Source organism: Pteropus vampyrus, unplaced genomic scaffold, assembly GCF_000151845.1.
Source record: "Pteropus vampyrus isolate Shadow unplaced genomic scaffold, Pvam_2.0 Scaffold244, whole genome shotgun sequence".
Taxonomy (NCBI): domain Eukaryota; kingdom Metazoa; phylum Chordata; class Mammalia; order Chiroptera; family Pteropodidae; genus Pteropus; species Pteropus vampyrus.
The window spans coordinates 379,958-504,913 of NW_011889025.1; the positions used below are offsets into that span (position 1 = coordinate 379,958).

At 38.5% G+C, this 124,956-nt stretch overlaps 1 protein-coding gene and 1 pseudogene across 1 annotated transcript; both read right to left on the reverse strand.

Moving 5' to 3' along the window:
* Nucleotides 1-28,655: 28,655 nt before the first annotated feature.
* On the reverse strand, nt 28,656-121,653 carry GUCY2F (guanylate cyclase 2F, retinal). Its single transcript, XM_011374319.2, has 21 exons — nt 121,620-121,653; nt 121,229-121,353; nt 113,827-114,641; nt 103,948-104,249; nt 92,462-92,816; nt 91,068-91,152; nt 87,104-87,200; nt 82,823-82,954; nt 77,290-77,379; nt 68,442-68,618; nt 66,774-66,930; nt 61,131-61,280; nt 57,999-58,147; nt 51,999-52,162; nt 51,029-51,221; nt 47,602-47,776; nt 43,990-44,088; nt 41,008-41,102; nt 31,832-31,920; nt 31,655-31,743; nt 28,656-28,749 (listed from the first exon to the last, which is right to left on the reverse strand). Exons 3-20 carry the CDS (start codon nt 114,554-114,556, stop codon nt 31,656-31,658), a joined length of 3,327 nt encoding a protein of 1,108 aa, XP_011372621.1. The 5' UTR covers nt 114,557-114,641; nt 121,229-121,353; nt 121,620-121,653; the 3' UTR covers nt 28,656-28,749; nt 31,655.
* On the reverse strand, nt 53,632-53,750 carry LOC111729054 (annotated as a pseudogene).
* Nucleotides 121,654-124,956: the final 3,303 nt, after the last annotated feature.

Genomic DNA, 124,956 nt, shown 5'->3' on the forward strand with positions numbered 1-124,956 from the left:
GATGCTTGACTGGGTATGCCTTTGCCTGGGGAGAATATAAGGAATTTTAATGACTTCCTGTGTAAAGTCTTGAGGGGCCTTGGGTAGCCAGTATAAATAAGAGGCATTTTGGCAGATTGGATTTATGTTTCTGAAATCAGGAAACAGGCCAGCATAGGCCCCTGTTTATTTTAGTTGCATGGAATTGGAAGTTGGAATGAAAGAAAATGCTGCCTCAGATTTCATCCTGTAATCAGTGACTAGTCTCTTTTTGGTTTGTATCTCAGCTATACACACACACACACACACACACACACACACATGTGTATACATACATATATATACATACGTCTATACATACATATATATGTATACATATGTATATGTATGTACACACACACACAGTTGCCTCCATTCTTGGGAAGTTGGGGACTGAAAGAGGGCCTAGCATCTATGGATAGAATCATTGAGTCACAAAATGGGCTCCTTCAAACCTGGGACAATGTTTCTGTAAGGTACAGGGATTGGACTGTATGGTCTTGAACATCCATTTCAGAAGATCCCTTGCATAAAAAGCACAAAAGTCATGCAGTAGCATCTGTTCTTCATTTGCTGGTCAAGTCTCTAGAGTCTAGACCACTTTATTTCACTCTCATTTCCACCTTATGTTGTACAAAGAACTTGACACCTAAAGTTAGCCCTGGATTCCAGCTTAGGTTTTGCCACCAGCTAGCTCTATAAAGTAAACAATTCACTAAATAATAATAGCCAACATTGATTGAATGCTTACTATGTCAGCCCTATGCTAAGTGCCTTACATAGATGATCACATTTCATCGTCATAACAACCCTGGAAGGTGAAGGCTATTATTACCCTTACTTGAGGAGGATATTGTTCCTCAGTTGAGAAAACTGAAGTTTAGTAATTGACTGCAGGTCAATTGAATAATCAGTGGCAAAGGCCAAATTGGAATCTGGAACTAATAGTCCTAAACACTATGGTAGACTGCTTCCACCCGCATACACACTGTACTCTTTGTACCCTGGGTCCATGTAAAATAGGAAAATACTTTGAATAATACCAAGTCTGCTTTCTTTATTAAGGATGTTTTAAGTACAAAATGAGAGGATAGCTATTCCATTCAATGAACACTTATTAAGTGTTATGGGTGAGGCATTGTTCTAGGCTTTGTGTATTTGAAAGTAAATAAGATGAGGTTTCTTCACTTCAGGAGATTATCTTCTGGATATGCAACTGCCTTGAAAAACATAAAGTGCTATAGAAGTGCCAAGGTCCTATGATATAATTTTATTGCATGTATAGTGAAGAGAAACTAATATCCATAGGTACAGAACAAGCTAGGGTAAAAATCTCACATGGCTTTCAGCTGCTCCCTACAAAACTTGGCAACCAGCTGTTGCCAATCCCCATTGAGGACGAAAGGAGAGGAAACAGGCAATAAATTCAAATGTGACCATGATATAATGTGACTGATGGATTTTCACAAGCATATTAGGACATTCACATCCAAAGGAGTGGTGTCCCCTTCTGACTAGCACCTTGGGAGGCTAAATCCCCATACCTTTATTACAACTCTGTTGCCATTGTTCAAAATGTTTATTTGTTTGTTTGTTTGTTTGTTTGTTTGTTTTTAGAATTCCTCTTTAGTAATTGAGTTCAGAGCCTGCAGCAAATTCTTTTGAATATCCTCAGTGGTGATAAATCTTTGTCCTCTGAGGATGGATTTGATTTTAGAAAACAATCAAAAGTCACTCAGAGCCAAGTCTAGAGAATAAGGTGGGTGATCAAGATCAGTAATAGAGTTTTTAATTAAAAATCCACCCATTCCCTCTCTTCCTCATTCCTTTCCCTACCCTACTTCACTCTACCTTCCCCTCTCTCCCATCCTCCCCTCCAAGTATGACTATGAACCATTAAGACCACTTTTCTTGCATGGTTCATACATGCATGGTGCAAACAGAGGTTAAATGACTATTGCCAAGGTCACAAGCTAGGTAAGAAGTGAGCTAGAATTAGACCCTATGTTTCCTGCAAATCACAGCATGAGAAACTTCAGCTAACAGAGCGACAAGGAATGATGACAAAGGGCCCTAATTAATGGAATGGATAAGCAAAATAACATGGACTATTCATCCCTGAATCCCTCACAGAGGACATATGTAAAGTGCTGCTTAACAACAGCAGGAAAACTCTGATTTGGTACTTCTTTCCAGGTAAATCCAACAAAGGACAGGCCAACATCTCTAAAAACTGACTTTTCAAATACGGCATAGTCGAAGGAGGCAAGAACTCTCAAACTCTTTACCTACTCTGGAAACAAAATGACAACAGCAAGACTGCGGAAAAGCCAGGGTTGTCCCTGAGCAAAATTGTGAAAGCAGGAAAATATGCATCCTTAGCAACCATTTTTCCATATTTGTGCCCTCTTCATCACCACCTTCTCACTATTCTCCAGTTAAGGAGAAGTATGTCTGATTACTACATTTATGTGAAGGGGTGACACAGACCATCTGCATTTTAGAAGGGGACATGGGGGTTATGATTATCTCAAAAGAGAGACCAGACTAGCAGAGACTCTCGATTCATCAGTGAGGGGATGCCGTTAGGCAAGGCAATGGTATGTCAAATCACCCTAGAGAGACAATATCCACCACTCCTGTGCATGAAGTTAAAAGCAGCTCTATCACGGGCTGCTTTCCCACTAGTGTTGTCTTCTATTTGAAGAGCTGAAGTTGATTCACAGAATTGAATTTCAGAGCTGCCAAAGCCCTTAGAGAAGAGGCCATTCCCTCATTTCGAAAACTGGGGCCTACAGTGTGAGGGAGAAGCAGGGGAGGAATAGCCTGAATTCATGAAATTCATGGCCCTACGGGATCCAGAGCTACTCTGCAGGGAATATCTGACCTTTCTTGGGCTTCCTCCGGCCAACAGCTGTTTTCAGAAATGCCCAGCTCCTCATTCAACATACCCCAAAGGCTATTTGAAGTGGGTTATAATTCCTATGCTAGTTTCCTCTTGCTATTAATACAAGAAGATCTGTCTTTCTCAGGGGAGCAGGGATAGATAGAAATGTCAGAATCCTGTGCCCTATCCAGAGCTTCTCTCATTTGAGGACAAGTAATTCCCTTGGGGTTTTACTTTTAAGCCTAGGCAGCCAGCATCCCTTCCACAGCAACTCGAGTTTGCATTTGCTGTTGAATCTCCAAGATGAGCTGTTGGAAAAACTATTTCACCAATTATGTTTCCATGGGGCCCAGAGCACATGGTCTTGATTAGAATGAGCAAGAGTAAAGCAGATTTCACCCTGTGAAGGTTTGAAAGAAACTTGAAATCCAGCCAATATTGTTCCAGCAGCCAATGCCTGACTTCCAGTTGCTGTTTGGTGAAAATTCCAAGCTCAAAGAATGATACCTGGAGGGATAGGTGGAGGTGCAGAATGCCAAACTAGGGAAGAAGAGAACTGTAGGAGGACTATAAGTAGATGAGTGCTAGTTTATGACTACCCCCAACCCCTCTGTTCCAACCCAACTCCATATCCCAACAAACTCAGGCAGAGTTGATTGCCAAACCATTGCAGTATGGGCTCCATGGTGAGATTCATCAAACACTAGATCAACTCTTACTTTCTGTACAAAGTCTTCTCAGGCTATTCTAGTTCACCAGTAGGCCTCCATGACCTCTCAGCTCTTTTAGCAAGACAGTTGTTCACAATCGGGTACATCTCTCCACTATTGGATCAGTTTTTCAGTCTCCAGTGGGTGTGTTAACTTCTTCCTCTACAGCTATATTGTGAGATTGTTGAGGTTAGAACCTGTCTACTACTTCTTCATATAACTCATAGCTCCTCAATCAGTTAAGTCCTCACAGGTGATTGACCACAGAAGAAGGTCTGGATAGGGCACAGAAGCACAAATGGTCTTCTTAGCTTTTGCTGGCCTTTTCCATCTAGGTTGCCATTCTGACCAGCACAGCTATGCTGGGCAGTAAGAATTGAAGGAAAGGCCAGCCTCTGAAAAAGCCACCAGGGAGGAGGCAGGTTAAGGATAGGTGAGTGCTTTAGTGGAATGTGGCAGTGAGGCCAGGCAAGTTTGGTACAGGGCAGGGAGAAGGCTATTAAGAGGATAAGTATAATCCTCTCCCATTTTTTATCCAGGGATTACCTTGCCTGGAGGAAAATCTGTGGGAAAGAAGAGGAGTAAAGAAGAATCTAACTTCTTTAATCATGATGTTTGCTAATTCCAGATATGAGCCTCATAGCTCTTATTTTGGCACATCTGGGAGCCAAGCTTTGCTACTATGGCTGTTTAGGTGGGGAGAGGGGCTGTTAGGGAGGGAAGATTAGAAAAGTCAAGAATCTTATGAATGCTTGTATGTGCATGTCTGTGTGTGTCTACATATTTGCATTTTCTTTTATTATTCACGCTGTGTCTCAGCTTGGATGGTACTAGATAAACTAATGCCTCTGTCACCCCTTCTCTGAACTGTCACTAACAGCTCCCACCACCAATAAGGTGTCATGAGAACAATAGGTTGACTGCCACCTGCTAAGTGGAAACAAATGACCTGTCAATCAAACAAGAATCAGGTTTCTTTTCTTCCTAAGATGCAGAGCATTAGTAGAAAGGGAGCCCCACACTAGATGCAGCGAACTGAAAATAACCCCTCTACAGACAACCTGGAGAAAGAATCTGATTTCTGGTTTGGCTTCTCTTAACTTGTTCCAAGAATCTCAAGAAATTAAGTGCTCTGACTCTTAAAGATTCCTTCAGGACTGCCCAGAAATGTCGAGGCAAGCAACCTATGTCATTCCTTCAGGCTGAGACTCTGAGCTATCCAAACTGCATCCAGGTTTTCCATCAGGCAGAGAAGATGACCAGATCTTGGAGGTTTTCCTCCTTTGTATACCCCGTAGTGCTTCACCTAGGACAGATCTGCTCATCACTGCCTATATCACCACTTGCAAACCAAGAAGTAATGAGCTTGTAGCAGCACAAGGAATAGAAGTCAGATGAAAGGAAACACTTACAAACAATAATTAAGTGAATGTCTCAATAAACTTTAAAATAAGGGTGCTGTGGCATCTGTCTTGGTGATTTAAATGTGACTCTATTACTCAAAGTCTTGCCCCAGGATCACGTCATCTCAATGTCCTTCATCTCAGAGACCCGGAGGAAAAATAACTTTAATCCAAAAGGGGCAATTCCCCACCTCTCCTTGTTCTCTCTCCTCTTTCACGTACGCTGTTTTGCTCCCCTGCTTGTCTCAGACACTTTTCATCGCTGAAATCTTTGTTGAAATGTACTGGTGTTTGTCAAAAGTAGAAGGCAACTTTAGGAGCATTTTCAGGTGTGTGTTGGTGAGTACCCTGATTTCAAGAATCCCTAGAGTTTGAGCCTATCTTCGTGGGTAAGTTGAGATGGGTTGGGAGGGCATCTTTAGGTGAGTCCTCTTATCTCTTCAGGTATCTTTTATCTTTGAAAATAAATAGATATATATGTACACAGACACACACGTGCACACACGTAATTTCTCAAACAGACTGACCACTACAGGGAAGTTGAATGATGATAGAAATATGTCCTTATAATGGAGGGCAAGAGGCCAAGGGAACCAAGTTAAATGTTTTCTAAATAAAATAGTTTTTAAATAACAGTACTAATAACAGAATTTGGGAGTTGAAAGGGTTCTAGGAAAAAAAATCTGTTCCAGCACCCCTGCCCTCAGTTCTTCAGAGAATGTATTTATACCTTCTCTGTCCATTGAAGATATACCTGTTACCTCCTTTCCATGACACCAGAACCAACAGTTCTTTGTAATTTTGGCCTTAGAGTAGTCCCTGCTATACTGAGGGTAATGGATACTGGGTTGCTGCTGTCTGGTGTTTCACCTGAAACCCTAATCAGGTATTGGAACTCCAAAAATCTGCTGCCAGAGGGAGACTATAGGTGGCTCCAAGGAGGTACCAAATAGCAATATTGGCCAATAGGTAAGACCAAGGAACTTAAGAAATCTGGTAGCCCATCCCTAGGTTGGGATAGTAAGAGATGTGAGGAAACTTACCTAAGCACTTCTATAAATCTACTTGGACTATATTATTTCTCAACTACTATGCTTTCTTGGAATTATCCTAAAGTCCTTTTGGGTATGTTTAGATAGCAGGATAAGGCATGCCAGGGTGGAGAGGTCTTCCTGGTTTTTAAGTTCCTGCCATAATTTCGGTGCTATGAATTTACCAGGCCAACACATTCTGGTTGTCTAGCCATGCGCAAATATGGTCTCAACTTGGTTTATTGTTGTGGTCCAGGAACACTCAGAGGCAACGTTTACTCCATTTCATTTCTTCTTCCTTTCTTCCTTACTTCCTTCCTTCTTTCTTTCTTTCCTTCCTTTCTTCCTTCCTTCCATGCTTTCTCTCTCTAGTTCTTTCATTTCTTCCTTCTTTCATCCTTTCTATTTCTTTTAAGCACCTCTCTTAAAATCAGAACCTGAAAGCGTTTCTAAAAATCTGCTGCATTCAGTATTGCTGGGTGGAAACAAGCATGCTAAATTGACTTCAATGACTCTTGCATGGCATAGAGCTGACTGGCCAGAGGCCTGGCCTCTTGATTTGTCAGGTCAGGGAAGCCCTGCTGTTCTTACACTCTGTCCTGCATTGCTCTAGCTCAGCTCAATGCAGAGCACAGTGGTTGGCCATGTGTACTTTGGCAAAGCAGCATTGTTATAATAGGCCAGGATGAGGTTTTCCTCAAGCCACTGTACAGTCACTTGGGAGACTGGGGATGGCCCAACCTAGCTGAGAAGTCACTTCCTCTCAAGACTTAATGAAGTTGTAAAATGCTCAATGACTTCCTTAGACTTTGGAATGAATACAGCTTCTGTCAGGCTCAGAATATTCATCATGGGAAGCTTTCCAAAAAGGGAAGTTTTCCTAGGTTAATGAAAGGCAGTTAACTGAGCAGCCTAGAGAAAAAGCAAAGCTGAGTGGAGGCAAGTAATCAGAATTGGTAATAGGCATTCCGCATTTCTACTGACAATAGCACAAGAGGAAGTGCTCTTAAACTGAAGCATATGGACTTTAGGGGAGCTTTATGGGATTATCTGGATTGCTGGGAGGCAATGGCCCAGTCTTAAAGGAAGACATGGACAGCAGTTCCAGAGTGGATATTTGGTAGTTTAGTAACTGGACGTGCATGCCTTATGTGACATGCAGGGACCATTCTCCGATGTAATATTTAATACCTCTGTTTGAGAAGGCAACCTGGTCAGGTTTGGCCATGGTGCCCAGCTAGAAGAGGCTTCTTTTTGCCTATTTTAAGGACAGAAACAAGAAAATTCCTTTCTGCTAAGGACTATTTAAGGGCAAAAAACACTAAATGATGTACAAAATTGCTTCTAGCTTAAAGAGTTGCTGAACATCAGCATCTGCTCAACCAGGGTGCACGTAATACATGAGCCTGAGCTAAGAAACTAGAAATTTCCCTCCCAGCATTTCTCTGTCCTTCTGGATGGGGGAGCATCTTCAGAAAGGGCTAAAGATAAAGTTTCCTCTTACCTGAAATTGGAAACATGGAAGGCTGGCATCCTGAAGTTCTTCTGATCTTCACTCCACAAACCCTTTGTCCTGGCTGCCCAACTTGTGTTTCCCCCATCCACTTTGTCATTTATCTATTTCCACACCTCTGATGTGCCAAACCATTCTCTCTATCATTTCTCTCTTGACTTACTCTTTAGAGTGCATATGTATTTCTAACTGTATATTACCGATATATTCATTAGGCAGGATAAGATAGGCTATGTTACAATAATAAATAGATTCTTACATCCCAATGACTTGTCACAACTAAAGTTTCTTTCATTTACATGTAAAATCTGATGAGAATCATCAGGGGCTCTCCTCCAACTTAAGCAACTTGGGAATCTAAGCTCTTTCTATTTTGTGATAGCACCATTTCAACATGAGGCTCCAAGTTCTCCGCAACAGGAGTAAAGAGGGATGAAGATCCCAGGAAATATTTTAAAGGCCAGGTTAGGGAGTAATTTACATCATTTCTTCCGCATCGCATTGGCAAAAACACAGTCATATAGGCCCTACCTAACTGCAAGGAAGGATGGAAAACATAAACTTTCTGTGATCCCAAGAAGAGGAAGATTAAATAGGACTTGGTGAACACATAACATTGTCTCTGCCAGAGTTTAAGTCTGTGGTTTTGTGCCTCCTTTTTCATCTTAGTGTCTGTCCTATGGGGGTGCTCCATACCTCCACACACAGAAGGATGATTATAACTAGATAACAGTAGGCATGAAGATTACCTCACAGCTAAAGTAATAAGTAGAGCACAACACCCTCAAGGACACAGTAGCATGTGAAACTAATTTGTGCCTCTTTAACTAATAGTAAAATAGGAATGCAATGTTTATCTTGCAGTACTGTCGGCATTAGAAACACCGTAGACCAGACACAGGTAGGAAAGGGACACCTTTACTTTGCCCTGTCCTCTATGAAGATTCATGGCCCCCAGGGTGGTTCCAGAAGATTTCAGGTTGGCTTCTTAAAGATGTAGTGAGGCCTGTAGCATTTATAGTGAGCTATTCCTTGATATGTGGGCCTGACAGTCACTGTCAGCCTGGGTGTATATTTTTCACCGTTTTGAATGGTGCTGATTTTTCAATACATAAGGCCTGTTTTCTGACAGACATACTTAAGTGAGGAGATTACCCAGCTCTGTCTAGCAGGGCAGCAAGGGTTTCATTATACAGCAATAGAGACCTCCACAGAGCTGTTTTAAGAAATTACAATAGCTACCATTTATCGAATGCTTGCTTTATGCAAACTACTTTATATATATATATTTTCTCATCTAATCTGCGTAAAAATCCTCCAAACTTTACAAATGTGGAGAACTGAAGCTCAAAGAGGTTAAGAAAATTTTCTAAGAGTATGCAGCTAATAAGTGACAGAGCTGGAATGTGAATTTAAGTCTTTCTGGCCTTATAGTGCCCCTTAAGAGGGTATAGAATGAGTAGAAAGGAGTATTTTGAAGAGTAGGCTCTTCTGTTTCAAATACATTTTTTTTCTCTGCTCCATTTCCTTTCTCTGTTTGAACTCCCCTTTTCTCCACTTTTCCTTGTCTTGATAACACAGCTCCAGCAATATCTAATGGAGAAAAGCAAATTGGTTTGGAAGCAGCTTCCAGACCATAGAGACTTTCACTCAGAAGGGGTTTCTGGACCAAAGGCAATCTTGTCTATCATAAATGGGCAAATTGGTCTATTAGCGAAATAGCATATAGCTAGAGAGCCCTGGGCAATTAGAGAAGTGAACTTGGATTCTCAGCTAACGGACCCCTGCATAAAGCACTCTTTCAGGGACATAATGCACAGCTGTAGGGGAAATGCAGTGCTGAGCTGACCTTGCTGAACTTGTAATGGTTCAGGAGAAGAGTAAGAACAGGACGAGGACGCCTCTGCCACAAGTCCATCATGGACTAGATAGGAAACTTGCTGATAAACAAGGAACATGCTAACAGGAAAGCTTCTGTTAGCACCAAATGAAGCAGTGGACAGGGAATGAACTGAGGCCAGCTTGGATGAAGGGTGGAGTAGTGTGAGGAAGATGTCAGAGTTACACGGGCCTGCAGATATGTCTACTTTATCAGATATGTCTCATTATCCCTCTGTTCTCTGAGAAAATGAATCCCAGAGTTGAGGGAACTTGCTGGAAATCACACAGATCACTAGTGTCAAAACCAAGACTGGAGCTTGACTGGACTCTAAGTACATGGCTTTTGTCACCTTGTCAATACATAAGGCAGGCGACCAGTATTTGGAAAAGGTGGGAACTCCTATTTGTGTATGTACATTTGGAGGAGTAGGGAAGAGACCATGTGGTGAAAAGGCTACTTGTACTATCTTGTTCTATCCAGGAGCTGTACCAGATTGTTGCTAGAAACCTATTTATTTACCCATGGGACATCCCTGCTTTTAGCATACCCTCATGCCTCAGAAAGAAAAATGGAAAGAACCATCCTTCTATCTTACTACCCTATATCCTCAAACCTGGCTGCTCTGGAAAATTAACCATTGTCATGCCAGACCAACCAGTAGGTGCCTCCATAAGGCTGAGATTGTTCACTCTCATGTAGATTAGAATTTTCCAAAAGCCAATGTGTAGACCAGTTCCAATCTGTGACCATGTATCCACTGGTTTATATTGAAATTAGATGAATCAGGACAATGCAGTTTTTTATTAATTAAATTTACCCTAGATTTATTCTATCCTTACCATTTTGGAGTTAAAGTGTCATTATGAAATGAAATTATGGGAATTTTATCTTATAGAGGTTTTTTTTTTTTCTTTGCTTCATAAAATAACCCCTGCCATTCCTATATTAAATGATTTGTTGTCTTATATGAAATTTTAAATTCTGGGAGCACTATTGTAGGCTACCCATCCTATTTCTAACAATATATCTACCTTGTCTCTGGGCCTTATTATCTATGCTTGCTGCTTATTTTTTTCAACCTTGCTTCCTGACCTGAAAGATAAATCTTCAGATGCAAGGAATACAACCACTGTCAGGTAGTAGTGATGCTAAGGCTAATCACTGCTCTCTCAGATGCTTAATGAGATGCCTGGAGGAAGATACACACACCATGCTTGTTTATTAATGGAACTGAGGATAGCCACAGTATTAATAAATTAATTGCTTCATGGTATAAACCTCACATACTGCCTCAAACTCACCCTCCTAACTTTTGGCAAACTCTAAAATAATAATTCGTTCCATTGGGGACACCCCAAAATAATTTGATAATGGTAAAGGGTGGAATTAAATTGCACAAGGATTTCGTGACCATTATCATGCTCCGACCTCAATGTTCTAGTCTATATAAAGGTAATTTCTTCTCATGGTAGATCTGGAAAACAGGGCAAATACAAAGCCCATAAAGGACAGGAAATATAAAAGCTGCAAGGCAAAAGGACCCTTTTCCATGACCCAAAGCCATCTGATCTCAGATAGGCCAGAGATATCCAAAGGAGAGGATAAATAGTATGCCCATGGTCTGATGAGACCATGTGATTTGTTGTCCTTGGTGTTCCCAGGAATAGGGTAAAATTAGGTAGATTGACTATATGATATTTGACCCCTTTTGGCTCTACCATTCTGCAGACTTATACATTATAAGCTGCTAACTGTAATAATCTTTAGACCTTCTGATTAGACTAGGAACTCCTTGAACAAGGCAACATATTCTTTGAATCAGTAAGTTTTATAACCTCCTGAGTTCTAGAAATCCTAAGCAGAACCGTACTTGGTAGTTATTCAGTTTGGAGAAAGAGGTGTCATTTCCTATTATGCATCAGTTTTAAAGTAGGGTAGAACAGCTGAGATTCTTTTTTTTATTTTTTAGATTCTAATATTGGTGTTTATTTTCATTAGATTTCCTTAACCATTGAATATTGCAGCCTTTTCATTCTAATTTCCATTAGCACTCAGGCTTTTTAAAAATCACAATGGTGCTTTTAATAATCAAAAATTGGAAAATATAATGCATAATAATAATAGTAGCTAACATTTACTGCATGTTCATTATATACCAGGCACTGTTTTATGTGCTTCACGTGGACTACAATACTGTTTTTCTTGGCTTTATTGAAATATAATATGATTAGCTGCTCATATTTACATTGTACAATTCAATGAATTTCTTTCAGTTATAGTTGGCATACAATAATATACCAGTTTCAGTTGTACAACCTAGTAATCAGAGATCCACATAAGTCACAAAGTGATAACCCCACTAAATCTAGTACCCCTCTTCCCTCTTACATATTTATTACATTATTAAGCATCTTCCCCGTGCTACACTCTACATCTCCATGTCTATTCTGCAACAATATATTTGTACCTCTTAATCCCTTTGCCTTTTTTTTCCACCCCTCAACTCCCCTCCCATCTAGTAGATCTCAAAATACTCTCTTTCTATGAGTTTATTACTGCTTTTGTTGTTGTTGTTTATTTGTTCTTTAGATTCCACATGTATGTAAAATCATACAATATTTATCTTTCTCTATTCTTCCCATTTCATTCAGCGCAATACCCTCTGGGTCCATCAAGGCAATATATTTCTCCATCCCCTTCCCTTTAGTCTGTGTGTGTCTTTTAATCTGAAGTGAGTCTCTCATAAACAACATATGTAGGGGTCTTGTTTTCTTATCCATTCAACCACTCTATCTTTTAGTTGGAGCACTTATTTCTTTTCATTTGAAGTACTTGTTGATAAGAATGTAGTTATTATCATCCTTTATTCCTGTTTTTGATACATGTCTTTTCTTCTTAAAGAAGTCCCTCCAACATTTCCTGTAATACTGGCTTGGTGTTGATAAATTCCTTTAGCTTATTTTTGTCTGGGAAGCTCTTTATCTGTCCTTCCATTCTAAATGATACTTTAGCTAGATAAAGTTTTCTTCATTGTAGATCCTGGATTTTCATCATGTTGAATATGTTGTGCCAAGCCCTTCTGTCCTGCATGGTTTCTTTTGAGAAATCAGCTGCCAGTCTTATGGGTGCTCACTTGTAGGTAACCAACTGCTTTTTCTCTTGTTGCTTTTAAGATTCTCTCTTTGTGGTTAACTTTTGGCATTTTAATTATGATGTGTCTTGGTGTGGGCCTCTTTGGGTTCCTGGTTTTTGGGACTCTGAGCTTCCTGGGGTTGTATGTCTATTTCTTTCATCAGGTGAGGGAAGTTTTTCATCATTATGTCTTCAAATAGCTCTTCAGCATCTTGTTTGTTTGTTTGTTTTTCCTGGTACCCCTATGACATGGATATTTTTACATTTAATAGTGTCCCATAGGCTCCTTAAATTATTATAGTCTTGGCTTCTTTTATCTTGCCATTCTGATTCAGTGTCCTTGGTTTTCCTATCCTCAACATAGCTCATTTGATCTTCTTCTTTATTCACTTTGTTTATTCCATTTAACATACTTCTCATCTCAGATATTGTGTTCTTTATTTCTGACTGGTTCTCTTTATAATTTCCATTTCCATTTTTATATTTTTTATCTCTTTATTGAAGTTCTCACTGAGTTCATCTACAATTCCTCTAAGTTCACTGAGCATCTTTATAACCAATGTTTTGAACTCTGCATCTGTGAGATTGTTTGACTCCATTTTTCTTGGATATCTGTTCTGTTGTTTCATATAGTTTCTGCTTTTTCATCTTCCCATTTTGGCTCTCTTTCTGTGTTTCTATGTACTAAGCAAAGCTCCTAAGTCTCCCGGTCTTATTAGCGCAACTTAGTATAGTAGGTGTCCAGTGGCACAGTCCTGAGAGAGGTTCAGCTGCAGTCCAAGTTTAGCCCTAGCCAATTTCCCTCCAGGGTGACATGTTAAGATTCAGCAAGCAATCCTCAGATGCTGTGCTTATAGTTGTCTCAAGAAACCACACCAGTAAACGAGGCCACCTGCTACTAATGTGAGTCTTGTCTCTGCTCAGCAAGGAGCACCTGACTTGCCAAGGATACCCCTGGATGTGGCTTGGGTGGGGCCCAAGTAGGGAGAGGTGGAGTTTCAGGGAATCTTCTGGGTGGAGCGACCTCTGTTATCTAGTTTGATAAGGACTCAGCTATGGTGGTGCTGCATCAGCACACTGGGAGGGGAGAGGGCTCAATAGAGGAACAATGGATACCGCTGACACTTTTGTCAGGGGAGACTTTAGCCTCTTGCCCTCACTCTAACAACTCAGTGTACCCCTGTAAGTCCCTGATGCTCTCCACGCAGCCAAACTGGTGCTGGTGCTCAGAGTGAGCAAGTCCATTACCGTGAAAGTTCACTCATGAGCACAGCCCCTTTAAGAGGCCTCTGCAGCTGCTGGCTGCTGCTACTATGGCCTCTGTCCCACTCAGCCTCTTGAGACTGGGCAGCCTCACATCTTCTCCCCATCCTACCTCCTCCCGTTGCAGGGTGATTTCTCATTTTTCTCCTTAGTTGTAGGGCTTGCTCATCTAGATCACAGGTAACTTTCCTTGCTGTTTGTCCATGATTCTGTCACAACTTTGATTTGGTAGCAAGAGGGATAAACAAAGCCTATATCATCTACACCATATTTTTCCTCCTCTCAAACAGCTGAGATTCTTTACTTCTTCGGGTTCTTAATAAAATGAAATGAGGAGTAAATAACTGAATGTTTGCAAGCATGCTAAAAATCTGACTATTGAACACAGTTCTGAGAAGCATACATCAGAGTGCACAACTCCTGGCTTTCACTAGTTCTTTCTCCCATTGCTGGAGTTTCCATAGTCCTTATTGCAAACCAAATGCCTGACCTCCACCCTTGCATTGTTTCTGCACTGGCGATCCAATGAAGACAACAACTTATGACATCTATGAGAAGGTGGCAGGGAAAGGTGCTTCAAGATACAAATCTTGAGGGTGCTCTAGATGAAGGACTCAACGTAAAGATTTTTTTTTTCAATTACAGTTGACATTCAATAGGGTGGAGTTTGGGGGGTCGAAAGGGATCTTTCCTATTTTAGTTTATACATGTTTGTAGTGTTGAAAATTTGTCAACAAATATGCATTACTTTGTATTTTAGAATAACTTAATCTGCGAATGTAGATTTGGTGCTAGTTTAAACTTGGTCGAAGAAAGAAAGCAAGCTTAGGCCATGAAACATCTGAGAGGGAGAGGTGCCAAGAAGACTTAGATTCTTAAGCCAGGGATTGGTGTGGTCAGCCTGAAGCAAAGCAAAGAAAGTTCTTCCCATGTTGGGCAGAGGCTAGGGATTGCAGTTGACTCCTAAGGGCACTAATGGACTTGTTTCACAATCTCCACTCTACTCCCACCACCTCCAGAAACAAAAGATCAAAGTGGTGAGTGGTTGAGACAGTCGGAATGGGGTTGATTGTGAGCAGGGAGAATGTGGAAGTCTATTTTCTGCCCCCTTTTCCCCTATCTTAGAACTTACCATTTAGTTATCTTAGACTCAATGCATTAGGGGGTCAGATGATTCTTTAGGTATTCCCTTTTCTCTCTCATTTATTTATAAGGCAGCCTCAGCTTCTACCCATCACCCACACTCTCTGCCCTATACCCCACTGCCTTTAAAAGCTTAGGACCCTTCTGGCAGCATGGAGTGTAGTCAGTCTCATTTGAGGCATTAACCAATGGCTGTGCAGTCAATTCACTTCAAACTTTGGGAGAAAGCAGATTTGTTTTCATATTTTATTAAAGTAGCCATGACAATCCCCAAAGGCATGCCCAAGTGATGGATCGAAAATGAATAAGAATCTTTGTATGTACAGACTATAGAATCTTCCACATAAATTCAATTCAAAGACTTCATCAACAGTTTGTCATTTAGCTCTATTAAATTTGGGCTTGGGGTGGGTGGACATCTGCCAGAACACTGAGATAACTGGTGACTTCTGATGACTTGTTCAGTGTACATTCATGGCAAGCCAGAGGAGTGCAGGACAGGATGCCAGGAAAGAGGTCAACTGCTTACTTCCTTGGGCCTAATAGCACTAGACTATTTGAGAGACTGATGATTGACCAAATTCTAAAGAATTAAGGGTCTTATAGCCAGGTTCATGAGGTAGCTAAACCCAGTAGGTCATTGCTCTGTTTCAAATATGCAGCTCATATCCAGGAACAGTGCAGGTTTTGGCAAAGAGAATCAATTTGGATTCTGGCTTCAGTTAGATTGGTCTTTTGGCCTTTAAGCACACTCTACCAAGGAGTAAGACTGGCCAGGCCCATTGACTAGTAGCTTACTTGTTTTTCATCCCCAGGGACTTACCCTAGTTTAGGAAAATGAGAAGACAACATGATGTTTGCATGAGGTTAAGCCAATGAAAATGTCTTCTCACAGAACACCTGACCTCAATAGTCTGGAGGGAAACATACACAAATCCAGTATACCTACTACTTTTCCAAGAGCTTCCGTATATTTTCTTTATTTTGAATCTCACAATATCCCCATGAGCTAGGTAAAGAAGAAACTGAAATCTTCTGAGACTGACTACTCCATGCTGCCAGAAGAGTCCTAAGCTTTTAAAGGCAGTGGGGTATAGGGCAGAAAGTGTGGGCGATGGGTAGAAGCTGAGGCTGCCTTATGAATAAATGAGAGAGAAAAGGGAATATCTAAAGAATAATCTGACCCCCTAATTTCAGTGAGGAAACTGAAATCTGGAGAGGTAACATGATTGGTTCTAGATCACAAGTTAATAACAAAGTTAGCACTAAATCTGAGGTCTTCCGACTCCCAGAGTTATGTTCTTTGGACTATACCATGTTACTTTATGTGGTGTTTTTGTTTGTTTGTTTGTTTGTTTTTTCCCCAAATATTTATTCAACACTTACCACATGTCAGGCATTGTTCTAAGAATTGGGACTAGGGAAGTGAACAAAACAGTCTTCGCTCTCACAGAGCTGACATTCTGGAAAGGAGAAACAATCAACAAACAACTAAACATAAAGATATAATTTGTCAAGTGGTGTTGGATTCGATAAAAATAAAAATAAAAAAAGAGGAAAAAGACAGTAAGTGTGATGGGTGCTATTTTCAATCAGATAATCACAGAAAGAATTCTCCATTAAGGTGATATTTGAGTAGAGACAGCAAAAAGAGGAGAGAGCAAATTATGTGGAGGCAAAGTATTCCAAGCAAAGGCATGTGCAAAGACTGAGGCAGGAATATGCGTGGTGTGTTTGAGGAACAGCAAGAAAGTCAGTGAATATTTTATAGTGGATCCATATATATCCTATTGTATTTTTTCTTTTTTATTAAATTATAGTTGGCATACAATATTATATTAGTTTTAGCTGTACAACATAGTGATTCAACATTTATATATTGTATGATGTGATTACCACACTAAGTATAGTAACCACCTGTCACAGTGCTATTATATTTGAAAGCAGACAACACTCTTCTACCTTAGCCTATTGCTCATGTTTTCTCAGAACTTAGGAGAGTTTATGGGTAATGTGACCCAGGGGTCTTCATGCAGTGTGACTAAGTTGCTCAGTCAAAGAAGAGAGCTGAGTCCTCCAAATGCAGAGTAGGGCTTTAACTCTAGGAGCTCAGTGGCATTATCAATCAAGGACAGAAACTGACTGGACTACATGTATACCAATTCAATTTAGGTTCAATATTAAAATTAGTTTGAAGTTCTATGTTAGTTTGAGTTCAGTCACTTTAGAAAACATACAACACTGATTCAAGTTTGAATAAATTCACTGTATGTTAAGAAAAAAAAAAAACGTCACCGACAAACTTTGGTTCTAGTCAGCTCAGTGAGAATATTTGGCTTCACTTGGTAAAGTGTGGCTTAGCAAATGAGTGTGGCTTGTCCTAGCATGTGATAGATGGTTTGGTTCCATCCAAATTTCAGTATTCAAAATTCATCAGAGGCCCATTTTGTAAGCAGAGGTAGACCTTCTTGAAGCATTGATGGTATCAGTTTTGTGAAACCTTAAAAAAATCAATTCAGTAGATCACTTTTCCTCTGTCAACTGTTTTGAAATAAAACCTTTTTAAGAGGCTTAAACTTCAGTTAACAGCAATGGCATTTAGTGGTTTGTGTTTGCTTATTTTGTTTCACATTTTGAAGGAATTATTTCCATCTATCTGGCCAGACAAAATCCAGGAAGCACACACTCTGACTCTGGTTGCTGAATATGCTTGCTCTCCAGTAGCTGCCTCATCTATCAAGTGTGTTGAACCAAGCCTCAAAGATATGAAATTGCTCCCTCAAGTGGGAAATAAATTCCCAGAATTCAGAATTCCAAATAGTCCAGTGCCCTGCAAAGTCTGCAGTGAAAATGTTATTTCGGTCTTCTTGGATATTCTCACATCATGTGAGTACAGTAGAATGTGAATGTGCTTTGGAATCAAGATAAATCTGGTTTTGATTCTGCTTGCCACTTATCATCTTTGTGGCCTTTGGCAATTTGCTTAATCCCTCTGATCCTCAGTTTCTTCACTTGTAAATTGGGGTTAATAATAGTGCCTGCCTCCTGGGACTGTTGTGAGGATCAGAAGAGATTGTGTGGTTTCTGCCACATAGTAAGTACACAGTGATAGCACAAATGATGAAATTGTCTGCCAAAGGAAATAGATTAGTAATTTCCTGATTTTAAAGTGACATGTTGTTAACTGGCTCTTCAGAAAATCTATGGTGCCTGGAGTTAATAGCCACAGTTGATGTTTACTCCAAGGATGACAAGTTAAAAAGAAAATAAGTTTTGGAAATTCTACCATTACTTGACTTCTCATAAATAGACAACCCAGATCATTTTAGCACCCCTACCACAAAAGAAATATATATATGATCTCCAAAGTGGATATATATAAATACTCTCTCAATCGGATCCACAGAAGCAGCCAAACCAGATAAATGATCTCCATATCCACTTTGGAGATCATTTATCTGGTTTGGCTGCTTCTGTGGATCCAATTAGGAGAGTATTTGCCAGATCTCTTTGCCATATATGTCCACCTTGCCTTGATTCCTTAGCTGAGAAATGAGATTGGAAGAGAAGCAGAAAATAAACTCCAACTATCACCCATATGGTACTACCTCTTTGGCACTGTGTCAATAAAATGACAAGAGAAACTTCCAAGTACATGGCCAGGATTGGCATGCTGTATGAATACCCAGCTGATTTTATAGGATGCAGATTAACCAATGAGTTACTTTAATGAATAACACCTTGGACAGAATCTAGAAGACAGCCTCTTCTGAATTGTTCTATTGCAGTCAGGTATGTGGATGGTATATTAGACCTCTGAGTAATAGTCTATTTTACTGGTTAACATTCAACATATTAAATTTTCCTTCAAGTAGCTAAGGTTATCTCTAGGTAACTGACCAGAGAGAGGCAGAGGAAGGACAGGTCAGAACTGCAGTTCCATTGAAGTTAATGTCAATCATTGCCTACAAATGACTTTGAATAAATTCAATTCTCTCTCTTTTCAAAGATAGAGAATACCACTCTAGTGAATGTCATAATTAAGTGAACTAGCATTCCCTGGTATAAATATAAGATGGAATTTTAAAACCAGTTAACCTAATATCATGAAAGCATTATTTTAAGAAGGGAGTCTGAAAAACTTTTATCTAGGAGATCTGGCAGCTTCTAGCAGATTCTTGTTCTTGTTGTAACTTCTTACAGTCAGCAAATTTGGGTCAGAGGATTTGAAAACTAATTAGTTGATATGTGATCCTAGATTGATCCATAGTTTGGCAATTTCAAACCTCTCTCCCATGGGGAGGGAGAAAGCCGAATAAATACATTATTCACATAAGCACAATTTACTTCCTCATAAGGTCTAAAGACCAAGTCAGTTTAGAAAATGTAAGCCAGGAAATTCTTAAGAGTGTAGACTAATAAAAAGTTGAGGCCTTTCCTTTCTACTGATGTGATATAACTAACCAACTGAGCTCATTCAAGAAATAGTTTATATAGCTTTTTCAACTGGTGCCAAAGAGGAAGGGAAAAATGCAAGATAATGGAGCAGGCTAGAAATGATAATGCCACATGAAGACCTTATTAATCACTAATGATTTATTGGCTTTATAATGGAAAAGGGTCAGAATATATTGAACTGAAGAGCAGAAGTTATTAACAACACTTAGTGCTTTTTCAATAGTGGATACTCTACTGCCAGCAGGTGTTTGAATTTAACAGTAACTATGCCTCTGAAACAAGGAGAAAGAAAACTCGAGACCGGGCTCTGCCACTAACCAGCTGTGCAAACGTTGAGAGGGTACTTTCTTCCTTGGGATTAGTTTCCCTGTCTGTGAAATAAGAAAGTTAAACTAAATGATCTTTGAGGTCTCTTCCAGCTTTGAAATTCTATGAGTCTACTTTTTGGGACCATAAAAAGGAACAACAACATGTAAAAACTATATTTGAGGGCCTTTAGGTGGGATATTGAGTAGACAATTAAGGATGTATATCACTGCCATCAACTATTAAGCTTGGCCTGCCTTTTTATTAACACATGCCAGAGCTTTTGTTAAGTGCTGGAGACATCATGCCAACACTACTATGAATCACTGAGTTATTCTCATTGCTGTGTTTAAGCCAACTATTACTCCCCATACCTATAATCAGAGTGCATATCCCATCTGATATCAGTATCCCATGACACACATGAAATAGTAAGGTTAGAATGACCACTAAAATGATTTACTTCATTAATCTGGGAGGAATCTTGAAGAGATCTAGAAATTTAGATATAGTATATATCCCTTTATCTTTTCTAAAATGCATAAGAGCTGGCATTTCTTTAAATCTGCAGCTAGTGTTTTAGGGCCATGAATGAGAGGATGAAGATGTTTTCTCCACACCTTTAAAGTGCATACAATTTAATTTTCTGTCTCTTATCCAGAATTTTTGTCAATAGAGAAATGGCGTGATCAGTTACTAAAATATTTACATTTGGCTTTAGAATTTGGGTTGGATTTTTATTTGAAGAGGTATTCTTAATGTTTGGTGACTTCATACCACAGGACAAATATTGAAGCCACACTGCAGAGTTCAGCTGTGGGAACCACTGGGAAGTTTAGCCAGCCCCATCTTGCTCCCTCTGCATGCCAAGGATGGTATCTCTCAGAATGATGTATAGGACCAGTGGAAGAGGGGTACCAGCCCTTCCACCAGCCTCACTACCTTTTCCGACCACATCCACCAGCAGGTTTTGCTATAATTAACTATTTTTTTTCCAATGGTCTTTGTTTCCAGCTCTTGTAGAAAAACCTAGTTCATAAGTTAGAATGAAGGGAAGAGAAATTGGGTTAATAACAAAAAGGAGTGAAATTGAATAATTTTGGTGATCTATCTCTCTGTCATGGTGTGATGAGATGAAAATTATTAATGTTCATATGTTAACAACCTTCATCAAGGAGAGGTTGGCTTTTATTTTCTTGGATGCTTACCATCCCAATCTATCCCTCCTATATTTGGCAAAAGTGATCTTTGACTTTTTGTGACTCAGAATAAAGAAGAGAGAACAAGAACACATGAGAGGCAGAGGAAAAAGACTTAGGCTGCATTCTAAGCCAATATGCATAGCAAAGTGCTTGGAGAGAGGGAAATATTGAGGGGAAAATGTTGGTGGGAGGTTGATTAATTGAAGAGAGAGACACTGGTAACTTGTGGAACATGATGCAAAAGATAAACAAAAAGGAGAGAAGAGGGGATTTTAATGAGTTGTTCTTAACCCCCTTCATGGATTTTGATTAGTGCAAGAATTTGAATTATTTTGAAATTATTTCTGGTTCCTAGACTATGTCTTTGACCAAGACACTACTCTGACACTGGCCAATGAGGGTCCTTCATCTATAAAAGTTTCATTAAGTTCATAAAATCATCTTTCTCTGGGGTTGAATGCCTTACCCCTGTAGATATGCAATGACATTTCATTGCAGATCTGACAAATTGGCTTTTCCCAGTAGCTAACCACCAAAGCACTCCTTGAGAACTAGGCCTCGGTGAGATGCAGTCTGGTAGCAATAGCACTAATCTTCATCCCTGACATTTGGTTAGAAATTGTAATTTTCCCCGGTACTTTGACATCAATTTTCTTTTCTTCCATCCTCATGGCATCCTTATGAAATAGATAGGACCAGAATGTGTATCTCTGCTGTCCTTTGCCAGTGAGTAATTGATAAAGACCACAAATCCGTAGACTCTTAATCTCAACCCTCCTTGACACATCCCTCAGAGAATTCACCAACGAACTGTCTGTGATCCAAAGAATCACTTGATACAGGAGATACTTGAGAGCAGACAAGGGTCATCTGTCCATTCTTCTTGGTTCTCTGTGCCAGGTCTGTATATTAAGCCAGGTCAACAGCAAACAACTTGCCTTAACTATAATATTTTAGCTTTCTGAAGGAAAGACTCCTACTGGTTGAAGATTTTACATTTTACAGCTGTTTTTGAAGGAGAAGAAAAGATATTTCCATTTGAAGATTATGTCTATATCTTTTGTAAAACAACACGGTCTATTATAATAAACACTATTATGCAAGGAATTACATGAAAAATTCCTCCTGGAATTCAGTGGCAGGAAAAAAAATAGGTCTAGGCAGTTGAACTCATGGGCATTTATTTTTTTACTTGACAGAGAACCATACAACTCAATTTTGTTGTTTTCTTCCCTTTTTTACCTTAACTGCCAAGAAACTCAGAGTAAAGTTTAGTGGTCAAATACAGTAATTTATCATGGGGCTGTCTGAAGCTTCTAGTTCTGTTTCATATAACATTCTTTCCTGTTATTAATTTGAGTTGATCTGTTTTTATGTGTTCTTAACATTTAAAACGTGCTTAAGTCTAGTTTAAGGATGTTAGGGAATCAGAGAACCAAAGACTCTGAGTGGGAAGGGATCTTAAGAGATCTTTATCCCAACATTCCATACAATGCTAAGCATATCATCTACTCTTGCCCTATGACATGACCATTCAGCCTCTGTTTGAAATCCCTAATAACAAAGAACTCACTATCTTTGAGGCTGAAACATTCGTTTTTGGACAGCTCTAATTGGTTCTGTAAGTTCTTCCTTATGTTGACCTCATGTATCCAACTTCCATCATTTAATCCAGATTTTAGCTGCTGAGGACACATAAAACAAAGTGAAAACCTACTCCTCATGATATCCTTTCACATATATCAAGAGAGCTATCATGACCTTTCCCTTAGTATTTTTGTCAGCACTTCTATTGGCTAAGTATTACAATTCTTTAAATTGGTTCTCCTAAATGCCTCAAGAGAAAACCATAGTAAACAATAACCGAATTATTTTCAATGCATAAATGAGGAACATTTTGTTAGCAAAGATCAGTGACCGTCATGAAAAAAAAAACATTACCCAATAATTACATAATAAAAATGTGACTCTATCTCTTTAGAATTTATGAGCAGAATGTAAAAACACTACTGCTTTTCAGAATAAAAGCAATGCATCTAACTTCAATTTAATAAACTCAACAAATAAAAAATATACTTGGTTTTTATAATGATTAATTAAATTTTTATTTCATTTTATCTATCTATATATACACATATATAATATTTATATATATGGAGAGAGAGAGAGTTGAGAGAGAGAAAATGGTAATGGAAGATTGACAGATAGATGGAAATACAGGAAAAAACAGTAAGCAAAAAAGGGAAAGAGATGGAACTGCACAAAGGAAAGATGCACACATAGAGATGCATAGAAGCATTCATTTATTAATTCAATAAATAATTATTGATTGCCCTTTACATGTGTCAGGCCCTGTACAGTGTACAAAGATGAATCGAACATGGTTCCTGCCCTCAAGAAGCTTGTAACAATAATTTTTTCTCTAGATCAAAATGTAATAGAGACAACAAGTATATAAATAGCTATAAAATAAGTTAATGTTATATAACCATTAAAGAAGCATAGGTAAAATTATTATTGGAATTCAGAAATAGGGACATATCACTAGCGAGATCAAGGAAGGCTTCTGGAGGAAGTGATATTCAACTAGACTTTGAAAATTGGGTAGAATTTGGACCTGTGGTGGTGGGAGGCAGGGATGGAATTTTAGGAAGAGGGAAAAACATGAATAAAACATGGAATCAGAAGAGGTCAGGGGAAAGAACAAGTAATAGTTTTGTGCTAGAGTATAAACTATAATAAGTAGGGTAGAGAAAGCTAGGTTGGAAACTAATAAGGAGTTTATAAAAATAGAAAAATATTAAAAATTTTGGAACAGGAAAATTAGAAGATTTGTACTTTAATCCTAGAAAAGTACACTGAAATACAGACAGAGATATACACACAGAAGGAAAAAATTACATTTCTGGAATAACATAACCAACTTATGATACCATTTTGGAATACTATCACTACAAACCATTAAAATAGTGTTGCATGTTCAAATTATAGGCATAAATGGGGATATTTCATGTTAATATTTGTCCTGATATCGCAGTGATTAAGTCAACCCAAATCTGACCAATGGGGCAGGTTCCACAGACTCATAACCATTCCAACTAATTTACTCTGACCCTAGATTGCCCTAGATTGCTTCTGGACCAAGGGATACCCAAAAGAACAAACATGTCTTGCTTCTTAACCACACCAAGATGCCACAATGAAGTTAATATATTGCCACTTACAAAGAACCTAGTTCCATCATCTAGTCCCCTAGGGGGCGCCATACAATTGCTTGGAGCAATTGCTTTTTCTTTGCTCTCTCATTCCAAGAAGACGTGGTCATGAGAAGTTCACCTGGGACTGCTCCCTGTAATGGGTTTAATCACCCCTGAAGCAACTGGAGTTAGTGAGTACAAGGTCAAAGGTCTTCTCTGGCCAGCCTATATCCACTGGGTAGACTACTATACCCACAACTCAAATTTCATGGTTTTAGAGGAGAAAGGTAGTGTTAACAACAATAAATCAGAATTTATTCTTATCTTGCTTTGAAGTTTGTAGGCTTAGTTCTACTCTGACTTCCCTCACTATGTAGTGGAGCTCTTATTTGGATGATGGGCACAGCAATAATATCCCTAAGGTGTCCTCTGAAGTCAGGGCCCTTCTCAGACATATCTGAGACTTTAATTATATAAATAGAAATAAGGTCATGTTCTATAAATTACAAATGAATCCACTGGGCTACGTAAAATTAGAGGTTTATTTTCTATCCATTTGGGCCAGATCAACTTAAGAACATGTATGGCTATGGATGAGATTCTGTTTGCATGGTAAAGGAGATTTAGTGACAAAGGAATCTATAATCTCTCTCTCTCTCTCTCTCTCTCTCTCTCTCTCTCTCTCTCTCTCTCTAACTGTGATGTCAGTACAGTCGCTCAAACCAAAGTATTCCTGTCAAGCTTGTGCCCATACACACAGTTAGGGTTCTTACTACAGGATCTCTAAGAAGTTTTTCTAAGGGTCAGGGATTGTCCTTGACATAGATACAAGCTGTCTTTATAAATAACATAGAAGTTTTTCTAAGGGTCAGGGATTGTCCTTATAACTCAGATATCTTTCTGACCTTAATAAGAACGGTTCCAGTTGTATTAACTAGATGGTGACTTTAGGAATATGGTTTCTCCTCTCTGGACTCTAATATCCTTTTCCATATTTGGACAGGGTTAATGGTCTCCAAGGCCCTGCTGCTCTATGATTCTATGTGCATATTCATTTGCTTGGAATTAGGTCACCTTTGGAAAATCTTTACTGGTATCTGAAGCACTCTAATTTTCAGTGAGCCAAAGTAAGAATATAGATTAATGGTCACCTCTGCTCTCAATGCCTCTTTGAAAGAGATCCATTATCGCTTGTCCTGCAGCACATCCAAAGTGGAAAAGAGGTAAGATATCAGAATTTTTACAAACCACTCCAGAGAAGCCCAAACAACACACAAATAACAGACATTTCATGTTTTTTTATAAAGACAGCTTGTATCTATGTCTATGGTCTATCTATCAATCATCTTGACCCGAGAAGATGGCATGGACCAAAGAAGGTGTGAGAGAGAATTGTAGATTCCATTATTTTAATGGGCTAGAAGCAACCAGTCAGATGGGAAATGTGCTTGATTAGGTCTACCAGCTTTGGCTGGAGAAGAAGTTAAAATAAATCAATCCATTGTGGCCTTTTGCCTAATCAATGTTGACTTGTTTCAACTGAGTCTTTAAATTACATCCAATTGTTTGATGCCACATAGATGTGACAACTCAGTGCATGAAGTATTACTATTTGGTTGTTTGCCACCTCTCACTCCTTGTAAGTTATTTTCACTTGGATTAAGGACAAGAATGTGATAAGATAGACGAGTAGCTTGGTAATAAAGTCGTTTACACTAAGTCTAAAATAAGGTAGGCAGAATGGGAGTCCTTGAAACAACACTTTTTGGTAGAGTAGCTTTCTGTAGTAAATTGAGGTACAGCCCTCTGATGAGGTGGACAGCCATCTGCTATCTTCTGCTTAGCTACACCAAGTAAAATAATGAACAAGTGGATCACTGAAAGATGCCTGCAATCTAAACAGATTCAGCCTCTACCACGAAAAAGATGAGTAACACTGCCAGCAATAAAATAAATGTAAAATTGAGTAACTTGAGAATCAGGTGACTTAAGGTATTCTTTGTCTAGGTGGAGGTTATAATATGCAGTAATCTATGAAATGAGCCCAAACAGGAAAAGTGAAATAGAATAAAGGATCTAAAGAGGTTTTCAGCAATTTTAATTTCCTATGTGCCTTTCTCTGTTGTCTAAATTTTCTAAACTGAACTTGTATTGCTGTTGAGATTAGTAAGAAAAAAAAATCTAAAAGGCTTGAATAATGCCCCATGACATCACCACTTTGTTAAGTAACATTTGTAAAGTACAGTAAAACTTGAATAAGCAGAACCCAATTTGCAGTTCATTAACCTTTGGCTTTCTTTTTCCAATAATCCATTTTGAGAAGAGGCAAATCACAAGAAAATAAGCAGATATAAGAGATATTAAAAAACTAATTTAAATCTCTATTTGAAAACACGGTTTAAGCTGTTTTCTAAATATTTTGTGTTGGACAAGGAATATAAACTATTTTGGAAAAGAGCTGTGAAAATAATCATTTTGGTCCCTCTTAACCACCAACTCTAGCCACTGTGATAGTAGCAACAGGTGAATAGAGAAATAGCTGGTTGTATATAAGTATCAGGCTATACTCCGCTAAATAAATCAAATGGTACATGGGAAGAGAGAGTGTTTTTCTTCCCCGTGAATAATTAAATCATTAAGGCAAATTAAAGAAAGCTCAGTTTTGGTCAATGCAGAAGGCCATAATGAAAAAGAATCCAAGAAACGAGAGTGGTTTTAGATGGGAGTTCATGATAGAATCAAGCAAAAGAAGATGTGATCATGAACAAGGCAGAATTAATAGGCTAGACAGGATAGGCTTGGTTGACATGCTGAACTAGAGAAATGCCAAGGAGAGAAATAAGGGCTAGAAACAGACAAAGCTAAGTATCACTCTCAATGGATCTTGCTGTTCAATAAAAGACTTTGGCTGGCAGTCCTTATTTCATAGGCCTAGCCTTGGGGTTACAATTCCTGGGCGTGAAGGATTGGACTATGTTTTGGAGAATCTTGGTCCATGAGCCTATAATTGCAACCCCCTTCCCCTTCCTTTGCCCCCAACAATCCTTCTATATTTATACTTGAGGACAGTGCCACCTCTTCTAGGAGAAGTGAAGTCTTGTTTTGAGTTGGTAACTTTCTTGGAAACTTCCCTTAGGCCTTGCTTCTTTCTAGAAGTCTTAAAAGCTCAGTTTTGGACTGAGACCTTGCCATAAGTAGAGGATGATACTTCAGCCTCCTTCTCTGCCATGTCTAGAAAACAGAATTAGCAAGTCAGATCAAGGAGGTTGCAAGGCAACGTCAACCTTTTCTGTATCCTCTTGAACAGCTTTAGCATAGTAAAAGACCATCTGAGGCTGAGAGAAGTTAGTTTCTATAAAGAGTCCAAGAGCGCTTTGACTAAGGTATAGAGAACGCGGCTGGGAAGAGCTTTTGACTTTAAGCTCAGATTCAGGGTGAATTGATAATGAAAAAATTAAATATTAGGAAGAAAGATATCAAATTATACCTTAGGCATTTCTTTCTTTAAAAAGGCTTGTTCTAAAGGAATTAACTGCTTTACTGGATATGTTTGGGTTCAGCTGTTTTAATGAGATTGTTTTTTATAATAAAAGGGAAGAAAAGCTTGCTTAACTATTTTAAACATGCCTGTGACTTAAACTTTATTGCTTTGGTCCATGTGACTGTGGCAAGCCACTGCCAATAACCTCTTAAAAGTAGAATCTGGAAAAGTAAAAGTGTGAAGTTAAAACAAATGTTCAAAGGAATTAATTTCAGGAACAAAGGTAGGGGCCTGAAAGGCAGGGTGGGCAGGGGAAGGGAAGAAAGTTCAAAACTTTAAAAGAATTGTTGAATCCAATCCATTACTTCTGTATCTTTTACCTTGATAATATCTCTTACATCTCTTCCATAATATTCAGAATATGACCCTGAGGCCCAGTGAGATACTCACCTACCTAGCAAGGACAATTCAATTATGTTGCCTAGGTTCTCCTTACTTAGAGAAGAAAAGAGACCATGACAGTTTTGGAAAGATTTCAAATAATAAGAAATAAGAAAACAAATGAACTTCTTCTTAGTTCTCAGTTATCCAATTAACCCGTTATTCCCTATGCATTCCACCCAACTGAAGTCACAGTGGACTGGGATTCAGATGTGTGTTTGCTGCAAAATTTTTTCCTGGCGCTATCTCATAGTATCTGAGTTATAAATTATGCTCATTAAATAATTTCTTAGAAATTCAAACAAAATGAAAAAGAAAACAAAGTGCCTCCTACTTTTTTCTGTGAAAATAGAGACCTTCTGATCTCAGTCCAAGTTTGCCTGCTGTTTTGAAATGACTAAACTTGGAGGTTGTTTTCTTCCCTTCCTTCGAGTTCACATCCATTGAAGTTTACATTCAAAATGTCTTTTTGGTGATGGCTGTGTAGTGAACAAAGCTTATTAAATTTACTTCCCAGGGCCCTCTTACACTAGAATTAGGCTTGAATAACCCTGGAGATTGGTCGTCTTCAGAAGTACAGTCATTCATTAATTTCTTGCCAGGCAGAACAATTTGTTGAAATGGAGTGAGATTTTTCCATTGCCTCACCAAGAGAAGATTCCAGTCTTGGGGTCCTTTGCTCCTGGGTGGGGAAAAGAGAAAACAATATACCTTCTCCACCCTAGGCCTTTCACAGGGTTTCAATATGACTGATACCAAGCCCCGCAACACCACTCTACTCCACGAACAGTTTGCAAATTGCTAAACATTCCTGGATCATTGAACAAATAAACATTATTACATTTGTCAGGTTTGCATAATTAGATGTTGCTATTTACAATTTTTTAAAAAAAATAAATTTAACTAAAAAAGACCATGTTAATATACAGGTAGTCCTCAACTTACTAATGAGGTATGTCCTAAACATTTATGTCAATGGTTTGGAATTTGGACAACGTTGCTCCATAGAAACAGTGGTGTATATGTGGTGGTCAAGTTTCTCGGCCAGTCCACAAAGGTTGATTTAACTTACATAAAGCAGAGTTATATTAAAGCTCTGGCAAGGGTCCAAGGTACTGAGAGTAGAAGAAAAAGGGTATATGCTTCTCATTTTTTGGGGGGTGCAGTCTAAGGAAAACCCAAAGCAAAGGTTTTAAAGTGGTAGAATCTAAACTGACTTTTCTATCTCCATACTTTTTTCACCTGTTTCCCATCTCCCAGGGATCCATTGCTCTTGTGTTCTCTCAAGCCCTCCACTGTGACCATCCATTCTTTAAAACTGCAAACTTTCTTGTTTCTTCTCGTACCAATCAAAATGAAACTTCCATGTCCTCCTGGACATTTAGCTCAGTCACCTTCATTATAATATGACTGATTAATTGCCACTTACCCTTCAAAAGGTACATCTATGGTTGAAAGAGGAGGCTTGACAATCCCAAATGAACCCAAGTTGGTGAAATTTTAGTAACAAGATGAAGCGATAACCTTTAGGAAGGTTTGTAAAATGGTGGATATTTGTGGACATGACGAAGGAGCTATTAGGTAGAGAGCAGGGCCCTGCCTGAGAGGCAGCACCTTTAATCAGTTTGCCAAAGCTTTGCTCCCTTTCACAGCATCTTTCTTTCTTCCTTGTCTGATTCCACAGGGCTATCTAAGGATTTCAAGTTTTCCCCTAACATCTCCCATGATGATGGCAGTGAGTGAGAGGCATTCAGAGGTATTGTGGTTCTTTTGTAAGTTGTAACTATCTCACTAAAAGTCACTCTGAAACATTCTGGAATAGGTGGTGTTACTGGGTGACATCAACATGTGACATTTAATGAGATAAGTGAGATGTCCGAGAGCTCTTGGATTTAGGTCAAGCTTTCTGAAGTTTGTCAAGAGTGCTCTTCTTGAGGACTTTTGTGATTTGCACAGCCTACCAAGGACATTGTGGTCAATTAGCATGCCGACTAAAGCACAAGTGCTAGTGAGGCCAGGATCAGAGGTCAAACCTATTTTTGGCCCTATTGTCTTCTATCTTTCTATATACCCACCGTCCACAGAAGCTTGCCCTCTGTCAAGGGGGTTCAGATGAATGAGTGTAAATGGCCTAAGCCACACACGTCTGCAATGCTGGGAAAGCAGTACCAAGCACATAACCAATGATAGTGAGTCAGCCACAGTGTCTTATGCTATAAACTCCAACACATTTTTAGGAAAGGTTTCTTGTACAGTAATTTCAATGCCTGCACACCACCCTGCCAAAGTGAAAACCCTTCAAGAGCCTCCAAACCTTTTCCTCTGTGTGTGAGATAGAGAGACAGAGAGACAGAGAGACAGAGAGACAGACAGAGAGACAGACAGAGAGACAGAAGGAGATAGAGACTAAGACTGAATGTCTGTGTGTGTTTCCTTCCTCACAGGATAGAATGTTCCTGAAAATTGGATGAATGTATGTCCCAGCTACTTATCTGCTTGTATTATTCAATAGACAAGAACAGAGCCAGGCCCCAGGTGGCAGGGTGGCAGGGGAGCCACCTGCTCAGTACAGAAGACTTTCTGAAGCATAACTACTATGACTTGTAGAGGTTACCTGTGATAGTTGCAGGAATGAAGATGCACTGAGTTTCCTTAGTAGAGAAACAGTAATAGAGAGCTGATAAAGTCAACAGAAGCTAGTGGAAAAATAGGAAGTACGTGGATACCTTTGGTAGCTGTTGCTAGAACTGTGATTATTCTGGAACATGCTAAAAAAAAAGTGAACTGAAATGTGTGGAGATGCCCTAATGTTTACTTTAGAATCTTGTGATTTCCAAGGATATGTAGAGGGAGCAATGGGTCTTGGGGTCAAAGTCCTCATAAAAGAGAGAATAAGAAAGCAAGATAAAGAAGAGGAGAGAAACTGAGAGGAGCCCAAGAAAGCAATGGATTCCTCAGAGAGAAATATATGGGAAGAATTCTTGATAATTAGGTTGTTTTTGCTGCTTTAGAATCATATCATTCTAGTAGATGAAGAGGGATGGGGGAAATTGTCCTGCATTCAAGCCAGGCAGTCAAAGAATAGTCAGTATTAGTTTGGTTGACAACGCTAACTTTAGAAGGGATTGGACAGTGCCTCCAGAGGAAATGACATAAGCATTCCCTCAAATTTGGTCTTGCCAATAGATCCCAGGAACAGGGGGTCACTGCGATATTTCTGAGTTGTTTAGATAGATGTTAGTCTCTAAAGACTTGAGGTGGCTCACCATGTGGCCCAGGTGCTCAACAATGGTAGACAGGTGCATGCACCTGCCTGACAACTGGATAACAAGGCAAGCCTTGTTAACATTCAAATGTGTTATCAGTGCAGGAGGCAAGGGTCTCTCTCAGGCCAGGGCAGCCAGCCTCCCTCAGATGCAGCTCACTCTGCAAGAGGCTTTTGCATAACTCAGAAGAATTTGCAAGTTCATCAACACCATCACACTCTGCCAACAGAGTGTAGGCTGAGAAAGGCACCCATGCCAAAGGGAGCCCCAGCTTTAAAAATTTGGCAAGCTCCTATGCTCTGTTTTCCTGCTGGCCATTACCTTATGGCTTGTTTCTCACCAGCTGCCTTTCTGCTTTTCTACTTTGAAAAGTTGTGATCTCCACTGATTGCAGGCCATGGCCCACTTGCCTGCAGGGCAGGAGAGACACAAAAACAGTTAGTAAAGAGAGTGTGTCAGAGTAATGGAAGACTCCAGTAAAGTGTGAACACCACTTACCCATCTTTGCCCACTGGTGGAGGCACAGGAAGGGGCTTTGTGAAGCCTTTTTTTCCGACCAGCCAGAAAGTCTCTTCTGTGCCTTTGCCCTTATAGAAAATATGGAAAATATTAAACATCCTATAAACCTAAAGAAATCCTTCTGATCAGTAGGATACAAGCATTCCTACAAGCATTCCATAGGTTTGGCTCAGAAATTGCCTCTGCTTTCCCTTTGTCACCACTCCCTGGAGTCTTCCTTTCTCAGCACAGCTTCTTTGCCATATATACTTGAGGCTCAGGCAATCTCCAAAAGGTGCCATAGCAGCCAGATGAAAAGTGAACACCATTTCAAGCTGTCATCCAGATGTTTTGTCTACCTGTCGCCATGCCACTCCATTTTCAGGAATGTGTGGTTGTTTGGCTTCATAGCAAACAAACATCTGGATGCTCAGTTGAAGATTTTGTTTGTCGTTTTTACCCTAATCTTTTGGCATTAGGCAACACATTGTCTTTTGTATCTAGAGTACATACATTTAGAGTCTACCTCCCCCCAATACCTTGCCATCCAACAACTCTCAGAAAAACCAGAAAGGGAATAGAAATGGAAAGCAGGCCGTGCAACTGTGTTTTTAATGCCAGGGCACCCGGGCTGCTTTGAGAGTTCTACATTTCTGCATTGTTCTTTTCACCCTGCCAGGAAATTCTTACAGATCTAGAGAGACCCCAGGGAGGCCTCCATCTATAGCCCAGTTAGTTGGCTTTCAAGAACCATAGGTCTGAGATGATAAAGGGAGTGTAAACTCAAGTTGGTCATCCAGAGCCTTAATGATGACCTTGGAGGAGTCAAATTTTCTGCCTCTGCTCTGTCCTCCCTTTCTTCCAATAAACCCTCTTCTCAATGTGTTTCTCTCTCCTCCTTTCAATTCTCTTTTGTCTGTCCTCATTTTCTCCAATCCATAAGAAAAACAAAAACAAAAAACCGTGTTTACTAAGACTGAGGAAAATAATGGAATATGTTTCCAACTCATTAATCTGAAATATGGTCTTAGTTTCAGCAGATCTCATTTGGAACAGTTCTAAATTGTTTAACTTAGAAATTCCAATTAGGGTTGACCCTTCATTGTTATATATTTCATATTACATATATTCACCCCTTAACGACAATGACAACTATAATAACAACTAGCACATTTAATTGGAGAATGTTAAAGCATTTTGCAAATATTTTGTTCAAGACTCTGAACAAGCCCTCCACGAAGCAAATAGGAAGAGAATACCACAATAGACCAATCTCCAATGAATTGGCAACCAATTCATCTTAAACCTCAAATAATTGGACTGTTTGTGGTTACTCTGTTTTCAGAAGGGGCAAACAACTTGAAAATATACTCACACCACACATTCTTACAGTTATTCCACCCTCACAGTAACAGAGTTGGGAATACAGAGATGGCTCTGTCCTAAAGGAGTTCGCAGTGTAGTTAGACAAAAACCTATTCAGTCAATGACTTCAGCTCTAAACACAAGCCCAACTCTTCTGTCTCCTGAGTAATTTCTTTTCCGCACAGTGCTTAGTACAGTGTCTTGTATAAAACGGTTGCTCAGTAGATAATCAGAGTGTTCCATTAACTGGAACTCTCAACCCTTGAGCACTTGCAATACTCAAAGGTATCATTGGACCTCATCTTGGTAAAACATAGTCTTAAAGTTCAAACTTGAGGACTCCAACCCCCAGCCATATTTTACTGTTTGTCTTGAGATCTAGAGGCTCTCAGGACAGAGGCCCAAGGGAGCTTTGCAGAGGCCAGGATTGTCCAGATATTTGGATCAGTCCTGGGGACACACAGGGATGCCAAAACTAATGGTTGCAAAAGAGGATGGGAGTGTTAGAGACTTAGGCAAGCTTCCAAATCAAAGAGTATGCAGTGGAGTTCCAGGGACTCTCTAAGGTTTTAGAGACCATGCAGAAGAATCCTTAGAATACTAGCTCTCTGTTTACCCACCTTACTTCCAAAATTCTGTCGAAGAGAGAGGGTGCAAACAAGTATGTAACAACTAAAACCTAAATCAAACTCTATGACTCAATATCAATCTCTAAGCAGCCCTAGAAACCTCTCAAATAAAAGCATCTTACTTTGCCCTGACACTTTTAAGACAGTTTTAATCTCCTGTCTTATTAATCCTCACAAAACTTCTGGAAGGTAGATTTATTATTAACCTCATTCTGCAAATGGGAACACTGAGGTTCATGAAGATTAAGTGACATGTCAAGAAACAGGCATAGCTGGTACTTGAAGCCAACTTTAACAGACTCCAAGTTTTTTCTTACTGTGACTTTGCTATTTTTTGTTGAGGTATAATTGACATGCAACATTTTATTAATTTCAGGTGCACAACATAATGATTCAATATTTGTATATGTTTTGTGAAATGATCACCACAATAAGTCTAGTTAACACCTTAGATTCCAAATTTTTATTACTCTTGCCTCTACTCTATATAGCTTTTCCAGTATACTGCAGTCAATAGGCAGGTCTACAGGCCAAAATGCAATTTGGGGGAATTTTAAACCTTGTGATTAATGTGCTTCCTGATAATCACAGGTCAGAAAAGGACTTATGTGGAGAAATGGAAGCACAGAGAGGATGAAGTTACTCATCTGATGTCACACATTGAGTCACTAATGGACAAGAAATACAGACCAGATCTTCTAACCCTCAGGACTCTGTTATTACAACCTCATTATTTCTTAGCTAAATTGCTGGTGTGTGGGTGTGTGAGTGTGTGGGTGTGTGGGTGTGGGTGTGGGGGGGTGTGGTGCATGTGTGGATGCATGTGTGTGTGCATGTGCTAGTACGCATGCATGTTCATGTATATTTGTTAAGGGTTGAGGGCAGAGGTGGAAAAGGTTGGGGAAAAAAGTAGAAATTACAAGTAAAACAGGGATAATGCTTAAGGACCTGAGAATCAGATAATAGTTAGTCCCAGAATTCAGAACAAGGTCAGAAAGTGTCCACTGCTATCAAGGACAACATAATCTGGCTGAGAACAACTATTTGGGGAAGTCTTTTCAGAATGTAAATAAGAGGCTCTGGTAAATACAACAGATAAGCCAAGATATATACAAAGTCTCAGCAAGGATCTTCAAACTTGTCAGGAACACAGTAACTGAAACAGGACTCATGTAAGAAAAGAAGTGATAAGATGACCTATCACCAGGCCATTAGGAAAGTATTGAAAAAAAATAGAATTGGCCAGTTAAGCACTGATGATTTGTTCCCAGCAGAGTACAAGAGAGGTTTGGAGTGGGCAGTGGGACAGCACCCCAGAGAGGCTGAGTTTCACATCTTTAAATGAGTCCTCTATCAAGCTACCGCAACTTTCTCATTTTGGGTCTCTTTCTTTGTATCTGCCAGCCACCCAATTACTCAACTTTTCTATGTTCTCTTCTTTCCCCCAGTCCAATCCACATCTTTGATTTCACTAAGGGAAACAACTTTAAGTATCATTATTCCAATGAAAGAGATGGCAGTAAAAGTGTTGTTGTTACTAGGTCCAAGCCTTGAGCCCAAGAGAAGAGACTCTGATGGAGAAATTTCATCAGATGGAAAGAGAGGATATTTTTAGTTCTGAAATCACACCTGGCTGGCCATCAAACATGGTCCTTCTGACCCATGTACTAGAGCAATTATTGCTTTCCAGCAGCACAAAGTGGATGAGGGGTAGAAATGTTGAACACAATTTTTTTTCCTCTTTCATTTCTTTTATTCTCAATAGAGGACATAAAACTCCAGTCGTCCATTTTATTTTTAAAAAGTAAGAATTAAAAAGCTACTGACTAGGCCATATATCTGAACGAAACTGACATTGAAAAGTGAAATGGAGCCTAAAGGGCCTACATATTCTCAGGCAGTTTTCTGCCGTCCCCATGGAATAGGCTGAAAGATATCAAGCTAGGGTTGATGAATTTTGCATGGATAGTAAGGCTTTTCCTAGCCCCTATGATAATACTTTCTTTAAAATAATTTTTCTATAATTGCAGTTGGCGTATATTATATTAGGGTCAGGCATATAATACAGTGATTAGACATTTATATTTCTTACAAAGTAATCACCCTGATCTAGTATCTATCTCACACCATACATAGTTATTACAATATTACTGACTATATTTCTTTTGCTATACTTTACATCCCCATGGCTTTTTTGTAACTAACATTTTGTACTTCTAAATCCCTTCCCCTTTTTCACCCACCTCTCAACCTCCTTTCCATCTGGAGGCCATCAAAATGTTCTCTATATCTATGAATTTGTTTCTATTTTGTTTAATTTTTTTGTTCTTTAGATTCCACGTGTAAGTAAAATCATATGGCACTTGTCTTTCTCTGTCTGACATAAACTCCACTCAGCACAATACCTTCTAAGTCCATCCATGTTGCCGCAAATGGGAAAATTTTCACTCTTTTTTATGGCTCAGTAATATTCCATTGTATATATGTACCACTTATTCTTTATTCATTCTTCAATTGATGAACACTTGGGTTGTCTCCATATCTTAACTAAACAATGCTGCAATGAACATATGGGTGCACATGTTCCTTCAAGGCAGTGTTTCAGGTGTCTTTGGATACATACCCAGAAGTGGGATTACTGGATTCTTCTTTGTCTCTTGTTATAGCTTTTGTATTAAAGTCTATTTTGTCTGGTTTAAGTATTGCTATCTCAGCGTTTTTTGTTTGTTTCTTTCCATTTTCATGAAGTATCTTTTTCTGTCCCTTCACCTTCAATCTGTGTGTGTCTTTCAATCTGAAGTGAATCTCTTGCAGGCAGCATATGTAAGGGACTTTTTTCCTATCCATTCAGCTACAGATTCTTTAAATTGAAATATTTAAGCCATTTTTTAAGTAATTGTTGATAGATATGTAGTTAATACCATTTTTTATTCGTATTTTTTATTTTTTTCTTTTTCCTTCTTAAAAGAGTCCCTCCAGCATTTCCTGTAATACTGACTTGGTGATGATGAACTCCTTTAGCTTTTTCTTGTCTGGAAAGCTCTTTATCTGTCCTTTAATTCTAAATGATAGCTTTGATGGATAGAGAGAGTAATCTTGGTTGTAGGTCCTTGCTTTTCATCACATTGAATATTTCCTGCCAACCCCTACTGGCATGGAAAGTTTCTGTTGAGAAATTGGCAGATAGTCTTAAGGGAGTTCCCTGGTAGGTGACTAACTGCTTCCTCTTGCTGCTTTTAAGATACTTCTTTGTCTTTGGTATTTTAATTATGATATGTCTGGTGTGGGCCTCTTTAGGTTTATCTTATTTGGGACTCTGCTTCCTGGGCTCATATGTCTTTTTCCTTCACCAGGTTAGGAAAGTTTTCCATCATTATTTCTTGAAATATTGCTATCTCTCTTCTCCTTCTGGCATCCCTATGATGTGAATGTTGGTACGTTTGGTGTTATCCCAAAGGCCCTTCAAACTCTTCTTATTTTTTTGTATTCTTTTTTCTTGTTCTGATTGGGTGTCCTCCTCTACCCCATCTTCTAAATTGCTAATATGAGCCTCTGCTTCATCTAATCTACTGTTGATTCTTTCTAATGTACTCTTCATCTCAGATATTATATTCTTCATTATTGACTAGTTCTTTTGTATATTTTCCATCTCCATTTTTATGTTTTCTATCTCTTTGTTAAAGTTCTCACTGAGTTCATCTACTCTTCTCTTAAGTTCATTGAACATTCTTATAACAAGTGTTTTGAACTCTGCATCTGGTAGATTGCTTGTCTCCATTTTGTTGAGTTCTTTTTCTGGAGGCTTGTTCTCCTCTTTCATATGAGACATGTTTCTTTGTCTTCCCATTTTGGCTGCATCCTGTATTTGTTTTATTTATTAAGCAGGGCTGCTATGTCTCCTGGACGTAAGAAAGTGGCCTTATATAGTAGGTGTCCTGTGGATCCCAGTGGCGTGATCTCCCTGGTCACCAGAGCTAGGTGCTCTAGGTGTGTGCCTTGTGTGGGTTGTGTGCCTTCCTATTGTAGTTGAGCCCTGGTTGCTCTTTTCACATCAATGGGAGGGATTGACCCTAAGATTGATTAGTTGTGAGGATTGGCCATGACTACAGTGGAGGAGCTGTTGTGCAGGGCCAACCCTATGGAGTAGGATTAACTTTAGTTGCATTCTGGTGCCTTCCCTGTCTGCCTTTTTGGTCTGTCATCCTTGGATGTGGCCCTGGTGATGCTATGTCTCAGACTGAACTGGCCACTGGGCATGCAGGCCTGGGCCTCCTGGAAGGGGCCCCACCATAGGCCAAGATCAGTCACAGCCTGTGCCCTGCCCAGGATCACCTGGCATGAGCCACCAAACAATCCACAGTTGACCACCACTCACACTGGGCTTGGAGATGCCTGGAAGAGGTTAAGCTGCAAACCAAGGACAACTGATGCTAGTTCCTGGCTTGGGGCTTCTCAGCAAGAGGTACGGGGCATGCTGAGGCCAAATGCTGCTTGTTTAGATTTTGTAAACTTTTGAGAGATTTTTAGGAAAGTTTGCAGCATGAGCCAAGACAGGTCGTTTGTATGGAAAAGCCACTGGAAGTGGCTTGAGTGGGCCTGCAAGTTGAGTGGTGTGGGGCCTCAGGGAATAATCTGGGCAGGGCAACCAATGTTAGCTACATTAATGGAGACCCAGATATGGCAGCCACCTGCATCTGCACACTGGGAAGAGGGAAGGCTCAACAAAGGAATCATAACTTCTACCAGCACTTCTGTCTGGGAAACAGTTGCCCTCCAGTCCTCACTACAAAGCCAAACAACTCAGTTCCTCCCTGTTTTTCCCCGGCATCTTTCAAGCTGCTGCCCCAGTGCTCAAGCTCAGAGCGAGTGAATTCATCAGTCTGTGTATGAGCCCTTTAAGAAGAATGTCTGCAGCTCCTTCAGCCCTCTGTCTTACTCAGCCACAATCTCCACTGGTTTTCACAGCCAGAAGTTGTGGGGAATTCTCTTCCCAGCACTAGAACCTTGTGCTTGGGAACTTGGTGTAAGGCCGGGACCCTTCACTCCTCTGGGGGAATCTTCATAGCTGATATTTCCTCCCGATTATCAACTACCACCTGCAGATATGGGACCAGTCTGTTCCGTGTCTCATCCCCTCCTACCAGTTTTGAAGTGGTCTCTTCTCTGTGTCCCCAGTTGTAGGACTTCTGTTCAGCCAGAACTCTGGCAACTCCCAGTGATGGTTGTTCTGTAGTTGAGTTGTAATTTTGATGTGTTCGTGAGAGCAGGCAAGCACAGCGTTTACCTATTCTGCCAATTTGACCGGAAGCCCTGAATCAGAATTTTTGAAGTGTGCTGGTGACATAGTCTTATTGGGGATATATCGCATACCCTTAAATGATGAGGAATCACCTGTCCCCCTGTCCCTACTATGTAATGTCCAATACTTGACTTTTGGTGAGAAGGTGGGGGGACAGTGACACAAAGTATCTCTGCTTCTCTCCCTTTCTTTAGGACTTGCTTCCTATTATCTTCCTTCTTCTCATTGACTCTTCCTTTCCCCTGGAGCCCCCTCTCTTCTTCTGTCTCAGTATCTTCCTCTGAATTTCTCTTCCTCAGGAGGACACTGCCACCCCAATAACCAAGACTTGACATGGCTTTAGGAGAAGACTCTCCCTCCAACTTGCTGTATAGCACATTCAAAAATTCCCTGGTATGGGGGAAACTTGAAGCTGCAAAGGGCCCTTTTGATGTAGTCTAGCTTTTGTATTTGAAACACCCAAAGATGCGATTGCTTCTGACTGGAATTTGGGGGCAATAAAAACAATGAGGGTAGGGGCATACTTTTCCTTTTCAGCTTCAAAAGTAACACCTCTTCAACGATTCAGTTTTTAAATGAGGACAACTGTGCCCAGCAATACAGAGAGGAAAGTGCTTTAAGAAACCAAGCTGTCTTTGTCCTCCTCTGCTGAGAAATGACAGAATATATATTGGGATCACAAAAGCCTTGGGTGATTTGATTCGCTTCCCAAGTAATATCACCACCCCCATCATCTCATTGAGTTATCTATAGATGTGGGAAAGGAACCTCTGTTCCCTCATAAGTGACTCATCCCATTGGATGGAAGATATTAAGGATCTATTGGAAGGGACAAACTAGGACTAGCTAGACAAAGAACTGATCGGCTAGAATCAGACCTTCTAACCTTTAATTTCTGAAATCCATTTATATGTAAATTGCTACCATTTGAGGGAAAGCATGCCAATGACAGAAACAAACTATGCTTTACTCAGTGAGCAGGTTTTGCTTTGCCCAAGAAAATCACTGAAGAAATAATTTTCATGAATATGGTACCATGGAAAGAGTAATGAATGGGAAGTCAAGTTTCCTGAGTTTTGGCCTGATTCTGCCATCAGTTGACTGTGTGACTCTGATCAAACTACCGCACTTCTCTGGGCCTTGGTTTTTCATCTGAAAATGAAGGCATTAGATTATCAGGTATCTAGTCTGTTATAATAGGGAGAGCCAGAGGCCCAGGAGTCATCCAGAGGAAGATGAAAAAATTCAGTGGAAATGGCAAGAAAGAAAAAAGAGAGAAAGAGAAGAAGAAAAGAAAAAAAGGAAAAGAAAGGAAAGAAAAAGAAAAGGAAAATTATTCTAATTTTGAATCCCAGATCAAGTGATAGTCCTAACAGAGAGAAAGGTGATATAAAGTGTTGGTCTTTCATAGGAACTGACTTTACTCATCTTGGTCCTCATAGAAAGACATAAACAGGGGGTCAATGGTGAAGATAAAAAGTCAGAAAGGGCAAATAGAAAATCTGAACTCATCAATATTGTAGCTTATTGAACAATGTCTAGCATTGCCAAAAAGTAAACAAAATGGAAATTAGAAAATGTAAATAATAGTGCAGCTCATTGGAAAGCCAAATTCTGGGCAATTATTTAAGAGAGAAAGATACAACTCATAGTCTGAAAAATGCAGATTTAACAATCCTCTTCTGTAGCCATATTTTAAAGAGGAAAAAAAAAACATGCAAAAAGGAACAATCTTTTGGGAACAACAAAATGGGGCTGAAAATCCTGCCCAAATTATAGTTCTGAGTCTCAGACGCCCATGTAAACTCTTTCAGCAGACCATGACCTCTCCAGAAGCAGGTGTATCCAAGTGGGTTGACTCACAAAACAAAAGAACATTATACCTTGAGCTCTGTCCTTCCTCGAAGCTCCACTTCATAGCCCTCACTCAGAGCTTGAAGAATTGTCACAGTACTGTGACTTACATGGATGCGATAAGCTGTAAAAGAGAGGCATGATTTTGAATCTTTTCAGGTAAAATCAATGAGAAAATATTAATGTAAAAAGCCCCCACTTCTAAATGAACTAGACCCTAAACAAAGTCTCTGAGAAAGAGCTTTAGTTAGAGTTTCACAGAAAAATGAGGGGGAATGATGGCCTTCCTTACCAGGCCCAAATAAGGCATTAGCTGTAGCACCTATCAGCTCCTAGACACTATCTCGGATGAAAGACCATGCAAAGGAAAGGTGTTAATTTAACTCAAGGGTTGAGGTGGAAAAACCAACAACCACTATTGCTGAAACACAGCCTCCTCTGAGGGAAGTGAGGCTTCAAGCAGACTCTCTCACAGGCTGCTTCCAGGGATGAACTCCCAAGGTTTACATATCCTACTTAAGAGACAAAAGAGTGTCTTCCATATACATCCATACAACTATCTTTCAATATTGCTATACTTAAAATAAAACACCAACGAGAAATGGCCCAAGACCTCTGTCAACATTTTATGGTGACTGTATATTTATAGCTGTGTTTTGGGTGGGTACATCTAGCTGTGTACACACATGAATGTGTTATTTTCCAACTAATGATCTCAATCTAGGATAAGAGTTTTACATAAGGGACACCAACTAAAAATTTTGTTGGAAATTAAGTGTAATTCTTTGGTGAAGAACAATCACTTATTAACTGAGGCAGGATTCTTGACTGTCATCCTATAAAGTCAGACCTTATTCAAGTTGAATCTTAAATAAAAATCCAAGACTTATTCTCGCATATACTTGAGAAGCTAATTCTTTTAAAAGCTGAGTACAATCTAAGTCAGAAGACATGACTGAAAAGAACCCAAAGAAATTTATGCTAAGTTTACTTACAATGACTTTTATTTTTTGACAGCTCAGTGCTGTTGTTGGTGTCTTTCTCATTAACTCATGGTCACCCAGAACATCTGCTCAAAAGGGTTGTCCCATACCTAAAGTCATACGATCATCTGGTGTGTTCCAAGTCAGCCCTGTGTGTGCCATTTCACTAGCATCTGGTTGTCAGGAAGCTTTTTGGTAGGGTAATCCTACTGGTGGGGAACACACAACTCAAGAGAGATATTTCATTTCAACCACCACCTAGTTGTGTGGCAAGGAGGATCACTCCAGGGATGGGTCACTAGTCACTTCCATTCTAGACTCAGTGGATTCAACGGGGCACAAAGGAGGTATTGATAAAATCGATTTTTTTAATAGACCTGTGACATGTCTCAGTCTCATATCCAACATGAAGTTGAAGGCTACCTCTTTACAGACATTCAATATGATGCAGAGCATAATGCCATATTTCAGTTCCAGTCATTAGCTTCCAGAAAAGCACACTAACCAGCTCCTTTACTACAAAGACAACATGTGTATCCCTCCCAATGCTTTCCTTACATTGTCAATGCTTAATAAACACCTGTTGCCTATGATTCACTCTATTTTCTTCTTAACTGATCACTGGATGAGGTGCTGCCTAAACCTGAAAATTCCATTTCTATTTTCAGTTCTATATTTTTAGTGTGAAATGTGTGGAGTTTCTTTGGTGCAGACCAGAATATTGCCTTAGTCTTCTACAAGTTACATCAATCTAGGGTACTGTGTCAAACCTGTATTGAGGTTCCATGACCATTTTTACCTCACCTTGAGTTGTACTTCAAGAGCAAAGTCATATGCTTGTAGCAGTTCCCGAATGACTATGTCCATGGTCTCGGCTATGTCTATAGAGTTCTGACTTTCCCAGATGTCAGAAAATTTATTCTGACAACAGCTTCTAAGTTCCATGCTGCCTCCTTAATCATGGCTGTATAGTCTAGACTGACTGAGACTGGACTCATTGTGCAAGCCTGTTTCTGCACATGAGTGATGAGGAGTGGAGTCAGACAGGGTACCATCCACTGTAATATAAGCCACCATATCATCAGGGACTAGTTTGCTTATATTGTTAAAATTTGGGAAGAGTTTGTCTTGCTTCGTAACTACCAGAGCCAGGGCTGCTAAGAGCTTAGTGTTTGTATTTAATAATAAAACCATGAAAACTGTATATACTATCTATTGTTGTTCTCTATGCCTTTACTATACTGGCATAAACAAATCACTTTGGTCAACCATGATATAGGTAAAGGTACACTGTGATTCTGGCATTGCCTTAGCAGTGGCAGTATACAACCAAGAAAGAGTTGTTGGCAACAGAAAAATGTCATAATGGTTTGTACCATTTTCTTCTCAAAGCGGGAAAGAAATGGTATCATTGATACCATGGATGTTTTGATCAAAGCTAAGAGTTTTATATACAAGTTGTAATTAATTATTTCAGAATGCCAAGCTCTTTAGGTTGAGAGATTGTTTCTAGCTAAATTTGAGGGGGCTATTTGGTGAAGCCAGAACTCCTAGGGTCCTAACTAGCTCAAAAAGAGTACTAGAGCAGCAAATGGCAGCCAGTTAGGAGGCAGCTGCCTCTGGGTATGTCACCACAAACTAGTTGAAAAACTAAAAATGTCAGTTCCTTACCTATTTCTTTTTTCAACATGACTCCCCCAAAACCACCAGGATGGACAATTTTTACTTTACCCAAAGGATTTTTTAAAGTTGTTTTGCTTAAATACTGGCTGTTTCAATGTCACTTAGCTACAGCTTTATTTCTAGAACAAGAAAGGTACATGTTCAATCCAACATCACCCCCTACTGGTTTGCCACTAGAGACCAGGAAAACTATGAGTTAAATCTCAATTTTCTCAAATTATCTTTTATTTTTTTTTAAAACATTGAAACATCAAGTACCCTGCTCTCTTTCCCCTCTCTTCAGGAAGAATCACTTTCCAAACAGTAGTAGGTTACCACCCCTTCCATCCCACTATAGGTACTCACGTAACCCTGTTGATTCCATCCGAGAAGCTGTGTTCACAGTGTCTCCGAACAAGCAGTATCTGGGCATGGTAAGGCCCACCACTCCAGCAACAACCGGCCCTATAGAGTATCAGGCAGTTAGGATTATAGTCAACAAGTAGGCATCCAGTGCTAATAGAGGAACACTGCCAAGGGAAGGAATGTAATTGCATAAAGGAATAAAGTTGCCACCAAATAGCTCTGGGAATCATGAGGAAGACTTATGAGTAATGAACTCTTTGCCCTACAAGAAAGCAAGTGTATAACAATGCCAACATGACTACTCTTCTGATTTATAACTGTGTTCTAAGCAGCAGTTATACCCAAGATGCTTATATCTGTCAACAGGGACAAATAAGCATCAAACCCAAACCAGAAGAGCCTGCACAGAGATTCAGGATCCAAACATGTTTTTTGCAAGGAAAAAAATGTGACATTTTCCTGTGACTTAGTGTTGGAAGGAGGAATGTCAAAGTATTATCTGTCTCTCGAACTGTGTCTATCAAGAGAATTATTGCTATGACAGTTGGAAAATCTGAAGAAGTAGAGTTGACTTTCAATCATTTGTGTTAAGGGCATGGAAGAGCAATATAGATAGATAGATAGATAGATAGATAGATAGATAGATAGATAGATAGATAGATACATAGATACATAGATACATAGATACATAGATACATAGATAATAGATACATAGATACATAGATACATAGATACATAGATACATAGATAGATAATCCAAGAATACTTCTTAATTGTTCTTAATTGCCTTTAGAATGTTTTTTGTGCTTACAATTTAATATAGCCATGTTAGGTGTTCATAGAGTGGACCTTACTTCAAAAAATCTTCAGCAGCCATACTGAAAACTCAGTTCAGGAATAGTTAGGAAGTTCTCCACCTTCACCTTTCTGGTCTCTACTGTGTTTCTATGTTAAAATTGTTTAGCTTTGTCTTTTGCTGTTTTCAGAGTTAGAGAAAGTAATTAGTGTTTTTGCTTTTAAAAGTTCTTTCTGAACTTTAATTTTCAAGAATAAAAATAAGAACTACAGAACTTATGTTTCTCATTTTAATTCCTTCCTTACCCATTCAGAAGCATTCATTGAGCACTAAACTAGGCACCAAGGGGAATAAAAAGGAAATGTAACACAAGGTCTCAGTTCTCCAAGAGTTTATAGTCTAATTGAAGAAAAGAGACTATCAAACAGAAAGCAATTAACCAACAATCCAAAACAATGTATGATTGAGGCAAAATACATGCTACAGGTAGAAGTGCTGTAATAGTTTAGAAAAGGGGGACGGTGCTTATTAGGATCTAATTCAGTTAAGAAAGATCCAATGGAGAAGGTAGAATTTGATTTGGATCTGGATGGGTGGGTAGAATTTGAATAGTAGAAAAGGGACATGAACCAAAGGTTTGTGGTTGGGATTGAGCATGGAATTTGGGGAAGTTCATAGAGAAAGCAGTCTGCATAGTTCAGGCAGCTGGGGAGAAATTGTAGACAAGGTTGGATACTGGGTTGTACAAGCTGGAGGACCTCGAACCACGAGATAATTTTGAGCAGGGAATTATATGATGAAAATGATTTTACTTTTCTTTTTTTTTTTTTTTTCAGGTCAGTATATAGAATGAATTGAAAAGGTAAATGGTATAACCAGAGAAACATGTTATGTGGCAGTTGCAGTAATCCAATTACAGTGTTGTGAGTACTAGAAAGGACATGAGGATGGTGGAGGGGAAACGTTTATCAAAAAGAGAGACATTAGGAAAAGAGAACCAACAGACTTGTTGGCTGTCTGATTGACAGCCATGAGGAAACAGCCACGGGCTTATGAACTTATGCTGGTTTGTGGGAAAGGATGACTTGAAATTTTAGATATGTTGAATTCGAAGTAATGGTGAATCATCCTAGAAGAGATGGGCTGAGGGGGGTTAGTGAAACTAAAGTACCAATGAGAGATGAGAGCTTTTCTTTAAAAGGAAAATACCGAACACCTACTATGTGATAAGCATTCAGGATACAAACATGAGTAAGATATGGTTCCAGTCATCAAGGAGCTTATTATAATCTGATGGAAGGACAGACAAACAAATGTAGATTATGCGGATGACTATGAGAAAAATGAATAGAAAGAAGTAAGAGTGGAGGGAAAAAAATGCTATTGCTGTGATCCAGGAAAGAGATGCTGGTGGCTTAGCTTTGAGTAGTCAAGAAGAGACAGGACAGATTCAAGAAATGTTTAAAAGGTAAAATGTTCAAGAATTAGTAATTGGTTGAATGGTGAAGGTCAGGGTGAAGGTTGAGTCAAGGAGAATGACTTCCAAGACTAACTATAATAACCAGGTAAATGGTGATACCATTAACTGAAACAGAGAATAAATATGGAAAGAAGAGAAAGTTCACATGGGAAGAAAATAATTCTGTTTTGGATGTGTCAAACCTGAGGTCTCTGTGGAACATTCTGGTGGAAATGTCAGCAGCAAGTTTGATACACAAGGCTGAAGCTTACGGAAGAAGACATATGCTGAAGTTCTGGACTTGGAAGTCATCAACATACAAATGGTAGTTAAACCAGAGACAGACATAAATAAAATTACCCAGAAGAATATGTAAGAAGAGCAAAACAGTGGATAAAAGACAGAACCCTGGGCAATATGAATATCTAAGGGACAGATAGAGATAGAAGAGAATATCAGACAATGATAGAAAATGAAAGCCATGTTGCAGTGGGTTGAGAAACAAATTAGAGATCAAGGAGATCACAACTCAGAGCTTTGCAGAAAATGTGGGAGCAGCCACAGTTCGAGAGCAGGAATAGCTAGAAGAGCCAGTAAATGAAATGGAGAAGCAGCATTTGGCGAGTGAGAAAACGCCAATTGAGGGAAGTTTTGGGGAGGATTGTCAAGAATATCAAATGTTGCAGAGAGATAAGGGCAGACTAGGATTGGGAAAAGTGGTGAAGACTGAAGCCAGATTGCAAAGGGGCTAAAGAAGGAATGGATACCGAAGAAATGGCACAGTGATTGTCAATCACTCATTTAAGATATTTGGTAGGAAAGGAATGAAATGGATGAGGAGAAAGGAGCCTAGAAGAGCAAATCAATGATAAAGAAGACGTGAATGGAGAGAGAAGAAGGGCCAGTAGGTGAGATATCTGTGATATCAAGTGTAGTATCTGTCAAGAAACCTGTGAATGTATGAAGGTAGATGAGAATAATACAATGAAGGGGAGAACATGAAGATATTCAAGCAAATGAGAGGAGTGTGGGAGATAAATACTTCAGGGGTTGAGATTTTAACCAATTAAATGAATTATCCTAAATACAACATATGCATGCTGATCTTGTATCATAGTCAAACAAGTAAATATTAGCTCTAACAAGAAAGGTAGACTGAAAGGATTTGGTACCTTGAAAGAGGACTGCTGCCAACTGAGAACAGAGCAAATCTGAGTAGGCTTAAAGAAATTATGCAGCACTAGACACCTGTATAACCCAGCTGCCAGTAATTAGAGAAGAGCTACCCGTTCTCCTCTTTTCTAGTCTTCCTTTGAGGTGCATGGGAAGGTCATCTCTTGCTTTTGCAGGTTGTTACCTGAATGCAGGCCTATTCGAATCCGGACTGGCACCTCTGGCATGTGCCGCATCTTGAAGGTACCCACAGAGCTCAGGATATCTAGGGACATATTTGCAATCTCAGCTGCATGCCTACTGCCGTTCCTCTTTGGGAGCCCCGAGGCCACCATGTAAGCATCTCCAATGGTCTCTACCTGAGAATTGGGGGAAATAGAATCAGTGAGCAAATAACTTCTTTGTGTGTGTTGTGTGTGTGCGCATGTGTATTTCACAGAGTTTAAGGGGTATGTTGGAAGCCAGGTATTCTTCTTGTAAAGCGAGAGAGATCAATTGTCAGTGGTTCACAGGCCTGGCTGCACATTAGAATCACTTAAGGAACTTTATAAAAAAAAAATACTGATGTCTAGGTCCCACATCCATAGATTTTGAAATAAGTGCAGCTACTTTACAGGCTCCTAGCTGGCCCCAAAGAGCTATCAGGCTCCAAGTAATTCCTAGGGGAAGGAAAAAGGGAGTTTTCTGGGACTATCTGTGGATGTCCATGGAGGAGCACCCTAGGAAATGGTGCACCTGACACTCCACCATAAAGCATTTCTCTAGGTGATCTTAGGTGAATAAGGTAGGGCAGCCTTAAGGTAAGTATAAGAAAAGGGAAAGGAAGGAAGTGGAAGTGTTTGTTCCTCCTACTTTGCCTTGCTAATATGATAAAGTTAGTTTTGCAATCCCATTGGTAAAAGAACTGAGTCTTTTACCACCAGCTACCCCCTCCCCTCCTAGTGGCTACCTCTGAAAGGGCAGAAGTACTAGCCTTCAAGTGCTTTGCAGAGCTGGATACCTGAAAATAAAGGCAAATCTGTGCTCCTCATCTTCCCCACAAAAATGTGCTCACTCTTTAAGGTGATTAGTAGATTAGAGCTTTTCAAGTAATTCCAAAAGATGAGTAAGCTGAAAGGACTCCCATGAAATCCGCCAGTCAGACTCTGTTAGTACCAGTTTAGATCCAGTTAAAATCCATGTTCTCCTAGAGAACTGCACTCACAAGTGCAATGGTTAAGAGCATGAAACTCTGAAGTCATGTTGCCTTTGTTAGAATCCCAGATGCACCATTTATAAACTGTGTGGGCTTGAGCAAGTCACTTAACCTCTCTGTGCTTCAGTATCTTTATCTATACAATAGGGATAATGACAATACTTATAGTTTTTTAAAACTAAAAACAATACACGTCAAAGCACTTAAAATGCACCTAGTGGATGATAAGTTCAAGTTATCAACATCATCATCACCATTGTTGTCATTGTCATCATCATTATGATCACCATCATCATCACCAAACAAACCACGGGACTTTGGCTATGACTCAACTCCAGAGAAAGTTTAGTAATCAGCAATAGGCCCCTCATCATGATTCCCTATCTAGCCAATAATAATAATCCTTTGAACTTACAGGGCTTTGTATCTCAGCATGCTTCCATTCTGGGCCTCCCTTACCTGGTACACTTTCATAAAAGGATCCTTACCCATAAATAAGCATGCCTGCCTACACAGAGAAAGGCAACAAGTACCACGTAAATGCTATATGGAAGGGAGAAACTCACTGGCTGGCCATTATCAGAGACCAGTGGTTGACCCTTCACCTTTTAGTCAATCACTCAGGAGTCCCCAGAGATATGGATGAAAAGATTAAAAGGAAAGGGAGCATGGGCACTGCCTGCCCTTAGTGTGAGACTGCTGTAGAACTGTGGGTTGCATAAGCCAGCATAAAGACAGAGAAAGGAAGAGGTGATATGGAAAGGGGTCTAGTTGAGATGAAGTGGTGGCAGGAGAATTGAAACTGAAAACAAAGCATCAACTTCATGATTCTGTAGTAGTCTTCTCAGTTCCATGTCAGATTATAAGTGCCAGGGGAATTGATTCCAATTATACAGTTAAAGAAAATGAAAACAAAACAGGTTTGATGACTCACTGCTGGTTCAATTTTTATTTCCTTTGCACTGTGTTTGTTTTTCACAAACAAGACTAAAAAATTAAATTTTATCTTTTGATTCATATAACCCTGCTCTGTCCTGGAAACAGCCCACTAACTCCCTACTGTAGCCATGAAGTACCATAATATCTTATGGTCTCATCCCTAAGACCCCAGAAATTATCTGAACAGTGTCAGCTAGATTGATTAAACCAGTGGCTGTGTTACTGTCCATGCTGAATCACCTTTGATTTTAGTTTCAACTGAATTTGCTTTCAGTGGTTTGTTTTTTCTCTTTAGTCTGGTTGAGTTCAAGAAGTTGAAACAGGTAGACTGATTCCATGGATTTTTCCTCCTCTGTGGTCTCCATGTATGCTTCTTGATTAGTTTGCAACTCTTGCTGATTGATAGGTATAATGTGTATTTCTGAGCCCTATTTATGTGGCTTGGCCTAGCTCTGAGGCTCTCTACCTGACCCAAAAGGGCCCTGTCTAATCTGATATAAATACACTGCCCTGCATGGGATTTGAGAGTTGGAACATTTTAGACTACTGTGAAGGATCCAATGAATGAAGCTACTCATTCTCCAACTCTACCTTTGTTCCTAAGACAGAGGAGCAGTCTAAAGTTTGGGATGCGTGGGGCATCTTCTTCCATCAATAAGAAAAGTTCCTTGTTGCAGACAACATAATGTCCCTGCACAGCTATGAAAATTTTAGCAATTTTCTGCCTAGGGACAAGATAACACATAAAATCAAGGGTAAAGAGGCATGGCACCAAAATGAGTGAATGTAGTCATCTGTTCTCTACTCATCTTATATAACCTTTGATAGGAAGAGTGGAAATTGACAGGCTGGAGGGGTGGGGGGAGGTAGGAGAAGGAGATGGCAACCTCACAGTTAACCACTTCTCCAGATCTTAGACCAATAGATTTGCTCTTGGTTACCCTGTAGCAATTCCAAACTGCCTCAGGTCTAATAGCTCTTTGACATGTGTAATGCTAGAATTCCTTCCTATATAAAAATCATACCTAAAGGAGGAAAAGAAATTTTAACGACACATATTAGATCTACACAAATTTACCAAGATGAATTCTATAGCAGTTACCAACAACGGGCACTTCTGTATCCCCTTCAGTGCCTAACATGGTACTGCCTACTCTATGGGTAGTCAGCCGCTAAAGTGCAATAACACTTTCAGACCAAACTACTTCTTAGTCCCATTTCTAGAAAATAGCTCAAAAGAAATTTGACCAGCAATCTCTTACTAGATTGAGATTTGTTTTATAAAGAAATTATATGTATTCTATCTGGCATTCATTTCCAATGGAATACCAATGAACATTTTAAAATTTACTATTTAAACTTTAATTACTAAGTAACAACATTCAATAAAATTGTACCCTTCAATCTTGAAGCATACATAGATAAGCCTCATATAAAAAATTTTCTCTGGAATACACTTCTCTGCTAAGTAACTTACCTTGTAGACATCGTGACTGCCAATGATGGCATCAAACAGTGTGTACAGGTCATTGAGAAGATCTACCACCTCAATGGGCTCACTCATAGCTGAGATGGTGGTGAAGCCAACAATGTCACTGAAGTACAAGGTGACCAAGTCAAAACCCTCAGGTTCAACTGTGCAGCCCTTTTTGAGGGATTCAGCAACTGATCTGAAAAGCAGATACCGCTATTCCTCAGAGTACACAAGCCTCTCTTCATGCCACACACATCTACTAAAATACAATTTCTCCAAAAATTACTTCCAAGTAATTTGAAATTCCAAGTAATTCCATCACCTGGATGGAAAAATTAATTATTTCATTTATTTTACAAATATATATTGAGTGCTTATAATGTGCCAGGCACTGTGCTAGATGCTGGAATACAACACTGAACAGACAGCCCTGGTTTGTGCCTTTGTAAAGTTTTTTCAACTTTCTATCCTTCCTCAGCATCCTCCACCCCATGCTCCCAGTGAATATTCCCAGATGATTGCCTTTATAAGAGACTAATTTCTCCAATTATATCCTAGAAGGTTGTTACAACAGAATACAGTGCCTTGGAAAATTTGGAAATTGTAGTAACAGATAATGCTTTCAACTAAAGGAGGAAAACTCCAGAAAACAACCCTGCTACTTTTCCTCTAGGAGCTCAAAAAGTGCCTCCTTTAAATTGGTCAACTTCCAGGAAAAGTCATGAAATGACACATAGAAAAACCAAGGCACCAAAAACTTAAATGACCAGCATGACCCACACGTAGTAGAAAATTAGGAAGTATGCTCTGCTCCCTTGATTTCCAATTCTTTGATTTGAAGATGTGACTCAAAACTACTGGGAGTAGAGAGAGTGCAGGATGGGGGAGCAGTTCGTTGATGGGTAAATTTTTTTCTATTTTTAATAGAACACACTGTGACAAGGATTCACACTCCACAGGTGTTCTCACATACGGTGGTAGCATCTGTGTTAGAAGCTTTTCGGTTTTCTGTTTTTCAATTTCCAGCTCTTCAGTCCGCTCCTGGATCAAATCTTCCAAGTTGCTAGAATATTGTTCCAACATCCGAAGCATAGAATCAATGATATTGGTCTTCTTCCCTTTATTGAAGGTTTTAAACTGGAAATAAACAGAAAGAAGAGCCAGGGAATTCTTACTCCCCAAATTCAGAGATGATGGAACAAGACTCTTTATCACAAATCTCTTTCTCTAAAATGCCAGGACAGGAGAGGTGAACCCAGGTAAAAATGGCAGAAGTCACCACCCACCTTCATTATCACCCTGGCCCAAAGGGCAGAGAGTGCTGTTTTACCCTTCTAGGTCATCAATCTACTAAATCATCCTTATCTTCTAATGCTACTATATTGCCAGTTCTTCGTTAGTGGAAAGTTCCTTGATCTCTTAAATCCGACCCAAGATCTACATGATAAGATCTACCCCTATTTATTACCTTGAGGTCTAGGAATAATAATGTCCCATAACACCTGCCCTTCTTGTCAGTTGGAATAATTTAGAAACTCCGTTGGTCTTGCCCATTCTCTGCCCTTATCCCTTAGAAGTGATTGCATGCCACAGATTTTTGATATACCCTCCCGGGACCCTACAGAGATGGAGAGTTTGGCACAGCATTGGAATCATGAGGGGATAGGCTGTGTTCACAACAAAAAGACTGGTGGTAGTTTCACTGAGCAGACATCTAAGAATCCATCCCAGGGAACACTCCTGGGCCACACACACTCCACTTAGCACTCGATGCCACAAGCCCAAAATTAGTTTTCTTCTGAACCTGGTCCACATCTACACATCCACAAGATCCTGCAGGTAATCTCAGTAGCCAGATCAGATGTCTTGGGCTCCCATTATTGCCTAATCCAAGGAGCCTCACTCTTCTCTTCTCATTTAAGTTTTATTAGCTACAGGGAGTTGGGAGGCTACCCTTATCTTTCATACAGTCTAAACTTCTACTGAAGCATTTTAGTGACAGTAGCCCCAGAAAGGTCTTTTTTTAAGGTCTCGTGATGTGCACTCTTTCTATCATCCCCTTCTATACTGCCTTCTGAAATAACTTTTCTAGCATCAATATAAGGGCAAATGCTTCTCCTACTTCATGGTAAGTTTTTAGAAATTTGACCTTCATGGTCCTTTGACTTTTCCATACTATTGAACACCTGTTTGAGTGTCCTTAAGAAACCCAGCCAGGCTAATGGAGCATTGTTAGCTGGGGACATGGATGACTTCATATGCAGGGCCCTTCAGGCTCTCAGTCTAACTCTTTCTCTTTTCCACCTCAGATACCTGTCATTCACAAAGCATCTCAGTGCTGTACAACAGCAAAGCTCAAAAGCCTCTTCATCAGAGCTAAAACAGCACACACAGAGAGCACCATCAGCTCTCTGCAGTCCCACCATCAGCTTCAGTATTCTGTAGATTCAACAAAGCCCTACTCTCTCTATGCTTTCATTTCCCCCTTTGAGTCCTCAATTCTAAGAAAAGAATCACCCTCTTGAGAAATTCAGTATCTTATTTCTTTCCTCAGTGGTTAAGAGATTTACAATTATTTATTTATTGTTTGTTTGTTTGTTTGTTTATGCCTACAGCACCCAGTCTTTCTAGGTGCTCTCCCATCCAAGTACTAACCAGGCCCGACCCTGCTTAGCTTCTGAGATCAGATGGAATCAGGCATATTCAGGATGGCATGGCTGTAGTATTTATTTGTTTATTTATTTTTGGTGACATTGGTTAACGATATCCAATAAGTTTCAGCTGTACACTTTAACAGTAAGGCATATGTGTATTCACACTGGGTGTTTACCTCCTATAGTTAGATTTCTTTCTGTTGTCACATATTTGACCCCTTTTACCCCGTCTATCTCTCTGCTCCCGCATCCCCCCTACACTCTGATAACCACTTGTCTATTGTCCACATCCATGAGTCTCTGTTTGTTTGTATTGTTCATTTGTTGCTTTTAGGTTTATATCACACATATAAATGATATCATGTGATTTTCAACTTTTCTGTCTGACTTATTTCGCTTCACATGATTATCTTGAGGTCCATACATGTTGTTGCAAATGGCAGTATTTCATCTCTTCTTATGGCTGAGTAATATTCCATTGTATATATGTGCCACAGCTTCTTTATCCAATCATCTATTGTAAGACACTTCAGTTGCTTCCATGTCCTGGCACCGTGAATAATGTTGCTATGAACATCAGTATGCAAATAGCTTTTCGGTTATCAGTTTTCAAGGCTTTGGAGGTAAATACCCAATAGAGGGATTGCTGGATCATATAGTAGATCAATCTTAGTTTTTTGAGGAAGCTCCATACTGTTTTCCATAGTGGCTGTACCAATTTGCAGTCCCACCAACAATGTGTGAGGGTTCCTTTTCCTCCGTGTCCTCTCCAACATTTGTTATTAATTTTCCTGTTGATTATAGCCATTCTAACAGGTGTGAGATGGTATCTCATTGTGGTTTTGATTTGCATTTCCCTAACAGCTAGCGATGTTGAGCATCTTTTCATATATTTGTTGTCCATTTGTATGTCCTCTAGGGAGAAGGGTCCGTTCAGGTCCTTTGCCCATTTTTTTGATTGGATCGTTTTTGTTGTTGTTGTTGTTATTGAGTTGTATGAGTTCTTTTTATATTTTGGATATTAGGCCCTTATCAGAAGCATTGCTTGCAAATATATTTTCCCATTTGGGTGGTTGTCTCTTTACCTTGTTGACAGTTTCTTTTGCTGAGAAGAAGCTTTTTAGTTTGATGTAGTCCCATTCATTTATTTTTGCTTTTACTTCTCTTGCCTGGGAGGTCAAATTCATAAAGGTCCTTATCAAAAATTATTTGTCCATATAAATATGGGTTTAATTCTGGATTCTCAATTCTGTTCCACTGGTCCATGGGTCTGTTTTGCTGCCAATACCATTCCGTTTTGATGACGGTCACTTTGTAGTATAATTTGCAGTCAGGCAGAGTGATGCCTCCAGCCTCATTCTTTTTTCTAAAGATGGCTTTGGAAGTTTGAGTTCTTATGTGCTTCCATACAAATCTAATGATTTTTTGTTCTATTTCTTTAAAAACTGTCGATGGGATTGTATTTTGATGGGGATTGTATTAAATTTCTTTAAAAACTGTCTATGGGATTGTATTTTGATGGGGATTGTATTAAATCTGTATAATGCTCTGGGTAATATGGTAATTTTAACTATGTTGATTCTTCCAATCCAAGAACACGAAATATCTTTCCATTTCATTGTATTTTCTTTGATTCCTTTTAATAAGGTTTTGTAGTTTTCATTATATAGGTCCTTCACATGTTTTGTTAAATTTATTCCTAGGTATTTTATTATTTCTGTTGCAATTGCAAAAGGAATTATTTTTTCCACTTCTTTTTCTGACATTTCATTATTAGAGTATAGGAATGCTTTTGAATTTTTGAACATTGATTTTGTATCCATAATATTTACTGTATTTGCTTTTTGTTTCTATTAGTATTCTTGTGGAGTCTTGAGGGTTTTCTATATAGAGAATTATGTCATACAGAAATAGTGACAGTTTGACTTCTTCATTTCCTATTTGCATGTCTTTTATATTTTTCTCTTGTCTGATTGCACTTTCTAGGACCTCCAATGTTATATTGAATAACAGTGGTAATAGTGGACAGCCTAGCATTGTTCCTGTTCCTATAGTTAAGATTTTTAATTTTTCGCCATTAGATATAATGTTGGCTGAGGGTTTGTCATATATGGCCTTTATTATGTTATATTATTTCCTTCTATACTGATTTTGTTAAGTGTTTTGATCATAAATGGATGCTGTATCTTGTTGAAGGCTTTTTCTGCATCTTTTGATATGATCATATTGTTCTTATTTTTTAATTTGTAATCGATTTACATATGTTGAATCATCCCTGTGCTCCTGGGATGAAGCCCACTTGATCGTGGTGCATAATCTTTTTAATATTTTGCTGCATTCGGTTTCCTAGTATCTTATTTAGGATTTTTGCATCTGTGTTCATGAGAGATATCGGTTTGTAGTTTTGTGTGTGTGTGTTATCCTTACTAAGTTTTGCTATCAGAGTAATATAGCCCTCATAAAATGAGTTGTGAAGTATTGCCTCCTCTTTGATTTTTTGGAAGAGTTTGAGGAGAATAGGTATTAAATCTTCTTTGAATGTTTGGTAGAATTCACTGCCGAATCCATCTGGTCCTGCACTTTTACTTTTTGGTAGGTTTTTGATGATTGTTTCAATTTTCATACTGCTGATTGGTCTATTTAGATGTTCCAGTTCTTGATTCAATCTAGGAAGATTGTACTTTTTGAAGTACTGGTCCATTTCTTCTAGGTTATTAAATTTGGTGTTATATACTTTTTCATAGAATTCTTGTATGATCCTCTGTATTTCTGCGATGTCAGTCATAATTTTCCCTCTTGCATCCCTGATTTTGTTTGTTTGTGTCCTTTCTCTTTTTTCTTTAATGAGTCTTGTCAGGGACTTCTCAATTTTATTAACCTTCTCAAAGAACCAGCTCTTTGTTGCTTTTATTCTTTCTATTGTTTTTCATTTTTCAACTTCATTTATTTCTGCTCTAATTTTGATTATTTCTTTCCTTCTGCTGACTTTAGACTTCATTTGTTCTTCCTTTTCTAGTTTTTTAAGATGAAGCAGTAGGGATTTTATTTAGGCTCATTCTTGTTTTTGGAGATAGACCTGTAATGATATGAATTTTCCTCTTATGAACGCTTTTGCCATGTTTCAAAAGTTTTGATATGTTTTAGTATCATTATCATTCATTTCTATGTATCTCTTGATCTCTCTTTTTATTTCTTCTGTGACACAGTTATTCTTCAGTAGCATGTTGTTTAATCTCCATGTATTTGTGGCTCTTCTTGATTTCTTTTTGCAGTTCATCTCTAGTTTCAAAGCATTATGATCAGAGAATATGATTGGTATGATTTCAACCCTCTTATATTTGTTGAGGTTATCTCTATGTCCCAGTATTTGGTCAACCCTTGAGAATGTTCCATGTGCACTGGAGAAAAATGTATAAGTAGTTGTTTTGGGATGAAGGGCTCTGTAAATGTCAATTATGTGCAGTTGGTCTAACATGTCATTTAAGGATGTTATTTCCTTATTTTCTCTTTGGATGATCTATCCATATCTGCCAGTGGAGTATTTAGGTCCCCTACTATGATAATGTGTTGGTCTGTTTCTCTCTTTAGTTCTGTTAGTAATTGCTTTATGTATTTCAGGCTCCCTGATTGGAAGCATAGCTATTAATAAATGTTATGTCTTCTTGGTACATGATTCCCTTTATCATTATGAAGTGTCTCTCAGTATCTTTCTGAAATTCATTATGTTAAGGACAGAGTTTATCACTTTTCATGCACTCTATTGCCTGAAGACATTCCCTAGGATCCTAAGGAATCTCCTGCCTTTGTATTCCACATTTGTACTTTATTCCATCTTAAACACCCTTTCAAACACCCCATATTTTTTCCTGACCCTCCAAAAACAACCTGATATCAATTAAATGATATACTCATCTGAGTTCTCTGGGATCTCCAAAGCAAAAATGACTGTATGAGGATCCCCATCTTTTTCATGATGCCTATCTTATAACGGTCTCAATGCTGTTGCATTGCAAATGCCTGGTGGTTTAATTCTATCTTTGAAAGTTTGGTTAAGTCAGACTGTGGCTGGTCTAAAACAGAAGTTCAGATATAGAAGAGCACTAAAACCAGCCCTTGTGCTCTTGGAGGATGTGTTGGGATGCTCCAGCATCAAATACTTCCAAGTGGCTACTTCTGTGCTTCTTCTCCAAAAGGAATATATATTTTTTTCTCTTTTAAGAGATTCCTACCATAATATGACAAGAACCCAAGAAGTTAGTTTTGGGTATGCTGGGTTCAGGATGGCTGCTGTGCCAGGCTAAGATTCATGCAATCCTTACCTGGTTAAATATTTCATCAAAAGTTGGTCGCTGTTCTGCAGCCTCAGCCCAACACTGCTTCATCAGCTGGAGACATTCTGGAGGGGCATGCTCAGGAGGAACCACTGGCCTGTACACAGGAGGAGGTTTCTTCAGTCTGTCAATGATTTCTGTCAGAAAGCAAGAAGAGAAAGGTCTACAGATTGTAGGAAAAGCACCAAGATTTAGCAAAGACAATTGAGTTTTTGCCAGGAAAGGGGATGATAAGGAGAAATCACAGAAAGCCCATGTTCTTGCTTTCACCTTTGGTGGCATGAATATAAATTGTATCTGAGCAAAGGTTGCATCAGTCAATTGATGAGGGAATGGTAAATTAATCAATTTGAGCTATTGGTATCATTTAGGCAAGTTTATCCTGCTTTTTCTAGGGTTTAGATGTGGCCTATCTCATGTCAGTTGTAACGCTATACCTCCAATGATCTTACTCCCTTCACCCATATCCAAATCATCTAAGCCTTCCAATTCCCACAATAGATATAATTACCTCCTCCCACACAGGAAGGTCCAAGCCTAGCTCAGGTCCTAGGAAAAGAGGGTTAAGAACTCTAGTAAATAGTTCAGGACCTCATCAGAAGCCTCCTGTCTGCTAGTCCTTGAACTCTACTTTCAGCGAAACTTCATCAGACCGTGGGCTGAGTGAAGACTTTGCATGTATTGTTTCACTTGATTCTCATTACAGACAGATGAGACAGATGAGATAAGAACTCTTCATTCCCCAGAAATGAAAACTGAGGCAAAAAAGAGTAAATAACTTATTCAGTCCCATGGCTATTGAGTGATAGAATTCAAATTTGACCCTAGGTAGTCTAGTCTACTATATTATCCTTCTTTCAAATGTCTCAGACCTCAACTTGGAATTTTAAACTCCCAATTCAGACACAACAGCCATTAGAGACTAGATATCTAGATCAATCAGACTGACCTTTTTACAAACAGAGAAAACTTCCTAGAAGTAGGAGAAAATGGGAACCTTCAATGTCTCTCTGGTAACCCACACTAGGCCTCAATTTTGTCTCTCTGCTTCCAGCCTAGCCTTCTCCAAACCATTCCTAAAACATGAATTTGGCCATGTCACTTTCTTGCTTAAAACCCATTCATGACTTCTTATAACCCACAGGATAAAATCCAAGCTCTGACTATCTCTTCAGTTCATTTCTATTCCCTCATTCCCTCTCTACAACCCCAACTCTAACATCCTCATCATGAGCCAAACCTTGCTTGCCCCAACAGTATACCCTTCCCATTGGCTGTAACACTCTACCAGTGCTGCTTCATACCGTAATAAGTATCCCCTTGCCCCATGAAAGAATTTCAGCTGTTGCCTCTGAATTCTCAGCTCTTTGTGACATCACACCCTCTGCTCCTTTAACTCAGGTTGGCCTATACCAGTAATGGTTACCGCATTACAGCACCCTGCTCTCAGTGCAATAGGTTTCATGTTAATCAACCCCTTGGGGCACGACCAGTCTCTAGTAGAGGGAGTCCTTGTCCCTTTTTCAGAATATCATCAAGTTGAATGGGTTACCTATCTGCATTGGTCCAGCATGTCTCATGTCCTTAAGGAGCTCACAGTCCAACCGAGGTGATAAACAATGATCTGAACAATATAAGTGTCCTAGCAGACATGCACAAAGGTGAGCACAGAGGGGGCATTTGGCTCACACTGAAAAAAATCAGAGAAGTCTTCCCGGAGGAGGTGATAGAAGTTGGATGAGGCAAGGTGGGGAGAAGGTGAAGGCATTCTAGTTATTGTAAACAGTATGTGTGAAGGCATAGAGGTAGGAGAGACCATGGTATTTTCAGGGCACTGTCAGTCATGTGGTTTAGCTGGAGTGTGGGGAGTAACAGAAGCCTATAGAGGTGGTTAGGGGCCAGATTGTGAAGAGCTTGTACGTCATGTGAGAAATCTGTGCTTCACTTAACAAGTAATGGGAAACAGCTGGGAAGCCTTGAGTAGAACAATGATATGGGACTCTGGGGCAAAGGACAGCTAAGTATTTGGGAGTTTTTGTTTTTTTTTGTATGCATTTTTAAAATCCTTTATCTGGAAATAAATTTAGACTTCCAGAAAAGTTGTGAAAAGAGTACAGTTGCCTGTATACCCTTCATTCGGCTTCCTCTAATATTAGTAACTTACATCACCATAGTACAAGGGAAATTAAGATTGCACAATACTATTAGTAATCTCAAGTCTTCATTTAAATTTCATCAATGCCCCCCCCCAATATTCCTTTTCTGTCCCACAATCCAATTCACTATCCCATACCAGATTTAATTGTTGTGTCTCCATCTCCTCCAGTCTTTGGTAGCTCCTCATTTACTCTCTGTCTTTCATGACTTTGATACTTTTGATGAATATCAACCAATTATTTTGTAGAATGCCTCTCAGTTGGGGTGATGTTTTCCCATAGTTAGATTGAGGTTATGCACTTTTGGCAAGGATACCACAGAGGTAGTGTTGTGCCCTCTCAGTGCATTATATCAGGGGGTACATGATGTTGGTGTGCCTTGATCACTTGGTCAAGGTAGTGCCTGCAGGGTCTTTCACTCATAAACTTAGTATTTTTCCACTTGTAATTAGTAAGTATCTAGCAGGCTCATACTTTTAGAATATACAAATATCCTACTTCCCCTCAAACATTTGCCCGCTATTTTTTATTATTCATTTGGCTACTGATCAAACATTTGAATGAGAGATGAAGATGAAAGCTTGTGACATGTCAAAGGGAAAGCATGGGAGGACCTTGCCATGCAGGAGCATCATGAGGGATACTGAAATTCCTAGCAAAGAGTATCTCAGAGGAGTAGAGGGGGCTGCTAAAATAAAGGATTGATATAGGTCCTGGAGCCCTTGGCTTATGCTACAGTTTGGAAAAAGACCAGCTTCTTGGGTGGAGAAATTTCTTTCAAATGCTTAAAGCTGTCTATCTCCGAGTTCCATCTGCACACAACACAGGCTGCTTGCAGACTATCAGGCAGTTAGTACAAACATGTAACTGCGTTCATTCTTCTGGCAAATCACAACAGCTTAGGTTGGCCTGATAACCGGGGTCATGGTGAGCTCCTGGTGCCCTTTTCTCACCTCCCACTTACCTTGAGCAGGCAGATCCATCATGCAGAATGGGGTTCCCCGGACCATCACTTCTTGCATGATGATGGCAAAGCTATAGACGTCACCTGCAAAAGAACCTAACCTGCTGCCCCTAGGGGCTCTCAACAGTTCAGGGGCTGTCCACAGCAACTCTGAAAAGAAAGCATTGTGTAATGAATGCAGGGAGGATTAACTGACAGCATATGCAATGCCCTCAAGGTCTCCAAGGGTGCTGTTTCTGACTGCTTTATATTTTTATTAGACAGACTCCCCAGAGTCTGAATCTATGAACCTAAAGAATTACCCACAGAGAAAGCGTACTACTTTCCTCACCCCAGGACCATGCAGGCAGATACTGCAGAGGTGTGGGGAAGGTGCAGAGAAGCTCAAAGTAGAAAAACTATCTGATGTTTGTTTTCTTGCTCTCTTGAGCCTGCAAATAGCAGTTGGCAGGCTTCCAGGGAAAGGTGAGTGCACTGACAGACTGGTTGCCATGGATTTGCTGTTTGCTGAGATCTATATGTGTCAGGTAATTTGATTTTGCTGGAGCTCAGGAAATCATAAGTTGCTTTCTTCAGGTCTTCTCTAAAAGAATAAGAGGATCCCCAGGCCTCCTCTGTTCCTTACAGAGCAAAATGATGCAGCCATTCCTTTAACTCAGTTCTTAAAATATTTATTGAAAATCTACTGTGTATCAGGCACTGTGGTAGGTGCAAGTGTGGTGCCACAGATAAATTAGGCCTTGCTTTTGCCCTTGCAGAGTTCACAGACCAGAGGGTAAGACAGACATGTGTATCTCTAACTGCAATACAAGAGACATAGTGATGAGTCCCACTATATAGTACAGGAAAATGAATCTATTAAAAACCAAAATTGAGTACCCACTGCATGTGATGCTCCATTACAGACCCCATCAGGGAAAAAAATATATATTTCTGCTTTCAAAGAGTTATGACAGGCAGAGATTCGGAAATACTTTGGGAGGGCCTCTTAAGCAATATATAAAGAAATACACATTAACAATATAAATAGAATAGTCGAAAGTTGGAGGGAGTGTTTTATATTAAACCATATGAAATTGCCATTTCTGTTGGTCAAAAATGGTTAGATATTGACAATTCTACAAGGTTCAAATAAATAAAAAAAACTGAGCTGATCAATTTAATCCAGGAAGTCTTCCTGGAAAAGTTAAATCTTAAAGGAGTTTGTTAAGATGGTGGAGGATGCAGTTTCCTAGAACTGAGAGGGTAAAAGCTTTCCGCCTAGAAAGAAAAGTATGTGCAAAAGCACAAGAGGTAGAAAGGAGCAAATTGCAGATGGGGGTGGTGGTAAGCAGATTAGCTTGGCTGAAAAGAAGGGCCCTGTTAAGAAATAAAAAGAAATGAGAAAAGGGGTTGATGAGGTGGGGGAAGGAGGGTGGCTGCAAGAATGAGGGCAGAAGGTGAGAGGTCCTGAGAGGCAAATGAAGGCATTTGAAGTGAATACAAAAGGCAGTAGGGGTGCAGGAGTTGGAGAGGGATTTGATGAAAATCATGTTTGGAAGATTAATCTGGCAAACTTCACAAGCTGGATTGAAGAAAGAGAGAGGCTGGAGTCAGGGAGACCAGCTAGGAAGTTATTACAGTAAGAGCCAGAGGCAAGGTGAAAACAGCCTGAATTGGGTGGGGATGTCAGCAACAGGATAGGAACCAGATACGGTGGAAGGCTATAATGGAGAAGGAAGTGACAGGGCTGGGAGTAGGATCAATGTGCTTTGAGAAGTGGAGAAAGTTGTAGTAAACAGCAGGTTGATGGTCAGATAGATAGGCTGGAGAAGAGTGTCTGCTGAGGGTGGAAGTGGCAGGAGGGAAAGTGCTGGCATACTTTTCATCTTGTTAAATTTGGAGTATTGAGAATGGAGTCCAGGGGACAAGTTTTATGAAGCAGGAAGGAGGGCAAAAGATCTGAGATTATTTTATTTGTTCGTGAAACCCAGGAAAGAGAAATTAACCCTAGAAATTCTTATTTTAAGTCAATCCTGATCAAAATGATGGAACAGGGAATTCTGACCTTACTCCCAATCATATACTCATCTTCTCTCTTTGTTCTACGGGTGTCCCCAGCCTTTGTTCCCTCACACCCTTACCCCTGTGAAAGTCTGATACGCTCCCTATAGTGAATTTGCCCTTCTGTCTCCTTGCCTATATGGACTAACATATATAAATAAAACTAAAAAGACTGAATGATATTTAAGTCAAAGGAATACATTTCTGACCATGGAATTTCAGGTATATGGTTTTGGGGGTAGGACAGGAGAGATATTTGGGAGCAGGTAAAGTGGTATGTGGCTGCCTCTGACTGGCTCGCTCGCGCTCTCGCTCTCTCTCTCTCTCTCTCTCTCTCTCTCTCTCTCTCTCTCTCTCCATCCCCCCCCACATTTAAAAGCACAAGAAGGAAAAAGAGGACAAAACTCTCTCTGATAAAAAGCTAGGTTATTAAATGCAATCATTACCAAATAGTATTTTCAGAGAGCACTTACATGTATGTTGTTAATGGCTAAAATGAGGCTTTATCTGCACTGTACTTATATAATTGAGAGTAGACTGTAATGAATACACTTAGAGCCCACCCCATTTTCCCATCCCCACTCCAGAGCCAAGTAAGAGCCACTACCTACCATTAGACTTGAACTGTCAGGAAAACTAAAAATATTACCTAAGCTTGTTTTGTATCTGCTGGAGGAAGGGCTAACTCTGAGCCTTGCTATGGTGATAAAATCACCTTTAGAGAGCCAGTGTGGCACAGTACAAAAGAACACAGAGCTGGAAGTTAACAGACCTGGGTTCAAAATCTCAGCTTGGTTATGAATAACCTTACCTTTCTGAACCTCTGTTTCCCCGTCCGTAAAATGAAAGTTGAGCCAGATGATCTCCAAGAGCTTTTCAATTATAAGATTCTATTTATCCCTGTCATCTAAGGTAGGGAGCAAGAAGTTTCTTTACTTTATTTTATTTCATCCATTTATTGAAGCAACAAATATTTATCCTTCCAGGAAGTAAAAGGCATCAAGGGAAGGAAACCTGTTTCTTGCCTTCACAGATCTTATAGTTTAAATATGGAGAGAGGATAGCTAATTAAACATGTAATACCAACGGAGTATGGTATTACAACAAAATTAAAAGTGCTAAAAGATCATAAAGAGAACTTAGCCCATCATAAGGGGTCATGGGAAGCCTCTTGAATCAGTGGTATTTATGTGGAGCCCTAAAGAATTAAAATTAGCCAGACTATGATGAGTGTGTAACAAGCGTGGGAAGGGAAGAGTGTCCCAAGCAATGTGCGCAGCATGTGTGAAATTCTGGAAATAAGAGAATACCTGATGTAAATAAACAGCTGGAAAGAGTTCAGCACTGCTGGAATATAGAGATGGAGGGAGAGTGATTAAGCATGAGAAATCTGCAAGGCCCAGATCAAGTAGGGCTTGTAAGCCATGTAAAAGAATTTGAACTTTATCCTAAGAGCAATGGGAAGCCCTTCAATGAATTTTGGCACAGCTATAACATGATCAGATCTGTAGTTTAGAAAACTGCCTCTGGCTGTAATGTGTGAAGAATGGATTGAGCATCCAGACTGCCATTACAATTTAGAGAGTGAAATAAAACACTAAGAGAGAGAGGCAGAGAAAAAGACAGACATAGTCCACAAACACGCTGACACACGTGCAAACACACACACTGCAGCTATCCATCCCTCACTCTAAGACTAGAGTTTTTTTTTTTTAAGTTTGAAAGTTCCCAACCTGTGAATTAAATGGAACTCTGGGAAGCTGGGCATTGTGTATTATCTTTTGTAGATGACTAATTTTGACAGAAAGCTAAGTATTTGACATTCTGCAGCTGGAGTCCCAACATCCTAGCACTAACATGAGGAAACTATTCCAAGCATTCAAATTGGAATCAGCCAAATAATAACCATAGGACTAGGTCAGCAACAAGAACAGTTAGAGAGAGAGAGAGAGAGAGAGAGAGAGAGAGAGAGAGAGAGAGAGAGAGAGAGAGAATATCACATATTTTTAAATTGTGATGACTAAGAGTTTCAAATCTTCCAAAGCATGGATGGGCAGAGAAAGAGAAAATTGTTATATAAGTTTTAATTTAGCTGGGTGTAGGGGCTAGTCTTCAAAAGACCAGAATTGAATTTCTGGAACTAAATGAGAACTGGACTAGATAAAGCCCTAAAGTTTAATATTCCGCAAGTTTTTTAAAGTGTGAAGATGATGCCATTGATGACTGAATTGTCTCTATCTGCTCATATGCTTCTCTGTCTTTCATTCTTCGTTTTCCCTATGTAATAAAGTCAGCAGTTTTAAAACTTATAATCCCGAAGATCCTTTTTTTGTTATGCTGCTTTTATATCTAAGTAAGATATACTAAGTATATCTTGTATTTGTTTACAAGTCTGTAAAATAATTTCTTATTTTTATTTCATACAGATTTCCATATATTAGAGTTTATTTTTAATTTTTTTTCCATTACCATTGAGAACAAACTGATGGTTGCAGATGGAAGGGGTGTTGGGGGATGGGTGAAAAAGGTAAAGGGATTAAGTACAAATTGGTAGTTACAAAATAGTCACAGGGATGTGAAGTATAGCATAGGAAATATAGTCAATAATATTGTAATAACTATATATAGTACCAGGTGGGTACTAGACTAATTGGGGGGGGCGGGGGGACGGGCGGGAGATCACTTAGTAGATAATGTCAAACCACTATACCAAAGATCCTTTTAAGCATATGAGTATATATTGTAATTTTGTATCTCTCCTTCAGTCTTTTCGAATTCTGTGTGTGCGTGTGTGCGCGTGTGTGAGACTCCCTCTCTTCTTTGCCCTTGCAATACTGGTTAAGACTTTTAATGTCCAAGTTTCCTATATGTATTTAACCCTATTCATTATTTCTCCTTCTTATTCTTTCTTTTTCTTCTTCCCTCTCTGCCATTAGTTCATTTCCTCCTAGTTTTCACTCAACAACTCCCACTCCTCATCTCAGATTTCTCCTATTTGATCTATTATGATCTCTACATTGTCATCGTTTAGTGCTGTCACTAGTGCATTAAACAGAAGACAAAAACACAAAATGAACATTGCAGGCATGCCTACTTATTGACTAGAATGGCATAGTTCTGTCTGAAGCCATCCCACACAACCCATAGAGCATTTATTTGCTGCACGCCCCCCTCCTTGTTTCTTTCTCTCTGACAGAGACAGTGAGGGTAAGGTCTAGTGACATCTCATTCCAGAATGTGCTTTGTGGGAGTCCAGCTACCAAATAACCTTCCATTCAATCTGGCAAGTATTTTTTGAGCACCTACTGTGTGCCTAATACTCAGTAAGTTTCTCCGGGGCATCCTGGGGTCTCCAAACAATACAGCCTAATCCTGTCACAGCAGGAACTCAACATTATTGCATAGGCTTTGTTCTTAAGGTTAGGCTGTACAGAGACTATAGCCTGCAGACTTAATTCAACTCCTTTGGCTTGGAAATGAGGCTGGATTTTCAACAAAAGTAGGGAGTTGAATAAGCCTGAGGCTTTAATTCAATGCAAGTTCTCATTTGAACTTTAGAGTTACCTTGTGTTCATCAGAAGGGTAAAATACATTGCTTACCTTCAGCAGAAGGTTCCTCTTGGGAGAGTCTTAGCATTTTCAAGATGTCATTATAGCCATAATCGGTCACTTTTAGTACAAAATGCCCATCTACCACACAGTTCCGAGATTTCAGCCTCCCATGAACAAACTCTCTGTGGTGTAGGTACCTCATGCCCTGCAGATGATACAAACAAGATTTATTTAGCAACTTATTTAACTATTTTGTGCTTTTAGAGCCACTTTCTGAGATTGTTAATGGTATGAGCTATTATGATATTTAGCTTTTTATCCTTATACATAGGCACAGCAAAACTTTGACAAAAATCATTCTGAAATGATTTTTAGTTCTAAAATTTAATTCTCTTAGTTCTATAATTTTATACTTTGATGAAAAATCATACCTTGTGTGTATAGAGAATTATGGGTTATTGAAAGATTTATTGCCATTTCAAACACAGGATGGATCCATATGTATATAATTGCCAAGAATTTGAAGATTCTGATTTTTCCCACAAAGGTCTAGTTCAACTCTCATTCACTGTTCGCAGGAATGGAAATTGGTACAGCCTTTTGGGTGGGAAAATTGGCAATAGCTATCAAAATGGAAAGCATGCATAGCCTGTGACCTAAGGATTCTACTTCTCCCAAAAATGCTTGCACATCTGTACAAGAAAACATATACAAGAATTCTCACTGCAGCTTTCCTTTATAATATTGTGTAATTGGAAGTACAATAAATACTAATCAAGAAAAGACTGTCCAAATTTTGGTATGTCCAAGCTAAGGAATATTCTGCAGCAGTTAAAAATAATAAAGTAGATCTATATGTACTGTCAGGAAAACATTTCTGAGCCATAAAGTAAGTGAAAAATAGTAAGTTGCAGACACTATATAACAAAATATACCTCATTTAGCTTCTCTGAGCCTATATTAAAGGAGGCTAAACACACTTATTTTATTGATAATTAGAATGAGACGTCTATAAAGCTACCTTGAAAAAAAGTTAGGTATAATACAAAGGTCAAGGCTATGATCAATATGTAGGAAACTCAACAAGTCATTGAGTATCCAGGTCAGCCCCATAAAAATGCATGTAGATACAATTTGCCTATCATTTCAGGGAGTTCATGGATTCCAGTGAATCCCATCCATATTTATGAATACCTTTGGCTGTCAACAGTCATTGCATCAAAGAATGGAGGTGCTACCTGATAGACCCAACGGTCTTTTGGCTGTCTGATCATGCTGAATTCCATATCTACACCTATAGTATGCAAAGACCCATCACCTAATTCTAGGCTGAAGCACTTTTTAGAAGGTGAAAGCTGAGATGTGGGCCTATGAGCACCAAAGAATCTTGAAATGAGCATTTTCCCACATCCAGAAAGCAGAGAAATTGGATGGAAGAAAGGATTGCTGAAGGTATAGGGTGCTAAATGCCAGCAGGAAGTGAAAATAAATCTGACCCTCAAATCGGAGGTGGGGCAAGTCAAGTAAATCCTTTCTACATCAGTACCTTATAGCAGATATGGACAAGGGGACTATGAGAAGGAGTGGGGGCAGACCCTAGGAAGGAAGGTGGAGGAATAAGATCATCACAATGATCTAAGGAAAATAAAACATCCCAAAACATTTAAGTTCTAATCTACCAGGAAAATCCAATATTTCTTCAGTCTTTCTATTAACCTTGATGAGATCCAGCAGGAGTGATGATTTAAACATCCAGTCAAGTTTCACATCCTCATTTGTCAGTATGTCTTCTAGGCTCCTTCGGGAACAGAATTCTGTCACAATGGCAAACATCCCTGAATCATAGAAGAAGCCCAATAAAGGGTTAATATTCTCATGACGCAGGTCCTTCATCTGGAAACAGAGAGAAAGAGGAGAGTCACAGCTGTTTTGTCTCAGTTGGAAACCAGAGTTTAGGGCACTTACCCTTCTCTCCACCCTTCTTATGACTGGTGGCTGTGGTGTGCAGAATTTTGGCTCCCATGATCTCCAAACCCTAGTGCTACTCCTGTGATTGTGTTATGTTGTATGACAAAAGGGAGATTATTGGGGTGTGCCTAACATAATCACATGAGTCCTTTAAATAATAAGAGGAGAGAGGAGAGGAATTCCAAGAGATTCAAAGTGTGAACACTGAATGCTCCATTACTGACTTTGAAGATGGAGGAAGGAGGCTACAAACTGAGGAATGTAGGTAGCCTCTAGAAGCTTGGAACAGCTCTCAGCTGACAGCCAGCAAAGAAATTGGAAACTCAGTCCTACAAAAGCACAGAATTAAGTTCTGCTGACAACCTGAATGAGCCTAGTAGTGGTTTTTCCCCAGAGACTCCAAATAAGAGCCCAGCACAACTTACACCTTGACTTCAGCCTTGTGTGATGCTAAGTGAAAGACCCAGCTGAGCCCTCTTAGATTTCTGATCTACGGAACTGTGAGACAATAAGTGGGTGCCGTTGTAAGCCACTCTGTGCTATTTTGTTATGACAGTAAGGGTTCTGGTCACCAATTCTACTTTGTGCGTGTGTATATTGGAGGCTGTTCCCGTACAACCAAATAATTCTCTGACACCAGCTTGGTGTCCTACAATTCAACTTTATTCCAACTCATTTATGTAAAGTCAGATCCCACAGGTTAAGAACTCAGTCCTACAAGACTTTCCTCTTCCTCTCAACTTGAGACACAGTTCACAAGTTCAGGTCACCTGGGCTTTCAGCTGAACTATAGGTTGGAGGTTCAAATACTTCTCTTTAGGTTTGATTAAATTTCTAGGGCACCTAACAGAACACATAAAAACATTTTAATTACTAGATTACCAGTTTTTTTTATAAAAAGATGTAACTCAAGAACAGCCAGATGGAAGAGACACATAGTGCAAGGTATGGGGAAAGGGCATGGAGCTTCCATGCCCTCTCCAAGCCACTCTCTCCAAATCTCCATGTGTTCACTCACTTAGAAGCTCTCTAATCCTTGTCTTTTTTATTTTTATTTTTTTAGAAGCTTTATTAGAGAGGCATGATTGATTAAATCATTGGCCATTGGTGACCGATTCAACCTCCTGTCCCTCTCCCCTCCCTGATGGTCAGGGTAGTGAGACATAAATTTCCAACCCTCCAATCACATGGTTGGTTCTTCTGGCAACCAGCTCTCATTGTTAGGTTATTTCCTTAAGTCACCTCATTAACATAACAAAAGACACCTTTATCACTCTCATAGTTTAAGAAATTCAGAGAGTTTTAGGAGCTCTGTGTCAGAAATGGGGACAAAGATCAAATATATATTTCTTATTATAAACCACATCACAGGCAGTGATAAAAATGAATGCAATGATCAACAGAAAATTTCAGAGAGGGATCTCTTATGGCATATTGTAAGTGAGTGCTGGAGCTGTGGCCTTCATGATTCTTTGGGGACTCCGTGGAGTGGAGCTCAGTGATCCAGGAGGACTAAAGAGGGTTAATACAGTAAAAAGTGGAATAAATTGTCTTTCTGTAAATATTCATCTACCCAGCATCTATTAAAATTAATAGCCTATATACATACATCAGGCCAAAGCCTACAAAATCTGTTTCAGAAGGAACATCTAGAATTCTGACTACATTTTCCCTCTATAACTATTAAATTTTTTCACTTAATGCGAGACACATTTAGTGTGTGACCACAATGTCTAAGACATTGGACTGCATGCTAGAGATGCTGAGATAAACAAAATGAAATCACTGTCCTAAAAGAGTTCACATTCAAAAATGGGTGCTAGACAAGAGAACTGACAGCTGTATTTCACTGTGAAATTTGTTCTTACAGAATGGAGCATGAGATGCCAGGGAGCTCAGATGTTAAGTATCTAATTCAGCCTGGGGGTTCAGAGAAGTCTTCTCTGAGGAGGTAATGTCTCAACTGCCATAAAGGACAAGTAAGAGTTGACTAGGTATAGGTGACATGGTAAGAGGGGCTGAGAGTCAGAGCATGTTGAGGAAGCAGCAACACTTTTAGGGTGACCAGAACAGAGTATAAGGGGAAAACTATGAGACACTGGTCTGGAGAGATAGACAGGAGCCACATCCTTTGAGGCTATGAGAACCTTGCTATAGAATTTGAAATTTAGTTTATAGGCACTCAATAATTGTTATCTATTATTACTATTTAATAGGGGATAAGAGGGTAAAGTACTCCATGATCACTTCTAGATATCTGCTTGGATTCCTGGATAGATGATGGTGCTATACATCAATATAGAGAATTTAGGGATGTTGTTATAGTAGTGGATGGCACCCCATCCTTTACCATGCATCCCCCAGCTGCCAGAAATGTTGGCTGACAACACATAGCTGTTCCATTTTCAGGAAAATTGTCCTAGAGCTCAAGCCAAATGTTAGGTTTCACCTACAGACCTCAGCCAATGATTCACTGAGTACAGTACAAAACTCCAACTCCCTAGCCTGAAGGTAGTACTCATGGCACAACTTACACTCCAGCATTTCTTCCATGAGATTAAACTGAAGCAAGTCTCCACCTGAAATCACATTCTTGCTGAATTTTATGTCTGGCATATCTTGCTTCCCTCTCTCCCTTTCTCTTGGAACATTTCTCAATGAGTAATTTAAACAAGAATCTCAATCTCAGGCTCAACTTTTAGAGAATCTGACCTAAGACAAATGGGGAAGCAAATTTTTGGTGGTAGAAAAGGCTGATTAATTTAGTTGGGGACCGAAATTTCTTTTTTAAATTTAGTTGGGGACATATTTAAAAAGAGCAGTCCATGGGACATAAAGGTGGAACTACTCCACAAACAGTTGGATATTCAGGGTTTGGAGCTCAGAAAAGAAGTCTGATTTTTATAAACAGACTTAAGAATTATTAGCATGTAATGAGAAGGTGAGATTGATGAGCGTGAAAGAGATAACACAAGAAGTACAGAATAAAAAGTGAAGATGTAAATACCATCATTTAAAAGATGGGAAAAAGAACATTCTGCATACATACTTAGAAATGAGGTCATAGAAGTGGAGAAAACTCTATTTAGAACGCATGAACACCACAAGAAGAATTTCAGGAAAGTCAAATAAATGTCAGAAAGACATATAAATGGCCAACAAATCTATGAAAAGATGCTCAACATCGCTAGCTATTAGAGAAATGCAAATCAAAGCCACAATGAGATATCATTTCACACCTGTTAGAATAGCTATAATCAACAGGTCAAGTAATAACAAATGCTGGAGAGGATGCGGAGAAATAGGAACACTCATACACTGCTGGTGGAACTGCATATTGGTACAGCCACTATGGAAAACAGTATGGAGCTTCCTCAAAAAACTAAGAATTGATCTACCATATGATCCAGCAATCCCTCTACTGGGTATTTAACCCCAAAGACTTGAAAACTCATATCCATAAAGATATTTGCACATCAATGTTCATAGCAACATTATTCACAGTGGCCAGAACATGGAAGCAACCAAAGTGTTCTATGATAGATGATTGGCTAAAGAAGCTGTGGTACATATAGACAATGGAATATTACTCAGCCGTAAGAAGAGATGAAATATCGCCATTTGCGACAACATGGATGGACCTCAAGATAATCATGCTAAGCCAAATAAGCCAGACAGAAAAAGTTGAAAATCACATGCTATCACTTATATGTGGGATATAAACCTAAAAGCAACAAAGGAACAAGACAAACAAACAGAGACTCATGGACATGGACTATGGACTAGTGGTTACCAGAGAGTAGGGGATGGGAGAAGAGAGGGGAGGTAGACAGGGTAAAGGGGGTCAAATATAGGGGGTTAGGGGGAGGGTGAAATGGGTAAAGGGGATCAAATATATGGTAGCTGAAGTAAACTGGACTTTGGGTGGTAAACACACAATAGAATACAAAGATGTCAAATTATAATGTACACCTGAAAATTATATAGTTGTATTAACCAATGTTACCCCAATAAACTTAATTTAAAATAAAAAAGCCATCTAAATAAATTTAAAAACTAACTAACTAAATAAATAAATGTCAGAAAGAATTTTAAGAAAATGTGGTAAATACTAGAGAGGTTAGGTAAAATGAATACAGAAAAGTATCTGGTGAATGCAATCAAGAGATTAATTATAATATTATTGACTATATTAGACTAATCAAGGGGATCACTTCATAAATTATATGTCTAACCACTATGCTATATACCTGAAACTAATATAAAATAATATTGTATATCAACTGTAATTGAAAATAAATAGAAATTATGAATTATAGAAATTTACCCTATAAACGTCCTTACATAGATAAGCAACGATATATATATATATATATAGTCAGAAACACTGCAGAGGGGGAGACATCCACAGATCTATTCCCTTGAAACAACAATAAGCTGAACATCTAAAACTCAACAAAAAACATCCAAACTGCACACCAGCATGTCTGAGCGTGGGATCTGCGCATAAGAGCTACCATAGGTCAGAACCCTGGGAGTCGGGCAGTAGACAGAGACACAAGGAACCTGCCCCTTGCAGCCAGAGCTCCCTGCAGGAGGAGGGGAAGGGAAGAAGGTGCAGCGGGTTCCCTGAAAAGCCCTTCCTGACAGAGCTGTGAGCTCCACACGGCCAGAGGCAGTGCCCAGGTATCAGAGCAGAGAGCAGAGAGCAGAGAAGTGGGGACAGCAGAGAAACAAAAGATGATTATTACCAGCCGCCATTGCAAAATGCGAGGCTGAGCCACAGCCCCCATCCCCCATCCCAGAGGGCCCCTCCCTCCATATCTTCCAAGACCCAACACTGCGGAGCCCCAGGGGAATCTGAGCAAACACCACCAAAAGTGTCGCTGACACTGACAGGGACTGAAACTGAGGGTAGTGAGCGTGATTGAATATCTATAAGGAAAAAAAAGGCATTATTAAGACTTTATATAAAGCAGGCATCCAAGAGGCTTAGATGCCACCTACTGGAAACCAAAAGAAAAGCGCCTTCTTTGCAGCAGGCTAAAAAGAGACCTTTATATAATAAATTTTTCTGGAAAAAAAAGCAGAATACATTTCCATTAATGTCCAGGTGGAGAAATAGTTCATTAAATACCATGAACAACCAAAGTGACAAGGCAGCTCAGAAAGTCAGAGAAAAATCTCCAAAAAATAAGCTATAAGACATAGAACTATAAGACTTAAATGACAGAGAATTCAGGATGGTAATTCTGGAAAAACCTCAGTGAGATCCAAAACGATTCATATCAACGATTTCAAGAATTGAAAAAACAACTAGATGAGCAGAATGAGTTCTTTAGCAAGAAGATTGAAACCCTCAAATGGAACCAAATAGAACTTCTGGAGATGAAGAACACACTGCAAGAGTTGAAAAATGAAATAGCAAGTTTGGGAAATAGAGTTGATCAAATGGAGGAAAGGATCAGTGATATCGAAAACAGAAACCTAGAGATAATTCAGAAAGAAGAGAAAAACCGAAGAATGAAAAATAATGAAAGAGAAATACAAGAACTAGCTGATACCATCAGGAGAGGAAACAAGAATAATGAGCACTATTGAAGGCAAGGAAAAGGAACAGGGACTAGAAAGCATTTTCAGACAAATAGTTGGTGAGAATTTCCCAAATCTAAGGAATGAGCTGGAGCTTGGAATTCAAGAAATCAACAGAACACCCAATAATCTCAACCCAAGAAGGCCTTCTCCAAGACACGTTGTATTAAAATTATCAAAAATAAGTGAAAAAGTAAAAATTATCAGGGCAACCAGGGAGAAGAAAACAGTAACCTATAAAGGAAAACCCATTAGATTATCATCGGACTTCTCAACACAAACCTTACAATCCAGAGAGGAGTGGAATCAAATATTCAAATTACTAAATAAAAGGAACTACCAGCCAAGAATAATGTATCAAGATAAGTTCTCCTTTAGGTATGAAGGAGAAATAAAGACCTTTCCGGACATACAAAAATTTAGAGAATTCTCCACTACAAGGCTTGCATTACAGGAAATACAGAAAGGGGTCAGCTCACCTAAAAAAAAAAATGACCAAAAAAATACATAACTAGGAGTAAGGTGACTAGCAGGCAGATAGAAGCAGAGGAGTGCAACCTTTACTAAGAACAGGGCATTATAAGCTTAAACAATTAGAAGAGATCTACTATAGCAAGATAGTAATGAGCATTCAGCATACATAGAGACAAATTGAGACAAAAATGACTGAAAAGAGGATTCAAAGATCCAAATTCTCAAAGGGGAATAGAGATAAGGCATGTGAAGAAGAAAATGGATGACTGTGTGTGTGTGTGTGTGTGTGTGTGTGTGCGCGCGTGTGTGTGTGTGTAGACTCAAAGTGAAAGGGTGGAAAATGATATTTCAAGTAAATGGCAGTCAGAGAAAAGCAGGAGTAGCAGTACTAATATCAGATGAAATAGACTTCAAAGACAATAGATGATGATAGATGATAGATAGATAGATGATAGATAGATGATAGATAGATGATAGATAGATAGATAGATGATAGGTAGATAGATGATAGATAGATAGATAGATAGATAGATAGATAGATAGATAGATAGATAGATAGATAGATGATAGGTAGATAGATAGATGATAGATTATAGATACATAGATAGATACATAGATACAGATATAGATACAGATATATAGATATAGATGTAGATATAGATAGATGATAGAGATAGAGAGAGAGAGAGAGAGAGGCTTAGAGTGGTAGTAGTGTAAATGAACAGAAATAAGCAGATCATAGATATATTTTTAAGCTGTAAATCACATGACTGTAGGCCTGGGGAGTAAGGAAAAGGGTGAAATCAAGGATTATTCTATTTTGAGCATTGAGAGTATGGTGGGCCATTTATTGAGATGGAATGCACTGGCTTAGAATATGAGCCTACTTCTCCAAGAAGTTAAACTGGATCACAAGATGACCTAAGATGAAGTTAAATTACTCCTGGTGGACATGACAGCTATTGGCCACCAAAGCTGCCTCCTAAGCATAAAAGCCTGGCATCTATGACAATTCTCTTAATCCAACGCAGCTTAAACAAGCTAAGACAGACATGAAAAATCAGCCCCCGTATAGCAAAGTGAGCGACTTCTTTTAAGGTTTCATTGTAGCATCTTTTATGGACCAAGTAGCCAAAACTACTGGGCTCCGAACCTCTGTTGGAAGACAGAGTTCAAAGTGATTATATCAGAGACTGCTAGCTGTTCCGTACAAATCTACTTCCGTTTTGCATTGGAAAAATAACTAGTCCACATTTTCCAGACTCTTTTGGAGCTAACTGTAGTCATACAACTGAATTCCAAGTAATGGAATGTGATAAGTGATATTTGTAGTCTAAGGCTTTTAAAAAGTGAATAGACACCTTCCATATTATTTTCCTGCTTCTGTAGATGAATGCAGATGATGACAAGACCCTAGGATATAGCAGAGCTATAAGCTGGTCATATCCTGTGTCCTTGAATCACCATATAAAAAGAGAATTACCAGCCAATCAATAACACCTACCATATACTGTTATTTGAATAAGAAGTAAATATCTGCTGTGTTTGAGACATTAAATATTTTGGGGTCTGTTGTTACAGCATCTAGCTTTACACTAGTAGCCCTAGCATGGAAAAATTTCAGGCCTAAATTTTTCCTAAATCTTTACAGTCATATATCCTCAGCTACAAGCAATAGTGAAGATTATATATAGGAAAAAGGTAGATACCTACATGCAGTCATGTCTTACTGATATTCTGGACAACCCCAGGAAGCAGAGAATGCTTGGAGCACCTGCTTTAGCCAGATGGTCATCTAAATATTTACTGGGTACACATGTACTTCATCCCTTCCATTTTCCTAGCTGGTTACGATCAAAAGTTGAAGAGTTCAGTACGTCTTGTCTCCCAAGATTTTTGTTAGTACTAAATCTGGCATGAACCCTTAAATGTTTCGCAAATGTTTTATGTACTAGCAGTTCAAGGAGGAACCAAGATTTTAAATCCATGCCTTATCTATAGGCTGCTTCTTTAAATAAACCATCCAAGGATTCTTTGAAAGTAATTGGTGGGACAGGAGAAATTACCATTTTTCTTATGTGAATCACTTTTCCAAGTCTGGCAACTGGAGATTTTGAATGATTGTGGGATATGTACTTAATAATAATCATAATAGCTACCATTTTACAAAGAAGCTACATGTCAGGAAATGTGCAAGATGCTTTACATGCATTATCTCTTTTAATCCTCATCCAACACTGGGAAGTAGACATTAAATATACCCCTTTTACAGATAATGAAAGCAGGACTCAGGGAGTTGAGGTAACCTACCCAAGTTAATATAGCACTTAAAGGTAGAGCTAAGAATTAGATCCTTCATGTGTCTTTGACTTCAGAGCCCATAATTCTACCATTGCATCATATGGTTATATCAAGCCAATAGCAACCCTGCAGGTTCCCTGCACTAATTTATTAAGGGCTCTTCCTAACTGCTGGTGTTAGTTACTTTGGAGAAAGGATTGGAATGTATATGAAAGAGGGTTTCTCATACCATTTCAAACATATCACTTGCACTTGATTTGATGAACTTAACATCGCCAAAATTTCCAGAGGGGAACTTTTTCAGCCACACCCAATCACCCTAAAAAGAAAAGATAGAGAATGGTGATGAGACTTAATTGCCACCAGATTTAGAGAACTGTCTTTTCTGCATGAAGGATTTATACTTAGACCATCAACCCAGACTTTGTTCCTCCTCTCTCACCTGCCGCCTCCTGGACATTCTGTATTCTGAGCTAAAAATAAGGTCATACAGAAGAGTTAAAAATTCCAATTAACTAGAGATGGAAAAACAAGTGCAGGTACGCAGACCCCCAGAAAGTGCTAGGTCATTTCACTTATTCATAGCTAAGTGATGTAGCACCGGGTTCCCCGTGATTAATGGTGATGGTTGGTTGTTGCAATTCTCACTGCCTTGAGGCATCTGTAGCTGGAGATGTAGTGTAGCAAATGTTTCCTGCATTTACCTTGGTTCATTTTTCTCTTGTGAGACAGGCCATTTGGGAGGCCTCTTATGCTTTAATCATGAATTGACTGGCTTAAATATAGATTAAATATTATTTTTATTTGTATGCATGAATGTACTACCATAGTAATATGAGTAATCTAGAGTCTTTCAGAAGTCTATTTCTGACTTTTTAAATACAAAATAGCTATCTCTGAGGCTGCTGTCAAGTCAAAAACAACAATTATTTTATTGTCTTCACTTTAACACCAGTGCCTTCTATATATAGAGCCTACAAAGATTCATCAGTCATCAAACCCTGTTTAGCTTCTGCCCAACCCAAATTTTTTCCCAAATTTTCAAAAAGCAATACAAATATGGATTTATTTTTCATAATAATAATGATGATGATGACAATGAAGATGATGATGCCTTACATTTGCACAGTGCTCTCTACTCTTCAAAGTGCTTTCACATCTATTACTTATAACCTAGAGATTCCATTTCAGACTGCACCAATTTGTCATTAAGTAGAAATAATAAAGCAGAGAGCTCTGTGCAGTGAAATTCCAAGAATAAGAGAGTAAAACTCTCTTATTAAAGAATATATCCAGCTGTGGCACTTCATCCAGAGACCTGCCAAAGGCAAAAACGAATAATTTGAGCTGCAGGTATCTGAGTTACTCGCCCACACTTCGTTAGAGGGCATCTTCTAGCCAAGGAGCTCAAAACTCTTTAACTAAAGGATAGCCGTTAGAGGCCTTCAGCAGCTGAATAAAGCTGTGCCAGCCAGGCTCAATGCCCATAGTCCAGTGATCCTCAGTCCAGGATCAATACCTGGCAGCAGCAGAATGGTCAAAGCACCAAAGGCAGCCTTTCTGGTCTTGTGCCCAGCAATTCTTCAAGTGTAGTCCCAGTCCAGCTGCATCATGGTCACCTGGGAACTGATTAGAAAAGCCAATTCTCTACCCCACATTTATATTACTTAATCATAGAAGTCATGAGGGCCTGACATGAGCTTGAAGTTTTAGCCTTCAAAGGACTTTGCCCTTTAGAAGGGTCAAAGACTAATGCTTAAGCTGAATGAATAAAACTCTAACTGGGAATTTACAAAATCACGCAATGTGGGAGATGAACTAAACCAATGGGCAATAAAGCTTTCCCAGAATCTTTGTAACTATATTACTTGGCCCACGGTCAATCCTAGCCAACATGGTACCTTTTTTGCTAATTAGAAAAGGGTGCTCTCCCTGAAGTGAAAAAGAAATAATTACATGAGAATATTATTTTACAGCCTGTGGCAACCCTGCGATATTGGGCAGCAGCCCTGGCTGTAAACATATACACATGTACCACACTCTTATTTACTCACACATCCTCCAGATACCAAGTAACACATTTCACTAGCAGCATGAATACTTTGCATACCACCAAGCCCTGCCAGCCAGGTGAGGCCTCTTCACCAGGTTTGGAGTCAGGCTGTAGAGAAGGGCTGAGAAGCTGAAACTGTGTCTCCAAGAATATTAGGCAGGAGAAAGGAGTGACCTCAAGGAAACTCCTGGGACATAGCCAAGATAGCACACAGCCAGGTGCACATATGTTTACCAGAGACTGTGTATATGCATAGTTCAGTGTGCTGGTATAAATGTAGATATGAGAAGGTTCCCCCACACTTCATTCCAGAACTGGGCTGGGAGGCCAGAATCTCTTTGATCACTTCTGCACCATTCTCATATAAGTTAGAATATGTCTACAATGTGAATAATAACTTCTTATATGTGGTGTCCTTATGTAGTGCACAACCTGAACATTAGTACTGGTTGCCCTGACTCTGCCTATACCCAGTATCTAATATGATCTTCCTGGAGCCACCCTGTTACAGATATGGGTTAGCTTTATCTATGGCTATTAGCTTTTACAGGTAATTAAGCAGAAATTTGTTTCTGCCAAATCATTAAATTTAAGAGCTGGAAAGGGTCTTAAGTATCCTTAGGCCAGTCTTTTGTATTTTGATAAAGGAATTGAATCCTGAAGAGATTACATGACTTGTCCAATGTCAGGAGGCTAGGTAGTAGTAGAACCAAGGTCTTCCATCTCTCACTTTGGTGCTCTTTACTTTCATGGGCTTTCTTTGGTTTAGGGGATTTGCGTGTGTTTAAGATTTAAATAATTCTCAAAAACTACATAAGCAAATTTTTATTGAGTCTGTGTATGTCCTACTTCACAAATAATGAGGATAAAGGAAGAAATGGGCAGGTTATCTTTACCACACATACACTATTTGTTTTGTTTTGCCCTTTTCTTTTAAGAGAAAGAATGATAAAATACTTCACTCATCATTTGCTTTTTAATTAAGAGGAAGAAATATCAAACTCTATCCACTAAAGTTTTTAGAAGTAATTTAAAGTCCATCTGTTTTTGCACTAAGTAACTAAGAGTCAAGAGAACTAGATCCTAAACCTGGCTCTGTCTCAAATACTGAGGTGGCCTTAGGGCATCTACTTAATTAGCCTGAGCTTTAGTTTCCTCACTGATTGATAGAGCTGGATGACTTAGATGATTTTTTAGGTCCTTTGCAGTTTTGATGATCTGATTCTGTGATGAGAGAGAGAGATGTTTGGTGGGAAGGAGATGGTGGAGAAAGAACTATAAGGGATATAGAAGAAGGTGAGAAGATAGGGGAGAAAACCCTTTGGGAAAGGGAGATGGATGTGGATGGTGTTCAGGGTAAGAAAAAGAAATGAGACAAAGAGGAAAACACAGGAAGAAGTTGAAAGGCAATAGAGTCAGAGAATGAAGAGGAAGGATAAGTTCAGTGGGTTCTCTTGGACCACCTCACCCCTCTCCCCTAGACAGTGGCTATCAGAACAGATCATGATGTGCTCCTACTGCATCTGCCATTCACAGCTCTTTCTCTCCAGCAGCCTACTCATATGGCTTTCCTTTCACATCTCATAGAGTATCTATGAAATAAGGTCTGATTTTTTTTTGTGCAATTCCAAAAGGTATGCACCTGTGTGTACAAAGTATGATTTTGTGTCAGTGTAGTACAATGTTATAGCACATCCTTAAAGAAGCCTGTCCTTTGCTATTAGGTGTTTGCTACTCCAGGCACATTTTCTGGAACTTCCAGGTCACTCAATAGCAATTCTTATGAAAATTTGATTTATTTTAAACAGAAACTAGATAACAAATCTTCTTTAAAACACTCCTAATAGAGGCCCAGTTCAGAAGGTACACTGGACCTCTTTATTTGATCTGTTGATTCGATTAACTTATGCTCCCTCTCATAGACCTCTTTAGCTCTAGCCAGGAAGTTTTCTATCTTCAGCTATCTTCCTTAGCACCATGCCATTAGCCTAATCTTGACTTCATGGTGTGATATTATTCTCACCAACACACTTTTTTTTGTGTAGGCCCCCTTTGGCCTACACAGTTCAGAAATACTCATGATCTGCCTGACCAACACTCATTGTGGTAACTAACTTAACTCTCTGCCTCTTTCTCAAATGAAAAAATATCTGACAGATACAGATTTTTATTTTTCCTTTCTCGATTCTACACTATCCAACTCCACCAAATAAAACATACCACAATTCAACACTAAATTCTTCCAGAGAATCAGAGAATTGTAGCATATTCAAACTTGAAGAAGCCTCAGATATCTCATAGTCCAGCAATTCTCAACCCTATCTGCACATACAGGGAAACTTTAAAAAATGCCAATGTCTAGGCCCACCCCACACCAACTGAATCAGAGTTACTAGGGGTGGACCCTTGGGCACAGGTATTTTTTAAAGTTTCCTATGGAGATTCTAATGAGCAACCAAGATTAAAAATTTTGTTCAACCCCTCATTTTACAGATGAAAAAACAAGAGACTGCCTTAGGTGATTGAGATTTACTTCAGAATATTAGAAGTGTCAATATATTTATAAAGTCATCAGCCCATTCCATTTGACATTCAAAAACTATGTGATTATCTTGTCTTTAGTCTTTGAGAGAGTAGAGCTGTCAGTTCCCCAATATATCAAGTTTAAACTTAAAGAAAATCTCCTCTTTGATTAAATTAAGTCCAAGGCAAGATACAGAGATTTCCTGCCACAAATTTAAGTCAAAGCGCTTAGCTACAGAGAAAATATATACCATGCCAATTTTGGTATTTTAGGCCACTGTCAATTATTTATCCAATGGAAGAGAACATTCACTTGGAAAACTCAATGTGGTAGATAATCTAAAAACTCATTCTGTCCTGTTTTGGGCTTTCTTTGTAGTTACTATTGAAGTTGTGAGTGTTTGATGCTTTGGGGAGTATCTTCAAACAAAACAAGGAAACCACACTGGGAAGGCTTCACTTAGGAGGGACAGAAAGGCAGTCAAGTTTTTCTTTTACTCTCTGCTTAACTCTTTCCTGCTGAGAAAAAAAAAAACAGTTCATCTCTCCAACTGAAGCAAGATTTTTTCTGGTTGGTAAATTTCAGTATCTTAGAACAAGGGGTCAGAGGTGGCCTCTTAAAGCTTGAAAGGCAGAAACTTAAGTAAAATAAAAAAGATTTATATTTTACATAAAAGAGAGTAACTTGTTACTCCAAGAGTCAGTACAGGCCGAAAAAAATAAATGAATAATTAAAAATATTTCAACAATATCTAAGGAAAACAGGTATAGAAAGAACAACAAGAATTCAAAGGGATAGGTTTGCCCTAAACTCTACGCAAACATGTCTCTAGATTTCCCATCACAAACGGTTGACTCAGAAAGTTATTTTTTATTATTATATCTATGTCTTCTGGAAGGAGTGACATGACTAAGTGTTTGGGTCACAGACTTTTTTCCACATGTATAGTAAATACATGGAGTTGAAAAATCAATGAAGTTATAAGTAAGTAGATTAGTTGCTAAGGAAAATCATTGTAAAAAATGTCGACCAAAGAAATCCATAAACAGATAACGAACAAAAAACTTAAAATTACCAAAAGCCTCAATATTTTTGCCCAAAGACTAAGTCCTAAGTCATTAAGTCCTAAGCCTCATTTTTAAAACCCAAGAAAGCAGCAGATTAGATAGCTGTCGAATATCCTACCTCATAAATTGCTACATTAGAGTTGTCATAGGTAGCTGGAGTTAGACTCCCTGAAGAAAAGGAGAGCCTTGGAGACCTTCCACTTTGGACCTCCGAAGTGATCTGGAAGCTTACACTGGCTCGACTTCCTCTCTGTGAATGGATTAAGAAACAAACATGAGCAAAATTCTCATGATTTAAGACAGAGCATTGAGCTATGGTGTATGTACTGTGTTTATCTTTTTTTGTTTTTACTTTTTATTCCTAAAAAAGTAACTATATGAATTGAACTCTGAATCAAACATGAGATTGATCAATTTTCCCGATCCCCCAGCACTTTTTTTAGGTCAGTGTTGGTACCGTGCTTCAACTCCATATATGACAAAAGAAAGTAAAGGTTTGTAGGTACTTCCATCTCCTAAAAAAGATTAGAATCATAGATTTGGGAGGTAAAAAAGAACACAAGCCATAATTTATTCTGGGACCCTCATTTTATAGACAAAAATGGGGAAAACATAAAAATGTAACATTTTGAAAAAATCGATTGCTGAAGTAGGACAGAATACTACCTTTCTGACTTTTAAGCCTGGCTCCTTTTGTTATACCATCTTGAATGGAATCCTTTTTTGTGCAGGCAAGATTAATGGCAGAAGTTATCCCAGAAAGCAATAAAATGGTGGAGAGTGAGTAGATCATCTACCATGATTTACAAGTCTAATGCTTAAATAGGCCAAATCCCCTATTCCTTTATTTGTTAACTAGTATACACAAATATGGTAAGGAAGGGCTAGGAATGTACAGTTCAATGACAAAAGGAAGAGTTTTCTGTTGTGTATGTTAGCTTTTAAAACTGAACATCTTTATCTTCAACTGAACCTGAAGACTTATTTCATATGAAGAAATAATAAGTCAACAGGTTCCTCATATTTTTCTCCATGTCTCCAAATATGCCTATTTTTAGAATTACAGCAATTCAGAGCTAGCATTTACATTTGATAATGTCTATGCCAGCTCCCACCCCCAACTCCAACACCCTTCTTTTACAATGAGGAAACAGAAACCTAGAGAGGGGTATAGGGACTGGAAGAAGAATGTAGATGTTACATTTTATGGCATTGTGTGCTTTCTACCATATCATGCTTTATTTCACTCTTGCTTGCCAATAAAAATTAATCTTAAGTACTTTCATACACTCTGCCTTTAATGGTCTTTGATAAACTGAAGATCACTAGTTGATTTAGTCCTGAGTTAAGTTCATTCTACCAACGCTAGACTATCACAAAGTTTCAAGGCAATAGTAAACTATATCCAGACCCCAATGTGTTGAAATCCCAACAGCTCAAGATTTAGACAAGATGTAAAACTTGAATCTTCACATAACCCTTAAATCAACCTGAACTCTCTTCAACAGAGCAAAGCCAGAGAGAAACCTACTCCCCTTTCATTCTTTATTTCCTTATATTGGCAAGAGCACCTGAATCTGTATAGTGAGATATAGACCTTTCAGGAAGGAGAAAGCAAGAGAATGTGCCAAAATCCACATACATTTGGGCTTCAGCTTTACTTTCCTCTAAAAACTTCCTTTCCTGACTTGACTTCTACTGAACTGCCAATTCTTCTAGACTGAATTAATTTTATATTCACCAAGAGTTTACACTTTCAGACATTCCACTTGGATGGGATTCTTGGCTTGGCTTCTTGATTGATTAGACACAGCCAGCTGCAAGTTTGTGACTACACAGCAATTAAGGATAATGTATGTTCCCCTATCTTTTCCCATCAGCATCCTTGATACAAGCCAAGTATCAACAGGGATCTGGAGGCCAAGAGCTATGTTCTTCTAAGATAATGCCATCCTTTTTCACCTGGGCCAAAATAGTAAAAAATAAAAAGAACATTCCCTATAAGACTATCAATCTCTGTTGCTATCATTTTTTCTCCTCATATGGTGAAAAGTGGTGATTGTTTCTTAACTCTCATAATGTAGAAATTTATGCGCAAATGAAAGAAAAGATCTATCATCATGAACAAGATTTTAAAACCCTAAGCACTGTGTTCATTTGAAGGTAGCATTATTCTGCTGTTTACAGTGAAATTTGTGAGAAACTATGAAAACCAAATACATTTTTTACTTCAGTAGGAAAGAGAGAAGAGATAGATGGAAGCTCCATAGACATTACTGGACTATTGCTAGGACTAAGTAAAGAAAAGGCTAATCCAGTCCAATATTGAGCTATGTTTATTATTTTGACATTTTAGAGCCAAAACTTCTAGGCAATTGATACAAACTGTCATTTTGACATGGATACCACTAAAGAAGTAAGGATTTTAAAAATTGGTTTATTGCTTTTGACCAAAACTTCACATCACATTTGGACAATAATTTCTAGCCATCTGCTTTTACTACTAATCATCCATTTCTGTACAAAAAAAAAATATTTTTCACAGAATTAAATATTTCTTTTTATAGTATTGTGTTATCTATTGGAATTGCTTTAGAACTTGCATTTTAGTATCTACCCTTTCTAATTAAGGTGGGAAATTTCATAGAAGATATATTGAGTGTGGCAAAAACAGACAAATTCCACCACCATAAGTCCCAGGGTCCTCTGGTGGCTTCAAAAAGCGACACCAACATTCATAAGTTTTTATGGCATGAGGGTGGAATGTAGCTTTCAGCCAGAGTGGTAATTTTGGCATTCGGCAATTCATTTCCAGTAACACAATATCAACTTTACAAAATGATTTTAACAAGTTAAGAGGGTTATGTAATTGAGAATTAAACAAAACAGCTGAACATTTATTCCAAATGAGTAGGCTATTGCCATGTAAATTCATTCTCACCCAGCCAACTAGTTAATGCACACCTTTCAGTGTCACTTTAGGCAAATGATCAGTTTGGTCACAGAATTCTCAGATCTGGTATACTAGTAAATGGGGACAATATGATGTGTTTGCACCCTCTTTTACATTCTGCTACCACCATATTACAATTTTCAAAGAGTAATATTTTTATTTTGGTCCTATAGACTGGGGACAGAGAGGCACACTCTCTCATTGCTAGCTGCATTTGACAAAATACTTCCCCACACATTCACATATTCTCTTTTCTCTGCATAGGATGCCTCTAGGGGCCAGGTAAATAATGTAAATTGATGAGATAGGCTGAGTATAAGACAATGGAGAGTGATGGTAACTGTATCAAACTACAGAGGGCATACTTCTTCCAAAAAGGGCACCTACTACTGAGTTCTAGTGAATTATCACAGTGATCCCCAAGGTTGATAGATCTCCAGCCTTTAAAGAACACCCAGGAATCCAGATTTTCATTTATAATCTCACAATTTCAAGATTCTGACTGCTATCTTTTATAACTATAAAGGCAGACAAAAGTGGTTGACAGTTTGTGATCTATAACTTAGACAAATCTTATTCTTCTGTCTTTAAGACATAGTTTGGGTGCTGGGTCTTTGAAACACCTTTCTCCACTGATCTGTCTCCTTTGAAGTTCTACCATATTTATAATGTGTTTTGTGCAACGTGGTATCTATTGACTTTCTTGTGTGGTATAATTTGCCTTTCTGACTTGACTGTAATCTCCTTGAAGGCAGGGACTACATGCCACCTCTAGTGCAGGGCCAGAGTATATTAGTAGGCACTCAATGGAGATCACCATTTACCACAAAATCACAACCAAAAGAGAACCCCTGGCAAAACTCAACTGTCTTTCACTGGTTGATTCATTCATCAAACTTTTATACTATCAGCACCTATTATGCTATCAGCCCCATGCCAGGTGGTGTGGGCTAACATCAAAAAAAAAAAAAAAAAAAGATATACCTCTGCCTTTGAGTAACTAGTAATCAAATGTTGAATCCAAGTGTACAAGAAAGAGATATATGAAGTCAAAGCTATGTAGGTGCTCCAAGTGCACTGCATTGCCTCCACAAAACTGTTCTAAGACAGCACTATCCAATAGAAATGTAACATAGGCAACATATATAATTTTAAGTTCTCTACTAGGCACATTAAAACCTAAAAAGAAAGATGAGATTAATTTTAATAATAGATTTTATTTAATCCAATATATCCAAAATATTGTCATGTTGACATGTAATTAAAATATATAGTTTTTAATTTAATGAGATATTCTACATATTTTTGTACTGTGTTCTAAATTCAGAGTGTACTTTATTCTTACAGCACATATCAATTTGGACTAGCCACACGTCAAGTGCTCAATAGTCACCTGTGGCTTGTGGATACCATATTGAAGAAGCAATAGAAAGAGAAGCTCCTTACCTTACTGCCAAAATGGGGATTGATAAATGTCACATCTTCCAAAGTCAGTAGAATTCTATTGGGTCCTTTAATCAACTGGATTTTATTTATATGATGCCTGAAACAAGCATAATATGAGAGGGTCATAGGGGGCTGAATGTTTTGCAACCCCAAGAAAATTTGCCGTATAATAGAATTTTTAAAATACACAAGATAATTGAGAGAATAATCACACATGGATCTTTACCATGGTATCCACAGCAACGAGAGACAACAACCCTGTCCTCACAACCTGCTAAGTTATAAAGACCAAAGGAGAAAAATGAAAATGCTATTGAAGAGATAGCAAAAGGGAGGGGTGAGGGTGCTGCATGGGGTTAGTATCTGAGACTAAAAAATGGTGTTCCCACATAAAGGGCACATTCAAAAAAATCATCTCTCAATACTTTTTACTAACTCAACACCCTTTTCATATGCCATAGTATATATTCTAAGAATACCAGGGGCAAGAATCGTTAACCTCCATTTTATAGACACAAAAACACATTAAAGAAATAAAACAAAATTAAGCAAATTGTGTGAGATGCCCTAGTCTGAGGCAGAGCTGGAACTAGAATCCTTGGTCCTTGGCTGTGGTCCCAAATTTCTGCCCACAAGACCACTTGTCTTACAAAGTTGTATCTATGCATTGCCAAAGCAACAGGTTGAAAAGTGGAAAAATTCAATCAGTTGGTTGCTTTGTTTACATGGTTCCAAACAAGTGAGCTGACTAGCTTTTTTTTTCTTTTACTGAATGAGTCTCTTGTGTGAGCATTACATAGACACAGTTTAAAACTGATTCTCTCTAAGCATGCCCATTAATTTGCACTAAATATAATTATATCCTATAAATTAATTATTTGACACATAGGAATTTATGATGTCTACCCACATAGCCAGGCGGGTCATGTTAGCCGAGCCAACAGGGCAATTTGAGGACCTAAAGGGAACCTTGAATTAGTCCATGTGATTATTTTCTTCTGTTTTGTCTTGGGGCTCTGACAGCCTTGGTTTGGCTTCACTTTTTCCATAACCCCTTAATGGTCACCCTGTGGAATGTATTAAAACTGAGTGTAAGAGTGGGAAAAACAACCACTGAATCAAAGTGCTTCGTCAAGTTGTTTTAAGAAGTCTATAGTGTCACTGTAGCTTTAAGTACCAGCAACCCAGTCAGTTTTTCTCAGTGATTTCACTGGTTTGTAAACAAACAATCTGTTGCTAATTGTCTGCCAACAAATATGTCCCTTATCACTGTGGGAGTTGCTGCCCTGCAGAGAAAATTAAAAGAGTCCCATAGTGAATTCTTGGGTAGAGCACATGAATCTTTTGGCAAAGTAAAGCATCACTCCCTAACTTATCTGTTTCATATGTGTAGTGAATTGTCTTAAAGCAGGCACACCTGTCAAAGTAATCATGCTACAGAATATACTCGAGTAGAATGAGAACTAGACTCCCAATCCAAAGACCTAGAGTGTAATGCAGATTCTGTCATTAATTAGCCAGATGACCTTGGATAAATAATTTAACTCTTCATGCCCCAGTGTACTTATCTATTTAGCAAGATAATTGTCTTTGCATTACCCGCTTTTACATAGTTGTTTTGAAAATCTAATGAGATAATGTATGTGAAAGTGCTCTGAAAAGCATGAGGCACTCTGAAAGTATAAGGGCTCATTATTATCATTATCATCATTAGTATTACAAAGCACGGGAGAGCTTTATAGAAAGGAGAGGCAATCTGGTTCAGAAGAGGGAGAAAGGAGGAGTTCAAAGAATCCCTTGTTTTGGGGTAGTTGGGTTCTTTACCCATCTTTCTTTCTGAAGAAAGAAATTAAACAATCAAAACACAGAAAATGAAGGAACAGAGAGTCACTTTCTTGCAAGTAATCACCATCTATTACAGAAACTCATCAGCTGCTCAGCTTTTCTGATTGCAGCCATGGTGGGAAGAGAGAGGGAGGTAGGCAGCAAAGAGAAGGCATCTTTTGTGCTTTGTTAGCTGAAGAACCAAGAATCAAGTGACTTTGGAAAATGATGTGCTTCTCTCCCATCTCTGAGTTTTCTGTGACCACTTGAAGCATCAATTGTCTCAAACTGATGTCCCTCTCCAATCATTTTCATCTCTAATCATGTCCCTCCCCGATCACTTTTTTCTCCAGTTCTTCTTTCCCCATCAGCCCACATTCAAACAAATCCTCTCCCAACCTCCTGATTTTTTTTTTCTTTTTTCCTTCTCTTATCAAAAATTGAAGATTGGGCTCACTCTAAGCCCAAAGAATCAGTTCATTCTATGGGAAAGATCAATGAGACCAGTCATTTGGGGCAAGGGGGCAGAGTGGGGCCGGGGTGCAACTAACATAAGCAGCTGAGTGACTCCATTGTCCACCTTGCCATAGAATGTTCTGACATTGAGTAGCCTGAGGCTATTACTCTTTGAATCTCCCTGGAGGGAAAAGTTTTTTGATGAAATGACATTTATTTTCACTAAGTATGTAATGACATTAATTAAATACGTTATTCTTTGGCAGCAGCTAAATTAAAGACATTAAATTTCTGTTCTGAGCAGAAATATGTCACAGTCAATGAAATTAAAAGAAAAACTTCCTTTGAACTAATGTTTTTATTAAGTGTGTTTCACCAATTCATAAGCTACCTACTACTCTGTGTGGCTTTACCAAGTTTCTAATTCTGAGGAGGTTTTATAATACTGTTTTGTTTTTGTTTTTGTTTTTCACAGCAATGCCAACATATTAAACACTCAGAGTAACACCTGTTATAGTTTCAATCCAGGGTTTCACAGACATTAGAATATCAGAGATGGAAAGTTTCTTAAAGATCATCTAATCCAATTCATTTATTTTACAAATAAGAAAAATCTGGCCAAGAGAAGTTTAGTATATTGTCCGAATTTATACAGCTACTTAATACACTTAGACATTTTTTCTTGATCAAAATAGTTCCACTCCATTCCCTACCAGGATCGTGTCACATTGTTATCAGGACCACTCTTACAAGGAAATGAAAAAGGTGTGGTTCTCAGGGTGGAAAGGGTAAAGCGTGAGATTGTAGTTTTCATTTTTTGCTTTCCCTAAATCATCCTAATACCAGGAGACTTCAACCGTCAAAATGCAAAGATTATTTTTAAAAGAGGGTGTCATATTAAGCCATCTTTAGCCATTTATCCCTGATTCTGATCAGAGTAATTGGTCACCTATTAAGGGATCTGAGGGAGAATGACAAAGACTTGATAATAATGATGATGTTAATAATTAACTAGGATAGCTTTTTTTTCCAAGGAAGAAAACCAGTAAAAAAAATCTGGGCTACGATACTTTGGGCAAAAGGCATGAGTATCAAAGTGATGATTCTGGGTTCCCAACAATCAGCATGTACCTGGGAAGGAGTTGAGATTTACCATTTGTTGAGCACCTACCATGAGTCAGATACTGTTCTAGGTGCTTTACTTACTTTAGTTGATTTAATCTCTACTACAATCCTGTGAGTTAGTACCATGATCCCTAAATCTTAGCTTGTAGCCAAATCTACCTAATTCTTGGAACTTGTTAAAATACTCCAACTCCATTTCCTATAAGTTCATACCATTTGGGGAAGGAGGTGGTTATAGGAGATGCTGCCAGTGGAAAAGAGAACACAGATGGAGAGTAGATAGGCCCTAAAGTACTAGTTCTCTTATTTCACCATAATGTTAAGAGCCAGATTTACTCAGGCAACAACGCTGACAACACAACTGAGGAAGTTATTCTTGGCATCATGAAAACACTTCGCCCTAAATGGGGCCAGTAGGGATGGTAAATCACTATGGAAAAAATAAAATCAGTGGGTCATGTAATGAGACCATTGTACTATAACATGACTTCCTGGAAATCAATATTAAAAAGGTTATTATGGGCTTACATTTTTATATACAAAAAGAACAAAAATTTACCTTATAAAGTAAGCAAATCCATTAATAGACACCAAGGCTATAAGCAAAGCAAGGCAGATCATCACGGCAAAGGCAGGGTCGATGCCTGCAGAGAGCAAGAGGAAGAGGAAGAATGACATTATCAGAGAGAAGCTATAAATAAAGGTCACAACAGAGCGACTCCTCATGCTTACTGGTGGCTCTAAAATCAAGCCACATCTACCCAACTTAATTCCATTTTTCTACAGCACAGTCTGTCTTGTTGACTTTATGAACACAGAAAGCAATTTCACTGTTCTGAAGCAAAACCACTCACCATTCTGAAAATAACAAATTACATGAATTAAGGCTGACCTGGGTGTTTCTTTAGAGGAAAAAGTCCACAAATGGAAAACTCTGAGTACCTTAATTTAAGCTGGATGGCAATAGAGTTCTTGAGAATAAATATGCTATCTCACCTGTGAAGGGTAAGTATTATGTTGCCTTCAAAAAATAAAAGAACTTTTTAATTCATCCGAGCCCACAGACATTGTGAGTTATAGATGTAAAACATGACACTTGTCCTTCAAAGGTGAGTCTAGTTTTGATAGTGTTTTCATCAGAATATAAAATTGTCTGTGGAAAATCTAAATATTTGGATGGATTACTAAAATTTCAGAAGGAAATACATGATGAAACAAGTAAAGAGGCAGGTGTGGTATGTCATGCTAAAACAAAATGGAAACCAAAGACCATTTCACATATATGCATTTGGTTTTAGAAGGGTGTGGTGTACACTTACATGGGAATAATATGGATGTTTCTAAAGTTCCCTTCTGGCTCTCAGAGATTTGATGGTTTCCTCTCTCCCACAAGATAGAGGAGTTTCATCAGTCAATCAAACTGCAAGTATTTATTGGATGCTGACCATGTTGGGCAGTTGGGGTGATAATCCCTGCTCTCAAGGAACAGTCTATTTGGGAAGGGGAAGCACAATCAAAACACAAGAAACAATTGAAAAGCAATTTTGTACTAAGCTGTGAGGTACAGACTTTTTTTAGTTCAATGAGAGTTCAGAGAGGGGAGGGTATACATATGGTATTTCTGTGGGACCTAATCCACAGGATTTGGATATATTAAGGGAAGGACAGGCGATCTTTTTAGCAGGGAAACAATCACAGCCTACAAAAGACCAAGTACTTTTAAAACAAGTGATGGCAGCTTTTAAATTGTGGATAATTATTCAAGGCTGTGAAGTACCTCTCATTATCCATATTATTTTAAATTAACTACATAGAGTGCCAAGATATTCATGTCATCTGAATGCAAATCATTGATTCTATGAGTGTTCTAATATTAAAATATGCCTTCCTCTAAAGAGGTTCCCTTGTAACCCAAGCTGAGCCATTAACTACCAGTGATTTTCCATTCCTTACCTCCTCGGCATATCTTCCCTTCTGCAAACCAGCATTTTGCATCTGCTTGAGGGGGCCTTCCACCAGGGAAGTGAATGTGGGTCCCTCCGAACCATAGCAGCTCCGTTTCCATGTCCACAGTGTAAGTACTATGGAGTTCCCATTGTTTCCAGTTGGTGTCCAGGATTACATATTCTGAAATTCCATTTCCATTTGAATCTGTCCTTATCAACTGGTTGAATCCATAGAACTGCATATTTCTGGAATGCTGAACTAGGCTCGCAGCACTAGCCCGTCCATTTTCTTTCATAGCATTATTCATGGCTTTTGCGATAAAGTAAATTGAATTGTAGATGGTTCCAAATAACGGTGAAACCTATTTTTAAAAATTACAATTACCTCAAGCACTAGTCGCCCTAGAGTAATCTCAGAGTGTATTCCAAGCCTGTGTTCATTATTATGGGCTGCACGTCTGAGTGGAGGAGAGCTATGAAGACCCAGAGGAAAAAAACAAAACAAAACAAAACAAAACAATTGTTTCTGAGGACTTGCTTGGTTTCTCCCCTGAATTTTTCTGTTTTTCTCCCTCAGGCGTTCACATCTTTAAATATATCAAATATGACAATTTTATGAGCAAACCAAGTCATACACAATATATTTTTATGTTTCTAAACTAAGAAAGTGATTTAGTGTTATAAAGGGCACTAAAAAAAGTATGGGATAGACAAGAGGCACTCAAAGGGAACTTACCAGGTTAATCACTGGTGCATTATGCATGGTAAATTCATTTTGCTGGCACTACTAGAATGGTAGATTTGTGTGGTAAGACTGTAAATAATGTGTATCCACAGTCTATGTCTTGTCCTATCTCAGTTCAAAATGGCTATTCTTCTAGACACATGCTCCCCACAGACAGTGAACACTAGAATACAGTTTTAAACACATATCCCCACACATATGCATACAGACATGCATGCTAACACATATACACTCACAAATAGAGTCAAATGTTGCAGTATATGGAGAATGTGGCTTTTAATCAAGAAACTATATCCTATTGGTGTGTAAAGTGGCAAAGCTATGGTGAGAAGCCACTGTTAAGCAGTAAGACCGCCATCGTAGACAGCATGATTCTGCCTCCTTTATAAATATGATAAAAACAGCATTTGTGTACTATGCCTGATGAACTGCTCCTTAAACTTTGTAAGTTTATTTTTGGAATAAACCTTATATTTCCTCCCATAAAGGTAGAAAAGAAGAGTGAATAATCCCTCCCTCCTTCCCTGTACACCAGCTAAGGTTTCATGGTTTTCTATAACATTTCACTTCTAGGATGGAGTTCAAGAAAACTGTGGTCATGCTATTTTACTGAGCTTCAGGGAAAGCTGATACTTGCTACTTTTGTTTCACTAGGTCTAGGAAGCTATCTTCCTGTAACAACATTCATCTGAATTAAAGGATTTAAAATTAACTGAATCATTTTTGTGTTGGAAATAAAAGTCAAAATGCAAAGAGGTATAGCAGCTAATAAGACACTGCCATGCCTTATTAATGCAGAGCAGAGGTTTTTCGCTCCTGGCTGCACATTAAAATTATCTGAGGGTGTCAAAAATACCAATGCCAAACCCAACCCAGACCAACAAAATGAGACACTTTAGATTTTGAACCTAGTAATCAGCATTACTGAAAGCTCCCATACATACAGGGTTTAAAACCAAGAGCATAGAAGACACACTGGCCTATGGTCTGTTCCTAATAACAGAATGTTGGTCAAATCATTTATCTTCTCTCTCTGGATTTGTTTCTTCCTCTCTAAAATGAGGACATGGAATCATGAATGTTTAAACCTGGGAGATCATCTCGTCTAGCTGTCTTACTTTCCAGATAGTAAAGGGAAACCCACAGTAGTTAAGTGATTTGTCAAGGTCACTCACCTAGGCAATAAAATCAGGTCTATAACTGAGTTATCCTGTTTCTTAGTTTAGCATTCTTGGTTGAAATAGATGTTCCCTGTGGTTGCTTCTAGTTCTGAACACCTGTGAAATCTCCCAACTCTTGATCTAGTCCAAGGATCATATTTAACTTGCAGATATTTTTGTTTTGCCTACATATGGGTTACTCTTTGTCTCTTTGATCTTTTAACATTGGAGTGCCCCACAGCTCTGTCCTTCATCCTCTCCTCTATACTCACTCTGGGGGTGATCTCTTCTGGCCTCATGGCTTTAAATACCATATCTATGCCATAAATCTCAGAGTTATACTTCCAGCTCAGGCCTCTTTCCTAAATCCCAGACTCATGTAGCCAACTGCCTACCTTGATATATCTACTTGGATGTTAAATTTTAATAGACCCAAAATCAAAACTCCTAATTTTTACTTCTAAATCCTCCTGCTTCATCTACAAGTTTTCCCCTTTTTGTTAAGTTACTCCATTTTTCCAGTTGTTCAGGCCAAAAACCCTGCCTCAAATAACATACATATCTAATAGCCCAGAAATCTATTCCTTATTCTACTGAATTCCAATGATCATTCTTTACCACTCTGCCTTAACATGCACTATAGAAATAGGCATAGTGAATGGATGATATGTGCTGCCACAAAGACATCCACATTTAGTTGCCTAGCACACACTGACATCCCTTAAGGGGTTTTCACTAACTCTCCCTCCTCACATTCTTAGATGGTTCATTTAATTGTCTTCAAGATTTCTACAAGAGCCTGCCTCTTTTCTGGGGATTTGGTAGGTTATGACAATAAGTGAAGGCTGGAAGATGGAGTATAAAATCAATACTAGTAAAACAAATGAGTTAAAAACCACAGGGCAGCAAGCCCCTGAAAGCAGGGAGAATGCTAGTATTCTATTTTGAAAGGCAAAGAGCCTTCTGAGAAAGAGACTGCATCTACCTATGGCCAAAAGCAAAGATTGAGACCTGTAAAAACAACACAATCACCTCTGAATTGACCCATCTCACAGGGTTTTCAGCTGCCCAGGCTATGCTGCCCTTTGTGCTCTCTAATTGACCCCTGGTAGAGCTGACTGACAGCAATTCATCAGGATGACTGAAATCTGAAGCCTGTTCTTCAGGATTCTCTAGCCTCCACCACATACCACACACACACACACACACACACACACACACACACACACACACACAAATGCACACAAACACACACACAGTCACAAAGTATTGTAGAGAGACCTGAAACCAAGGGAAATAACATAGCTGTAGCAACAGTATTCATCTGCAAAAGAATGTCTGTCACAATAGCTTACTCTTACTGTGAGGGCTTGGGTTTGTGTTCTAGCTGGTCTGTGTTCCTGTTTCACCTATTGTGCCCTTTAGCAATGAGAACTGCCCCTTCCCATTAATCAAAGGCACACTTTATTAGCATTGGTCACAAAAGGTCTCTAGTTGCAGCTGCTTCAAATAATGAGAAAAAGAAGAGGTACAAGGTGGAATAAGAGAAGAAAGGACACTCTCAAAAACCCTCTGTCCTGGCTTCTGACTATAGCACCAAAGAAGAAAGACAGGATTGGCAAGAATTTCTGTCAGATAGATGCCCTTGTTAACATCACAGCCCAGAATGGTGAAACCGCTGATGACTCAGTCTATTGGTTTTGTCTGCTTATGGACCAGAACCTGAATGAATGAGTAAATTTTAAATAAATGAATGATAATTAAAACTCATCCTTAATTGTTATTCATTGACTTTAGCCCTACTGTAGGCCTTTTGGAGCTTGTATCTAAGAGAACAAGGTCTGGGTCAAGAGCAGTGATATTTGAATTTGTTCGATTTAGTAGTTCATGCTGTCATTCAGTTGGTTATCATCAGTTTAGATTTACTGTATTTGAAAGACACAAAACTGGCTTCCAAAGAATTTTGTCCTTGGAAGCATGCATTAAAACATACCTGGCTTGGAATGCATCACTTGAAGGACAAAATGGCAAAATCACTTTTGAACAAAAAGTAGGACACACGCAGAGATCGAGAAACCAAAGGATAATCGAATTTCTATTATTAAAGGTAGTATCTCCAATAATGCATGATCTCAACCCTTGGAGTTAGCGAAGAGATGACTAATAGCCCAACCTGTTTGATATGATACTCATGAACACAGTACCGTTATTTTATATAGAATGAAGTACAAAGACAATTGTAGCCACTGCAAGTTGCAGGCAACCTTTTCTTACAATCTATCTGGTGGGCCTCATCCTGGAATGCTCCAGTCCTAACAACATCCCCTTCAGCCTAGCATCCTCCTGCCATGTACCCATATTTAGGGTAATGGAAAAAGTAGGTGCAAGGATCTTAAGGTTCCCTGGTCTTGCTGAGAAATCCAGAGGATTTCCTTTGCTTAGCCAAATAAGGGCACATTTGGAAAAACTATCCAAAATGTGTGTTCCAGGAATATATATATTTTAGCCAATAGAATTTTATTGAAAACAAGGAAATACAATGAAAGAGAAAAATGCAGGCACTGAGGTTTTATCTCAAAAGTCTATTCAGTGCCACAGTATAAAGGTACAAGGTGATAATCCTTACCCAATCATCCTCAGACCAAATTAGGAAGTTTGTCACTGGTGTCCCCCCCTCATCTTTCTATTTTGATTTATTGTTCCCTTTTCATGGGTCTTCAGAGCTCTATCATCTCCTGTATCAGAGAAAAACAATCCAATAAACTTATTCAAATCAAAGTATTCATCATTTAGTAATGTTATTTTGTTTGAGTAAAGCATTAGACATGGGACTCAGTAATTTTTTTAAAAAGGCTAATAATGTGTTGTTAAATGGTCAGGTTTTAGAATGGTCAGTTGAAATCTCAACTCTGCTACTTGCCAGCTGTATGGCCTTGGGCAAGTTACCTTGAGCCTCAGTTTCATTATCCATAAAATGGAGAAATTAATACCTAATTCGTAGGCTTGGTCTAAAGATTGGATGGGATCATTTATGTAAACTACTTTGTGCAGAGTAAGCACTGAATACACAATAGCTGCTATCGTTTGCATTTCAGAAGAGGAGCACAGGGCTCTAGTAATATCTTCCTGGAAGTGCAGTGTTCAAGTCCCTTGTCCCAGTCTTGAATTTGTGACCAATAAGTAATAGAGCACATTTTAGACCCAGTGTATTAGCACCCTGAAATGGTAAAAACTGTTCCCCTTCATTGGGGAAAGATCTTGTTTCTCTTTTGTTCTCTATTATATCAGCTATACAGTGCCCATAGTAATAATAATAATAATAATAATTAACATTTATTGAGGACTGATTAGATGCCAGGCAAGCTCTTTATATGTGTTAACTCATTTAATCCTCACAACTCTATCAGATAGGTATTATTATGATTCTCAATTTAAAAACACAGAGCTTAAATAAATTTATAGCAATCCACTTTCAAAGCCTATGCTCTTAACTACCATGGTATAGCTGAGTTTAATAAATGCTTGCTTAATTAATTAATAGACTGTGGTAAATTCACCAATAAAAAAATATCGTATACACCCTTTGAGAAATTATTTTTTCTTTATTACTTCCTGATTAAAGATAGTGAAATCAAGATTTTTTCTTCATTCTCTTCCTCTCTAAAATCTAACTTCTAAACAGCAAAGAAAACAAGGGACAGAAACACTAAACCTCTATGTCTAATAGTATTAGCAGATGTCTGTAACCCTAAACCACGGAAGATAAAGATGGAAGGCTGTTACAGGAATGGTAACTAATTAAGCAGAGTGGAGGGCGATTAAATCTAAGCACTTGAAGAGGGGGCTATTGGTAAGCAACAAGCAGATGTGCCCCCTGAGAATCCCAGAAAGGCTTAGGAATTAGAGGCACTATGGAAGTGAGGGTGAAGCAGAGCTCTAAAAGAGGGAGAGCTGTTTGAATGTCTGTGTAAGAAGCAGTTAGACATCTGCCATCCCCACCTTACCAAGGAGATCCAGATCTCTACAGGAAACAGGTTAAATTGATTCAGAAAAGCTCCAAATCTGGGGCACTTGACCCAAAGGAAGGTGGAAGTTAGGTGGGCCACAGAAAAGAGTAATGAAGTTAAATTCTTTATACTTAATGATGAGAATCCCAGTCTCCTTCCCCCAAAATGGTCTTAGAATACTGATGGCCAGGATTATGACTCCCAAGAATGAGATTGGAGCAATCTTCTTCTCTAAGGAAAGTGAGTAGCCAAAGAGGCAAGATCTACAACAATTACTGACAAAGAAAAAAAAAAAAAAGCAGCCAGTTAGCCAACTGCCCTATACTGGAACCCACTGGTCAATATGCCCGCCATATACATACACCTTCAAATCCTCATTTTAGAACTTCACTCTTAAATATGAATAGATCACCAAAATAACCAGACATTTAAGGAAAGCTTTCAACTTTAAATAGACTAAAACAAAGAAGCATGAAAAAATAGGAATGGAGAAAAACACAGAGCAGAAGAAAACATCAAAGAAATTGTAATGAGTATCGTAGAGAACTAGGATAAAATGCTATATTCATGAAACAAAGGCAGGATGTTTCAAAATAGAATACTCAAACAACAAGAACTGACTCTTGGAAATTAAAAATATGAGAGCAAATTTTGTTTTTAAATCAGTAAAAGAGTTAGAACACAATATTGAAAAATTTTTCCAGGAAGAAAAACTAAAAGCAAAGGTATAAATAATACAAAAGAAATAATAGGACAAAAGATTAATCCAGGCACTCTTATATCCAACTAATAGTATTTCCGGAGATAACAAAGACAATGTTGTTGAGGAAATTATCAAATAAATAACATAAGATAATTTTCTATGCAGAATGATCTTCTAGGTTGAAAGGCCCCACCAAATATATAGCATAATACATGTCAGATAACATAATGAAATTTTATAACATCAAGAATAAAGAGATAATCTTAAAAGCTTCTAGGGGAGATAGGAGTGAAAACAGGTTAAATCAAAGGATCAGGAATGAGAATATTATTGTAGTACTCAATACCAACAATGGAAATTAGAAGACAATGTGCCATGTCTTTAAAGTGCTAAGGGAAAATGATTTTTAACCTAGATTTATAAACTTAGTCAAACTATCAATCAATAGTGAAGATAGAATAATGACTTTCAGATGTGCAAAATCTCAAAAATGTACCTCCTGTATACCTTTCTCAGAAGCTACTAGAAGAAGTGCTCCAATAAAATGAGTGTGTAAACTAAGAAAATGAGGGTCCCAAGGTTCACGAAATAGTGGATCCAGTACAGAAGAAAGGGAAAGAGAATTTCCAGAGTGATGAAAAGATAAACGCTAGCATAATAGTTATGCAGCAGACTTAGGGAGCAAGTTTAGATTGGAATAGGAGGACAGATTGCTTCAGGAAAAACAAATGAAAATTATAAGGAATTTAACAGGTTTTGCGACATATAAAATTGTTTTGAGAGGCATCTATAGCTTTATCAGATAGTATGGAAATACTTAGAAATTCAAATTAAGGTAAACAAATTAAAAATATAGCAATTAGGAATGTCAGTAAAAATCTAAAGTTATATGTAAAATGAATTATTACCACATTACACCACGTGGATCAGCAATGAATGATATTTATATAGGTATAAGATTAAAAATATTAAACATAAATTTAACTAAAGATTGTGACATAACTATATTTAGGGTTTGAAAAGGGTAAAGAAGTAATAAGAGCTAACAACCCTCACTATAATAGGAAGTCAATAAATAATGTCCAAAATTGATTAATCAAGAGATCAGTAGCAATATGGTATTTAGAAACGTAGAGGTAAATGCTAGAGTAAAGAGCTAAAGACATGAAAGTGGTTGCTTCTGATGAAGTATGGGAGGAAGACATAGGAACTCTGCTTTTTTGTTGATATAAATCTTTTAGAATTTCTTGACTTTTAAAACTACGTGCATATATCACTTTTAGGTTTTTGCTTGTTCGTTTTACCTTTTAAAGTAGCAAGGGTATAAATTAAAAGAGGTTGCAAACCACTGCTATAGGCAATATAGCCTATATATAGAAGTTTCAGTTCTGTTGGAAGTTATTGGGCAAGAGAAAAATACAGACCTGTTTTATATACATTTACTACCTGTATCTCTCACTAGAATCTATGCCTCATAAGAGCAGGAACAAGTAATGGTCTAGTAAATGTTTAACAGCTTTATGAGGAGAGGAAATAGCTCCTAATTCTAATCATTTATCAATCTCTGTAGTATAAATACTCACTATGCCTGATTTTAAGCTACTAGCATGATGCCCTGACACTGAGTTGGGGAAAGATGCACATAATTGGCTTTGTGAACTGGCTCCATCATACCACTGAAAAAAAAATCCTGTCTTGTTCACTGTTCTATCTTGAGTTCAATATAGTGCATGGCACATGGCAGTTACTCAATAAATAGTTGTTAATCTGTTGACTGGATAAGGAGAAAAAAACAGGAGCCTAAGGATAAGCAAACATTGAATTGCATAATTTGATCTGAGAAAATACCATTTGGAATTCTAAAAGCAAAATAATTTTTAAAAGCTGGAACTACTGAGAGACTGTCAGTAATCAGAAAATATGAGAGTAGGAAGCTGAATTCAGATTGTAATTAAAGGATATGTTACCATCAACAAATAAAATCATCCTGGCTCCAAAGGAGAAAAAGTAGAAAGGAAAGTAGTCATTTAAGACAGGCACTCTGTTAGTCACTTTACACATATTACTTTGTTTAATCTTCACAGTAATCCTAGAAGTTATAGATCACTAATTCATTTTACAAATGGGAAAACTGAGACTCAAAAAAAGTCTAAGTAACTTGCCCAAGGACACACAGCTAGTAAGAATGAGTTAGGATTTATCCAAGTTTGTTATGCCAACTGCCTTCAAAAATACCTTTCATCAAGGTAATTTAGGAATAGGGGTGGTTGTTTATAACAAATGTGAAGATAATTGTCTCACTCTTTATCATTCTTTGGTTATGAAGGTATAGCCTAGGCACCTGCAAAGTAGAGGTAGAAATGCATACAAAGTAAGGGTAGAAGTGCAACCAAACAAGCTTTTTTGAGTTTTAGAGTCTTGTTTTAGCTCCATTTCCTTGAATAAAGCAGAGTGCAGGCTGCCTAGCAACCAAACTAATGGCATCATTTGTTTTTTGCCTTAGTTACCTTTGCCACAAGCTCAAAGAGGTTGGATCAAATATTAAGAGTAGAAGGTCTGAGTTTTTTGTATCAAAATACATGCTCATACATATGTACAATACACACACACACACACACACACACACACACACACACACACACACACCTTCCTCCTCCCTCAATCTTGTGATTAAAATAAAAAAGATGACCTAGTCTGTATCTATGTGGTGCTATATCATTGGCTAAAAGTACAAAAATTCACCATCTTATTGCTTGCCTATAAATACACCAAACAACTTGTTTGAACAACCATTCTTAGCAATTCGAGGAATTCTTGCAATTATTGACCAAATTGACCAATTGTTTTCAGTTAAATATGTGTGTGTCCTAAAAGAAAGATTTATTATTAAACATTATCAGTGGCCATAAAGTTCAAATCCAGCACTGTTAAGATCACTGCTAGTCACTCTTTTCATTAGAACAAGAATCAGCAAAATCCTTTCTACCAATACTCAGGACAGAGATAAGTAAACCTAAATCTCCTCTAAATCACTTATTCAGAGAGAAAAGCAGTACACAGGATTAAAAAAGGGGGTGGCTTAAAAGGAAAATATCATGGAGAATGTGTTAGACACAATCAACTACCTTCCTGACAGCCTTCTTCCTTGCTAACAGAATCTCAATTTTATTCACAGTTTTCCGGCAGTCATAGTACCAGTCACAATGGTCTCATTCCTCTTTCTAAATTATTGGTTTAGGTATGTGTATGGGACACAACTGTGACCAGGAATGTGTGGGCAAGGAGCTTCTGGGAAAGATTTCTTCACTCTTAAAAAGAAACACAAGAGAGGGACATTCCTCATTTTGTCCATAGACAGTTCCAACTGTATATGATGTCTGGAACTGTGGCAACCACCTTGGGACCATAAGGACAACCAGATCATGAGGGCAAGCTAGTATGCTATGGCTTGTAAAGTGGAAAGATGAAAAAACCTGGTTCATTAATAACGTCATTGAGCTGCTGAATAACCGACCCTGAAGCTCCCATAACTTTAAATTTTGAAAAAAAAATTACTTGGGTCATTTTATGTTGAGCTCTCTGTTACTTGTAGCCAGAAGCTTTATAACTAATATAGTATGTTAGCAAATGCTAAAACTTTTAACACTTATTTATGTGTCATTCTAAATACTGCTGAAAATGACTGCCTTCTACATCTGGCCTCCAACCTATAAAAACCTCCTCTGTATTTTTCTAATCTAATTGGCATCTTTGGCCTCCCCATCTTCCTTTCATATTCCTTGTCTTCTTTGTATTTCTCCTCTTTGTTTTTGTCTTTGCTCTCCATTTTTTTTCTCTGCTTTCTTCCCCTCCCCACTCCTTGTCTTTCATCTAGTTCTTAAGTGGCTATGATTTGAATCTGAAACATGTTTAAACATTATATATATATATAAACATTATATATAAACATATATATGAACATTATATATAAACATATATATAAACATTATATATATATGTGTGTGTATATATATGTATGTGTATGTGTGTGTGTGTGTGTGTGTGTATATATATGTATATATATATATAAAATTAAACATTATCTGTACATTGGAAGATAGGAATTCTTTCCCATTCCAAATGATTCCTTTCATATAGAGATAGCTCACTCGCAAAAAACACCTGACCTCTCTTCACTCCCTTACTTATTCCATCCCACAAAGGAGGAATGACTTAACTGGACTGGTTAGTTTGGAAACAGAACTAAGCATGTGTAGCTCAGCCCCTCCTAATATCTTTCTCTTGGGAGTAAGTTATCTATAGGGAACATGTGCTCTACTATGCTCCTCCAGGCTGTACATTTTACAAAACATATGCCATCATGAAGTAGGAATATGGTGGTCCAGCAATGCTATTAACTAGATGGAGAAGTCTGATTAATCCTCAGATTCAATACTGGGAAGCTCAAATGCCTACAGACAGAAACCACACTCTCTAATACAAGCTTTATCAATAATAAAGGCAATATCTTCTTATATACCAGCTCTCTTGTCTTATTGTTGAGTTGGTTCAGAACTTGGATCAGAAATAAGACTTCTTTTTACTAGCCCCCCTTGAACAACATTAGTATGTATTAAAGTTTTATTTCCCTGTTCTTAAATATATTTTTTCTTCATAGCTGTATGCTGTCATTGTGGGTTGCTTGAAGGTGAAAAAAAATCTCCAACAACATTTCTTTGTTTTATAAATATTTTTGCAAACATAAAGTGATTTTAATTAATGTATGATTGCCTGCTATTGATCAGGTTTCCTATGGAATAGAGGCTCTTGATAAGAAAAATATTTAACTTCCTGGTTTTTGAGGTTCTTGCTCATGATACCTTGTGAATCTGCACTTACTTGATCTGATTCCAGTTTCTCAGGAATTTCTCCTCTAGCTGCTGCCTCTGTATAGGCTTGATAAAAGGTCTTCTCTTGGGACTCTACTGTAATAGTCAATACAGCATCGTAGGCTTCCCGGAGTTTGGGGTTGTTCCTCAAAACATGGTAGGGGGTATGCTTATAAGGTAAACTGTAGAGCAGGGCATCATAGGGAACAAAGACATAGGTTCCATCAGTCATTTTCAGATCATGAGCCCATTCCAAGAGATGTCTCTGAGTTTCTCCCCCAATCAAGGCCGAATGCATACACATGATGATTACTGAAACCAACAAAGCAAGAAGGTTATGACAGTAATATGTTAGTAAATATATCCCAAACTAAATAACTCCAAATAAAATAAAATAAATCCAAAACTACGGATTGGGAGAAATAAATGTGTTATAACCAATTTGTAAATGATTTCTATCTTATGGCTCCAAGATAAGCAAGCTGTTGCTGAAGCCCTGAGCTGAGGCTGAAGTATGTCCACGGACTCTGGATTAGGCATAGGAATAAGACAGACAAGTCTACAGGCTGTGGAACCTAATACCAAACAGGAACAAGAACAATTATAGCAAATGGGAAGTAGTATAAGAAAGTGGTTTTGGGGTTCGAAGACATAAGTTTATATCAAATGTCACCAGTTATTAGGTGTATATCCTTAAGTAAATTACTTAACCTCTCTTTGCCTCATTCATAAAATGGAGATAATAAATATGTGCTTCATGGGATGGTAGTGATCACTGAAGCAGCAATTCATATAATGGGCTTATTACATAGCACTCAATAAATAGTAGCTATTATTATACCTAAGAATAAGAAGGCTAAAAGGAGAGGATGGGAGACATTCCCATAGCCACTGTTGCTTTTTATTGCCAAACTCCTAAATACATTCCTACAGATTTTGACCAACTGTTCCGACCCTTATCAAAGCCATTATAGTTAATGAATGGCACTTATTCACACTCACCTATAAATGTTACTAATATTATGGGTGATAAGTTCAACTTTAAAAAACCTAACTTCTCTATAATTGAAATTACTTTGCACTCGATTTAATTCTTCCTAGACTTATGAAATTATGTTTTTAGTAGGCTATGCTAGAATAGAATGGATTAGAGGAGGCCACGGTTGAAGAATGGCAGCTAGATCATGAGACTGAAAGTCTTATATCTAATTTCACCCTTGGCATGCTAAATGAGTTTAGTGTAAGCCCACTTGTGCTTCAGTGCCCACATCTTTAAAATGTAGATTCCAATGCAGTTCACAGGTACATTGAGTAGTTTAATTAGATAATGCCTAGCAAGTATTCTGAGCTCCTTGAAGAAAGGCAAAGGTCCTATTGCCATTGGTAAATATTAATTATACATGCTTACATAGAACCTTTAATTTCAGAAACTGAGTATGCTTAACTATGTTCAATGAGTGGTCTTTGGCATTTACATCTTGCTTCATCTATTTTCAAATACCTTCTTTGCATTTGTTAAACAACCCTAGAAAATTTCCCCTTTTGAGCTAAAGCCCCTTCATTTTTTTAAAATATAACTAGTAAGTTTTGAAGTTGATTTAAACACACCACACACACACACACACACACACACACACACACACACCCCATAACTTAAATTTCCAAATGACCATTAGCTCCTTCAATATAATTACTCTAAGAGGTTCTACATGTATTCTTGTGCTCGAACCTTTCTTCAAATATTCAGGATATCTTTGGAGCTAGTTCATAAGCCACACAAGAAATTCAGCCTCTTTTGTTCATAATCACATATTGTATAATGGGAAAATGGAGTGCCAGAGAAGTTTGACAAGGCAAGGGTTGGATTTAGAAAGATAAACTAGAACCAAAGGCCTCCAATGGCCTACATTTATTTACACTATCAAACATGGATCAATTTGATCAAATTAGTCCAGTAACAGGTCCAATGAGGGGGGAAATTGACTTAAGTCAAGTGCTTAAGTTAGTTAGCCAGTTTGTTCAACAGTATCCTTGGCAAATATGTCAAGTATTGGCCTCTTTCTTCTACAAAAGCAGAGACTAGATGACTTGACCAAGGTTACCTAATAGATAGAATTCCATTTAATTTACTTAAAGGAATATTAAAATTACATGAATGGATAGAAAATGTTAAATAGAACTAAATACTTTGTGTTGGTCGAAATATAGCAAATAATTGTAACATGCACTACGTGTAGTGGGTGCTGTGGTGTGCCACCCAGATGCACCCTTCGGGACTGAAGCACTCATTCTCCTAACTGTTGGAGGTATTAGGAGATGATTACTGATGCCTCTCTGGGAATTGACCTCAGCGGAGGAGTGTCACATTTCTCAGGGTCACATTCCCCTCAATAGTGTGCTGGAATCAGCTCGTGCTAGTTCACAAGAGCCTATGGTTAAAGTTTCAGGGATTTTGTGACCTAGTTAATGTCATATTTGTAACATGAAATTGGGCATGGTGGCAGTGTTTACACCATGAAAATGAGCAAATGTTATAAATCAGGGTGATTTCCCTTTTGAAGGGGCTGGCTGTTAAACAAGTATTATCGCACCGCATCCCTTTCTCTGCATCAGTCTGTACTCAATGACTTGATACAGAGATATAAAGACCAAGACTCCTTATCTAAATTTTGGACAACTCTAAAGGGCCATCCCAGCTCCAGAGCACCTGTTGGGACTAGCTAAGGCCTTCGTTGTAACTGTATTACTGTTTAATTCTTCTTTCTACACAATTCTGTTGCCTTCTTTCCCTCATAGGTGTTGTCCTTGAAAGCATTCCCCTAGTAAGCTTCCTGAACACAAATCTCCATCTGACAGATTTTTTTTTCCAGGGCACCAACTTATGACACTGGTTTAGAGCCCAGTTGTACCCTGAACTGACTTCTATCATGGGACTTACAAGAAGTATTACCCTTATTTATTTATGTGAGCCTCCACTATGTAACTCTTGAGCTCCTGGGACTGTGTCTTATCTATCTACATCCCCTGATAAATATTATGTACCCAATAAATGTTTGAAAATTTCAGAAAGAGAGGTTATGCACTTTGGTATCTTTTGTTGATTCCTTGAGATAAAAGACATTGACATATTTGAATTGTTAGTATGGAGGAAAAATTTGAAGTGATACTTGCTGGGCAGGTAGGTACTACCATACCTATTTGTAATGTTTAATTATCCTCAAGATGTTACCTTCAACCTGAATCTCTCCTCTTAATTTTCCTTTCATTGGCCCACACTGAGGGCGTTTCAGACAGAGTCAGAATCTTTATAATTATAAAGACCCTTTGAAACCATCTATCTTCTCTCCCTCTCCCATTACTTTATAGATGAGGAAATGGAAGCCTCAAGAGCCTGATCCCAGGCCTCTTTACTTTTTGCATGGCAAGATCCTGCTATTGAATATAATTAAAGTAGAAAGCATAAATATTGAATTCAAACAACAACATTTTAATTTAATAGATTGAGTGCTTCGTGAACAGGGATTTGTGGATGCATCTGTTCTACATGATGATTTTACTAAGTAGCCTTATCTCAAAATTACATTCATTAAAATGGGATTTTACCTATAAGTCATTGTCAGGAAGGGATTAGTAGACAGAAACCTTAGATCCTAGACAAGGCCTGGGTCAACAGGTGATCATCAAATAAAAGCAATTTGTAAGTTTCCATCCTGATTGTTAATAGTCAAGCCACTCCATAACCAAAACAAGGACCAGGAGATACATCCTCCTGAGACCCCGTCTCACCAGGATATGATATTAGCACTTTCTCTGGGCTACCTGAGCCCCACTTGAGCTGTCTAGCAGCTATGTCTTTATACTATGGTACCCAGTGTGGCAAGCTGTCCAGGACCCTCTCTTTCACGCTTAACACTAGCAGCAGGAAATGTCATGAAACTCTAGGAAAAGTTAATTACCAAGTCACTCAACTCATACTTCTCTTCCTATATTGAAATACTCTGCCCAAGATTTCCTTGAGATAGAAGAACTATGTTTCTCAGAAGGCAAAATTCACTTTTTTTATTTTTCACAGATTATTGGTTGTGGAGTTCTTGGTGGAGGAAACTGGGCTCAGCCTCACACCTTGTGAGATGGAAATGGCTCCACTACCTTTTGCTGAAGAAGTCCTTAAGAGTCACAATCATATTATGATCCTACAATATTGCTCCCAATCCATGGAAACTCTCCATTCTATTGTCCTTTCTCCTCATGTTAACCCTTTTGTGACATTTCCTAACACTAACATCTATTTTAACCTATGTCATTTTAATAAATGTTGAAAGAGAGGGGAATTTAGGCAAGCCAGAGGAGGAAGGGGCATACAGTGTGATTTATCCCAAGTCTCATATTCCTCTAGAATTCACCCCATCTGGACATAGGGCGAAAGAGGTAGAGTCATACCCTCTTCCTCTCAGTTAACCCTACCCAGACTATAAAATGGATACATAATTAGAGGGTGGGAGGCTCTAGAATATGAATGTTTCCCACCCACCTCCCACCAGTGTGACTCAGTGCAGGAGGCCCTCAAAGCATACTTTAAGAACACTACACTAGGTGATATGTAGCTGATTCTATCTGCTGAGGACTCCCCACACATTTTCACATTAAGCCCTGATATTACCACTTACTTAGTTGCCACTAATGTTGAACTGGTCCAAGTAGCTCAGCATGATGTCAGACACATATTATAGTCAATAGCCATTCTATTTACATCAGATCATGTTTTTACATACCCAATAGAACTAGTAGTGCAAGTGCATTTATTGCTTTCACGTTGCAGCCCAGCTTGAGATACATTTTTAATAGTTCTCCACACCTTACAACATATGTTTTCTTCAACTTCCTAAACTGCTACATAGATAAGTCCTCTTAAATGCAGGAAGCATAGATGTTCAGATTCCTCTTATGCTAGGTCTTCATAATTTTATCATTACTGATAGTGGACTCATTTATAAAAACAAGTTTTTCTTTCACCATTTATATTCACTTACATTTATCTATATCAAAACCTATACCAAATTCCCTATCAGGGCTAAGTCTCTGGCCAAGCATTATCAGTATCATTATTGTTATTATTCTTAGGAAAATAAGGCTTGGCACCCTGAAGCACTTAAAAGAATTTCATTGGTGGGTCAAAAAGTTAAGAAAAATGGAAGGGTTGAATTATAAACCATACACAGAACACAGGATCTCAAATGAATATGATTTAGGTGCATACCTCAAGTAGACAGGAGGCAGTAGAGCATAAGTCTTTCATTAAACCAGTGATTCTCAAAATGTGGACCCTGGACGAGCAGCATAAGCATCACTGTGAACTGATTGGAAATGCTAATTCTGGGGCTCTACCCCAGCCCTCCTGAATCAGAAACTATGAAGGAGAGACCCTGCAATTTGTGTTTTACCAAGCCCTCCAGGGGATTCTGGTATACACCTAGGTTTGATAGGCACTGCTGTAGACCAACCTGAATATATATTCTGGCTTTCCCGTTCACTAGCTGTGTGACGTAGGGCAAGTTATTTAACATCTCAGTTTCAGAAGTCTCATCCATAAAGTGCATTAAATAATAAGCGGCCTTACTTTATAAGGACGTTTCAAGAATTGAATGAGATGTTCCATACAAAACCCTTGCAAAACAATTAGCACATAATGAACTCTCAATAAATATTAGCTATTATTATTGTTGTTATTGATATTATTATTTTTTATGCACCATAATCTTCAATAGATGGGAAGAGGCTATCTGGGTCTTTGGCAATAAGACAGTAATATAGTATTTCATTTTAGAAGAACAAAAGATGGCCATTCTAATTGTGTCTTATTTAACTGAACATCATATTGTAATGAAGAATTCCCAATTTAGAAAGAATTAAAGGAATTCCTAAATGGTTCAGTGACCTGTTAAGCTCAAATTGAAAGGGTTTCACAATTAGCCAAGCATTGATAGGCAAAAAGTTGAGGAGAAGAGAAGAGGGCTTGAAATAGCCATTTGAAAAGCTCTCTAAAGAGCTTTTTAGTGAGACCTCCTGCTAGCCTTTGTGAGAATTAGCAAAAGAACCTCTTTGGTGTAATTGCAATCCCACAGGTGCTCTGGCTGGTGAATGGATGCTCTTTTGTCCCATTGGATCAAAACTTCCAACAGGGCTCATGGTTAAAGGAGCAAAGAGTGAACTGGATTTGGCCCTCATGCCTACTCAGATTCCCTTGTGCAGGGCACAACCCACAGAACCACACAGTACCCTTGACTGTAACATGAAGCCTTTGTCTTTGATTAATATCGCTACTATTTGACTTTGTGAGAAACAAAAATTAATTAATAATTGCCTTTGAAGTTTAAAGGAAATGAGTTGATAATCGGAGAGGCTGAATTCCCCCTTCTCTAGGACTTTATTTACCCCATTCTTTGGTGTTAATAATGCCTACAGCTATTTACTTGTTTTGTGAGACTCACAGGTGTTTTAAAATTTGAAAGAAAATACCTATCTCCTGGATGATCTTGAGGATTAAATGAGATTATCTGTATGCAAATATCTTGTAAACTGTAGAGAGCAGTTCATATGTAAAGTAGTATTATGGTGGCTTTCATCGTCTCTATGGCAGCATCCAACGACATTCCTGCTATTTCCCTTCCCAAGACCCCACAACTATTATTATTGTTATTGTTATCATTTTTATTATAAATTTTATCACTGGAATTGTATTGTGTAACCATAATTTTGAACTGTTTCTGAGAAGGCAATCATTCTGACTCCAGTAAGGTTCCAGTGACATTTCCTAATTGGAAACATAAATTTACAAGAAAGAGAAGTGGCATACCAGCCAGCAGTGGGCTAGCTCTCTCTCCCTTTCCTCCCACCACTATCCCTCACCACTACTACCACATGGGGCTGAGATTGCAGTTACTGTGAGCAGATCAGACCAAAACAATCTTCCAACTACTTCTACTACTTCCAAATATTAACAGTCCTCTCCAAAGGAAGGGATCCTTTCCGCTGTGTTTTGTATATCAAAAAGGTCATTCTCTGAAGATTTGCTTGGGAGTCCACAGTGTTAAAAGTAGGCTCATATCCAGCAGAATAGGGATGAGACCAGGCCCTGCCTTCCTCAGCTCTTCTCAGATGTCACTCAAAAAGTTTAGTGCCTTTGCAGTCAAGATAGATAATAGCTATCTATCTATAAAAGTATCCTTAATACTTTAGGAGTGCCAGTCCTACCAGTTGAGAGGGAGTAGAAAAATCAGCTAGAGATTTGATCTGGTATGTGAGATATCTGGTGTGTTGTAACTTTCCTCCTGCTTTGTTGGCCCAATCCATACTCATTCACCATGCTCTGCCTGATGAATGGATGCTCTTTTGTCCCATTGGATCAAAAACTGATGAGACTAGAGATGTGCCCTGAACTGCAGGCCAATTAGCTAAATTCCTGATACTCTGTCTATTTATGTTTATACTCTGCATCCTACTTTTCATGCTCCCAGAAATGGGAGCGCTGTTCTCAATGGATAATCAAGTAGATAAAAAGCCTATCTCACTCTTATTAAGACTCACTGCTCTTCCACAACTCCTGTCAAATCCCATCCACCACTTGGCATGCCCTCATATACCAACAACTGGCTATATCAAGTGTGAGTGAGTACCACTCATTCTTTTGGACATTTGCACACTGAGCTACCAGAGGTCATACTCAGGGCACAGCCTAACCCATGGCTCCATTTCCTTGCTCATCCCTTCCGCCCACCCACCTGCCCACATTCTGACTCATGTTGCTGGGGTCTCAGCATGCTTCATCTGAGTCTGCCTGTTTTGTCAAAAATCAGAGACAAAGTCCTGGAGTACACAGTTTTGTTTTCACTTCCTTTTATCTACTTCAGTTCCTGTTGCTGTCTTCCCTACCCAGGGTCTTCCTTTGCTCTGTAACCACTTATCTTCCTCTCTGGGCTTCCCCAACACCAATCTTAAAATTTATATTCCTTTAGTGGGCTGATCCATACTGTTACAAAAAAGAAAATTTGATTAAACAAAGTCATATTAAGATATTTGTTTGCAATTTCATTAACTTAAAGCTTTGGTTCTTGACACCAGCTGTATTTTACAAGCACCTGGGAAGCTATTTGAAATATCTTTGCTGGGGCCCCACTATCAGACCATCAGAATCCCTGGAGGTGACACTCTGGCACAAATCATTTTGAAAAGATGTCCGAGTAATTCCATTGTGCAGCCAGAGTGAGAACCATTGACCTAAAAGAATCAGTATCTAATAGAAGGGCAATAATGTGTACCTTTGCTACATCCCTGCTTTAAAGGAGTTGTGGGTGGTGAGCACTCAGTCCTAAGTTCTCTCAATCTGACAACCCAAAGAGCTTCAGGACCTGGATTGATTTAACATTTTATGGTAGAGGCAAAATGTCATTGTAAAGAGTATACTATTTAGAAAGTGTAGGATATGAAACATTCATGAAATGTAAACTTGCAGGAAACACTGGGCTTCATGAAGATTTGTAACATATTATAAAGTTATGATATAAAATATGTTAGCCTGTTTCTGGTATGACTCCTCCCTGGAAATGGTTTTATAAATTTAAAAATGTTCTGTGCTCTGCTTTGAAAGTATCAGCTCTATTATGAAGTAATCAGAGCCACACTGATTGCTTAACATTACAGAATCTTGAAGACCGGAGCTGGAAACAGTCTACTGTAGTTCCTGGAACTAAAAATTCTTGCTCTCATCTTCTCATAATAATTATAAGTAAAGTCCAATACTAGAGACAGTTGAAACTTAAAATGGGATTCTGGGTATAGGCCAGGCCTAAACTGGACCATTCTCTAACAAGCCCATTGTTGTGTTAAGGAAATGACTAGGACTAGGACTAATCCCAGAAGTAATCAGTTTTACAGAGTAGTGTCTGAGCTATCTGTCTTAAAGTGGTGGAGTGGCTGCAGTGAGGAAATGAGTAGTGTTCCCATAAATCGCTGCCACTTTCTAGGAAAAGGTAGAGATTTAAAAAAATAGAATAGAAAAAAATTAAAACCAAGTGTTCCAAGGGCTTGCAATGAGTGTAAGTAAGTAAAAGACATTTAATTAAAAAGGACCAGGAAGGACCTCCTTCCTCAAAATGTACCAAACTTGCCCTGGCAATGGTAGATAGCTTCAGTGGGTCATTCCATAATGCTTAACATTTTGTCCGTTGTCTCTGCAAGAATCATCTTTGAACATAAAACTTCTCTTGGAAGGGGAAAAATTTATTTTAGGCAGTCTTATTTTAATATGCTTTAATTCATCAGCCAGGACCCTCCATGTCCACTAGTTCTGTGCTGCTGAGAAAGAAGCCCTACTTTTGGGAGTGGAGGACAGAAGCGGGATGTGGATTTTGGAGTCCAGAGAAGACAGGTTCTAAGTGAGATGTGATGACACAAGGTACTTGGGCACTTATGAGGAAAGTATCCAGAAGAGATTGAAAAGCAAATCTCTCTTCAGTAACTAGAACAGATAAAAATGGAGACTTAATAGCACCCCTCTTTGGCTAATCTGAAATTACCAGGGTCCTAAGGGAATAGAGGGTACATGGCCATAATTATTCTAGATGCTATTCTTCCTCACTCAGGTGCTCAGAGCAGGTGCTGGATTCCAAGGGCATTTTAACCTCAGAGTTCTTTGTACCTTTATTCAGTTTATAAAATAGGCTCTGTTAAAGCAGGACAGGCTTGGGGCCTGCATGTGAGTGAAAGAGGGCAAACACATGAAGAACTGGGGAGTGATATGCTGTCCTAGAGCGTGAGGGTAAGAAACCTTTTGGAGATTGTAATATCTTTCACTGAAGCCACATTTAAACCTCAGCACGGAGAAAGAACTCACTGCGAATTCTGTCCGCCTGGCGAATCTGCTGGAGAGCTTTCCGAATGCTTTGGCTGTCTTGGCCTGTGGTCAGGACGACCCCTACAGGTAGGCCACAGCTCCGAAGAGCATTTGCAACTTGATTGGCTGTGTGCACCCAAATGTCTTCATCTGAGGAAATTACTCCAGCATGAGCCCATTGGAAATATTTCATGACAGTTACCAGTACCCGGATGGGAGAAGGAAGTGTCCGAGAAAAGGTCGGGTAGCTATTTTTATTGTCTAATTCATAATTCACACAAGCCCAAGAGAAAATTCCTTTGTCCCAGCTGTTTCCCAGAAGCAAGGCTGCCTCGCAGTAGCCAGGGTTGACAGGTCCAATAAATCCTGAGGCCATCTGGTGGTGGGAAATGAAACTGGAGAGGGCCCTGGAAGTCTGGCAGTCTTCATTGAGAATCACATACTCAAAAGAGTAACCCAGGTCAAATGATGGGTCCCTGTTGATCCGCTCAGTGGCTAACTGAGCAGCAATCTCAGGCAGTGCCTTTGAGAACAACGGATCACAAGCCCAAGGGCCAACTACCCCTATCTTGTAGGGGGGTGCCCACACCTGCTGCGGGAAGTATGTGAGGACCAGGAGGCACAAGCACCACAGGAGCTTGAATGATGCAGGGTCATGGTGTCCTTGCTGTCTTCTGGAAGCCGTAAACCAGAGCATAAGGTGAAAGAAAGGCGAAGGTCTCAAGAACATAGCCCTTCTGTTTCCAGCAAGCTAATGAAGAGATCCTGAAAGATTAGTCTGATTTCCCAGGATGAACTGTGGTGTTTCCAAATGCCTGTCAATAAGATGGAAAGATGTATTATTCGCATTTTCCTGAAGCTTCTGGAGATATGGGTTATGAATGAACGGCAATGTTCACACTGTTCATCCAGTGTTTATACTTTGAGTGAACAGTCAATGGAGGTGCCATCTACTGAGACTCTTTCTTCTTCTCTGCCCCTACATTTAATCCACCACTAAGTCCTGTTGATTCAACTTCAGTAATAACTGCCCATCCCACAGTATTGTGAGGATTACATGGGTTTACATACAGCACGCACTTATAATAGGGTCTGGCATGTCATTAGCATTATATTAGTGATATTATCATTATTATAGTTTTAAATATGTCAATTTTTCACTATCATACTTCCCTCTTGGAGAGAGACAAAGATATAAACAGATAATAGTCATGCAGGGTAAAAAGTACTATGATTGAAGTAGCCCAGACAGAGAAGACAAGAGGTTCACCCAAACTGAGATTTCAGGGAAGAAGAAGAGGGAGAAGGATGGACATTTCTCAGAGTTGAGTATTGAAAGAAAACTTAGACAAGTGAATGGGATTTTGAGGTCAGTTGATGCTAAGAGCCTTCCAGGCAGAAGGAACAGCATGCAGTAAGACACAGATAATTTTTTTTTTTAAAGATATGTTAGATTTTCAGAATTCCAAGCCATTTGTTCTGTTTGGGTCTGTAATGTCAGCCAAGGTAGGAACCAGATCACCGAGAGTCATATATGCCATTCATAGGTTTTTAGATTTAATCCTGTAGACAATGATTTTAAGCAGAGAAATGATATAATCAAATTTCTAGTTTTAAAAGATCACTCAAGTAGCAGTGTGGAGAATGGATTGGAAGGAAGCAAGACTGTAGTCAGGGAGACCAGTTTGGAGGCTGTTGTAGTAATCCATGTGAGAAATGACAGACCAAGAGAGTGATAGTGAAGATGTAGAAGAATGGAGATGAATTTTACCAAGATTAAAAATATCAAAGAGATTAAGAAAGTAGAACCAATAACAACTTGGTAACTAACAAAGTGTAGAAGGTAAGGGATAAAAAGGGAGACTCCAAGATGATTTTGAGCTTTTCAGACCTAGAAAACTGGTTGGAAAATGATACAAGTCTCTGAGATAGGGAACACTAGAAGAAAGGGTGAGAGATATAATGCTTGCTATTAGACATTTTGAATTGGTTGCCCATAGAATATGGAAGAGGCAATATCCAGTAGACAATTTAACATACTGAATCTCATAACAGAAAGCTGAGCTAGAGATATAAATTTGAGTGTGATCAATTGATAGAGGGTAATTGAAGACATGGTAGTATAGAAGAAAAACAAAAGAGAGTTGTAAAGAAAGAACCAGAGGACAAAACTGTGAGAACCCACAACACTTAAAGATCAGGCAGAGAGAAAGAAAGTCATAATGAAAACTTACATGAAAAGTCCAGAGAAACAGCAAAATCCAGAAGAAAGTAGTACCTTACAATCAATCCAAGGAAGATGAGACTTTGAGGATAAAAAGTATTTATCACATCTCACACTCTGAGAAATCAAGTAAGCTAAAGAGAAGTCAAGTAAGCTAAAGATAGAAGAGTATTTGTCCATTGGATTTGGATTCAGAGAGTAAGGCTGCAAGTCGAGGGACCACAATGAGTCACAAAGGAATAGAAATTAATGAAATGGGGTCATTAAATGTAGAGGCCTCTTTCAAGATGATACAGGTGAAGTCTTTCTCCATCTGGCCTTTGCCTTTCTCTATACCCCCATCTCCCACTGTTCTCACCTGATACTATAGTAAAAGTTTTGCAGTTCTACAGACATATATCACATATTTTGTTAAGCATAAGATTTGGAAAACACCATTTCTTCTACCTTGCATGCCCTCTTCCCTCCTCCCACAATCCGCTTCCAGGTTCTCCTGATGAGCTCTACCTTCAAGACCCAGCTGAAGTGTTCCCTATACTGTGCAGTTAACATCCCCAGGTTGAGTTCATTGTTTTTCCATATTTGCCTCATACTTATACCCATTAGGGAAGGTGTCACTCTGATTTATAAACTGTCCCTATTTTTGGTGTATATTGTAATCATTCAAATTCAATCTGGGTAGTATAAAAGGTATAATAATGGTAGTCTCAGTGACTTCATAGATTAGGGGCCCTCAAGTAAGTTATTTACCCTTTCTGAGCCTCTATAGTTTCATCATCTATAAATGAGGGTGAAATCAGTGCTTACCTCAAACGGCTATGATTAGTGTTTTTTTTTTTTTTGGTTTTCTTGAGTATTTAAAGTAAGAGAATATATGCAAAGAGTTTAGCTCAGTGTTTGATACAAGAACTCAGTAAATCTTAGCTTTTGTTATCCAAGTGCTAATTTCTTGTTTAAATGTATCACTTCTGGGAGAGAACTCATCAAATTAGGTACGTTAGGGGAGGAAAGGCAGTAGGTTGGCCTCCTTGCCCTGTTGCTGTGAACAGGACTCTACTCCCCATATAGAGCTGCCTTTACTGTTGCCCAGTCCTAGCAACTGTATAAAGCAAGAAGAAGAGAGCAAAAATATCCCCCCCAGTATAATTCATATGTAAGGTCAAATTTGTAAGTTCCTTTCCTTCTTTTGCCCACCATGTATCTCCAGTGCCCTGCCCAATGCCTAACACATGATAGGTACTCAACAAATATGTTTTGCCTAAATAGTGAAGAAGAGGCATGGAGTGCAAATGAAATGTTTTATATTACTATGTTCTTAAAAGGACTATATCTTAGGCCTTGATCAGAAATCCTTAGGCAAAATTGTCCAGTAGGTAAAGTTTGTCTTCAAAATTCTAGTCCAGCTCTCTCTGCTGTCTCTATTAATGGAGAGAAAAACAATTATAAAAAAAAAATATGCTCTTTAAATAATTTCCAGTGATATGTAAAATATTGATAATATTTGACATTTTCCCCTACTCCTCCCCAACCAATATCGTTTGTTTTTTACAGGGGTTGAGGAGAAGTTTATACCAAAGTAATTAATCTATAATATTATAATTTCAATTTCAAACATCATTTGCAGGTAGGCAAAGGGGGATGGGCCACTTTTGTGTAGAAAAAAGAAGAAACTTTTCGTGCTCCTCAGACCCAAGTGATCAACTGTCTAGGCTATGTGTAAGGTTGGCATTCATATATTATAATCCAGGTCATTCCTCCTAAGCACAATACTTACCTATTCCAAATTCTAAAAAGTTTGTTTTTCAATAGCACCTTAAAAGAATCATACTCCATGTTGGATAGCAACTAGACTTTTGAGAGTGATCATTTGTAGTGTATACAGATGTTGAATTATAATGTTGTACACCTGAAACTTATATAATTTTTTAAAAAGATGTTTCTAATAAAGGCACTTGTAAACTACATTCAACACAATGTTTTTGAATGAATGGAAGTAATACCAAATCTGTAAAACATATAGTGAAGTTTTTCAAAAGACTTTTGATAAAGATGTTTCAAACTAGCTACTTGCAAACAGCATTCAAGATACTGTACTTTCAGTGAATGGATGCAATAACAATTCTGTAATGCATGTAGTGAAGTGTTTAACAAAACCGATAATAAAGATGTTTCTAACAAGGTACTTGCAAGCTGCTTTCAGCACAGGATTCTTTCTGTGAATGGAAGTGATACCTTTTCTGTAATGCATGTAGTAAATTGTTTATCAAGACTTGTAGTAAAGATGTTTATTACAAGCTACTTGCAAGTGGGGTTCAGCACAGTGTTCTTTCATTGAATGAAAGCCATATCCTTTCTGTAATTCATGTAGTTAGGTATAACAACAGTTGTAATAAAGATGCTTGCAAATTGCAAATTGCATTCAGCACAGTGTTATTTGAATGAATGGAAGCACCCTTTCTGTAAGTGAAATGATTATCAAGACTTGTGATAAAAATATTTCTAATTAACTGAAAGTAAAGGATCATACACCGCAATCAAGTGGGATTTATCCCTGAGATGCAAGGATGGTTCAAATCATGTAAATCAATAAATGTGACACACCACATTAACAGAATGAAGGATAAAAATCACATGATCATCAATAGATGCAGAAAAAGCATTTGACAAAATTTAACACCCTTTCATGATAAAAACTCTCAGCAAACTAGGTATAGAAGGAATGTACCTCAACATAATAAAGCCCATATATGACAAGCCCACAGCTAATATCATAATCAATGATGAAAGGATGAAAGCTTGTCCTCTAAGATCAGGAACAAGACAGGAATGCCCGCTCTTGCCACTCTTATTCAATATAGTATTGGAAGTCCTAGACAAAAGCTATTAGGCAAGAAAAAGAAATAAAAAGCATCCAAATTAGAAAAGAAGAAGTAAAATTATTTTGGTTCCTAGATTATGTGACCTTATATGTAGAAAACCCTAAAGACTCCACAAAGAAGCAAACAAACAAACAAAAAAACCCTGTTAGAACTCATAAGTGAACTCAATAAAGTTGCAGGAACATAATCAACATACAAAATTAGTTGCATTTCTACATAACGATGAACTATCCAAAGAAAATTAAGAAAACAATCCCATTTATAATAACATAAAAAAAATAATAAAATACTTAGAAGTAAATTTAACCAAGGAGATAAAAGACTTGTACACCGAAAACTACAAAACATTGATGAAAAAAATTAAAGAAGACACAAATGGAAAGACATCTCAAGCTCATGGTTTAGAAGACTTAATATCGTTAAAATGTTCATACTACCCAAAACAATCTACAGATTCAGTATTATCCCCATCAAAATCTCAATGGCATTTTTACAGAAACGGAAAATCTTGAAACCCTTGCATACTGTTGGTAGGCATATAAAATGGTACAGCTGCTGTAGAAAACGGTATGGAGGTTTCTCAAAAAATTAAAAAGAGAACTATCATATAATTTAGTAATCTGACTTCTGCATTTTATCCAAAAGAATTAAAATCATGATCTCAAAGAGACATCTGCACTCCATGTTCATTGCAGCACTATTCACAATAGCCAAGATATGGAAAAAAAAAAACTAAATGTACATCAACAGATGAGTGAATAAAGACATGTGGTATATACATTAAATGTAATATTACTAAGTTTTTAAAAAGAAGGAAATCTTGCCATATACAACAACATAGATGAACCTGAAGGACACTATGCTAAGTGAAATAAACCATTCACAGAAGGACAAACACCACATGATTCCACTTTTATGAGATATTTTAAATGGTCAAATTCATAGAAGCAGAGTAGAATAGTGTTTGCTAAGGGCTATGGGAAGAGGGAAATGGGAAGTTGTGCAATGGATATAAAGTCGTAGATAAGTAAGATGAATAAGATCTAGAAATCTGATTTACAAAATAGTGGCTATTGTTGACAATACTGTATTGTGCACTTAAAATTTTAAGAGGGTAGATTTCATGTTAAGTGTTCTTACCACAAAAAAAATAAATTAAAATTTTGCTTTTTTTATAGTATTTTGCAAGTTTACACATTTACAACATGGGTCCTTCCACAAGCCACATGTTAGAAAGTGCTATTTGTTCTCTATTGTTGTTGCTTTTTGTTAAACAGACCTCAAGCTGAAGGTTTGTCCCTCCATTCTTTCTGGGCTCTATTTCATGCATTGCATTGGTATTTCTAACTCTGCTAGGACTCTCTAGAGAACCAGAAAGTTCTATGATGCTCTGAGATTTAGTCTTGATCCCTGACCCGAAGATTTTGCAAAAGAAAACTTATTCTGAAAAAAAAGAAGTAGGAAGACATAGAAGGAAGGAAGAGAGGAAGGAAGAAGGGAGGGAGGAAGGAAGGGAAGAAATGAAGGAAGGGAAGAAGAGAGGGAGGGAGGGAGATGCCTTAAGCCTTTACCTGCTGATTTAGGTTAAAGACAAAATTGTAAAGCTCTTGTGTAAAAGACACTGTCTTTCAAAACAAGCCAGCTGAAGCCTCCCCCAGGGTTAATGGGAAATGTGGACATAACTAAAAGTTTGAAGGTATGAAATTTTGGAAATAGAGTACTACTGATTCACAGCTTTTCTGGGGTTGTTGCTGAGGTAACTCAAGTTTGAACATCTGCATGGAATCGGGCTTCCATGAAAAGTAGCTAGAGCATATGGATGCATCCTTTGATTTCAAGGTAATTTTCACAGTCTGGTAGAAAGCCTGATTTCACAAGGAAAACTACAGTTCTTTAAACGTACAAAGACAGACTATGACAAATGGCTGAGAAAAATGGTTCCTCATTCTAGCTTGTCAAGCCAAGAATTTCTATGGATGATTGATCTTTGTAGTTACAGCCTGAACCAAGTTAACAGTTTGTATAAGACAACATCAGGAAGAAATAAAAAATAATCATGAGGGAAATTAAACAAAAGCTTTGACTAGAGCCTTTGAGCCCAAATTTGATTTAAAGTGTCTTGAAAGCTCTTTTTGCCCCCTTCTTTCCTTCTTTCTCTTTCATTCTTTTGTCTCTTTACTTTTTTACTACGTATTGCAGTAAAACTAATATATCTCAGTCAGAAGTCTGAGCTCCCAAGTGGGTTGTGTTTTTCCTTCATTACAATCTCTCTAATAAACAAGAGCTGTCAACTACTCACCATGTAAATCAGCGCTCAAATGTCTTCAATTTATCGTCTGTGCATGCAAATTTCTTGCATGGCTACACGATGTGTCCATTTCAGTGCATCCTCTATACATTCATAATTCTGCCAAGGTCTCCAAACTGTTGATAAATTCCATTAATGAGGTAAATAATTGAGAGGGATAGTAAACCGTTTTGTAAATCACTCTTCAGCATCCTCAGAACAAGACTGGGATTAGGATTTAGAGAGACACGTCTAATCCTTTAAATTGATCCCACCTGTAGCACTGTTAGTGCTGACCTAAATGCATTGACCCAGAGATTAATAAACAATTAGAGCCCTCTGGATAAATGTGTCCTCCCCAGACTACTGCCTTCTTCTACTTTTCAAAGTTGTACTCACATACTCTCGGATTTTTCCTCTCTGTTCTTCCATTTTCCCTTCTGTTTAATAATCAGACATTATCCTTTCTCCAGGACTGCTTTAAATGTCAAAACATTCATCAGCTGTGACTCTAGCCCAGGATATGAAAGATGATCCAGGCTGGCTTCCTGCAAAATTCAAAGTAGGTGAAGCTTATCTCCTTCTATTCTTCTTAAATGCCTTCACTTCCTTTCCTTCTAAGAGAGACCTCTAACCACCCCCACGGAACACACACAACTTCTGCACACTCCCCATACTTTAGATCTATCCCTTTTCCCTTAGCAACTCTCTCTGTCATGGGCACCATTAGTTCAGGGCCCTGTTCTGGATTCCTAAAGTACGAGCTAAGATATTGGTGGCCAAAAATGTCTTCTATTAAATGAGGGCTACTATATGGCAAACATTCTAAAAATAATAATTTTATTGAAACATAATTCATGTACCATAAAATTTACTCTTCTAAAGTGTACAATTTGGTGTTTTGTAATATATTTACAAAGTTGTACAACTCAACACTATTCAATTCCAGAACATTTTTATTATCCCCACAAAGAAATCCTGTACACATTAAGTAGTCATTCCTCATTCTTCCCTTCCTCCTAGTCACCATCAATCACTAGTCTACTTTCTGTCTCTATGGATTTGCCTACTCTGGACATCGCATATAAATGCAAACATACAGTATGTGGTCATTTGTGACTGGCTTCTTTCACTTATTGTATTGTTTTCAAGGCTCATGCATGCTGCAGCATGTCAGTACTTCATTCCTTTTTTAGGGTTGAATAATATTTCATTTTATTGGATATGCCACATTTTATTCATTCATTTATCATTGGATGGATATGTGCGTAGTTTCTACTTTTGGGCTCTTATGAATAGTAAGTACTTCCCTTACCATTGTATATGAATTTTTGTGTCGACATATCTTTTCAATTCTTTTGAGTATATACCTAAAAGTGGAATTGCTCTATGTTTAACTTTTTGAGGAACTACCAAACTGTTTTCCAAAGAGACTGTACCATTTTTAATTCCAAGCAGCAATATATGAGGATTCTTGCTTCTCCATGTCTTTGTCAACACTCGTTATCGTCTGTCTGTCTTTTTTTAGTATGGTAGGCATTTTTACATCAACATTATCTCATTTTATATTCACAACAACCATGAAGGTAGATATTATTCTCCCCATTTTGTAAAGGAGAATACCAAGACTCTGATAATTTAGGCAACAATAATATTTATTGAGTACTGATGATGTGACAGACATACTTGGAAGCCTTATCTCCTTTAACCTGCACGGTGATCCCATGGGGTAGATACTAATTGAATTCCAGATGTACAAAGAGGTTAAAGTAACTTCCCAAAGTTACACAGGCACTAATCGGTGGAGCCAGAATTTAAACTCAGTCTTATTTTGGGTAACTAGTAGAGTCAGAATTTAAATCCAAGGCCATTTGACTCCAACAAAGCCCATGATTACCGTTGCTACATTCCACTAATGCATCTCTTGTGCTATCCCTCCAAGGCTACTTGTACTTTAACAATGGCTCCAGGAAAACACAGTGACTACCTAAAGCAAGCAATCCCTAATTATAGAACTTTGGGTGACCCGGTCAAAATATTTGTGCAAATGAGGGCCTTCTGGCCTTCTCTACTTACTGGGGCTATGGTGCCATGTGTGAACCCCAACAGATACTTCACAGAAGAGTTCACATGAGGACTAGGATGCTCAAGGGACCACTACTCAAGGAATATTCCAAAATCCTGACTAGTCATAAGGTTCCAAATTCATAGGTAGGAATAGCTGAGAATTAGCAAATAAATAAAATTTAGAAAGTGATTTTTTAAATTAAGAGTTCCACAAACATCTGTCTCTCCTTCCCCCACCTCTGTTAATAGTAGTAGCTAACAGTGAGGGTTCACTATGTGCTAGGCACTATTCTATTGGCTTTACATATACCAAATCACTGAATCATCACAACAGTCTTATAGGGTTGGTATTATCATCTACATTTAATAGACAAGGAAACTGAAGCACAGAGAGATCAAGAAAAATTACAATGGTACACAGCTAATATGTAGTGCAGCCAGATTGTGAAAATAAGTGGTCTAGCTTTAGAATCAAGGCTCTTAACCACTGCCTCTTAAAAGAAATCACAGGGTGAGCCCATTGAATTTATCCATAGGCTTACAATACCCATTGGCTTTGTAGACTTCAATAACAGTATAATTAATGATGATTTTAGAACAAATATTCAAAACCATTTGGGTTTCTTTTGAATATAAAAATATACAAAAACTCCAGATCCATTTATGAGTACAATCTGAGGATCATTCCTACAAACCTTTAGAATCATTGTGTCAGAGACATCAACTACACTGTCTGACTGATTAAATATTGTCCCATAGGGTCTTGTTGACCTATAGCACTAGAATGTTCATGGGATTCTACTGGATTTTATTGAAACTTATATCAGTTCCTGTTGTACATTCCTAATATCAAAGCCCAAGAATTTACAGAATTCAGTCATCTCTGGATGATCCTTACTTCCTAAGGAGCCATGGAATGAAAGGATCCAAAACGGTACCCTCTCCGCACCAGAAGAATGATTGTGAAGACACACATATACATCTCTCTAGCTTCCCTCTTACCTTAGTTGGAAAGGCAAAAGCACGGTCCCTTAACACTTCACACACACACACACACACACACACACACACACACACACACACACACAAACAGACAACATAATAATTACCAATTATTGGGTACTCCTCTCAACTGGCACTATATTATTTCATTTATTTTTCACAACAACCCTAAGAGGTTAGGACAATTCTTATCCTCACTCTAGAGATGGAGAAAAAGATAAAGTCCAGGGAGGTTATGTAATTTGGCCAAGGTCACACAGCTACTAAATGGTAAAATCAGGGCTCAAATTCAGGCAGCATGGCTGCAGGGCTCAACACTTAATAACTATGTTATGTTGCTTCAGGATACAAAGAAGCTTTTGGAGGTATTTCGCTTACCTATCTACTTATTTATGTTATTATAAATGTTTGTGTGTTTTTTTGTTTTTTGTTTTGTGTGTGTGTGTGTGTGTGTGTGTGTGTGTGTGTGTTTTTTTAGTTTTGAGGGGAGAGGTGGAACTCTGGCCCAGCTTTCTGCCACATTCTGCCCAGAAAACTTGACCAGCATACAGAGCAGTGCTGCCCTCTAGTAGTCAGCTCCCAAACTGAAATTAAAGCTGAGACTGTAATGACCCTATTGAGACACAGGATGACACTATTACACAAGCATTCTCAAAATCCTCTTAATTAAA

Coding starts and splice junctions, on each gene's coding strand:
- GUCY2F (XM_011374319.2), bottom strand. CDS start 114,556: ATGTTCTTGAGACCTTCGCCTTTCTTTCACCTTATGCTCTGGTTTACG. Junction 77,380..82,822: donor CTAATGTAGCAATTTATGAG/GTAGGATATTCG, acceptor TTTTCTTTTTAG/GGTGATTGGGTGTGGCTGAA. Junction 44,089..47,601: donor TCGAATAGGCCTGCATTCAG/GTAACAACCTGC, acceptor GATACTCTATAG/GGCCGGTTGTTGCTGGAGTG.